Source organism: Mustela lutreola, chromosome 15 (assembly GCF_030435805.1).
Source record: "Mustela lutreola isolate mMusLut2 chromosome 15, mMusLut2.pri, whole genome shotgun sequence".
In the NCBI taxonomy this organism is placed as follows: domain Eukaryota; kingdom Metazoa; phylum Chordata; class Mammalia; order Carnivora; family Mustelidae; genus Mustela; species Mustela lutreola.
In genome coordinates this window covers 5,160,521-5,274,073 of record NC_081304.1, presented here as the reverse complement: position 1 = coordinate 5,274,073, position 113,553 = coordinate 5,160,521, and the positions used below count along the sequence as shown (strand labels likewise).

Below are 113,553 nucleotides of genomic sequence, written 5' to 3'. Positions count from 1 at the left end.
TCCAGATATATCTCAAAGAAATGAACAGAGTTTGCTACTTCAATCTTAAAAAAAAAAATTCCCAGTCAGCTCTCTTGGTGGAAGGATTAAGGCTTAGTGGCCAACGAGTATTCTGACCGTGAGAGTCTCATATAACTGGTTCCACTGTGATAGATTTTATGCTGGGTCCCAAGGTAGGAATGACATTTCCCCTAAATTATACCACATTCTCCAGACCGATTCTCACTGGTTTTGTGAGACAGATGTCACAAATACAGTTAATAGGTTAAAAAAACAGAACAAAACAAACCAAGTGATGCTGTTTTACTTCGATTTTAAGAAAAAACTTCATTAGGAATTACGTGTTTAACCTTTAAATGCAGAATGATTGTGTTAATTAGATTTCAGCTCAAAGAACAAGATCACAATTCAGATCAAACGCCCAGGAAGAGACTGAAAACAAAGCCCATGTATAGTAAGAAAGACATTCTGTGAAATTTGCATTTATCCCTTAGCCATAGTTTTGATGATTATATTGATTCAATGATTTAAATCCCCAAACCAGACGACATGGTTTGTCACAGTTTTCTGTGGTGCTCCTGGGCAGAGGAGGTGGCCTGAGCGTCTACCTTTGCACTGCCGAACACTGTATCCTCCAAGCATTCAAATGGTTTAGGATAATGGCAGAATATAGAAAATCTGGATTGTTCCAAAATAGCCAGTGGTAGGGACAACACAACACAGTCCCAGTAGCCGCGACTAAGAGAGCTCTCCTTCTACCACAAAGGAGCTGTGACTCCTTTTCCTTTCTTAGCATCTCGTTCAGGACAGGGAGGGGGACAGAGATGAATCACCACTGCTGGAGATGCCATCAGTGGCCAAGGGTCAAAACTGCGCAGATAATTTTGCTTCCTGCCCCTTCCCGAGAAGTCTAGGACAAAGCGAGCTGTTGTGCCACCGCACCGATGACTTAGGGATCTCTCAAATGGAAGACTGATTTCTAATGACATGGGACAGTGACCCTAGGCGAGGCCTGTGCCGAAGAGCTCCACGTGCCAGGAAGATGCTACCGTGAACAGAGGTGGAAGCAACAGGTCGGCAAAGAGGGGCGAACAGCTGGAGTCGTGTCAGTGCGCCGCGCACACACTTCACTCGCACTCAAGTTTCCTGATTCGCGTCTTTCCCCGAATCCCTTCTCTTCAGTCCTGCTGCTGAGCGAAGCCCCGTAGCAGGAGTGGTAGGACGTTTAGCAGAAAAGGTGGGAAGGGCTTTACCCCCCATATAAAATACCTTTGCTTAAAAACACTTATATACCCAGTGATTAGCGCTTAAGAGGTGAAAATAATTAACTACTCAGTAGTTAAATTCTACGAATTATCCAAGGTCATGGCCTACTGGGGTCAGCAGCACTACAGATGGAAGTCACGCTGTATCTCTTAAAGCTCTTTCTGGGGCTTGACAGGCCTCTTGCCGTGTTAAGTGCACTTCAAACACATCTGGGTTTTTTTTTCATTTAATCTCTGAAATCTGTTCATTTTTCTTCATGTATCAAAAGAGGAAAGGGCTCAATTTATCATTTGCTCCACAGCTCTCTGAGTTTGGTAAAGATTCCAAGCAGATCTGCATGACAAGTGTTAAGGGGTGTTGAGTCCTGCTGCTTCCTGGAGCGAGTGGAACTTGTCCCCACGACCCTTCAGAGCTTGGACTGCAGTGGCTTCAGGTACTTGTAGTAAGACTCATGGACCTGCAGGGAAGGGTGAGAACAGGAGCAGTGAGGAGGGGCTGCAGCGTAAACCAGTGCGCTTTCACCCGAGAAGGTGGAGAGACACGTACTGAGATATCCACGGATAAAGTCATCTGCTGTCTTGCCTTTGTCTCACCACAGTTACCAGGGGAGATGCAGGGGAGGGGAGTGTTCACGTGAAACACAATGGCCAGGAGACTAGTCACTGAGGTGTGACAAAGGGTACACGGGGGTTGTATGACAGTATTCCATTTTTGTATATGTTTGAATGTGTCCAATACTTTTTTTTTTTAAGATTTTATTTATTTGGTAGAGAGAGACAGCAAGAGAGGGAACACAAGCAGGAGGAATGGGAGAGGGAGAAGCAGGCTTCCCACCGAGCATAAAGCCCGATGCGGGATTTGATCCCAGGACCCTGGGACCATGACCTGAGCCGAAAGCAGACGCCCAACGACTGAGCCACCCAGGCGCCCCTGTCCAACAGTTATTAAACAGTCAAGGAGATGAAAGACCTGTGATCTATAGGAACGACCCAGTTCCCTTCTGAATCTGTTCCTCAAAAAAAGGGACTGTCCAAAGAGGCCACAGGAGCTTCCAGAACTTTCACAGAGGACTCACCTCTGAGGTCTTTCCTGCCATAATATTTAAATGGAGAAGTTCAAAAGGTGGAAAGACACTGTTTTTTGTACCTCTGATTTGTTCAGTGGGGATTTCTTGGCCCACTCAAACAAATTTTCATACACATTCCCATCGTAACGGCCAAGCACAGAGCCAAGCGTCACATCCTGAAAATCAAACGCGTCCACCAGAGCAACAGCGTCTGGGCGAATTGCAGTCAGCAACTCCTTTATGCGTTGATTTACTTGGGTAATTTGAGACTCTGTCATGATGCTTCCCTAGAAAAGATAAAATAAGCAAACAAACAAAGATACACATATAAAGACAGACATTCACAGACATATGCACACACACAACTACAGAGTAGACCACAGTGACTTTTCTACAAAAAAAAAAAAAAAAAAAAAAGACTTAAATTCAGATAATACTCACCTGAAGAAAATCCCCTGCCTTCTGACTGATTCCATAGAGACAATACAAGAGACATAAATTCCTTAAGACGGAGTGGACAGATTTATCTTGAATTTTGAGGAGTTTTTCTGAGAAGAGCTTAACCGCCACATAGTGGCAATGTGCCTAGATAAAAAGAAAACGCCAGAGAGCCTTTGGAAAAGATTCAGCGCACAGCAACAAGGGTTTCTGCACTAAGAACACGGGCTGGGGGAAGGGGGGGGGTGTTGTCAAGGCTGGGGAGGGAGAGAGGGAAGATGAGAGACAGGGGAGCTACCACTGACCTCGCTGGCTCGAACAAGGTCCACGGAGGTTAGGTTCCATGCTACCTCCTTGCTTTCTCTCTGAATCACTTCATTTTGAAGGTTTTTTGCAGCAATTTCTACCAATCTGTTAAGAAATGAGAGAAAACTGGAGCTTGCAGGAAATGCTGGGCAGGACTCGGGCTTCCCGCTCTTCCATCAGGCCCCAGCCCCTAGAGGCTCCCCCGGCGGCCGACCCCAGGGCAGGTGGGGGGGCTAACCTGGCTGCACGAAGCTTGTACGCTTCTGTCAGGCTGTCAGGGCTGTCGATGTCCACCACGGTTGGCCACATCGCCACCTGCCGTGGCTGGATGCGCTGAGTGGGCAGGTCATTCAGGTAGGACACCATGCCGCCCACCAGCTTCCCTGAGTGCACCTGGTCGTAACTTTTCATCAGGAACCTAGAAACCACCAGGACACATGCTTTCAGCACCTACGCTTCTCGGCAGAGAGACACTCTTGCAACAACTTTAAGTAATGCAACAGGTGTCTTGACTTGCTCGGCCGCCCACGGGATAACACGGGCGGGTGAGATGGAGGCAAAACCACCTTTCTCAGGAACAAATGTAACGTGAAGCACAAACGTGGGAACAGGAACCGACGAAGAGGACTCAAGCAGTCTTAGTTATGTGAGAGACAGAGACACAGAGAGAGAGCGAGAGAGACAGAGAGAGAGAGAGAGAGCGCACACGCGCGCAGGCAGGGGCAACAGGCAGAGGGAGAGGGAGAGACAATCCCAAGCAGACTCCACACTGGGTGCGGAGCCTGGCACCAGGCTCAATCCCGGGACCCTGAGACCACGACCTGCGCTGAAACCAAGAGTCGGACACTTAACAGAGCCGCGAGGGCGCCCAACGCCATAAGGACAGCTAAAGCACAGAGCGGGTTCTCACCTCGCTGTCTGCAGCATCATGACGGTGTTCTCGCCCTCAAAGGTGCAGGTGGGGGTAAAAGTGACGTAGATATTCGGAAGGCCGCTGCAGTGAGAGTAGCCGTGCCCGCCGCACGCCATCCGACAGGCTTCGATAGCGGCATTCGTTGTCCAGGAGGTGAAAGCCTTCAGGCCGGCGACGAGGGCGTGGAGCTGAGGGGAAGCGAGGCTGTCAGGGAGCAGGGGGCGCCCCCAGTCCCAGCCACCCCAGGAAGCCCTCCCTTCCTCACCGGACAGTGCCAGCCACGCGCCCCATCCCCTGGCATGTGTACAAACTAGAGCACGGCCGTCTCAGTGGACTGAATTTGTACTGTTCCCCACACTCCCTTCCACAATGTTCCACTTGGCAAAAAAGTCACCACTATGTTCCTTTGATTAATAAACGACCACCGTGGTATCGTGCTTCTGAAACTTAAAAACAAAACCCAAGGGGCGCCTGGGTGGCTCAGTGGGTTAAGCCGCTGCCTTCGGCTCAGGTCATGATCTCAGGGTCCTGGGATCGAGTCCCACATCGGGCTCTCTGCTCAGCAGGGAGCCTGCTTCCTCCTCTCTATCTCTCTGCCTGCCTCTCTGCCTACTTGTAATCTCTGTCTGTCAAATAAAATAAATAAAATCTTAAAACAAACAAACAAAACAAAACAAAACCCACATATCTTCTGATCTGGTTCACTTTCAATGAAAAAAATGGCTGAATCTTTTGAGAACATGTGGATTCTTCTCAAGAAAGCCCTCCATGTACTTTTCCCTGGATGTTATCCAACCAGCGAATGTCAAACAGAAGGGAGCCCGCAAGTGAATGAGAAAACACATACCTCGGGCAGTTCACTCAGATCCCCTTGGCCAATACCCTCGTTAATCCGATGGTAGGTCTCCTTCACGTATGCGCCCACAAACTGGAAGGCATAGGCAGTGGCCAGGAGTGGGAAGAGTTTATACTGCTGGGTCTGAAAATCCAAAATCTGTGGTTCTGGTTCACTAAAGGACAGAGAAGAAACAAAAGTAAACATTGACACAGAACTTAATACGCACCAGATTCGGGTCTACACACTTCGACATACTGCGTACATTCTCCCCATTCCACCGAGGGGAAAACAGGTTAAGAACCTGTCTGAGGTCACACAGCCAGTAGGTGGCGGATCCTCTCTCAATTGAAATCTAGGTTATCTGGCTCCAGAAAACCATGTTCTCAACTACCTTGCTGAACTGCCTAGGCAGATCAATTTTCCGGCTGTGAAGTTCACATCCATCCTCGTCTCTGCAGTATGACGAAGGAAACTGTCGCAGAGCAACATTCAAAAATCAAAGTTAAGTTCCCAGAAGGAAAGCAATGATAAAGAAGTCTAACACACTACATGGCTGAATAAACTATTTTAACCACAATTCTGGAAAAGACCCAATGCACGGAGTTAAATATTTGACAACTAAGAGGGTCAGCTCTTACCGATTTCGTTACTCCTTCAATAGGAGTTAGAAAGGTCATGAGGGAGTCAGGCTCAAGTGAAAGGCAGCAAGACTGCACTGCGGCTATGAACACAGTCGGAGCCCCACTCATGCCATTCCCACCGTTCAGGACTTTCAAACTGCCTTTAGTGTTCTAAACATTTCATTTTTTGTTTAAAGATTTTAGTATTTATTTGAGAGCGAGCGAGCGAGCGTGAGCGTGTGTGCACACAAGCAGGGGAAAAGGGAGAAGCAGGTTCCACGCTGAGCAGAGAGCCCAACATGCGGCTTGATCCCACAGTCTGGGATCTTGACTCGAGCTAAAGGCTGACAACTTAGCCTCTAACCCAGGCACCTCTAATCATTTCATTTATAGAGTTCTAGTAATATTACTGATTTTCTTAGGTTAAAAATAGTAAGGTGGCTACCCTCATCTTTCTACTTAAGAAAAGGCAGTCTGGTTTCTAAGGAGCAGACCCAGCACACTGCCCCCTTGGCTGATTTTGCATGGCCAACTCACAGTCTCGAGATCACATTTGGGGATTTTGATATTGGAATGGGGTCGAAGGTGGGGGTCTTCAGCACTGAGCCCATCTCAGATGCCTCCCTTACCCTGGCTTGATTTCAGACTGGTGCCTCACAGCGCTATAGCGGATAGCAATGGTGCAGGCCTTGGACAGGGACCGGGCGGCTTCTCCCACGAGGAACGACCTCACAAAGACCATGGTCCCATAGGTCAGCTTGTTACTCACAGGTTTCACGTACGTGCCATCAGGCTTCACCTGGACAAAGAACACAGGACTGATGCTTCCCTCCATTAAAACTTGAGTGGCAGTCTGTGCTCATGATTCTCAAAGGGTGGTCCCCAGAATGGCAGCATCTCCTGGGAACTTGCTAGAAACACAAAATCTCATCCCCACCCTGACCTACTGGACACAGCCCTCCAGAGGGTTCTAACACATGCTGAAGTATGAGACCCACTGGTTTAGCAAACTAGAATATGTTCTTCATACCTGCCAACTGCTTTTGATTTCATGGTCATTAAGAAAAGCAGCATCAGAAGTAAAAACATGTTACTACTTTCTCAAAGAACAGACCCTCGCAACCCCGTGGTGACAGACAGCTACCGACCGAAACCCCACGTTGGACACCTCTGCTGCGCCAACATACCTGGGCGTACTTCATCAGCATGTTTTCTCTGGGAATACGGTAATTGTCCATCTTCAGGTAGCCGTTGTCCATCTCATCATAGCCAAATTTGGGCCCGATGTCTCCCACGGTAATACCTAACACAGATGAAAGGCAATCACAAGGTGTTCATGCTCCGCAATTCCAGGCTTGCCTGGCTCTCTCGTTGTGTTACACTTTTTGCAGAAGAATGTCATCAGTTTAGTTTCGCAACTCAACAGCAGATGAACGATTCTAACCTGGCAAAGGCTTATGCGTCCCAATTTCACGAATGGGTACGATGAAGGCGTGTAGCCCGTAGCACTTCCCCTTAGTGATAAGCTGGGCAAGAACTATTGCATGATTCGAAGTCTTTCCAACTGTAACATCAGAAAGGAGACAGAAGTGAGCAAACTCTTACACCTTTCAAAGGACAGAAATAGAAAAGATGGGGGGAAACCGGACGTAAAAACCAGCCTCCATCGATACAGTGGACCCAAGAAGCTTCTGATAGTCCCACACCCAGTTTTCTGAAAGAAATTCACTTAAGCTGATTGCCATTAAAATATATCGAATTCTGGCAAAGAAATCCTTCATTTTATATATATAAAAGCTTTTATACTCACTTTACTGAGACATTATGGACCTACAGTGTTTGTAAGTTTAAGGCATACAGCTTGTTTATTCGCTAGTAATCCTTCATTAAAAAAAAAACTTCACTAAAAAATTTACTTTCTTTTCTACTTATCTCTCATTCATTTACATGAAATTTTTTTTAGGATAACCATAAGAACATTAATTTATTTCCTTTTCCTCCCTTAATGAAGTGCTTTCCAAAACAATGGCCACTAGCCACAAGTGGCTATTTACATTTAAATTACTTATAACCACACAAGGAATACGAAGCTGGTTTAAATGGTGACTAAGGAAACTGCTAATGATGGGAATGCTCAGAGGAAAACTTAAAAGAGAGTAAGACAGCCGTCTCTCTGCGCCTTTAAGTGGAGGAAGGTCTACAACAGGCACCACAAGAGGCTGTTGACGGCTGTGAAGAGTCTGAGACTTCAGCGTTTCCCGTATTCCAAAACGATATTCTCATATATGCTAAACACTTGCATTTATAATTAATTATTAATTATAATAATTACAATTATTGTATAAGTCTTGTAGTAACTCTTCAAAACCCCCAATAAATGCTAAGAAATTCACATACGTCCACCAGGCCACCACTTGATGGAGGTCACAGTAGGGCTGTTGAGAATGAACTCCTGAGTTTCAGGGTCGTACGTGGCTGTGGTTTCCAAGCCTCGGAGATGAGTTCCTACGGAAGTAAGGTACATTCACCTTGGCTAAAGTATGGGAACAAACAAGCACAGGGTAAGATCTCCCGCCCCGTCCTTTCAGCTCTATTACCTCAGAGAACAACAAAATCTAACAACAAGAAGACATCTGTAGATAAGCTACAAATGGTTAATAACCAAGATACATACTTCCCTGTACTATTTTTTTTTTTTTTTTTTTTTTAAGTAAACCCAGTTGGGGCTTGAACTCATGACCCTGTGATCAAGAGTCACATGCTCTACCCACTGAGCCAGTGCCCCAGAATCTCTATACTCAAACCCGGCAGCTTCTATCAAGGGAAAACAAATGTCAAGCATGTTCTATCTGTGTACTTCAGTTAATGCACCTCTATTTAGATCAAAAGAAAATGTAAAGGCAGCTTAGAATCTTATTTTCACAAGGTCATAGGATAGGAACATAACAGGGAAGTTAACTGCCTTTCTAAAAATAACATCTCTAAGTTTAAGCGTGCCAATTTCAACCCATGTACGCTGTCTACACACCAGTTCAACACTCTGGGCTTCTCTGTTTACAAAGACTAAGATAACCGGTGACAGAAAGAGACTCCAGCCAAAGTTCTCATAAATTAAAGACTTATTTTAGAATGATTGCTAGAACGGAAAATAAGAACTTTAAAAAGATATAACCGCCATGGGGAAAAGAGACCTGGAACAATGACTTTTTTTTTTCTTTTTTGATTTCTAAAAGTCTGATAATAAGGTCTGAATGCGCTCTATGATATCCAATGTCAGGCCTTAACTTTGACCTGGCTGGTTCATTACTGTGAGTAGTCTCATGTTCCCAGTCTCATGTTGACTGGAGATGGACAAAGATTTGTGCTTTAAATCCTAATACAAATGCGCCAAAATCCTATGAAAACAGTTACAGATAAATGTTCTAAGTGATACTTCCTCTAATTATACTATCCCGAAGCAAATGCTGAGAACCTTTTCCCAAACTGCTTAGGTAACTCTAGATCTCATTAAAAACTTAAACTTTGGAACACTTAGGAACTTCCAAGTTGAGGAACAGAAATGATCACTTCATGTGTGATCCACAACCTTCTCCAGTACATGTGAGAACCAAGGAACCAGACACTTTCAGCAAAGAAGCTTTTTATAGGAAAAGAAGTAACAGAATAATAGAAAAGATAATGACAAAATGTTTGCAAATACACAATGGACTGGGTCTTGTGAGAACCCTGTAAATTACAACTTTGCAGCAGGAGCCAAATTAGCTATACAATTAAGATAAAGTTGCAGAGAAATGAACACGTAGCAAATATACATTAGATCGGTTGTGAAACCTCAAAGTCGGAAGAGAAGATGGAAGGAAACGAACAGCAAACAGACACACCAATTCAGACCAGATTCACAGGGACAGCCCCTCCCTCCAAAACCAACTGCCTGGAAGTACGGCTTATCTTTATCCCCCCCCCCCCAATAATCTTTGGCCAAGCTGCCTTCAGAACATGATTGAATTTACTGAATCAAGGCACAAAAAAGATCAAGGTATAAAATGTTCACATTATGGTAATATAAGCCACTCATTTCCCTCAAGCAAGTCAGAGAGCACCTGCACTACTGATCTGTGCTGCTTCTGGAATCTGGGCATGCTCATTAAGGTATCCCTAGGAAAGGTAATCAGACAGTGATGGAGAAAGATGGATCGGATGCTACATGCACCTAATTCTACACAACTCCAAGGAACTTGGAAAACCACTCAGTAAATAAATCCTGACTCGGTATTCTTGACCCCCAGAGGGGAACCACGAAAAAGAATAATCAGCATAGTTCTGTGATAACATAACCTTTCCTTTCCACTGACCAAAGCCATGTCTATGCCAAGACTCGCGTGTGCAGAAACCCTGGCCTCTGCAGGGGGATCAGGGCACACGGGTGCGCCCTTGCTACACGCGAGGGGCTGTCCACATACATACCTAAGCCTGCAGAGCCCCGCCCAGCCCCGAAGGTAGACTGAACGCATCGTACCATGGCCCATCTCTGTCTGGGCATAAGTGCCAATGATCTCCAAGTTCCAGGCGGGAATGAAGAAGCGCTCCTGCTGCTCCGCGGTCGCCTGGTGGAGTAAAGTGGGCAAGAACATGCCCAAGTGGAGATCCAGAGGCTCAGGCCGCCCTCGGTGCACAAAACTTCGAAGCAACACCAAGGACGGGCATTTGAGAGAAGAGTCATCAGGTGTGAGAGAAACGGCAATGTACAGAGTGAGAGGAAGGAGAGAAAAAACCTTCTGTAAGTATGAATTAGTTGGGTAGACATCATCATGGGTGGGAGTGCTGCCCCTTTCTGTATGACTTTCACCAACTCTCGGCAAATTTCATTTTTCTTAAGTGGGCGAGAAGTTTGTTCTTCTGCTGCTCGGCTCTGACACAATCGGTCTTGGCGAGCACTGGCTGCCGATTCTGAAGCCTGTGCCGCAAAAACGTGCGAGGCAGGGAGAGGAGTCCAGCCTTGCAATAAAGCAAAGACAATTAAAAAATCTGAAGCGGTTGTATGGGATGGAGAAGTTAAGCTGTGCAATGATTTACTCTGATGAGGTGAGACGGGGGAACTGTTCTCTCAAATGGACAAATGCTCCCCCAGACGAAAGGCTTTTCTAGAAGCAATTTTAATTGCTTCTAGGCTGGAATCCTTCGTGTGTGTCCATAAAACAACCAGCAAAAGCCACATTCCTTACATAAATCTGTTTTTTTAAAAAATCTGGTTGTTTCATTTAGGTTCATCACAAATATCCAGCCATGCCCTGTTGAAACAATTTAATGCAAAAACTGGCAGCACTCCTCACCCAGTGATTAATATCAGAAATAAAAAAAAGACATGCAATTTCTCGGAAAAGACCACAATAATAATTACAAATAACTGATTCATGCATAACAAGCCAATTATATGGGGATTATCACTGCTGATAATAAACACCTTAGTTTTAGTAATTCTGAATCCATTTATTTATTTATTTACGACTGAGCCAGACAGGCGCCCCTGAATCCACTTTCTTTCTTCTTCTTCTTCTTTTATTATTATTATTATTATTTAAAGATTTTATTTATTTATTTGACAGAGATCACAAGCAGGTAGAGAGGCAGGCAGAGAGAGAGAGGGAGAAGCAGGCTCCTTGCTGAGCAGAAAGTCCGACGCGGGGCTCGATCCCAGGACCCTGGGATCATGACCTGAGCCAAAGGCGGAGGCTTTAACCCACTGAGCCACCCAGGCGCCCCCTGAATCCACTTTCTAAAGTCATTCTTTTCCACTTAAAATTTGCAGATGCCTTAGACTTCTGTGTGAATTACTTTCTAGTGGGAAATAGATTGAAATGTCTTCGTTATCTTGTCACATTACTGGAATCCCACTGAACTTCCAAATCTAGCTTAACCGACTCTATACTGCTCCTTATTATTCTCTTTAATTATCTTAGAAATTAGCCTATGTGACCTTTCAGTTTTAAAACCTCTCAGTTTGGGGCACCTGGGTGGCTCAGTGGGTTAAAGCCTCTGCCTTCGGCTCAGGTCATGATCCCAGGGTCCTGGGATTGAGCCCCACATGGGGCTCTCTGCTCAGCGGGAAGCCTGATTCCTCCTGTCTGCCTGCTTGTGATCTCTGTCAAATAAATAAATAAATAAATAAATAATAAATAAAATCTTTTTTAAAAACCCCAAACCAAAACACCTTCTCAGTTTGTCCAGAAAGGAAGAAGGAAAATACCAGTGGAGCACTGGCTGCTCGCAGAGGGCTGATCAGCTCGGTCTTCTGATTGCAATGGTTACTTCGTTACCCAATCACAGAAAAGTCAAAGGTTGTTTGACCCACTTTTTAAAAAAATTAGGCTGAGGTGAGGGAAGTGCTCTCAGATCAGGAATATAATGGCAGAAGGAGGACAAGAATCCCACCACCTGATCACATCTTTTGATTGTGGAAATTCTCATACAGGTGCCGCCAGGACCCTGCTCTAGGAGGAGGACACCAGAGACACCCAGGAGAGCGGGCCGCAGCGCTGCGCTCTCTGCCAGTGGCAACTTTAGCCCTGGTGGAAACTGCGGGGGAGGCCCACGGAACCTCTCTGTACTACCTCTGCAGCTTCCTATGGATTTATAAGCATTTCAAAATAAAGAGTTAAAAACAGTGGAAACCCTCCAGAAAAACACAATCGCGTGAGGAGTACTCTCCCTCACAAGAAGGAATGCCTTCGCCTCTGGGTTTTAATTTAAAAGAACGGTGCCTAGGAAGAAAAATCAGCATACACCTGGGACCTGATAGGAGGAAACCGGTGGAACCAGGACTGACCCCTGTGGCCTGGGACCTGCCACTTTCAGTGCTGAAAGCCTACTTGGCATTGCTAGAACCCAGAGCGATTCCTGGGAAGGGACGGGCCACTCTGATGCAGTCCACCAGACCCACAGGAGGGGGTCTACATCAGTATGCTGGAAAAAAACAATGCCAGCGTTACCACAAAACACACAGAATAGGGCAGGGCAAAATACTGTAATCAGAAACCGCTCTGAGACTGAAGAACGTTTTTAGGAGAAAAAGATCTCTTGTGACTAGGGTAAGGATTATGCACAAGTGGATGAAATTTAGACATGTTACAAGGGGAAAGTGACCTGGATAGTTTCTTTGACTTGAAATTAAGTATTTGTTGTAAAAAGTTGGTTATGCATGATAAAGATTATATATTATTTTTAAATCCTTTATTTTAAAATCACAAAGCTCCAACATTTTACTTTGATGAAGTGCTACTGTTAATCTTTTTAAAACCATGACACTGAAAGGCCTTTCCAGTCTCTCCCTCTACACGACCTAGGGCTGGCAGCCAATGCTGAGGACAAAATGATTAGATTAATAATACATTAAAAAAGGAAGGACTTAAAATAGCATCTCTGTGGGCAGCATGATTATAATCCTAGGAATCAACAACAAAATACCACCGATAATAAATATATTTTAAAAAGCTGTACGCTCTAAGGAAAAGAAAAAAATCACTGCATTCTTATCCATCAGGACGCTTTAAGCAGAAACCTCAGTAAAGAGAAAAGCAATTTACAAACACAACAAAATATTTAAAATCTGTTACATAACTTTGCTCAGGATATTAACGATTTAACTAGGGAAAAAGAAATCAATACCTAATAGGATGAATAAAAGAAGTTATACCTAACAGGAAAGAAATTGCTAATTCCTAGGTCAAAAAGTCAGTCCTTTATTATAATAAAGATAATACTTCCCAAGAAATACAAGGATTTAATGTAACATGGATTTGAAATTCCTGCAGAATATAATTTAGAATTTAACAAATTAAGACTGGATTTCGCCTAGAAGAATAAATATACAAGAACACCAAATATGAGGGTCTTAAAATATAACAGGAGGCTTATCCTATCAGATTTTTAAATATCTTGCAAAGCAACAATGAACCAATCTTTATGATGTTAGGAGAAAAACAAAGGGACTAATAAATATATGTTAAGGTTCCAAAATAAACTGAAACTATTAATAAAACTCTACGAAGAACTGGAAAGAACAACCGGGAAAAAAAACTACTAGCTAATAAATAAAAACAGCACGGGATTCATTCATCATTCTACACCATATACAAGTCAAAACATTAAACATAAATTGAACAAAAATACTGGAAGAAAATAAGAGAATAATTATCCAAGATATGAAGAAAAAAAATGTGTACCCATTCAGAGAAGGATGCATTCTATACGTAAAGCCAAAATGTTTAACAAAACAGAAGGCAAGAGAAAAAAATACTTGAAGCATCCAACATAATCATGTAAGATCAATGTACAGATTTTATCCAATCAACACGCAAAGGAGAAAAACCCAGTTTATACACAGGAAATACAGACAGTAAGCCAACACGTCCAAGCTTGCTGGCATTGGAAAATGAAAACTTTAACTCTTAGATATGTATTAAAGTAGCAAAAAACATTAAAGCAACCACATTGATGGGGCTTCTGGAGACAGAGCACACAAATAATTTGCTAAATACACTATAAACCAGTTCTGTGTTTCCAGAAGTCTTAAACTATGCAACAAAAGCTATTGAATGGTCCCTCCTTTCAATGCAGTAGTTTACTTCTGAGAAAGTTATTCTGAAGGCATAACCTCAAAGGCCCTGGTTTTTGCAGTTTATATTGTTACAAACCATCATGTGGGGAATTAGAAGAGCCTCCAGACATAGGGAGCGAGCCACATGGGCTCCAACGGGGAAGAGACTCAGTGGGAAGGAAGACAGGAGACAGAGAAGTGAAAATACGGGGGAGAAAGACTAGTGATGGGCACAACCACGTTCACGATTTCTCAAGTCCCAAAGGAAGAGAGTGCGTTAGTTCCTATCTGAGTTCTGCACCAATCTGCAAGGAAGATAACTGGGTATTGCAGAAGCTCTATTTTCTTGGAGGACAACAGCAGAAAACAAAGGAAGGAGAATTGCCATAAGGTGGCCAAGAACTTGAAGTGACCACGTACCTGTGAAGACCAAGCATACTACCTGCTTTGGGACCTGGAGAAATGCAGGGTCAGGAGGGTTCCTGCTGGGCCACACTCCATGGACAGTCCCTTCGGCACCAGAACCCCCGGCAGAGGGCGCGCCCTTGAGCCTGGACCTCTGCCCTGGAGTAAAGAAGGCTCACGGACCCCTAGACCAAGCGGGCGTCGCAGTTTGTGGGCCTCTACAGACAGGCGAGTTATTTAGAGGAGGGACAAGAGAAAGCAGGTGATGGAGATGTCGTGCAGGGGACTGAATTTTAAGACTCTTCAGGATCCTGGAAGGTGCTGGAGCAGGGCTGTCTCCTCAATCCCAGCTGCATCCTAGAGCCCAGAGAATCCCACCTTGAAGGCAGAGCCAATTCCGAGACACCTGAGGTAATCACTGTTGGCCGGTCAACATTCTGGTCTTCAGATCGAACCTTCCACCCTCCATCTGCACGATGTCTCCATGCATGTTTCCAGTCTCTCTGATGTCAAAGGACTGATTGTTCTACACAAGGCTGCACTGTCACAGGACACAAATTCACCGACAGACTGACTGGTGCCCCCGGGGAAAAGGACAGCAGTGGGCGAAGCCCAACAAACCCCAATGTGAACGGACAAGGCCCCAGCGGGGAACAAGACCTGATGTCACAATTCTGTTCACGAAAATGCAAGAGATTAACACAAAGTTGGTTCAAGTACAAGAAATTACCTGAAAGAGAGAAGCAATAAGGGAAAGAAAACTCACAAAAAATGCCAACTCACCCAGAACAACACAGGACCTCAGATCAATTTCTGGGCTCCTCAGACCAGAAACTTCAAGTCCTCGTTTTTTCCTCTCCTTCAAAATTTAGGGCAAATATGCATTTACAACGTACTTTATAGAAGCGGAAGGGTTAGACCAGAGACACACATATCAAACTCATTTAGCCTCAGAAAAATTTAGATCTTTATGCCCCCTATGAATAGCATGGACTAGAAGTCAAAGAAATTCCACAAGGATGCATACTTAAACAAAAGAAGGGTTGTGTACCACAAAGCTATTTCAAGATTACAACACACACACACACACACACTCCCCCCCTTTCCCCCCTAGCCTCCAGCCCCTATCCCCCAGACAGGAAGACCTGGATGATGTTCCATTCCTTCCCTTAGGAACCTTTCTTGAGGCTGCTGATTTCAGTATCGGCTATCCTAAAGCCGAAGGGCTGGGTGTTCGGGCTGGGTGTTCGGAAGACAACGTCACAACCAGAATCTGCAGCTCTCAAGGGGATTATGATAAAGAACATTTCCTTAAACTATTCCACCAAACCCAAAAGCACCAAATCAAACACAAAAATGAAGTTTTCATGCTATTTGCATCTCCTTCTCTCCTTACTTACATAATGGTGGCCTTATGATAAATTAGGGAACGACAAGGCAGCTCAAATCTGAAACCCCCAAACCTCCCAATGGCCTTTGTCTGTGAAAACGAACGTTCTTTTCATTCAGACCAAACACAAACTTTCTGAAAGGAGCTGGCCTAAGTTTATAAACATTTTTTTTAAGTGGACAGCACGCCCAGCATGGAGTCCAATGTGGGGCTCAAACTCACGACTCTGAGATCAAGACCTCAGTTGGATGCTTAACCGACTGAGCCACCCAGGCACCCCATTATTATGAACAATTTAACCAAGAATGACTGGCAATCCAAAGTCCAGAAATATGTAAAGAAAACAAGTATAAAAAAAGACTGCTGTAACCAAATGAAAAGAATCATGCACTTTTTCCCAACCTGCCTTCTAAGCCTGCTAGTGGGCAATGAAAGAAAGAGTAATTAAATGCTCTAATCCTCTGTCCCCCTTAAAGTCCACATTTTTGGCTTCATGAAAGCAGAGAGGCAACCTTCAGATATTGCTAAGGCATTAACACTCCCAAGAATTTCCAACAAAGTCTCTCTTTATAATTAGACGCCAACGCAATTTTGCCACATTTTCAATCTCATCTTTCCAAACTGCTCAACAGCCATTAAAATGGGGTATACGTAGTAAGGGTAAAAAGACTTTTAGAAATAACAATGAAGGATGTTTCAGGCTAGAGTCTTGGACCAGTTTGTGGGGAAATGACTATGAGAAATGAGAAGCTGAATTTTAAGGCTTAACAACTGAAAGACAAAATCCCAAAAGTGTAGCAGCAGGAAAAACCAAACATCAGGAGTCATTTATCAGTTTAAGTCCTGAGGTGGGTTACCCCCTGACCCTCAAATGTGGACTAACCGTGGCCCATTTCCGTCTGGGCGTAGGTGCCAATTATCTGGAGTCCTTGGGATGAAAGCAGCCATTTCTCCTGCTGAGCAGTGGTGCCCTGATTCAGCAAGGTAGGAATAAACATGGAGAAATTGAGGCCCACAGGTTCCACAAAATTGACCATATGTATTCTACAGGAGAGAAAAGAAAAGGATCTCAGCCTTACTCCAGAAACTGCATTCTACCACACATTCTTGCCAGACAACTATGGCCTTCAGCATTGAGGCTGGGAAAATTCCAACCATTCTCTTAAGAAATTAAATGTAAAATTTACCCTTTTCCCACCTAAAAGGCCAAATCCAGTGCTATCCACCCCTTCCCCACCCAAGTCGTTTCACAACCAGAATTCTTTAATTCTACACTTCAGCCAGGAAGCAAATACTACCTCAGGTTTTAGCCTAAGAATCCCTTTTGGTTTATTTGGTTTTGTTGGTGTCATCTGTTGGTTTTATCGCATTCTCTGGAGTGGGTGTGTTTGCTTTATTTTCAAGTTTTACTTGTCTTGAAAATCAAAAAACTCCATGGAATATTTATTTGTAGAGCTAGGAACAACATCTGCTGAAGAATAGGTTAATCTTTCCCTAGGTAACACCAAAGCCAACATCCAGGATAGTAAATACACATTCCAGGGCCAAACCACAGATCTCTAAAGGTCTTCAGAGTCTGAAGGTGGGTCAACAGAAATGGGAGAATGTCACACATTTATCTCTGACGGTGTCTGATGTTTACTCCAGACTAAGGGAACTCCAATCACACTGAAATTCTGTCTCCAACTATTTTCTCATAAAACACAATCTTGAGGGGCGCCTGGGTGGCTCAGAGGGTTAAGGCCTCTGCCTTCGGCTCAGGTCATGATTCCAGGGTCCTGGGATCGAGCCCCGAGTCGGGCTCTCTGCTCAGCGGGAAGCCTGCTTCCTCCTCTCTCTCTCTCTGCCTGCCTCTCTGCCTGCTTGTGATCTCTCTCTCTGTCAAATAAATAAATAAAATCTTAAAAAACAAAAACAAAAACAAAAAACACCACAATCTTGAAACAGTCAAAATACAAACCATCTATACCAGTCAGCCTTGGCTATATTGTGAAAGGTCTTACTGGTGTCTACTTTGTTCTATCTCAATAAAGAGCTCAAAGTACAAAGTAAGGAGCACCTAACTGATCCTCATGACTGCTAGAGGAATGAATACGAAGCAGTGTCACCAGTTTATTGTGGTCTGTCCAGTGAGCAAGGCCTGAATTTAAAAAAAGGAGGCAGAAGGCTGCCAATTCACTTTGAGGCTCGAAGATCACCTTTTAGGGGTGCTGGGGACAGACTGAAACACCTAAGGAACGCTTGCATCCAAGGAATATAAAAAACGCCTTTTTAACCTGGAGGTTCCATAATGTTTACACCAATATTGAATGTCAATTTAAAGTGACTGGAGGGCGGAGCGCCTGGGTGGCTCAGTGGATTAAGCCTCTGCCTTCGGCTTGGGTCAAGATCCCAGGGTCCTGGGATCGAGCCCTGCATTGGGCTCTCTGCTCAGCGGGGAGCCTGCTTCCCCCTCTCTCTCTGCCTGCCTCTCTGCCTACTTATGATCTCTGCCTGTCAAATAAATAAAATCTTTATTAAAAAAAAAAAATAAAGTGACTGGAGGGAGAGGAAAAAGGGGAGGTGTGAACAGAAGTGAGTCAGCTTCCAAGTGACTTGGGTCAACAGGAGCTGGCGGCTGCTGGACAGTGGAGAAGCAGTGCCCGCCACACCGAAGTGGGAGTTCAAAGCCTGATGGGGTAGATAAATGCGGATGTCATTCTCTCAAAGGAAAGAGCCCCACAGCATTCCCCAACAATTACATTTCACTAAAAGAGGAAACGAACTTATGAGAGTTTCTGAGGAAGAGAAGCAGTTGTTTAGGTGCCCAAAATAGGGGCAACATAAGACACTCCTATTCCCTGGAAGGGAAGGGAGGCTGTGGGGTTGGTTATGTGAAATCATGATACCGACACAATATAATTCTAAGAAATTCAGAGGGAAAAACACAAAACAAAAACTGTGGACGGTTTATGTTAATAAACATACTGAGATTCTTTTTTGAGGATACTTGAAAATCAACTCATGAACAAAACATTAGTGCTCATTTTTCAATTATGTTTAATCACTCCTGAAGATGCTTTTCAAGCAATCGGCTTTAAAAACCTGGGGCGCCTGGGTGGCTCAGTGGGTTAAGGCCTCTGCCTTCGGCTCAGGTCATGATCCTAGGGTCCTGGGATCGAGCCCCGCGTCGGGCTCTCTGCTCTGCAGGGAGCCTGCTTCCTCCCCTCTCTCTCTCTGCCTGCCTCTCTGCCTACTTGTGATTTCTCTCTGTCAAATAAATAAAATCTTTAAAAAAAGAAAATAAATAAATAAATAAATAAAAATAAAAACCTAAGGAGGGGGATGCCTGTTAAGTGTCTGCCTTTAGCTCAGGTCATGGTCCTGCAGGCCTGCAGTCCTGGGATCAAGCCCTTGGGGTCTCTGCTCGGCGGGAAGCCTGCTTCTGCTCTCCTACTATCCCTGCTGTGTTCCCTCTCTAGCTGTCTCTCTATCAAACAAATAAATCAATCTTAAAAAGAGAAAAATTAAGAAATGAAAAACCTAAGGAGGGTAACAGAAACCATAGCTGATCTTCATTAGAATTTTAAATTACTTTAGTTTTCTCTTCATAGGAAACAGGATATTTAAAAGACAAAATTGTGGGAGAGGAGATTAGGAAAACAATTTTTACATTCCCCGAACAGCAAGGTTTTTTCACCAAGGCCTGAAGAGAACAATTCTGCTGCTCAAGTTGAGAAATCTCAAAGTATCTTACTAATTTTCCACCAACTTCAAGATATTCCCATATATGGGGGCACATGGGTGGCTCAGAGGGTTAAAGCCTCTGCCTTCAGCTCAGGTCATGATCCCAGGGTCCTGGGATCATGACCTGAGCTCTCTGCTCAGCAGGCAGCCTGCTTCCTCCTTTCTCTGCCTGCCTCTCTGCCTACTTGTGATCTCTCTGTCAAATAAATAAATAAAATCTTAAAAAAAAAAATTCCCATATATGAATTTTGAGATATGAGAAATAATTATAAAGAAACCAGTAAATGCTTAGGGTGCCTGGGTGGCTCAGTCATTAAGCATCTGCCTTTGGCTCAGGTATGATCCCAGGGTCCTGGGATTGAGCCCCACGTCAGGATCCTGGCTCAGCAAGGGAGTTGGCTTCTCCCTTTCCCATGCCTCCTGCTTGTGTTCCCTCTCTCACTGTCTCTCTCTCCGTCAAATAAATAAATAAAATCTTAAAGAAAACAGTAAATGTTCAAAATCCCTTTAAAGAGAAATACTACTATATTTCATCAGTTCTGGCAATACGGCACCAACGGAGCATTTACAAAATCAGACGCATCTTACAAGTAACAGGAGGTCATAGCTAATTGGCAGCACTTTTTCTTTCTTAGTGGTACATGAAACTTGGGTGTGAGCTACAGTCAATGGTGGGCTTGGATTCAACAGCATTTAGTACTGCCAAGACTCATTTTCAATCCCCTTCTTTCACATAAGCTGATCTCCCTAGAAATACAGGAAGGATGTCAAAAGGTGTGTTAAACTTTGTACTCTAGAGCCACCTGGCTCTCTCGGGCTCCGGTCATGCAAGATCCCGGCATCCTGGAATCAAGCCAGGCCCGGAGCCTGCTTCTCCCTCTCCCTCTGTCTGCTGCTTCCCCTACTTCTGCTCTCTCTGTGTCAAATAAGTAAGTAAAATCTTTAAAGAAACAAAACAAAAAAATCCTTTGTACCCTATAATCCCCAAACAGCAAGTTCTGTATCATAAAAAGTGACAGGCAAAATAACCGGGTCATGTCATCTGCTGTTTTAAGCCACATAAAGGCATGGGCTCTGTTTCATTGTGACTTCACTCCACTCTGCTTACACACTACAAACCAACACTGACTACGGTATCTCATCAATTCTGAAATGCACTGCATCGACCACTTAGAAGTAAAACAGAACAAATCTCTTTTTTGGGGATTGCTTAAAAAAGGGTAAAATCTTACATTTTTGAAGTTTACCTAAAACCCAACTCAGGTGATTGAGAAACATAATCTTCCAGGAGGCACTCTACCTCAATATCCCCACAGCCGTGAGTTACAAATGTCAAAAGCAAAAAAGGACATTTGGAATTTGATAAACAACTTTGATTCTGACTACTGAAAATAAGTAAATCATAATTTTATGACTAAAAGGAAGAGGAATTCTCAGTCCTAAGGCATACAGTAAATGATTCCATTCCCCCAAACACTAAACGGGTTAGACTGAAAAAATTAGATATTAAATGTCTGAGAGGCAGTAGAATAAAGAAGAAATTTCCATCACTGTATAAAGGCAAAACTTGTAACATGTTCCCTTTTTCTTGGCTCTTGAATACATACCATTCGTATCATTTAATCTTTATTGATGAAAATAATGGACTTCTAAAATGCTAAAAGCTCCCCAAAAAAGTAAGTGTCCAGGAATGAATAAGAAGTCTAAGACAGCATAGAGGTAAAAGAAATCTTGTACTCGGGTCCGGTAATTAGTGCTCATTGGGATAAAGGGAAAAAAAAAAGTGCTTTACTTCTAATTAAGAAACATAACACAACAAAAAACAGATGGCCTGGAAAAAGAAAAAGAACTACTCTTTCCAGCATTAGTACCAAGGCATGGTTTTAGGAGGTCTCCTATGCCCTTTAAGTAACACGAGCCATTTAGATAACACGGCCACCAAATTGAAGAATGCTAGGTTCTTTACATATTCGCTCTGAAGTTTGACTCGTGTTCTTCATCTACCCCACACGGCCCTTCAGTCTAAACTCAAGCTTTATACGCTCATACTGAAAAGCAATCTGTTATTGCTCCAAAACAGGGTTTGGTCTTGCAACCAAAAATCGAACTCCGCTTCTAAATTTAGCCAACCTTCTCGCTACACAGAGCAAAGGCATTTTGCAATTTGCAATTTAAATCACTCCGCACGGAGATGTCTAGGCCAAACGCAGTGGTACTGATTGCTGGGAACAGAGACGGCAGCCTCTCCATTCCCGATCAGCATTCTACCAACGTCATCCCTTTAAAAGGCCTCCACACAGAAGCCAACCCCGGTTTTCGCTCACATCACTTGCAGGTGGGGTGCAAATACGCAGGCTGAGCCGTCCGACGTCCAGCACGATGAAGGAGGCCACCGCGGGCTGCGCGTTTAAGAGAAGGTTTGCGCTCGGGCACTTAATCGGGGCGCAGGCATACCTACTTTTTAAACCACATGATCTCCTCGGGGTCCGCGATGCCGAACTCCCGCATCTTCCTCACCATGTTGGCACTCTTCCTAACGGCCACCTCGTAGCGCTGGCTGCGGGTGAGGAAATTCAAGTCCTCGTGCTGGAAGTCCGGGTCATTCAGAATCAGGTTCTCTGGAAGAAGGCGAGAGGGCATCAAGAGGAAGACCGAGACGCAGGGCTCCGCGACGCCTCCTGGAATCCCGGCGGGTTTTCCGAGCGCGGGCAGGTGGGCCGACACCCCTCACCCCGCCACAGGCCGGCCCCGGGGGTGGGGGTCCCGGCTCCCGCAAAAGCTGAGCCCGGCGCAGCGGCCCACGCTCCACAGCGCCCCCCGACTCGTCCTCGAGCGAGTGTGGGGCCGCGCCCGGGGAAGGAGGGAGGCCTGGCCCGCCGCCCTCACCGATCTCTCGGCGGCGCCGGGTGTTCTCGGGGCTGCCGTCCAGGACGTGCGTGAGCAGCTCCGGGTTGAAGCTGGCGGCTTCCCGCTCCCTGCGAAGATCTTGGTTCATGGTGGCGACACGCAACGGCGGTGGCGGCAGAGGTCGAAGCGGTGGCGGCGGCGGCGGCGGCGACGACGGGTCTGCGGCGGCGGCGCGGAGCCGGCCCTAAGAGCCGCCCCAGGACCGGCGAGGCCCCGCCCTCGCCCGCCCCGGCCCGCCCCTTCTCCTTCGCCGCGGGCCAGGCGGAGGCGGAGGCGGAGGTGGAGGCGGAGGCGGCGCCGGCGTGGGCGCGGCGACCGTACCCTGCGGTGGGACGGGCGAGTCCTCCGCTCTCGTTCCCGGGATCCCTAACAGCGGCCCCCCGCGGGGAGGCAACCCCGGAAGACCGCCAGGAGACTGCCCCGGGGGCGGGGAGGGAGGCCAGCCGGGCGCTCCTGGTAACCCGCCCCTCCCTCGTCACGCGACCGCGCGGGGCGGAAACGGGGCGCCCACGGGCCGCAGCGACGCCCCAACAGGTTGGCGAGGAGGTAGGGAAGGGGCGGGACAAGGCGGCTGAGGAGGAGTGCGCCTGCGCCGTGGGCCGCGTGGGTCGCGTGGCTTCCGGGTCCAGGTGCTGAGGCCTGAGGGCGGGCGGGGGTGATTTCAACTTCTGGGCCGCGCGGCGCGGCGTTGCCGGGGAGGGTTGGCGTAGGGCTTCGCCGGACCCTCCCGGACTGGAGGAAAGAGAGGAGGAGGACAAGAGTCGCCCTGGCAAGAGGCCTCCAGTGGTCTCGTGTTAAGATAATCGCCTCCTTGCTGCCAGAAACGCTGGCTTCGGGGAGCTGGGTGTGGGGTGCGGGCCCTCCTCCCCGGGTATGGGGTGGGTGCGGGCCGGAACGGGACCGAGCGGGCCGCTCACCCGGCTTGGAATGCAGACTTCGTTGCCTTCGCGGTTACCACCGTCGTCATCAAAGCAGTAGATGTCCAGGTGGAGGAAACCTGGTTTCGGAGCATTTGTAATGAAAAGCAAAAGCTCCCCATCCCCGGAGGCAGCGGCTTTTAACCAGTTGTGGTTTTAATTCCGATTACGTAAAATACGTGCTAGCTCTGGATTTTAGTTAGGTTTTGAGTTCCTACCACTGTAGTGAGGATGAGCTCGCAACGCCATCTCCTTTATCTCCCTAGCGCACCCTTAGAACCCGAAACGGGATAGTCATCCACTGCTTTTTATTTTTTATTTATTTTTATCATTTGCTTGACAGAGATCACAAGTAAGCGGGGAGGTGGGGGGGGGAGCAGGCTCTCCGTGGAGCAGAGAGCCCAACGCGGGGCTCGATCCCAGGACCCTGAGACCACGGCCCCAGCCGAAGGCCGAGGCGTAACCTGCTGTGCCACCGAGGCGCCCCATCCACTGTTTTTTTAAAACTATGCGCTTCGGCCTTATTTACTGCATCAGTTTTTAGGAGCAGTCCTGGGAATAGGGTAAGAGAAATGAGGCACTCACCTCCGGTGTAATTTAAGGGAGCACTAAGCAAGATCGAAGATAAGTTCGTTATTACTGATTTTTCTTTTTGCCCCGGACTCCCCAAGATTTCAGGGCTAGGCAGTGCTACTGATTGTTTCTAATGCCTCGCCCCCTGCTCCCCACCCCACCCTATTAAAATACTGAGTTGGCTGCTGTGTGTGGATTGTAGGCCTCTTGGGAAAAACTTGCTCTCCAGGTACCACCAATACAACATTGTAAGACGAAATGAGGTGGTTGCTATTCACGTAAGGAAAAACCCTGCAGAGCTTTGGCAGTGTCTAGAGCGAGGTAAAGCCAGAATTCATTGAGGGTTGTAAGTTTGGTCTAAGGTATGTCTTTCAGTGCAGGACTGGGTAAGATTACAAGGTTACAAGATTGGTGGAAACATCAAGGCCGGGGAACTCATAACCTCAGAAGGCAGACTGGCTGTTAGTGGTCAAACCATTTGCCTGGGCTGGACAGTCAAGAGGAGTAAAACAGACAAAATGCTAATGAAGGTCTGGGACCGCAAAGCCCCGGTGGGAGGCAGCAAGATGTGGTTTGGGTTCTCTGTGTCTGGGCGAGTGTGGGGGTAGATGGTTTTCTTCATGAATACACTCATCTATTCAATAAATATTTAATAGGGGCGCCTCGGTGGCTCAGTGGGTTAGGGCCTCTGCCTTCGGCTCAGGTCATGGTCCCAGAGTCCTGGGATCGAGCCCGGCATCAGGCTCTCTTCTCAGCGGGGAACCTGCTTTCCTTCCTCTCTGCCTGCCTCTCTGCCTGCTTGTGATCTCTGTCAAATAAATGGGTAAAATCTTTAAAAATAAATAAATAAATATTTAATAATGCCCAGGCACGGTTTTAGGCACAGGGGATACCTGAGGAATAATGCCTTTACGGAGCCGATAATCTGGTGGGAGACAGGCATTAAACAAGTAAACTAATCTCGCTCTGAAATTCTATTACTTAGTCAACGACAGTGGAGAAAAGAAATCGAGCTAAGGGGACAGAGAGACTGGGAGCGGTGGGCCGTGCTTCTTTGGATACGGAGAACAGCCAAGGCCTTGCTGAGGAGGAGGAGGAGGAGGAGGAGGAACTGGGCCCTAAATAGGGAAAGAGAACTGGTTCCGTGAAGGTCTGGGGAAGACTGCTCCAGTCTGAGGAGAAGCACGTATGGAGGTCTCGAGGGTGAGGGCGAGCCAGAGGAAGTGTGATGGCCAACGTGAGAGCCAAGACGTAGCCCATGTGGCATTGTGGGCTAACACAGAGACTTTCAGTGTTAATAGGAATTTACCATGGGAAGCCTTTAATCGATTTTCAGTGGGGTTTTGTGAGCTGATTTACATTTTTAAATATTAATTATGGAAATATTCAGCCATGTATAAAGGTAGAAGGGATAATACAATAAGCCCCATCTATGGTTCACCCAGGTCCAATAATTACCCCCTGTACCTCCCCTCAATTCCTCTCCATGTTAACTTAAAGGAAATCTGATATCATACCCATAAAGACTTTTAGGATATATCTTTAAACTATTTTTAACACACTCCCAATACCATTATCACAATTGGAAATTTTAAACATTTCTTGCAGTCATTACAATCAATACTCAAATGTTTCGTAAAAAACTCTCCACAGTTAGTTTGTTCAAATCAAGGTCCAGACAAAGTCTACCCGTCGCAGTCGGTTGATAAAGAATCCTTAGCCTCTTTTAATGCATAAGTTTCCACTCTACAATTTTTTTCTTTCACTTATTTGTTGAAAAAGCTAGGTTCAAGCAGCACCTGGGTGGCTCGGGTCATGATCTCGGGGTGGAGGGATCGAGTCCCGCATCGGGCTCCCTGCTCCGTGGGAAGCCTGCTTCTCCTCTCCCACTGCCCCTGCTTGTGTTCCCTCTCTCGCTGTGTGTCTCTCTCTCAAATAAATCAATAAAATCTTCAAAAATAAATAAAGTTTGTAATACTTCTCATGTGATAGAATTTTTTTTTAAAGATTTTATTATTTATCTGTTAGAGAGAGTGAGCACAGGCAGAGGCAGAGGGAGAGGGAGAAGCAGGCTCCCTGCTGAGCAAGGAGCCCAATGTGGGACTCGATCCCAGGACCCCGGGATCATGACCCAAGCCGAAGGCAGCCGCCCAACCTACTGAGCCACCCAGGTGTCCTGAAATTTTTTTTTTTTTTAAGATTATTTATTTATTTACTTATTTGACAGAGAAACAGTGGGAGAGGGAACACAAGCAGGGGGAGTGGGAGAGGGAGAAGCAGGCTTCGTGACCTGACCCGGAGGCAGGCTCTTCCTGACGGAGCCACCAGCCCTGCCCCAACCATGTGATAGACTCTTTTGAGGCCATAGTTCAAATCCTGTGGTGTAATGTGAGTTATAGTGGGTTTTTTTTTTTTTTTTTTTTTTTTTTAGTTGTAGTGTTGAAGACTCATTGTGCAATATGAACTAACAAAGAATCATGGCTTTATTTTTTTTTTTTTTTTTTTAAGATTTTATTTATTTATTTGTCAGAGAGAGAGCGAGCGAGAGCGAGCACAGGCAGACAGAGTGGAAGGCAGAGTCAGAGGGAGAAGCAGGCTCCCTGCGGAGCAAGGATCCCGATGTGGGACTCGATCCCAGGACGCTGGGATCATGACCTGAGCCGAAGGCAGCTGCTTAACCAACTGAGCCACCCAGGCGTCCCAGAATCATGGCTTTAAAAACACTTATGAGAGGTGCCTGGGGGGCTCAGCCAGTTAAGCATCTGCGTTTGCCTCAGGTCATGATCCCAGGGACCTGGGATGGAGCCCTTTGTGGGGCTCCCTGCTCAGCGAGGAGCCTGCTTCTCCCTCTGCCTTTCCCCCTCCGATCATGCTCTTCCTCTCAAAGAAATAAAATCTTTTAAAAAATAAAATAAAATCATTTATCAGTTGCCTCAGTGTTAGTGGGCAGAGTAAGGTGCCGAGTCTGTGGTGTGATCCGAGAGAGAGGGTGCAGGGCCCTTCCCACAGGCCTTGCTCAATGCATCTCTTCTATCTGGCTCTTCCTGACTTTCTGTCCTTGTTTTAATAAACTGGTTATCTACTCTAATTGTAGAGTAACAAACATGCACAATCGAGATTCTTATCTCCAAGAAGGAAACCCAAAGCTAATAAAAGCTATGACAACTTAGGTACAGCTATTACTTTTCTGACCTTTAGTCCTACTTAGCAATCGCTTCAGAAAAAAAGGAAAGAAGCAGTCACTGGCGGGTCACTCTCCTTCCTTTCCTTCCTGTACAGTATTTCTCAAATTTCCCAGTTGTTAAAAAGAGAAGACTATGTCACTTGTTCGTGCTGTGGGTTTTTCTCCCAGCAGTGGATGTTTTGTCTTGGGGAGTGAAGAGTGCAAAGCTCTACTGTACAGGTTATACCATTCCTCAGACTTGCAAAGACAGTACTTAAAACCTAGCTAAGCTGTAAGAAAAGCCAGTCTTTTTTTTTTTTTTTTTTTAAGATTTTTAAAATTTATTTATTTGAGGGGCACCTGGGTGGCTCAGTGGGTTAAAGCCTCTGCCTTCGGCTCAGGTCATGATCCCAGGGTCCTGGGATCGAGCCCTGCATCGGGCTCTCTGCTCAGCGGGGAGCCTGCTTCTCTTCCTCTGTCTCTGCCTGCCTCTCTGCCTACTTGTGATCTCTGTCTGTCAAATACATAAATAAACAAAATCTTAAAAAAAAAAAAAAGATTTATTTTAGAGGGGGCAGGGGTTGGGGGGGGACACAGAAAGAAAATCCTCAAGTATTCTCACCACTGGGCACAGAGCCCAATGCAGGGTTTGAGCCCAGGACCCTGAGATCACACATGACTTGAGCTGAAACCAAGAGTCAGATGCTTAACCGACTAAGCCATGCAGGTACCCCTAGGAAAATTACTCTTAGAAAAGAATCTAAGTTTTCACCTTTTTTTTTAAAAAAGATATTTATTTATATTTATTTATCAGAGAGAGAGAGAGAGAGCACACACAAGCAGGCAGAGTGACAGGCAGAGGCAGAGAGAGAAGCAGGCTCCCCGCTGAGCAAGGAGCCTGATGCAAGACTCGATCCCATGACTTGAGCCGAAAGCAACGGCTCAACCAACTGAGCCACCCGGGCATCCCAAGTTTTCACCTTTTTACTAGATTGGACAGAATTGTCACCATTATCCCCAAACAGGAACCAATACATTTTTTTCTTCTCTTGACTGATATTTGGTTTTTTGGTTTTGCTTTGTTTTTTGGTTTTTTTTTGTTTGTCTTTTTTTTTTGTTTTTTTTTGCTTCTCTCTCATTCCAAAGATGAATAGGGGGTGCTGTCATTACTGGGGACAGGAATGGTTCTGCTCCCTGGTCACAGGAATATGGAGCTTCTGCTCCTAGGACAGTAGGACTGGGCCTTGGCCAGTTGCCCGGGGGCTATTCTGTACCCAGCTGTCTTGAAATGATCTTTGAACATTGACCAAAGCCAATTGTGCAAGGTTCTAGCTAACATTAAGTTTCTTTGCTTGTCCCTTTTTTCTCTTTTTAAAGTGGGCTCCATACCCAGAGCAGAGCCCAGTGTGGGACTTGAACTCATGACCCTGAGATCAAGACCTGAGCTGAGATCAAGAGTTAGACGCTTAACTGACTGAGCCACCCAGGCACCCCCAACATTGAGCTTCTGTGCAAAAGCTGTATCATCTGGCTTCTGCAAGGGTCTGACTTGGGATGATTTAATTGCCATTTCCTGTGTTTCTGTCTCCTTTGGCTTATCCTATCGAACAGTTGAAGCCCATCACCTTCAGGGTCCCTTTGTCACTGAATAATTATTCCTGAATCCCCACTTCTCTAACATCTTCTACATGTGGATCCTGATGTTCTAGAGTGTTCTTTCACACATAAACAGTTGTACATATTATATGCACTTGTGTGCTCCTTACCTTTTTTCCTGATAGTCTGTCTTGGAGATCTTTTTTTTTTTTTTTTTTAAGATTTTATTTATTTATTTGTCAGAGAGAGAGAAAGAGAGAGAGTAGACAGAATGTGGCAGGCAGAGGCAGAGGGAGAAGCAGGCTCCCTGCTGAGCAAGGAGCCCAATGTGGGACTCGATCCTAGGATGCTGGGATCATGACCTGAGCGGAAGGCAGATGTTTAACCAACTGAGCCACCAGGTATCCCTATCTTGGAGATCTTGCCATATGAGAGTATACAATGTCTCATCTTCAGAAGCCTGCCAGGTGTCCTTTCTGTCATTATCACATGACTCATTTAAAAAAATAAATAAATAAAGACTTTATTTATTTATTTATTTGACAGACAGAGATCACAAGCAGGCAGAGAGGCAGAAGCAGGCTCCCTGCTCAGCAGAGAGCCTGATGCGGGGCTCAATCCCAGGACCCTGAGATCATGACCTGAGCTGAAGGAAGAGGCTTCACCCACTGAGCCACCCAGGCACCCTTCACATGAGTCATTTAACTGGTGTTATCTCTCTTTTTAAAATCACTAACAAAAACTCATAACCCTAGTCTAACCATGAGAAAAATACCAGACAAACCCAGATGGAAGATCATTCTACAAAATAACGTGAGTAGTGTACCTCAAAACTCTCAAGACCAAAAAAACAAGGAAAGTCTGAGAAACTGTTACAGCCCAGAAGCATCCAAAGAGACAACTGAATGTAATGCAGCATTCTGGATGGGACTAAGGAACTGAAAAGCGACATTAGGGGGAAAAAAACAGGATCCAAATAAAGTACGGTGTTGAGTTAATAACCTGTCGATACAGATTCATTAATTATGACCAATGCGTCATACCAAGGTACGATATTAATTATGGGGGGAACTGGGTATGACGTACCCTCTTTACAGGTTTGGGTTTTTTTTTTAAGAGGTAGGGAAAGGAAAAGGGAGAAAAAGAATATAAGCCGGCTCCTTGCCCACAACTGCCCACTCAAGTTGGACTCTGTTTCTCGAATAAATAAATAAAGATTTTGAAAATAAAGAAGTAAAAGAATAAATCATATTCTTCATCAGTGATGGGGCACCTGGCTGGTTCAGTCAGAAGATCTCCACGATCAAGACCAGAGCTGAGATCAAGTTGGACACCCGACCAGCTGAGCCACCCAGGCGCTCCTTCATTGTTTTTTAAATAAAGTTTTTATTTTAGAATAGTTTTAACTTTAGATTTCAGAAAACAAACCTGTAGGGGCATCTGAGCGGTTCAGCCAGTTTAGCATCCAACTCTTGATCTTAGCTTGGTTTAGGCCCCACACTGGGCTCTACACTGGGTGTGGAGCCTACTAAAAAAAAAAAAAGAAAGAAAAGAGCGCCTGGGTGGCTCAGTGGGTTAAGCGTCTGCCTTTGGTTCAGGTCATGATCCCAGGGTCCTGCATCAGGCTCCTCTGCCGTGCAGGGAGCCTGCCTCTCCCTCTCCTTCTGCCTGCCACTTCCCCAGCTTGTGCTCTCTCTCTCTCCATCAAATAGATAAATAAAATCTTAATAAAAAAAGGAAGGTGCACTTTATATACAATTTTGAAAGAATCTCAGAATATATTGGGACCCCCCGTAGCTCAGTTGGTTAAGCATCTGCCTTTGGCTAAGGTCATGATCCCAAAGTCCTGGGATTGAGTCCTACATCCTGCCTGCTTCTCCCTCTGCCTGCTATTACCCCTGCTTGTGCTCTCATTCTCTCTCTCTCTAATACATAAACAAAATCTTTTAAGGGAATCCCTCTTTTTTTTTTTTAAGATTTTATTTATTTATTTATTTGACAGAGAGAGAGATCACAAGTAGGCAGAGAGGCAGGCAGAGAGAGAGAGAGAGGAGGAAGCAGACTCCCCACCGAGCAGAGAGCCCGACACGGGACTCGATCCCAGGACCCCGAGATCATGACCTGAGCCGAAGGCAGAGGCTTAACCCACTGAGCCACCCAGGCGCCCAAAATCTTTAAAAAAAATATTAAGTGGAGGGGTGCCTGGGTGGCTCAGTGGGTGAAAGCCTCTGCCTTTGGCTCGGTTTATGGTCCCAGGATCCTAGGATCGAGCCCCACATTGGGCTCTCTGCTCAGTAGGGAGTCTGCTTCTCCCTCTCCCTCCATGTGCTCTCTCAAATAAATAAATAAATCTTAAAAAAATAAAAATAAAGGTTTACTTATTTATTTGAGAGAGAAAGTACACATATGCATGGTGGTGGGGCTCATGGGGGCAGAGGAGAGAGAAAGTCTCAAGCAGACTCCACGCAGAATGAGGAACCTGACCTAGGGCTCCATCTTATCACCTGAGATCACGACCCAAGCCGAAACCCAAGAGTCCCACACCCAAAGGACTGTGCCTTCCAGACACCCCAGATCTTTTTTATACTGTTTTGCTTTTTTAAATTAGTGAATGCATAACTGATCAAAAAAAATTGTTTAGGGGCTCCTGCATGGCTCAGTGGATTAAACCTCTGCCTTTGGCTCAGGTCATGGTCTCAGGGTCCTGGGATCGAGCCCTGAGTCAGGCTCTCTGCTCAGCAGGAAGCCTGCTTCCCCATCTTTCTCTGCCTACTTGTGCTTTCTCTGTCTCTGTCAAATAAATAAAATCAAAAAAATTGTTTAATATTAAACTACCACTCTTAAATATCTTTAAATATAAATATATATATATATATATATACATATATTTTTTTAAGATTTTATTTATTTGACAGGCAGAGAGGCAGGCAGAGAGAGAGGGGAAGCAGGTTCCCTGCCGAGCAGAGAGCCTGACTCGGGGCTCGATCCCAGGACTCTGGGATCATGACCTGAGCTGAAGGCAGATGCTTAACGACTGAGCCACCCAGATGCGCCCTTAAATATCTTTAAATATTAAAGTACCACGGGAACTAGCCTTTCAGGTGTCTCTGGTCTCAAGTACCTGCTAATCTCAGCCTGTGGTCTGGTTGGTTTTTCAGGAGTCTTCAGAAATCCATTCCAGTTCTTGGCGATGCTGCCCAAACCTGGGATCTATTACTTCCCCTGGGAAGTCAGTGCTGGCCAAGTTCCCGACGGGGGCACACTGAGAACATTTGGCAGGTGAGAACGTGGTTTTTTTTCCTCGTGTGTGGGGATATTTCAGTTCCTCCCCAACACATACCCCAGGCCTGCCAGAAAAAAACCAAACAATTAAAATGTTATTTTAAGTTTGTCTAGTTTTTTTTTTTTTTTAAGTTTTACTTTTTCAAGTAATCTCTACCCAACGTGGGGCTTGAACTCATGACCCAAGATCAAGAGTTGCACGCACCTCTTACTGAGCCAACAGAGCATCCCCATCAACGTATTTCTTAAATGCCAAAACATGAATTTGTTTTCATTGGAAAAAAGATAGATAGTCCGTAGAAGTGTGAAGAAAGCAAGCAAAAGTACCAGTAATCCCACTCTCTGGACCGCCACTGCTAACCTTTTGGTGATTAATTTAGACACACTCATGTGTATGGATGTACGTGAGCGTGTGAATGGGTGTGTGTTCACACCATGTATGTATGTATCGCATCATCAGGGAAGTGCAAATTCACACCACAGCAGGATACTCCTACGGGCCCAGTGGACTGGCTGGATTTGCAAAGACTGTTGAAACCAGAAGCCGATGAGGGTGTGGAACAGCTGTAATTCCTCGACTCTCCCCATGGAAATGTCAAATGGCACAACTACTTTGGAAAACAGCCTGCAGTTTCTTTGAAAAGCTAAACACATGTTTAAACACGGGGTGCTCAGTCAGTAGAACATGCAACTCTCCATCTCAGGGTTGTGAGTTCGAGCTGCACGTTGGGTGTAGAGATCACTTTAAAAAAATAAAATCTTTGGGCTCAGTGGGTTAATCTCTGCCTTCAGCTCAGGTCATGATCTCAGGGTCCTGGGATCGAGTCCCACATCGGGCTCTCTGCTCAGCAGGGATCCTGCTTCCCCCTCTCTCTCTGCCTACTTGTGATCTCTCTCTGTCAAGTAAATAAATAAAATCTTTAAAAAAATTTTTTTAATTAAAAAAAATCTTTAATAATAATAATAAAATATAAATAAATAAATAGAGTCTTAGAAAGAAAGAAAGGAACCAGGCCAAAAAAAAGAAAAAAATTACATGTTGTATGGCTCTATTTATATAAAAGTTTAGGAAATGCCAAAAAAAAAAAAAAATTCCAAAGTGGGGAAAAAAAAAAAGCAGGCCTGTTGCCCGCAAGGATTGCCTGGGTATACCGTATTGGAGGATTGTGAAAATGCACTAGGGAACAATGTGTTCATTATCGATTGTGTGGACAGTTGCTCAAGTGTATGTGGCGTCAAAGTGTGTCCTTTAAATATGTGTGGTCAACTTTAATTCAGTTATCCCAAGTAAAATCAGAGGGGGAAAGCACATGTTACAGAATCTTAAACAGGAGGAGGGCAAAAGACTTGAACAGACATTTCACAAAAGAGAGTGTACATAACACCTAGCAGTCATCCAAAAAGTAAATAGTTTTGCATATGACAGTTAAAAAATGCACATATAGGGGGACACCTGGGTGGCTCAGTTGTTAAGCCTCTGCCTTTGGCTCAGGTCTTGATCTCAGGGTCCTGGGACCGAGCCCTGCGTCGGGCTCTCTGCTCAGCGGGAAGCCTGCTTCTCCCTCTCCCACTACCCCTGCTTGTGTTCTTCTCTCACTGTTAAATAAATAAATAAAAATCTTTAAAAATACATATATACACATATATACACACACACACATGGATAATAAGCATATGAAAAGATGGTAAACATCGTTAGTCACAGTGCAAATTAAAACCACAACAGGGGCACCTGGCTGGCTCAGTGGGTTAAGTGTCTGCCTTCTGCTCAGGTCAGGATCCCAGAGTCCTGGGATCGAGCCCCCGCCCCCCTCCCGCTGCTTTAACCATCCCCCCCCCCAGTCTCTCTTTCACTTCTCTCTCAAATAAATTAATAAAATCTTTTAAAAACCAACCAACCAACCAACCAACAGCCACAACGATACAGTATTTTCCTGCCCACTAGGACACTAGGACGGCTAAAATTTAAAAGACTGACCATACCAAAGTCCTGGCCAGATGTGGAGCCACTAGAACCCTCAGTTGCTGCTGGGAGTGTAAAGTAGCACACCCGTTTTTGAAAAACAATTCGCTCATTTCTCTTAGAGTTGAACAGACAGGTTGGTCGAATGACTTCGTGATCCCACCTGGGTATTTACCTAAGAGAAATGAAAATATATGTCAGCAAAGAGATTGGTCTGCAGAAGTTCCTGCCCGTTTATTCATCATAGCCCGACACTGGCAGGAAACCAAACAAGCTGATGAACGGATACACAGACTGTTTTCAGTCATTTCAACAGAATTGCTGCTGAGGGATAGAAGGAGAAAAGCACTGATTTACCCAGCAGTACAGTGACTCTCGAAACCACCGTGCTGAGTGAAGGAAGCTTGGCACGAGAGAGGACGTGCTGTTGTGCCCCCATGTACATGAGGTGCCAGAGTGAGAAAACGAACCCGTAGATCAGCGGTTGCCTGGCGTGGGAGATGGGGAGCTTGAGTAGTGGCACAAGGGAACTTTTGGGGGCAATGGAAATGGGCCACATCTTAATTGGGATGCTGGTTACACCTGTGTATACTTTTGTCAACACCCCTTAAACAGGTGCCTTATGGGGCGCCTGGGTGGCTCAGTGGGTTAAAGCCTCTGCCTTCAGCTCGGGTCATGATCTCAGGGTCCTGGGATCGAGCCCCGCCTCGGGCTCTCTGCTCACCAGGGAGCCTACTTCCTCCTCTCTCTCTGCCTGCCTCTCTGCCTACTGTCAAATAAATAAATAAAATCTTTTTAAAAAAATAAACAGTTGCCTTGTAATGCATGTATTTCCATCTTCACAGTTTAGACTGAAAACAGTTTCTCTGACTTGTGGCCGCCGTTTTTATTTCTCTGATCAGAGACGCATGGGTTTGCCAGAGCCCTTTGAGCTTTCCGCGTTTGTGCTGTTTGTGGACAGAACTGATTGATTGCACTTTCCCTGACCTGCAGGTTGTTGCTCTACGACATGACCCAATCTCGAGTGACCCTGAGAGCTCAGCACGGATCTGACGAGCACCAGATCCTGGTCTGCACCAAGTTGGTGGAGCCGTTCCAAGCCCAGATGAACTACCTATACCTCGTCCTTGGAGAGCTGGAGCACCAGGGTAAGCCCCTGGCTTCATGTTCCCTTTCCACGCTGGGTCCTGGGCGGGGCAGTCTTCGGTTAGGACTGGGTCTGGCTTCTGCCCGAGCAGGAGTCCCTCCCTGGGGTTAGCTTCCCTCCAGATCAGCCCACAAGTTCAAGGACTCCTGGAAACAGATGTGATCAGGCTCAGTGGACCTGCTCCTGGGGCGTGCAAGGGGAGAGAAATCATTAATTTCTAAAGGCCAACCACGTGCCAGGCCTCGTCCTACACCATTGCCTTCAGTCTTTTTTTTTTTTTTTTTAATACTTTATTTATTTGACAGAGCGATCATAAGCAGGCAGAGAGAGAGGGAAGCAGGCTCCCTGCAGAGCAGATGTGGGGCTTGATCCCAGGGCCCTGGGATCATGACCTGAGCCGAAGGCAGAGGCTTTACCCACTGAGCCACCCAGGCGCCCTGCCTTCAGTCTTTTTGAATTTGCCGAGCTGGTCTTAAACTGAGTCTTACTGTTGCTGTTCCACAGATGAGAAAAGTCAGGCAAGGAGAAGACGGGGCTCGGGAGTCAGAGTAAGAGAAACAGAAGGGAAGGAATCCCAGCAACCAGGGGAATCTCGCTGGCATCCAAAGTTGAAGGCTCGGGGCATCTGGGTGGCTCAGTCGGTTAAGCATCTGCCTTTGGCTCAGGTCATGATCCCAGCATCCTGGGATCGAGTCCCAAGTCAGGCTCCCAAATCAGTGGGGAACCTCTTCTCCCACTGTGTGCTCCCTCATCTCTCTCTCTCGCTCTGTCTCTCAATTAAATAAATCACATCTTTAGAGTTGAAGGTTGCAGGGGCGCCTACGTGGCGCAGTCGTTAAGTGTCTGCGTTCGGCTCAGGTCATGATCCCGGGGTCCTGGGATCCAGCCCCACATCAAGCTCCCTGCTCTTCGAGAAGCCTGCTTCTCCCTCTCCCACTCCCCATACTTGTGTTCCTTTCTTGCTGTCTCTCTCTGTGTCAAATAAATAAATAAAATCATTTTTTTTAAATACTGTAGTTAAGGGGCGCCTGGGTGGCTCAGTGGGTTAAAGCCTCTGCCTTCAGCTCAGGTCATGATCCCAGGGTCCTGGGATCGAGCCCCACGTCAGGCTCTCTGCTCAGTGGGGAGCCTGCTTCCTCCTCTCTCTCTCTGCCTGCCTCTCTGCCTACTTGTGATCTCTGCCTGTCAAATAAATAAATAAAATCTTGAAAAACTAACTAACTAACTAAATAAATAAAATAAAATACTGTAGTTAATATCCTCATGCACAGTCTTTGTCCATTTTCTGATTATTTCTTCATGATCGTTTCCTAAAAGTAGAATTGCTCTATTGAAGAATGCAAACATGCCAACTTCCTTTCTAAAAGTCACCGTGGGTGTTTTTTTTTTTTTTTAAGATTTTATTTATTTATTTGACAGGCAGAGATCACAAGTAGACAGACACACAGGCAGAGAGGAGGCAGAGAGGAGGAAGCAGGCCCCCTGCTGAGCAGAGAGCCAGATGTGGGGCTCGATCCCAGGACCCTGAGATCATGACCTGAGCTGAAGGCAGAGGATTAACCCACTGAGCCACCCAGGCGCCCCACGGTGGGGTTTTTTTTTTTTAAGATTTTATTTATTTACTTGACAGAGAGAGACACAGTAAGAGAGGGAATATAAGCAGGGGGAGTGGGAGAGGGAGATGCAGGCTTCCTACCAAGCAGGGAGCCCGACGAGGTACTCGATCCCAGGTACCTGAGATCGTGACCTGAGTCAAAGACGGACGCTTAACAACTGAGCCACCCAGGGGCCCTAGTCATGATGGTTTTTATTTATATATATTTTTAAAGATTTTATTTATTTATTTGACAGAGAGAGGGAGAGACACAGCAAGAGAGGGAATCCAAGTAAGGGGAGTGGAAAGGGAGAAGCAGGCTTCCCACCGGGATCATGACCTGAGCTGACGGCAGATGTTTAAAAACTGAGCCACCCAGGCACCCCAGGGGTGATGGTTTTTAACTCTAGATGAAATGTGCTAGAAAAAATGTTATTAGATGGTGCTTACTTTAACTACCTTTGATTTAATAGAAGTGAATCTTTATTTAGGGCTAAGCTCACGGAGTTCCGGCCTTCGTATTGATTTGAGAGAGACATCAGGGATGGGGGTGGGAACATGTACAGAGGGGGTTTTGCACAAGTGATTTCCACGTTAACCGCAGCCCAGGTCCCTGAGGCTTTCTCCTGTACCCCCAGCCCTCCAGTGCATCCTGGGAGCTCCCAGGAGCCCACCGCCCAGTGTCAGGGATGCTAAGGCGCAGACACAGAGAGGGGTGAAAGTCGGGTGATGCAGCAGGCCCGGACAAGAAGAGGACCGGGAGCGGACAGTTAGAATCTCTTGTGGCGGGGGGAGAAAAATGGGAAGAGACCTTTGTATGTTCAACACATGTAACTTTTTCTATCGACTGTTCCAGTGAGATGCGCACAGAAATAGAGTGGTAGAGCCCACAGTCAGCCGTTGCTGAGTCTCCGCTGCCTGCATTTACCTATTTATTTTGCTGGGGTCTTTTGGAGCAAAGCTGATGTCACTTCATTTCCCCATAAACACGTCCCTGCCTCTGCCACTACCCATCATACCCAACAAAGCAGCTGTCCCTCGACAGAATCGCACACCTTGTCCGCGCTTACCCCCTTCCGCTCCATGGCTTCTCAAACTTGGCTAGTTCAGATCCCCTCCAAAGTCCATTTGTTGCATTTGGCTAACAAACCCCAAGTCTCTGTACGAGTTCTGCCCTCCCGCCCTTTTTTTTTTTTAATGCCATTTATTAGAGAACTTGGGTCTGGAATCGACTGATTGCTTCCTCCTGGCTACCCTAAACCTTCTTTCCCTTGCCTTTTTCTGAATGGACTGTGGTTCAGGGACAGCTCTCATTTGATGAGGAAAAGTTCTTTAGAGAAGATCTAAAGTCACCTCTTTAAAAGTCCTGATGAAATAATGAATCCAGGCAACGATGTTATCACTGGCCTGCTCCTATCGCTCCCTCCCTGCAGAAAGGGCAGGGCGGCAGGAACGCTGCACAGCAGGGATCGGCCAAGCAGCACCCGGCCCTGCCCCATGGCCACGCTGGAGAAGCCTGTGGATCAGCCGGCCACACAGCTGGAGGTCATAGGCAGCAACACCTCCAGGTGACCTTGCCCCCGCCCCCGCCCCCAACCTGAACCCGAATGATCAAGCCTCAGGTCAGGCAGCATTCGCCCTGGGCTCTGGCTCCTTGCCTGCTTCTCATTCTTTTCATCACCAACTGAGTTTTTTTCTTAAAAAAAAAGCTTTCCCCCTGGGGCGCCTGGGTGGCTCAGCGGGTTAAAGCCTCTGCCTTCAGCTCAGGTCATGATCCCAGGGGCCTGGGATCGAGCCCCGCATCGGGCTCTCTACTTGGCGGGGAGTCTGCTTCCCTTCCTCTCTCTCTGCCTGCCTCTCTGCCTACTTGTGATCTCTATCAAATAAATAAATAAAATCTTAAAAAAAAAAAAAAAGCTTTCCCCCTAAATTTCTAATTTCTCAGTAAGACGTGTTCATCGTTTGCAGCTGACACACAGTTGTAAGAGCATGTGGCTCTTGATCTCGGGGGTTGTGCATTCGAGCCCCACATGGGGTGTAGAGATTACGTAAATAAATAAAAATTAAAAGGAAAAATAAAGGGGCACCTGGGTGGCTCAGTGTTTAAAGCCTTCTCCTTCGGCTCAGGTCATGATCTCTGGGTCCTGGGATCGAGCCCCACATTGGGCTCCCTGCTCAGCAGAGAGTCTGCTTCTCTCTCTCCCTCTGCCTGCCACTCTGCTTACTTATGCTCTCTGTCAATTAAATAAATAAAATCTTTTTAAAAAAGAGAGTGAGAAATAAATAGTGCCACCTTCTTGAAATTTGTGCACACAGTGAGCTGAGGAGGCCAAAAAGGTGAAGAAATGCCTACCACGTGAGAAACCCACTGGTTCTTTAAACTTTTTTTTTGACAGATCACAAGCAGAGAGGCAGCCATAAATCCCATAAACTCTACCTGCCTGGTTTTCTTTTCTTTTCTTTTTTTTTTTTTTTCTAAGATTTTATTTATTTATCTGACAGACAGAGAGATCAAAAGTAGGCAGAGAGGCAGGCAGAGAGAGAGAGAGAGAGAGAGGAGGAAGCAGGCTCCCTATTGAGCAGAGAGCCTGATGCGGGGCTCGATCCTAGGACCCTGAGATCATGACCCAAGCCATAGGCAGAGGCTTCAACCCACTGAGCCACCCAGGCGCCCCCTGCCTGGTTTTCTCGGAGCTGACCGCTGCTCCCTGCCCTCTCAAGCCTTCCTGTTGTGTCTTTTGGAACCTTCGCTCCGCCCCGAAAGGCTCCCTTTTACCTGCCTTCACTGGGATGTGCCTGAAACCTGGCTCTTTCGCAGGACCGCAGTTCCCTCCCGTCCCCGCGTGGAGCTGGGTCAGCCTCCCCGATCTCACACACCACAGGGCCCAGAGGTGCGGCCAGCAGCCTGCTGGCTGCTCAGGTTTGCCATTCACAGCTTTGCCTTTCTCGTCGGCCAACCAGTTCTGCCCACTTCGGCCTCCCACAGCCACCCCTTTGCCACCTGAGACTGCAGCCGTGACTCCTGGTACCTCCCTGCTCTGCAGCCCATGGGACCTGTGCACCTCGGGCTCTTCCTTTTTCTCCCTCCTTCTCTCCTGTTCACTTTCCTCCGCTCCGACCGGGCCTCTTGCCACAGCAACCCCTTTTCTGAGGGAAGTTTCCGGCCCTCGCCTTCCATCACCGCAGCCTGACAAAGCCCCAACCTCCGCCCTCTTCTGCTGCTCGAGAAGGTTCATGCGTTTGGGGTTATTCCTAGCACAATTTCAAGGCCTCTTACTGCGTGTCCTGGCCCACCCCCTCCCACTGTGGGCAGTAGCTGTTTCTGGCACTCCCTGGTCCCCGGAGACCCCTACTTCATCACCTCCCGCCCCCGTCAGGGTGGGTGACTGCCTCACCTCCTACGTCCCAGGTAGGATGTAGCCCCTCCTAAAGTGACCTGTGTCCACACCTGCCCGTGGCTCCTTTCTTCCCCTCTGGGAGGAAGAGGGGCTTGTCTTCCGTGCGGGCCTGTGCTGTGACTCCCGGCCTGCCCTCCCACAGGGACTTTGCCCTCTCAACTGAGTCCTCAGCCTGTTCCCACTGCGTCTTCCCTCTGAGGATATAAATCACCCAAGCTTATTCTTTTTTTTTTTTTTTAAAGATTTTATTTATTTATTTGGCAGACGGAGATCACAAGTAGGCAGAGAAGTAGGCAGAGAGAGGGGGAAGCAGACTCCCCGCTGAGCAAAGAGCCTGATGTGGGGCTTGATCCCAGGACCCCGGGACCATGACCTGAGCCGAACGCAGAGGCTTTAACCCACTGAGCCACCCAGGCGCCCGTCAAGCTTATTCTATACTAAAATAATAACACTCTCATCAGCTTCTGCTCCTCTCTCTGACCCGCCACCTGCTCGGGCAGACGTCCTAAAGGAAGCTCTGTTCTTCCTCTCACCCCTTCCCTCTCTCCTGCCCACGCCTCCACCCACTGCATTCCTGCTCACTTGTCATTCAGTGCCTCCATTGCTCTGCGTTCGTCCAACTTGCAAGATATTCCCCTAAAGGACTCTGTAGCCGTCTTGTCTGTAGACTCTCTCCTCCCCTCCCTGCAGTAGTTCTTCAAATGCTGTTCCTTGATCACAGTTATAAGGACCTGTAGATGGACTGCTGGATCTGCCCCGTTCGTCCCTTATGACAATCCTGTATCTTAAGGTCACTCCACGTTTAATAATGTTTTTCACTGGGGCGCCTGGGTGGCTCTGGTCAGGCTCTAAGTAGTCTAAGAAGTCTTCTTCGGGGTCTTTTCTGGTTCCACACAAATGTTAGGATTATTTGTTTCATTTTGGTTCCTCAGTGTAAATCTAGGAGGGAGGGTTCTCCCACACTGACAGGAGGAAAGAGCTGATAGGCATCATGTAAGGAAAGCTCTGTGCAGAGCGCCTGGGTGGCTCTGGCAGTTAAGCGTCTGCCTTCAGCTTGGGTCATGATCCCAGAGTCCTGGGACCGAGTCCTGCATCGGGCTCCCTGCTCAACAGGGATTCCGCTTCTCCCTCTCCCTCTGCTCGCACTCTCTCTCTCTCAAAATAAATAAAATATTAAATAAATAAATGAATGAAAAGAAAGGAAAGGGAGAGAAGAAGGAAGGAAAAGAGGTCTAGACTAGGAGGAAGGCCAGGCATGACCTATCTAACCAAAGAGCCTGTATCTCAAAACCACATCAAAAGGAAACAGGTTATCTAGCACATTGAATGTGTTTATTGACCTGACCAGAGCATATAAAGAACATGGATGAAAAAAAATTAAAAAAAATTAAATAAACCTGGGCACCTGGGCGGCTCAGTCAGTTGAGCATCTGACTCGATCTCAGTTCAGGTCTTGATCTCAGGGTTGTGAGTTGTGGAGCCTGCTTTTAAAAAAACGAAAACACAAATAAGCAAACGTGTCAGGGCAGGCGCAGTTGTCTTTTCTGCTTGCCATCACCCGCACGCTGACAGGTCTTTCCATCGGGTCAACACAGCATGTGCCAGAAGCACCTCCCAGCCCGTCGTCTGGGGTGGGGTGACTTGGCCCTACAAGGCCAAACTCTCATCTTGGATTTACTAATTATGCGGTTCTCTTTGCCTCAATTTCCAATGTCAGTGGAGCCCAGTATGCCCCAAGGGGACCCTTCCCTTAGTACAAATGGAGAAGTGGGATGGTGCACACGAGGTAGGGAAGGAGTCAGGAATTAAGATGACAAAGGACAGAGGTTGAGGGGGCAGCTGTCCGGCCATTCCTCCGTGGAGAAGTGGGATTTGCGGGCTATCCCCTAAGTTCGAGACACATGCGATAGTGTGCAACAGGCCCACTATTCTGAGGCCCAAGTAGAGAAGAATTCCCAGTATCCAGGATGCCATCCTTTTAGCTCATCCTGAGAGCAAGTCCGGGGGAAGCAGCTGCAATGCATCCGGGGCGTTGCTGACACGGGGGTCAGTCCCTGCTAGTGCCTTGTGCTTGTGTCTTTCAGATGGAGGGTCCGTGGTGAAGGCCCGGGTGCTGACTTGTGTGGAAGGAATGAATCTACCCTTGTTAGAGCAAGCTATCCAGGAGCAGAGGCGATACCAGCAAGAGAGGGACAGCAGCCAGTAGCAAATTGCACTTCCTGGCAACTGTCTCCCCCCCCCCCTCCCAGCGTGCTCCTGAGGCCAAGCCCACCAGAGATGCCTGAGCAGAGAAGATGCAGACCTTCCCCAGAGTGACAGCCCTTTCCTGGAGCCTGAGAGAAGAGGAGGGGTTGCTTATTTGGATTGTTACACACACACACACACGCCGGGCCAGGAGCCTGTGGGAGGCTGAGCTGTGGGGTGCTGGGGGCTGAACCTCAAGGGGGCATATGGAGGGTTCTGGAAGGTACTCATGAATAAAGGCCCCAGTGGGGGAGACCTTGCGTTGTGTGCATGTGGTGCAGCGCCGGCGGGGGCCAGGAGGGGGAGCCGTGGAGCCGGCAGCCTGCCAGCAGTGAGGCCCCTGGAGCACAGGGTTTCTGGTGAATTCTGGGCTGGGGTTTGTGGGAAGGGTGTTAGGTTCCCCCATGGGCCCTGGGGGTGGGCTCCAGATGCAGGGGGGCTGTCCCCACTGAACTTCTGCCCTCAGAGAAGGCCGGGCTATCCCAGAAGGTCGGGGCATGGCCCCTCAGCCTGGCCGTGCGGCCTAGGGCAGGGCTGTGGCTCTAGAAACCCTTCCTGACCCCTGACCTCTGTCCCGGGGCTGACTCCAGCCCCCCAGGCCACCCTTCTGGGAAGCCTTGGCCCCCAGAGCCTGGGCCTGGCAGGGCCCAAGGCAGGGGCCCTGCTGAGAAGTTTGGGCCCTCCTGCGCCCCGTAGCCGGGTGCCTTCCTGCTTGGGCTGGAGGAGGCCTGGGCTGGGCTGGTTCCTGGGGATTGGGGGTGGGGCAGTGGGAGGCTGGGCCCGGGTGGGGGCTGGGCAGGGTGTTCTGTGGGGGCCGGAGGGGCAGCAGGGGTGCTGGGTGTGGCGGTGAATGCCCCAGGCGCCCTCTGTTTCCTGGGCAGCTCTGCGGCTATGGATGTGTTCCAGAAGGTAGAGAAGATCGGAGAGGGCACCTACGGGGTGGTGTATAAGGCCAAGAACAAGGAGACCGGGCAGCTTGTGGCCCTCAAGAAGATCAGGCTGGATCTGTGAGTGCCGCCACGGCCCCGGAGACACCAGACCCCTCCTCCCGCTGGGGGGCGACCCCTGTCCCTCACCTCAGGGCCTTACGCGCAGCTCCGCGTCTGCCCGTGCGGGTGGGGGCGGTGGAGGGGACATGGGAGACGGCGGTGGGGGACACGGGGGCAGCCCTCGCCGTCCTCCCGGCCACACCTCGCCCAGGGCCCTCTTGCTGGGGGCCAGGCCCTTCTTTCGGAACACGGAACACACAGGGACTCCCTCGGGGCAGAAGCCTCCATTGCCCTCCCCTCCTTTCCCGCAGGGAAACGGAGGGAGTCCCCAGCACGGCCATCAGGGAGATCTCTCTGCTCAAAGAGCTTAAGCACCCCAACATCGTCAGGTGAGGTGGGCAAGGAGGTGGGGAGGCCGGGTCCGCCCGGGGGGCCGCGTAGTGACCGGTGTCCCCTGGCCAGGCTGCTGGATGTGGTGCACAGTGAGAAGAAGCTTTACCTGGTGTTTGAGTTCCTCAGCCAGGACCTGAAGAAGTACATGGACTCGGCCCCAGCCTCCGAGCTGCCGCTGCGCTCGGTCAAGGTAGCGAGGGAAGGCCGGTGGGAGGCCTGGAACGCCGCGCCCAGCCAGCCCGGCTTCCGCTCACCGCCAACCCCACTCCGCTCACTCTCGCTCGGGCAGAGCTACCTCTTCCAGCTGCTGCAGGGCGTGAATTTCTGCCACTCGCATCGGGTCATCCACCGAGACCTGAAGCCCCAGAATCTGCTCATCAATGAGTTGGGTGCCATCAAGCTGGCGGACTTTGGACTGGCTCGAGCCTTCGGGGTGCCCCTGCGCACCTACACCCACGAGGTACTGCCGCACAGGCGGGAGGAGGAGGCCAGCCGAAGGGGGCATCACCGGGGCACTCGGCCGCCCCACTGGCGCTGCTTTCTCGCCCCCACAGGTGGTGACGCTCTGGTATCGCGCCCCCGAGATCCTCTTGGGCAGCAAGTTCTACTCCACGGCCGTGGATGTCTGGAGCATCGGCTGCATCTTTGCCGAGATGGTAGAGGGAGGGACAGATGTGGCCACGGGAAGCCGCAGGCAGGGTCCTGCTGGGGTAGGGCTGGGACTCCCATTCTCCTGAGAGAGGTGGCCTCGGGTGTTTGGGACTGGCTGCGTGACTAAGGAAGCAAACCGTATTCCAGGAAAAAGCCGGGATTCTTAGCAGAGCCCTGGGAAACTTACCTTATCTGGGGTTGGATTCTGTAGGATTAGAGGAGGGACCGGACCCCACACCTCCTCTTTCTCATTTCAGGTGACCCGCAGAGCCCTGTTTCCTGGTGACTCTGAGATTGACCAGCTCTTCCGAATCTTTCGGACCCTGGGGACACCCAGTGAAGCCGTGTGGCCAGGGGTCACCCAGCTGCCCGACTATAAGGGCAGCTTCCCCAAGTGGACCAGGAAGGGGCTGGAGGAGATCGTGCCCAGTCTGGAACCAGAGGGCAAGGACCTGCTCATGGTAGGTCCAGGAGGGGGGCAGGGGAGGGCAAGAGCGGCCACTGCGCCACCAGAAGTGTCTCTGTCAGCCGACCCTGTGTCGCCCCAGAGCCCCCTGAGTCCAGCGGGGACTCTTTTCTGACCCTGAACACAGCCAGCTTGTCCCTGTCTCTCTTGATCGTTCAACCCGGAGGCTCCTTCCTGGACAAGTCCAGCATTCACATGTCCTTTTAAAACATCTTTCTTCTGATTAGCTTTTGTTTTTATGCTCTGATACTTGTCCCCCACCCTTTTTATTTATTTATTTATTTATTTTTATTTTTATTTTTTTAAAGATTGTATTTATTTAGTTGACAGAGAAAGATCACAAGTAGGCAGAGAGGCAGGCAGAGAGAGAGAGGAGGAAGCAGGCTCCCTGCCGAGCAGAGAGCCCGATGCGGGACTCGATCCCAGGACCCTGAGATCATGACCTGAGCCGAAGGCAGCGGCTTAACCCACTGAGCCACCCAGGCACCCTTATTTTTTTTTTTTTTAAGATTTTATTTTATTTTATTTTATTTTAGATTTTATTTATTTATTTGACAGACACATCACAAGTAGGCAGAGAGGCAGGCAGAGAGAGGAGGAAGCAGGCTCCCTGCCGAGCAGAGAGCTTGATGCAGGACTCGATCCCAGGACCCTGGGACCATGACCTGAGCCGAAGGCAGAGGCTTTAACCCACCACGCCACCCAGGCACCCCCACCTTTTTTTTTTTTTTTTTTTTTTTTAGATTTTTATTTATTTATTTGAGAGAGAGAGAAAGAGAGCAGGGGGGAGAGGGAGAAGCAGGCTCCCAGATGAGCAGAGAACCCGACACGAGGCTCCATCCCAGTACCCTGGGATTGAGACCCAGAGCCAAAGGCAGACGCTCAACTGTGTCACCCAGGTGCCCAATTCTTACCCTTTTTCTGTGAGCTTCTGCCGGTGGGGAGCACGCCTCCTTGCATAGTCACTGCTCTTCCCGTGAGGCTGTTTCCTGCTCTCTGGGCCCCTGCCACAGTCCAAGCTACCCTATGCTATAGCACCATCCTGACCTACTGGGCTGGCCCAGGCCAGACTACCCAGAAGGCCTCCGGCAGAACTGTCCATTGCCCGCAAAGACTCGGGACCACATCTGTCTCTTTAATCTAGTGTTGGGCCAGAAGAAGGCAGGGCAGTATTTTCATCTTTCCAGGGGCCTGTGTGTGTCTACCAGCCCAGCGCCAGCAGGAAGGCGTATGCCTCCAGCCCAGGCTCTTAGGGCTCCATCCGGCTACCGCCAGGCAAGGGGTCCTTCCACAGCCTAGCTGAGTCTTAGAGTTCCTAATATGTTCCCGAGACAGGTTTGACCCTCTCCTTCCTGGAACCTAGAGAGAGAAGTCTGTCTGCACCAGAAGCAGGCACAGAGGCCAGGGAACCCCAGGTGGGAAGAAGGTGGACGGACTCAGCCTCTAGTCTTAACGGAGCCGGGGATGACTTTCCGGGCCGGCCTAGAACTAGTTCCTTGTCCCCGGATCCCGGGAGTGGCCAGAACTGGCTGGTGAGCCCGGAGGCAGTGGTTACACGCAGTTCTAGTTTGAAGGCAGCTGTTCTGGGGCTCGGGGCCCGCCACCTGGGGCCTGGAGGGCATCTCCTTTCCCGGCGTGGCCACCCCCACGGCTCAGTGTTTGCTCCTCCTCCTTCCTCCCCAGCAACTCCTGCAGTACGACCCCAGCCGGCGGATCTCAGCCAAGGCCGCCCTTGTGCATCCATACTTCTCGTCCACGGGGACCCCCCCGGCACCCCACCAGTGCGTGCTGGAGCGGTTCTGCCGCTGAGAAGGCCCGAGCCTCCCAGCCTCTCTCCAGCCGCTGCCCCTGCTGCCTCCCCAACCCACTGCCCCAGGAAGAGAACAGCAAAGCTCTGAGTTTGGCCTTGGCCACCAGAGGGCTGAGTTTGAGTTAGTTCTGCCCACAGGTTAGCAAGTTCCCGTGTTGTTGGTTGGTTTGACGTTGCCATTTCCAGATGGGGGCACGGGGGATCGGTAGAGAATGTGTCCCTGGGCTCTGGAACAAGAGTCGCCCAGGTGAGCGCGAAGCCTGCTCCAGCTGGCAGCAGGATAGAGCCAGACCCGCCCGCCCCGCCCCGCCCCGCTCCGCCCCTGCCCCAGCAAAAGGGTGCCCCCTGCTGGTCATTATGGCTTTAAAATGTTTTGGGGGGAAGAGTTGCATTCCAGGGAAGAAAGCAAGTTAAACAGGAAGCGGGGCAAGGGAGAGAGGACATTTTCCCCGATCGCGGCGTGGGTGAGAGTGTGCGTACCTGTTCTGAGTCGTCGTCTTGTACTTAGCATATACTTAACGTTTGTTTGCCTCTGGTTTTAAGAACAGGAAATAAAAGTGATGTATTCCTGAATTTTCCAGTGTTTTTCTCCTCAAGGGGTAACCAGGGACTTGCAGACGAGGGGGAGGTAGACAGAGAGCCGGAAAGCATTCCCGGCCCGACCCGAGAGACCCAGAACAGAGGTGATGGGGAGAGGCTGTTCATGATCTTCCCATGACCTGGCAACATGCCCTCCCGGGTCCAGGGAGCTGAAGCCCCTGCAGGCACCTGTTGTTCCCTTGGCAGGACTGGTTGGCGTGTCCACATCCCACCTGGGAAGGACCCCAAGCCATCTGTCCCTTGTGCTCGTGGCTCAGACAAATCAATTCTGCATTCCCAAATGTGCACTAGACGCTGGGAGAATTCGTTTATTGGAAGCACTGGGTCGGGGGGGGGGGTAGGTAAAACAGCTGTGCTGATCTCGGGATCTGGGGATGGACTGGGCATCAGAGTTAGGGGAGGGGGCCCAACACCACAAACTTTTGAGTAATAGCACCGTGATCAGACAGAGGGAAGGCCCGCCCCCTCGGGTTGGGCTGCTCTGGGGTAAGGGGTGCCTGCGTCCCCCTCCCCACCACACGCGCTCCCCACGACTGCTTGGGCCCCTCAGCGCCGGCAGCGCAGCAGCCGGGGCGAGGCGGGGCGGTAGCAGTGGTACCCCTCCAGCGTGGCGGGGAGCAGCAGCAGGCCGCTCAGGGGGTCTCTCCGGCAGCGCCCCATGGCCTCCTTGTAGCTTATGCGCTCCTTGGAGATGGGGTCTGTCAAATCCTTCTCGTAGCTGGCCTCCTCCCGCAGGAGCTGGGCCAGCTCTTCGCTGATCATTCCGGAGAGCACGGCCTGGGGAACAGGGATGCGGCCGGTCCTCTTGGGATCGATGAGCCCCCCAGTCAGGTGCTGCGCCTGCAGGTGCGGGAGCACGCTCTCCTGCGGCATCCAGCCCTTCTGAATGGCCTCGCCCACCGACAGCCTCTTCTTGGTGACGGGATCCTCGATGCCGGTGAAGGCCTTCTGGGCGTTGAGCAGCCTCTGCGTCGAGGAGTTCTCGATCAGCCCCCTCTCCATAGCCTTGTGCACGGAGTAGCGCTCCCGGCTGAGGAGGTCCACGATGCCCCCGGTGGCCGCCTGGGCCTCCAGCAGCTTCTGCCCGGTGATGGGATCCAGCATGTTCTTGGCCACGGCCGTCTTGATGGTGCATTTGTTGTCTGTGGTTGTGTCATAGATGCCGGCGATGGGGAAGCTGTCATCGGCGAGCCCGAGATTGACGCTGGGAGAGAAGAAGCCGGGGCTCTGGGGGGTGGGGGAGGCGAGCGGGGACTTGGAGATGATGGAGCCAATGGAGAGTGAGGAGCTGGGCTTAGTCTCCCCGGCCACGAGCAGCGCGAACTCGGAGATGGGGAGGTGGCCGTCCTTGTAGAGATGGTACTCCTCCTTGGAGATGCGCCGGCAGCGCAGGGCGGCCTCGATGGAGTACTGCTTCCCGCTCTTGCGGTCCAGGAGCACGGACTCCTCGCCACAGGGGCCCGAGGTGGTGACCTCCTCCCAGTCGCACTCCAGCTCCTGGAGCTGGAGGTACTGGCCTCGGTCGATGACGCCCCTCTTGTAGGCCTCATACGGGGACATGTCCTTGCCGGTGTCAGGTTCGAGGATGGAGATCTTGGTGGAAAGGTTGGTCTCTCGCGTCTGGGTCTCCTGGTGGAGCTCCTCCCTGCTCACCTTGGCGTGGAGGTCCCGGAGGGTCCTCTCCTTCTCATAGATCTGGTCCTTCTCGCAGAGGATGGCCGCCTCGAGCTGCGAGAGCTCCTGGCCCCGCTGGGCCGCCTTCTGGCGCTCGCTCTCCGTCTTCTGGTTCAGCAGCTCTGCCTCCTCCTGCAGCTGCAGCACTTTCTGCTGCTTCTGTCTCTCCAGCTCCCGCAGCTCCTGCCGCAGCTGCCGGCGCTCCTGGTCCGCCTGGTCCCGGGCCTTGTGGAGCTCAGCCTCCTCCCGGGCCCAGGTCCGACCCAGCGCCTCCGCCCGGTCCAGCCGCTCCCGGAGGTGCCGCACGTCCTCCTCCCGGCTCTGGCGGGCCGCGCGCTCCCTGTTGAGCGCCTCCCACGCCCGGGACCGCTCGCCCTCCAGCACCCGGTCCTTCTCCACCCTGATCACCTCCTTATAGATGGTCTTCTCTTGCGACTTGGTGGTCTGGAGGACGTCGATCTGGACCTGCAGGTTCTTGCACTCCCGGTGCAGCTCTGTTACCTGCGTCTTCTCCTGGTCCAGGTCCTGCCGCAGGGCCTCCGTGGACTTCTCCAGAGCCGGGTCCTTCTCCAGCTTGACCACCTCCTCCATGATGATCTTCTCTTGCACCACGGGAGGCCGCTTCTCGAGCTCCTGGATCCTGAGGGTCAGCTGCCGCAGCTCCCTCTCGGCGGCCAGCTTCTTGCTCCGGTCCTCGCGGAAGCTGAGCAGGCTCTCCTGCTCCTGCACGGCCGCCCGCAGCTGCTGCACCTCGCGCTCCAGCTGCCGCCGCCGGCCCGCCTCCTCGTCCAGGCTGCGGCTCAGCCGGCTGTGGTCCTCGCGGAGCTTGGGGTCCTTCTGGGTGACCACCACCTCCTGCACCACCACCTTCTCCTCGGGCCGCCTCCTTTCCAGCAGCAGGTACCTGTTCTGCAGCTCGTGGACGGCGTCCTCGGCGGCCCGCCGCTTCTGGGCGGCTTCTCGCACCTCCTGGCGCAGCCGCTCGGCCTCCTTCTCCAGGACCGGGTCCTTCTCGTGGCGCACCACCTCCTTGTTCACCGTCTTGGTCTCCACCTTGGACCGCTCCCGCCGCCACTCATCGCGCTCCCCCTGCAGCCGGATGAGCTGCTCCCGGGCCCGCCCGCTGCCGTTGACGAGCTCGTTGAGCTGGGCCTTCAGGCGGTCGATCTCCCGCAGCACCTCGGGGCTCCGCTCGTGCTTCACCACCTCCCGGGTCACCTCCTTGTACTCCACCGTGGGCTTCCGGGCCCGGAGCGCGGCCAGGTCGGGCAGCAGCCCCTCCACCTCCTGCTCGGCGCGGCTCCTCCTGCCCGCCGTCTCCTGCAGCTGCGCCCGGAGCCGCGCCATCTCCTGCTGCGTCTCGGGGGCCACCTGGAAGGTCTCGTGCACGCGCTCCTGGAGCTGCACCTTGGGCTTCTGCTTCTCCAACGCGCTGCACTTGGCGCGCAGGTCCTCCAGCTCCCGCGCCAGCGCCGCGTCCCTGCTCCTGGCCTCCTCCAGGAGGCCCCTCAGCCTGGACGCCTCTTCCAGGAGGCCCGGGTCCTGCTCCACCGTCTTCACCTCCTTCACGATCACCTTGGGCTCCACGGCGCCGATGGCGCGCTCTTGCTCCCTAATGCGAGCCTGCAGCTGGGCGGCCGCGTCGGCCGCCGCCTTCCTCCGCCCCACGTCCTCCTCCACCTGCCGCCTCAGGGCCTGGGCTGCCTTGAGCATCTCCAGGTCCTTCTCCACCTTGACCACTTCCTTCACCACGACCTTCTCCTTCACGCTCGGCGCCTTCTGCTCCAGGGCCAGCAGCTCCTTCTTCAGCGCCTCTAGCCGGGCCGAGACGGCGGCGTTCTCCCCGCGCAGGTGCTGGATCTCGCCGCTGAGCTGGGCCGCCTGGCTCTCCAGACCGGGGTCCCTCTCGATCTGGGTGACCTCCTTGGTCAGCAGGTGAGGCTGCATGGCCCTCCTCTTGCTCTCCAGCTGGACGACCTTCTGGGCCGCGGCCTCCAGGTCTGCCTGCAGGCTGGCCCGCTTCTTGCCTTCGTCCTCCAGCTGGGACCGCGCCCTGGACAGGCTGCTCTCCAGCTGGGGGTCCCGGTAGAACTCCACCACCTCCTTCTCTTCCAGCCTCTCCACGGGCCGCTGTGTCCTCAGCTGCAGCAGCTGGTCCCTCTGTTCCTGCAGCTGCTGCTGCACCTGGGCCACCCGCTTCCTCTCCTCCTCCAGCTGCGACTTCAGGGCCTCTGACTCCCTCCCTGCTCGGGCTGGGCCCGCAGACCCCTGCTGTGCGCCATGGGTCACCTGGATATCCTCACTGAGCTCCTTCTGCAGAGTGAGAGGAAGAAGGGAAGATGAGGGGGGGATGAGCCCCGTTTCCACCAGCCCCACCCCACCCTGAGATCAGAGACCCCTCCCTGCTTCCGGGGACTTCTGGTAGGTCCCAGGGACTGGAGCTGCAGACCAGAGGTGTTTGGATGCAGGACTGAGAGGACCCTTTGGGCCCATGACGTTAGGATGCAAGGCGGTGTCTGGGCAGAGTTTGCACTAGAACGTGCGAACAGGACAGGTCTCCTTTCCAAACATTCTCCCCTCTCCTTCCATCTAGGCTCCCGGACATGGGCCCACACTCCTCTGGGTAGGAAAAAGCTGGCAAGTCCTTCAGCCAGACTTGGAGAGTCACAGAGGGCTTCTGTCTCCTGGTCCCCCAGGCATGGAGACCTAGGTGGCCGTTGTGGCCAGTTCTACCTAAGGCTGAAGATGGGGGGATTTTCTCCTGTCCCCACCAGTGGACTGCCCAGTGGTGAAGCTGTGACCGCCCTGAATGACCTCTCCAGGGCCTGACTCTGCGCTGGATACCAGCTGCTGGGACAATGGGAGGAGGTGGGGAGCTGCTCCCCCTGTCCGCGCCCCCCCAGCCGCTCAGACCCTGGGGCTGCGGGCTGCGGGACTAGGAGGAAAGGAAGAGAGGGCTGGGTCAGCGAGCAGCCCGGGCTGCCTGGTAAGGGGACGCAGGGGCTGCTGCCGCCATACCTTCTCCAGCATCTTTCTGGCAAACTCCAGCTGGCGCAGCTGCTGCTGGTGGGCAGCCGCGAGCTCCGTGTAGGCCTTTGTCAGGCTCTTCTCCTAGAGAGGCCGAAGGAAGGTCAGAGGAGGGCAGGGTCCGCTCCAGCCCTAGCAGCTGCAGAGCTTGTGCCAGAGGGGACACCAAGCCCCACTGGCCTGCCCCGTCTCACCTGCGCCCGGATGCTCTCCTGCAGCGGAACCACTCGGGCTCTCTTGGGAGCTGACCCTGCCTCCGTAGTCTCCAGGGAGCAGCGGTAGGTGTCTGCCTGCAACTCATAGTCCTGAGCAGGGAGGGAAGGATGACAGGCTCACGTCGGTGGCTGGGGGTGGTAGAGCAGGGGACTGGCAGGAGGGGGGAGAGGAGAGGAAGGAACGTGCTCACCTGCAGAGCTGCCTGCAGGTCCTGGGAGAGGCGGGACACCATGGCCCTATCCTGCTCTCGGCCCTGGATCTCCTGTTGCAGCCTCTGCCAGGGAGGAAGTGACAGTCAGGGAGGTCAGCAAACAGCGCTCACCCAGTCTCCCCTGCAGGGGCCTTGGGTGCCACCAGCGCCCCACAGGGGCAGGAGGTCGCCCGGAAAACTGCCTTTCCAGGCATGATCCTCTCCAGGAATTCTTCCTTCCGCTTTGGCAGAGTCCCTTCCTTCCGCCTAGTGCCCCTCCGACTCAGGTTCTAGAAGGCGGAGGTTCTCACCCAGCGCTGTGCCTCACAGCCGCCTAGAGAGTCTGTTAAAACAGAGACGCAAGGCCCCGTCCCAACCCCAGAGTCTCTGGGCAGATCTGGCTGGGCCCCAAGAATGTGCATGTCTAAGTGTCTCGGTGATGCTGGTGCTGTGGGTCCAGGGACCACCCTCTGAGAACCCCTGCTCTGTCCCACTTGTTCTTCAGCCTCCTAATCAGCAGGCAGCTCTAAGAATGTCCCAAGCCGCCCTCCTGACATCACCCCTCACTGTCATCCTCCTGCAGCCCCAGGCCCTCGCCCTCCAGACCTCTCATCCTGCCCCCACGTGTCCTGCCGCGGGCTCTCTCTCCACCAGAGCACTCAGCAGCCTCATGGCCTGTGGTGCACTGGCCTCCCCCGGCAGACTGGGCTGCTCGCCATCCGGCCGGACCCGCAGCCTCTGGTTCATGGCCAGTACATAGCCGGGGACTGGCAAGGATGGGGAAAGGGACACGGTAGGAGTTGGAACCCCCAGGAGCATAGAGCTCGCTGCCCACCTCAGACCAGATGGACACGGCCTTGCCAGGCGGAGCATTTAGAGTGGGGGTGGGGGGTTGGTGGTCATCCCGAAGGTCTGTGGTCTGAGCTCTGAGGCCTCTTAGAACACTGGCCACTAGGGGGCCACGTGCCCCCCAGGTCGCCCCCCAGGCAGCCCCAGCTCCTCACCTTCTGTGCCTGCAGCTTGTAGGCGATCTGGCTGGGCCCCTCGCCGGGCCGCACCTGGGCGCGGGGCAGGTGCTCCAGCCAGAAGCTCAGGTTGTCCCTGCAGTTCTTGAACTGCTGGTAGGTAAGGCCGACATCCTGCAGCATCTTCTCCCTGCGGGAGGAGGAGGCCCGGAGCGGAGGTGAGCGCTGCCCTGTGTGGACAGGTGAGGGGCTCACGGAGGGGGCTGGGGGGCGCCTCCCTGCCCGGGATAAGTCAGAAGGGCCGAGTGACCCACCGGACTGATCCCCTCACTCTGGGCCTGCATTGGAGCTGGGCGTTCAGGGACGGACCAGACCGTCCCAGGCAGGGAGGTGGGTGGGCTTACCCTGGGAGACTGTTACTACCCCGTTTCAGAGTCGAGGGAACCAGCCTCAGAGAGGCGAAGTCACCAGTCCAAGGTCACACAGCTCAGGGGCAGCAGCCGCTGTGCGCTGTGGGGCATGCCCCGAGCCCCGATGGCCCAGCCACTCACCGCAGGTCCAGCTGGTCCCCCACAGCGTGGTAGCGGTCGGTGAGGGCCCTCGCCTGGCGCTGCTGGCGAGGCAGGTCTTGGCAGAACTCATGGAAGTTGTTCCGCAGGGCGCCGCACGCGTGCTCAGTGGCCTTCAGCTCCCGGTGCAGCCCCAGCACGCAGGCCTGCCGTTCCAGCAGCTCCCTCCGCAGGCGCTGGGAGAGGAGGGGACACGACGCCATGCACCCTCAGGGTTCCACGAGTCGCCATGTGACCCCGCCCGCCCATGAATGCTTGGTGAGGCGGTGGCCTGTTGCCCCCGGGAGGCCACCCGGCCCCTCACCTGCAGCTCGCTGACCCTGTCCTGCAGGGCGCCCGGGCCGGCGGGGATGGGGGCCTCCTGCGCCACGGTGGTCTCGAAGCCTCGGATGACCCTGTCCGCATCCTGGATCTGGCGCTCCAGCCCCAGGGCTGCTCTGGCTCTGTCTCCAGGGGGCCCAAGGTCAGGTGCTTCCTCAGCCGCACCCCCCAGGGCCACCCAGCTGTCCCCTTCCCCAGTCCCCAGAGCACTCACTTCTCCCCGTAGAGGTTGCAGAGAACCTGCACATCGTTGTACTTGTTCTTGACACTGTTGAGGGTCACGGGCAGGTTCAGGGCAGAGGGGCCCACGGGCTGGGCAGACAGAAACGCCTCACACTCCCGCTGGGCTGCCTCCTTCTCCGCTCCCAGGCCCTGCAGCCGCTGGGCTGTGTCCTGGGGCAGAGAGGGACAGGGTTGGTCTCCTTCCTGCTGGGTCAACCCGACCCTGCCCACCGGGCCTCAGAGTGTGGTGGGGGAGAGCCTGGGCGCAGGCCCCAGACCCGGGGACAGTCCTGGCCCCAAGAGTCCTCATGTGGATGACTACGGGCCAGTCAGCCTGGCTGAGCCCGTCTCCTCATCTGAAGAATGATGGGAGGAAGCAGCGTGACCCCGTGTCGCTGTGCGCTGCACAGAACGTCACTGTCCTGCGCCATCGCCCCAGGTCAGACAGCAAAGCCTAAGCTCTGTCCACATAGGGTTATTCTGTCCCTCGTCGTCCGCTCATCCGCTCTGAAAGCCATCGGTGCCGGCTCTGCTGAGCCATGACTGGGAAATTTAGGAACCAAACCCAAACCAAACCACCGGTTAGGAAGGACGGAACCCAAACTGCACCCCCCGCCCCAGGCGTGCGGAGGGACAGAGAAGGAGTTCCTGCTAACGGCGTCCACATGCGGCTTCCTGGCCAGGGAGGCGCCCCCAGCTGCCTCCAGGAGAAATCCCCCTGAAGACACTCGGGCTTCCTTGCCGCTCTCAGACGGTCACCAGAACGCCTCTCTAGTGCGGGCTACAGGGCCTTTACTCTGGGCCCTGCCACTCTGGAACCTTCCGGGGTCTTAGCGCACCTCGTTCGGATGAGCTGGGTATTATTGTGTGTCTTTGGTGACAAGGAGACCGAGGCCCAGAGAGGTTAAGTGACTTGCCAACATCACAGAGCTGGTCCGTGAAGGAGCCAGGACTGAAGCCCTGGACTGTCCACTCCCTTCCTTGCCCCGGGTCCCTGCGGCTGCTCTCACACTTGCTTCATCCTTAGTTCGCACACCCCCAGCACAGGACTGCTTCTCCTCCCCGCCGTCCTCGCACCCACCCACCTTGTGGCTTTGGATGCGGCCCTCCAGGTCCTGCAGGGGTGTCTCGCGGCTCAGCGGGGCTCGGGCCCAGGCCAGCACCTGCTTCTCTATCTGCTTCAGGTCTCCGTCTAGCCGGGTCATCTGCGTCAGGAGCTTCTGGGCCTGTGGGTCTGCTGGGGCTGAGCCAGTGGGAGCTGGGGGCATAGGGAGCCGTGAGGGTCCGAGGCCCATCTGCCTGAGGAGCAGCTCTCCCCTGGGTGCCCCCAGAGCGTCCTGTGGGGGGTAGGAAGGGAGAGGGACAGAAGGCAGGGCCTAACCAGGGGAGGGACAATGCTAGGGGCTTGCCGACCCAAGAGTTGAACTCCCCTAGCAGGAGTCCCTAATCCAGGATGATCACCTGCCCATCGCAACCCCCCCACAGTGGCCAACAAACCCCCCACCAAGTCCCCGGCCGGCCCTCAGTACCCTGCTGGCCAGTCTGTAGGGGCTGCGTAGCGCTGGCCACCAGGTGGCTCTGGACTGTGTCCAGTCTCTGCTTCAGGGCCTGCAGCTCCGAGGCCAACCTAGAACAAGGAGGAGATCAGAGAAGGATGTCTCTCCTCTCTCTCCAAGCCCTCCACCCCACCCCAGGAGTCACAGGTCCAGGAGGAGGCCAGGCAATGGCCTCAAACAGCACAGGACCTGGTCTGGGCCCACAGCCTGCCTCCTGCCCGAGGAGCCCCAGGGAGACCCACTTGGAGGCTCTGGTCACGGCTTCAGGGTCCGGAGCCGGGATGCAGAAGCAGGCGGCTGGGGCACGTTTGGTCTCCCCACCTGGGCCCTGAACGACCCAGGTGTGCTGGTCAGTGTTGTCCATCAGCAAATACCGCTCACCCCGCAGCAGCTGCACCTGCGGGACAGGTGGGGAGGGGCTCGTGGAGGTTCAGTGCCGGGAATAGGGAAGGAATAAGGCCAAGATGGGGGAGGGGTGGGGACAGGCCAGAGGCCGGGCAGGGCTGGGGAACGGTGGGGCTGGGGGCCCAGGGGAGGGGGTGGGACTGGAGGGGGCAGGGCGGGGGCGGGGTGGGCCGAGCACGTACTTCTCCTGAGTCCCAGTCACAGATGCTGTCCACATGCAGGGGCTGCTGGGGCGGGTTCCTGCGCTGCGGCAGAGGTGCCACCTGCTGGCTCCGCCGCTGCAGGTCTTTAATGGTCTTCTCTGCGACAGCCAGCTGCTTCTTCTCTGCCTGTGGGGACCCAGGCTGCCCTTGAGGCCCGTCCCGTGCCACCCCTCCCAGAGCCAGGAGTCTGGTCTTCACAGAGACAGGGTCTCTAAGTCAGGCAAGTCAAAGAAGCCCCTCCAGGGGGCCCAGGATTCCAGACTCTGCTGGTTGGGGTGGAGGGGCTGCCTAACAACACTCAGGCCTCTAGAGTGGGGGCGGGGAGTGGCTCAGAGCTCTCCCGGGGGGTCCCTGTCACATTACAGGTGAGGAAGCAGGTAGGCACGTGGAAGCAGGTAAGCCTACCGCACGTGGAAGCCTACCTACAGCATGTGGAAGCAGGTCCAGAGCGGGGACGGGCTTGCTGGTAACAGAGCAACCCCCTATTGCTGGAGCAGACATCCTTTTCCTGCCCTCCAGGATGGGCTCAGGGCAGAACTAAGCGCCTGGGAAGGATGAGGCCCAGACCCAGGGGCCAGCCCCAATCCCTGGAGTGGAATGCAGGTGGCCTGGGCGGGGGGGAGGGGCCCCTCTCACCTCCAACTGCTGCAGCAGCTCTGTGGAGGCACCAGGGGGCGCTCCAGGGGCTGGGCTGTACTGGGTGTCCAGGCTGGAGTTCACCTTTTCCAGGGTTTGGCTGACCGAGTCGGCCTCTTCCTGGAACTGAGGTCCTGGACAGTCAGGGGCAGCCCACTGCCCACCCACCCTGCAAGCCAGCTAAACGCAAATTGTCCCTGGCCCTGGAGCTGTCAGCTTTCCAGGCCGTGGGGTCTTTTCCACTGGATTTGGGGCTCCCTGAACTTGATTTTGTGTTATAAAACACCTTGGCTTCTGTCTTTCCTGCCCAGGGGGAGGCGGCCCTCTCCTGCTCACTCCAGCACCTGCAGTGGTCCTGGCTGGGGCCGGGGGTGGGTGCCGGGGTGTTGGGGCTGGAGTGGGAGCCGGGAGCACGCTCTGAAGCTGGGATCACCCATCCCGCAGCTGGGTGATGCGGCAGAACTCCTGTCCGTGGGCATGATAATGGTACGGTGGTTATGTAGGAAAATATTTTTTTAAAAAGGAAGAAAAAGGGGTGCCTGGGTGGCTCGGTCGTTAAGCGTCTGCCTTTGGCTCGGGTCATGATCCCAGGGTCCTGCGGTCGAGCCCTTGCATCAGGCTCCTTGCCCAGCAGGGAGCCTGCTTCTCCCACTCCTACTTCCCCCTGTTGTGTTCCCTCTTTCACTGTGTCTCTCTCTGTCAAATAATAAATAAAATCTTAAAAAAAAGGGGGGTTGCCTGGGTGTCTCAGTGGGTTAAAGCCTCTGCCTTCAGCTCAGGTTGTGATCTCAGGGTCCTGGAATCGAGCCCCGCATCGGGCTCTCTGCTCAGTGGGGAGCCTGCTTCCTCCTCTCTCTCTGCCTGCCTCTCTGCCTACTTGTGATCTCTGTCTGTCAAATAAAAAATCCTCAAAAAAAAAAAAAAAAAAAGGAAGGAAAAAACTCTGGCTTTTGTCCCTCTCAAAGCATATGTAACATTTTAGGTGGAAATTATCCCCCCAAAAATAAATAAAATAAGTCACTGTTGTGCATTCTGTCAATGTTTCTCAATCCCCTTTTCACAATCATCCCTTCTAAGAAGAATTGTGGGACATCTATCTTTTCCTTATCAATCTCGCTATAAAATTGTAACCCTACTAGATATGCCGTGTGCATTGGTGATGTATGTTTAAAAAGAGGAAGTTGTTTTCTCCCCTCTTAAGAACCAACCCTCCCTGGGAGCCAGATGACCGTGTGGCGTTCTCCAGGCCCCTCTGTGCCCGGCCCGGGGCCCTGCGGCCGCCTGCCACAGCCTCCCCTGCCAGGCCTCGTGTCCCCGCCCGCAGGCTCACCCGGCGGTAGGCTTCCACGTGCTGCAGCTGGCTCTCCTGACAGATGCACAGATTCAGAAAGTTCTGCCACTCCATCTTCAGGGCCTCCTGGTGGGTCTGCGGACAGCGGCACCGAGCCCTCGGACCAAGCCCGCCCTGATCCGAGCCCCTCTCTGCTGCCCAGACCCTGGCCACGTCTCCCTCTCTCCTCAGCCTCCCTGGGAAGCCCCAACCCCAGCCCCACCGAAGGAGGGGGCCGCTGTCCCTGGGACAGTGGGCGGGATCTGTCCCTCGCACCTGGATGGGTCCCACAGCCGGGTGGCCCAGCTCCACCATGCGCTCTCCGTCGTCCTCCAGCTGGTTCACGCTCTGCTCCTGGCTCAGCAGCTCGTGCTGCTTGAAGTGCTGGGTGGGCGGGGACAGTCGGGAGCATGGGTGAGGAGGGGACAGGTGGAGGAAGCCCCCCCCCCCCGGCCCCCCAGCCCCACTCTCCCCCCGCCCACCTCGTACTCCTGCCGCAGGCCTTCGGGGTCCGCCAGGAGGTCGCTCCAGTCCTGCTGCAGGATGCTCTGCTGCTGCTGGGCCAGGGCGCTCAGCTGGCGCGTGCAGGCCTGCAGGTGCGTGTACAGGCTGCCCAGGCTCTGCCCGCGCCACGAGGCCGCCTTCTGTGCTCGGGAGGGCAGGGAGGGGACGGGGTAGCGAGGGACGCCGTCAGCCTGAGCCCAGAGATGCTGTGCGCCCCAAGGGTGCAGGCAGGCGGGTCTGCCCCACTCCCAGCCCTTCCCCTGCTCACCAGGAGGTCCCGGTATTGGCTCCTGATGGTAGCTGCGTCCTGCCTCGGCCAGTGGGGGGGGGGGGGGCACAAAGCAGGCTCGGTGAGAAGCGGGGGGGGCGGGGGAGAGGGCAGCCCACACACCCTGCGCTCACCTCGCCCCAGCCCGCATCCCTTGCCCCAGAGGGCCCGCTGGGCCACACCGGCTCTGATGGGGGACGTGGGGGGAGGGCTGCAGGGCCAGGTGGGGCTGGGCGTCACGCACCGGCCCAATGAGGTTCCGGAGCTGCTGCCCGTAGGCCTCGATCTCCTTCTGCAGGATGTTGTGCTCGGCGATCTGCTGCTCCAGCTCCGCCATGCCCGGCCCGTACCGGCCCTCGCAGACTTGCTTCTGCAGGAGAGCCGACCGCTCAGCTCAGCCAGCGGGCTAGGCCTGTGCTTGTCCTCCCTGTGTCCCCATGTGGAGGACTGGAATCGGTCGTATGGGCAGAGGGTGGACAGGCCAGCTGAGCGGCCTCGGGGAACGGCAGCCCGCTCGCCCGGGCTGAGGCCTGAGCATCTTTGTGACTATGGCCCCTGACTCCCGCGGGTCCCCAGGACGCAGCACTCAGCCTCTGTAACACTTTCCTACCCTTCCCTGCCTCCTGCCCCCCTGGCCTCGGCACCTCCTGCCTAGAAAGCTCTCACTAGCTCTGGGACCCTGTGACACCCTCCTCTGCCCATGCCCTCCCCACTGTCCCTACATTGTCATCATGGCACCCCTTCTGTTTTGACATCAAAGCACAGTTCCTCACCCGATGTCCAGGGTGCCCATGACCTGGCTTCGCCCGCCTGCCCAGAAAACCCCGTTTCCCGCCACACCCCAGGCTGGAGCCTCTGTTTCTTCCTCTGGAATGTCCTCTCCTCACCACTTCACCCAAAGCCCAATTCGGCCCTCCCACCTCTCTGAGGCCTCTTCATATGCCCCCTCCTGCAGGAAGCCTCCCCGGCCTGCACTGTCTCCTCTGCTCTCTCCCTTCCCAGACCCTCCCACAGGTGCAAGTGCCCCCACAGGCCCCTTGACGACACACAGCCCGGTTCTGTTGTCTGATGGTGCCAGGTGTGACTTTGAGCTCCTGGAGGTGTCTCCAACACGGGGGACAGCGCTGACCTGTTTCTGCTCCAGCACGCGCGCCCAGTCCACCCTGGGCCCCATGTCGGGCGGCAGCACTATCTTCTCATACAGGGCACGGTACTCGGCACACTCCTGGGTCACCCGCTCGTGTAGCTGCTTGATGCTGGCAAGGAGGGGGCCAGCAGGTCAGGGCCGGGCCTGGGGCTGCCCTGGAACCCAGTGCCTCGTGCTAGAGCCCCGGCCCTGGCTGCGCCCACTCACTCCTTCTCGATCTCCTCGGCCTGCGGGTGCTTGAGGCGCCGGGCCTTGTCCACATCCAGGAAGAGGTCCTTCAGCAGCACCTCGGCCTCCTTCAGGCTGCGGCCCACCTCCTGCCGGTGCTGCAGGGCCTGGCTCTGCTCACTGTGCAGCCGGTCCTGTAGGCGGGGGATCACAGTCCGCCTGAGCCCCGCCCTGAGCTCCCCAGGCTGCACCGCCGACCTTGGCGCCCGCGCTGGCAGAGGGCCAGGCCCAGGGCACCTGTGGGGCGGTGCAGGGACATGGGGGAGATCCAAGCCCCACCCCCAAACCCCTCTAAGCCTCCGAGTTAGGAGTCCAACAGAAAAGGAGAGCTGAGGCCTCTCTCCCACCAGGAGCAGGGAAGGATGAGCATTATCTGTCCCCCTTTAGCTGCCCCCAGTGGGCTTTCAGGGGCTTTAGTGGGCCTCCCACGCCCCCACGCCCTACCGCTTGCCCCTGAGGCCTTACCTGCTGCAGTCTCTTCTGGGTCTCCAGGATGTCCCTCTCCACCTGGTCGGCATTGGCCTGCATGCGGGAGATGAGCAAGGCCAGCTCCTGGGTGGCAGCCCTGGGGTGCCGGTAGGGGAGGACAGAGCCGGCGTGGTTGGAAAAGAGCCCTCTGTCCCTCTGCCCTGTCCTGCCCCCCAGCTGCTGTCACGGCCTGGGCGGGAGGCGTCTAGGACCTGGGGCGCTCTGGTCTCTCTCTGTAGGGGCCGAGACACCCGGCCCTGAAGGTGGGGGAGCACTGTCCTCACGTGAGGGTTCAGAAAGTGGGGGTCTCTGGTGTATCTGGCACCATGCAGCGGGCCAACATCACAGTCCTGGCAGCGAGTTCCCAACCCCGCCCAGCTCCCTGCCACTTCCTTGGGAGTGAATCATGGCTGAGCCACTAATACCCGAGCCGGCACGGCTGGGCTTCTGGGAGCGGCGGTCGGACTGGCTGTCCCCCCCCCATCCTCCTCCTGCCCCAGGCCTGTCTCCCCGTCACCACCCTGGGCTTTGCTTACGGCCGGGCTAACAACCGTTTGGAGGGGCTGCACAGCACCGGGGCAGGGGGGAGACTGAGAGATGGGGTAAACTGACCATGCCCAGGTTTGAGGATTAAGTCCCAGATTAGGACCTGACTTGCTCGAAGTCACACAGCAAGGAGCAGAGTATGAGCCTGATCTGACTCTCTAGGGTCCTTTCTAGGCAGCACCTGCTGTGTGCCTGAGCTCCCTCTCTGGGGCCTAGGGACCCACAGACCTAATAAAAGTAGAGTGATCCAAGGCACATAAGCATAGCACCCTATGAGGTTACAGTCCTGGGGAAGGGGAAGGCTTCCCTGAGCTGGACCTTGAACTTGGGGTCAAAGGATGAGCCCACCCCAACCCTCCAGACTCACCGCCCACCCCGGCCCAGGCTGAGGGGCAGTGCCAGTAAAGACCCAGTCTGAAAGAACTCTGTGGCCAAACAGCCTGGGTTTGCTCATTCTCTAGCACTACTGCTGTGTGGCCTTGGGCAAGTTACGTAAACTCTCTGTGCTCAAGGTTCCTCACTTGTAAAGTGGGGCTTTGACTGCATCGCAGCGCTACTGCGAGTGTTTGGAGAATGAACCCATCGGAGGCATCCAGGGCACAGCCTGCCTGGAGTGGGCGTCCACACGCGCTGGGTTTATCCCCATGGAATGCAGGCACCATGAAGGCAAGGAGCTGTCGGTTCTCTGAAAGGCGGAATCCTCAGTGCCTAGAACAGTCCTGGCACACAATAAATACGTGTTCAACCAGAGGGTTGCACACCAGGGAAGCAGTGAGCTGTTTGAGGGGCCGCAGCCAGAGCCGGCCGGGCTGTCGACAAACTTGCCAGCTGTCCCCAGCTAGGAGCCTACCTGGGGACAGGGAGCTGCAGGTCCTGACCCCTGGGCGACCTGTCCTCAGGCCAGGCCTCCTGGGAAGGCTGCCCCCACCGGGAGGAGCACACTCCGCCCTGGGCAGGGCTGAGGAGCGCCAGGGAGGACTGGTCACTCCAGTGAGAGTCTTAACTGCTGTCTTTCCTGTCTGCCCACAAGCCCAGCCTCCGTGTCATCGCCCCGATCCGATTCCTATCAAGGTAATGAGCCTTTCATCTCCGCTCCCATCTGCCTCCTCCGCCCTGCGGAGGCCAGCGAGAGGCAAGAACGGGAGGGAAGCAGCCAAGTTGTCTGCGGACCATGGGGCTGCTGAGGGCCAGGCTGGGTCCAGCGGGGAGCTGGGGGAGCCCGGGGAGGCTCTGAGGATGTCCTGGCCTGCGGGCCCTCCCCTTTCCCAGTATCACCCTCTCCTCCTACCACGCGGTACAAGAGTCACCCCAACACTGTACCAAAACTCACGGCCGGAGGGGAGGGCCTCCCCCCCCCGCCCCGTCTCCCTGCACCAGCCACCCCCTGCCCCCGTCTCCACCTCTTGGCCTCAGTCCTTCTGCCCACCCAGGGCCCAGGTTCCAAGGGTCAGCCCAGCCCAAGCGGAGCCTCGAGGTCAAGTCACAGACAGGGAACCAAGCACCCCGGTCTCCCAGGCCCCTGGCCCCACTCCATCCAGTGTGTCTCCTGCAGAGCACCCGTACCCACAGCCCTCAGGCTCCCTGGACAGTGTGCGAGCCCCCCGCCAGCCCGGCCTCCTGCCATGGCCGGAACTCCGTCCGGGCTTGGGAGACATTCCACCCCACCACCACCCCCAGACTTTTGGCCTCGGGACACTAAATACCAGCACTGGGCTGGTCCTGAATTCCGGGCTGCCATCTCCAGGAGGCTAGAGCACCTGGGCCTGGCACCACTCCCGCCCCAGTCCGCTGCCCCAGCCCCGCTCACCGGCTGTGCTTGCTGGGGGAGCCCTTGGGAGAGCCCTTGGCTGGGGAGCCCTTAGGGGACCCCTTCCCCTGGGAGCCTTTGCTCAGACCCTTGAACATGGTCGTAAAGGCAGGTGCCGGCTCAGGCGGGGCTCGGCTGGTGCAGGCAGGTGGCGGTGGCAGGCGTGTGTCCTCCCTGGCTGCTTAGCTGGGCTCTGGTGAGGTGGGGCGGTCAGGCCCAGGGAAGGCAGTTTCTGGGAGGCCCCTCCCCGAGGTGAGGCTGCGAGTGAGCGCGGGCCAGGCCGCCACGCATGCACCCCACACAGCCCACCCTCGGCTGCTCCTGCACGACCAGTTTGGGAGGAAAGGGCACAGCCCAGAGGGCGGGCCGCCCGAGCCTGCCCGACTCCCAGAGAAGGTTTGGACTTGTTATACCCACACACCCAGAGGGAACCCGCGATCACACCCAGACGGGGAAACAGCCGGCCCGGGAGGGACAGGGCTGCAGACAGGCAGGTGCTCACACATGCTCGGGGACGGAGGCCCGGCCTCAGAGCTCGGGCTGGGGGTGAGTAAGCACCTGCAGGCACACAGGGCACCCGGCTCTCAGGCTATCGGGCACGTCCCCACCCCCAGCTCTCACCCACCCCAGCCCGGGCCGTCTGGCCTCGGCTCTGCGCCCTCCATCACTGCTGTGGGGCATTTGGGGGCATTTAGCCCGGACAACCGGCACAAGGTCCATTTTTTTTTTTTTTTTTAATTTATTTGACAGAGATCACAAGTAGGCAGAGAGGCAGGCAGAGATAGAAGAAGGGAAGCAGGCTCCCCGCTAAGCAGAGATTCCCGATGTGGGACTCGATCCCAGGACCCCGAAACCACGACCCAAGCCGAAGGCAGCGGCTTAACCCACTGAGCCACCCAGGCGCCCACAGGGTCCATATTTAACAGTGGGCACCACGCAGTCGACTCGCAGACAACCCTGCAGTTCCACTGCCTGAGCTTCCTGGCTGGCTCAGGGTCACCCTGTCTGTGGCTCTGGGATCCCCCGAAGAGTCTCAGACCAGCTCCCGAGGGGCTGGGATGCCCCCCGTGCCCCTCACCCTAGGGCCCCCAGCATCAGCTTCCAGATGCTGCTCAGCCTGGGGTCTGGTTGAGCCCCCTGCAGCCCACCGTACTTGGGCCTTCTCCCTGCCTCTCCTCACTCGGTCCCCCAGAAGTGGCTCCAGGTGGCTCTTCTGGAGTCAGATGGGGCGGTGGACAGAGGTGCCGGTTTACTGGCCTCTTCCCGCATTGAGTGCCAGGGAGGCGTCCTGACAGCTCCTTCCCGGCGGCGCCCCCCCCACCACTTCCAGGCCCTCCTCTCACTGGCCCAACTGGAAGAATCCTACAGCTCCAGAGCCACTCCCCAGAACCATTACAGCGCTGGTGGAGGGCAGGCCGGACAAGTAGCAAAGGGGAGGGAAGCCGTTGTGCTGGCTTTGGAGCCCGGGGATAAGCTGGCAGGCCCAGCTGAGGGCAGAAAACAGAGACGAAGTAGGGCTGGATCCCTCCGGTTAACAGGGCAGGGGGAGAACCGAGACTGGCCCGACGTCCCAGCGGGACGAAGAGGCTGGAGTCCTTTTTGGCTGAGTCTCATGGACACGCCACTGAACCTGGTCCTGGAGAGAGGACCCAGGAGTCACCCAGGCTGGGGGTGCAGCGGGGGAGGGGAGGGCACCAGGGGGCCTTGACAGTAGCAACAGGGAAGCTGAGTGTCTCTGAAGCTCTGTTCCCGGTTCAGTGTTGTGCGCTGGAGACAGAGATGGAAGACCAGGCCCAGAGGCCGCGCAGCCCCTGCCCAGCCCCTCCTCCATGTTACTGCTGGGTGACAATTTTCTTTGAACCACTACTTGCAGGTGTGCAATCAACTGTCCTCAGAAAGAGGCCACTGCTTAAACTACTGAGGGCGCCAGGAATCAGCACTGAACAGGCCGACGACCTCTCATCTCTGACCACAGAGCTCACATCCTTATTTTTGAGATTAGATGAGTGGTGGCAACGCCCAGGAGAGCCAAGACAGGAGGCAGGAGACTGCAGCTCTGAGCCCACGGTCCTGCCTCCCCGAGAACTCTGGGCCCCTTCCCAGGAGGTGCTGGTCACTGGCGGAAGGGGGCCCAGAGGGAAAAGATGTTAAGACTCCAGCACCGGGAGCAAAAGCAGCGGGGGGAGCCTCCCCCAGGTCCCAAAGCTGAGCAGGGGAGAGGGATGGAGACCAGGGGCTGCCACGGCAGGAGGCAAAAGGCAGCCAGGCTGAGATCTGAAACGGTTGAGCTTTTGTCTCCAATCTCTCCGGTCTGCAGAAGCTCTCCTGGAAATAAATGAGCACCACGGGAGGCTCTCACACACTCGAGATTAAGGCTAACTGATTCACTGCAAGAAAAACAAGAGTTGAATTCCTGGCGTGACTGTCTAACGCCGAATCAAATCAGCCTCCAGCTCCCCAGACAAGCCCCCGGCAGGAACGGGCTGACATGCCCCCGGCAGGAACGGGCTGACATGCCCCCGGCAGGAACGGCCTGGCCTTGGAGACACTCCTCGTCAGATGGCAGGACACTGGCCCCCCCAAGACCAAAGCTCGGGAGGGACAAAGAAAGAACAGATGTCAGGCTTTAAATACATGAGAAAGACAATGGTCATTTAGAAGGCTGGCATGGGACAGGGCCTCCGTGGAGACCTGAACAGCCTCAAGCGGCAGCCCCAAGGCCTCGGCCACCGGATTTCAAAGACTCGGTGTGAAAGAAGATGTAAAATATCTCATCAATAATTTTTTATCTTGATTAAAGTCACAATATTTTGGATACACTGTGTTAAATGAAATGTACTTCTAAAAATCAGTTTAATCTGTTGCTTTTTACTTTTTTTAAACGTGGCTACCAGGAAACTTAAAATTACACACGTGGCTTGCATTTGTGGCTCACATTAAGTGAACATGCAGTTCAAAATCTCTGGGTAACTTCTGACTCCCCCCAGATTTAACTCTAACAGTCTGGTGTTGACCAGAAGCCTCACCAGCAACAGAAATGGTCAATCAAATACATCTTCTGTGTAATATGTATCATACGCTGTATTCTCACAGTGAAGCAAGCTAAAGATGTCACTAAAATGTCATTAAAACGTCACTAAAATTGTAAGGAAGAGAAAATATATTTAGAGCACTGAACTGTATTTATATTAAAAAAAAAAAAGAAAGAAAGAAAGAAAAAGAAAAAAAGCCCCAGATGAGCAGACCTGCACAGCACATGCTTTTCAAGGGCTAACTAGACAACTGTACCAAACAGCCCTGGCCGAGAAGCTGGACAGGGTCCAACAACTCCCAGCCTTCCCAGGCCTCGCCCTGCCACATCTCCTCCTTTTGAACCAGGCAGGAAGCCCAGGGCTGGCTCCCTGTCCTGTCTCCAGGGCCTCCCCTCGCCTGGCGCTTGCTTTCTCCTCTATGGAGCGAGAGGCTGAGGCCCACTGGTCCGGGGTCTCCCCCCAAGCACTGTGCCAGCTCAGACTTCTCATCCCGGAGCCCAGGGAGCCGGCAGGTGGGCTGACACAGGCCACTCACAGCTCACGGGGTGGGAGGCCAGAGCAGGTGAGCTGGCGGCTCCCAATTCCAAGGCCGCCGTGCAGGCAGGCAGCCGGGAACAGGGTGGCAGCTTGGACAGTGTGCTAGGGCTTAAGCTACCCACTCTTTCCTCCAGCTCTAGGGGCTCCCGCAGGGGACATTTTTCTCGCTGCTGAAGCAGATGGTGGCAGTTCCTGACTTTGCCCTGGGAGCCACAACCTGCCATGCTCCCGTATGCTCCCGGATCAGGACAAGCTTTGCCATCTCAGGAAATTACCCTCTGTTTAAAAAGCTCTGCTACCAGACCGTTGGAGCCAAGCTGGCTGATAACCTCTCCGGTCTCACCCTTCCTTAGCCTGCCGGGGAGCGAAGGTGCCTCCGCCAGCTGGGCCCGGAGAGGACAAGGGCTGGTGCAGAGGGGAGCTGGGGCCGACTCGCCCTCTGTCTGCAGGTGCCAAGGGTGGCAGAGCTGTGGCCCCAGGAACCTACAGGGTGGTCTGGAGGAGGCTCTCTTGGCTGTGAGTGTGCCCAGCAAGCCTGCTAAAAACAGACGCTGAAGGTCAGCCTGGAGAGAAGCAGAAGGTGACCACGGCTTGCCTAACTAGAGCAGAACCCGCAGGAAAAGGAGATGGTTATTTCTGTGGGGCCTTTTACAGGAGTGTCTAGAGGAAGCACTTCACACCAACCAAGCAACCAACCCTACCTGCTGGGATATCAGGGTCCCCCCTGCTAGACAGCCAGACGGAGGATACAGGATGACCTCAGCAGTCCCCAGGTCCCAAGCCTGCCCGAGAGGACAAGATCAAGGCTGTTCCCCTCTAGGAGTGATTCCCTTTCCTTAGCCTTGGGCCACAGCAGCCAGCCCAGTCCAGGTGCGGGACCAGTGCCGGGGTGGCCCATCTCTGGGCCACAGTGCAGCCTGTCGTCGCATGGGTGACCCCTGCGTTCTGGAAGTCTGCAGCAGCCCACTCACTGGCGAGCTGCTAGGCCTCCATCTCTCCCAGTTGCCCAAGGGCTCTGGGCTCTCCCGTGAAGTTCAGGTCTGCTGGCCACCACCAGGCAATCACAGCACTCGTGAGTCCAGCAGTGGGAGGGAGTCACCCCGGCCCTACAGAAGCGGCAGGGGCCGACTTGCCCTGGGCTCCCATCACTATCTGAGGAAGGAAAAGGTTTATAAAACAAAATAAAAAGAACTAATAACAGTCTTCGTAGTGGAGGAGCAACCGTTCCTAATTAGTCTTTATGGCTAGGAAATTGGAAACACACAGGGCAGCTCTGCGGACTTGGCATGTTGTCCTGGTGACGCTGTTTAGACCTGGCGGGGCCTGGCTTGGGGAGGGCGGCAGAGAAAGGCCGCGGGGGCGCTGAGGAACGGGAGAAGGCGGGGTGGCAGCAGAACGGGCCCCTGTGCTCTCAGCTGCCTTGGCCCCAACTCCCCGCACGGCAGCCCCGCCTCCTGGACACTGGGCTCCCACCGTCCCGCTGTCCCTGGGGAGAGCTGCTCACCGTGGGGCACTCAGGAGACATTCCTAGTTCAGTCCTAGCCAGGCAGGAGCTCTTCCTGCGAGGCCCTAGCTCCCAGACATGACAGCGCGGCAGGCCACAGGCGGTACTGGAGGGAGAAGCAGGTGCTCTAGCGCCGCTGGGTGGGGCGCGGGGGGGGCAGTTGGGGTGAAAGGTGGGAAATGCCTATTTGTCAAGTGCCTCTTAGGTACTAAGTAAGCCCTTTGCACATTTTCCTTCCCACAGTCGGAGAAGGAGATGACCCTCTTTTCCAGGCGAGGACCCCCAAGCCCTCTCCATTCCACAGATGAGCCAGAGCTGAGGAACATCACAGCGTTCGGGGACCGGTCACCTGCCTGTCGTAACCACCCTGCCTCTTGCCAGAAGACCCCTGGGAAAAGTTCAGCCAAACAGAAGGGATGTGGATCGTTCCCGAGCGTGAGGAGTCACTGAACCAAGCCCGAGCATGAGGACACATACTGCAGATAGCGGGGGTGAAGAAACCACCTGCCGAAAATGGGGACTCCAGAGAAGCCGGGCTCCCCCTCCAGCGCCGCGGCCCAGGGGAACGCAGGTCTCGACACCAGCACAGAGCAGCTCGTCAGACAGACTGAAGGGCTGCCACAATCCTGCCCCCGAGCAAAAAAACCCCAAACCTTAGATCCCGAGATCACAGTCCCTTAATAGCCGGAAAAGGTCAGACAAAAGGTTCTCACGAGTACTCTGTACCCCGTCAGCGTTCGTCATCTGAGATCTCATCCGACTTACACCAGCTAATGACACCGCAGGGCTGCCCTGCACCCGGGGTGTGGGGAGGGGGGCGCGTGCCCCTCGCGCAGTCCCGCCCGCCCCCCCGCCTCTGACAGCCAGCAGACCAGCAGGCTGGATTCTTCCAGCAGCTGCTGTCAGGATGCAGCCAGCGTCCTCTCCATCTCTGTGCTTTGGAACATCGATAAATTTTACAGCTCAACCTGGTTTCCGTCTCTTCTGTAGCAACAACTGTCTTAAAAATAAAATTAGAACCAACACATATTTTTGCTATCTTTGGGCGTTTTCCTAGACCTCTGAAGGGCCCAAGCTTGTGAAGGCTGGACAGCAACGTGTTTCGAATTCAGTCATCAGCGAGCTTTGGGTATTAATGACTACAGGGGTGCCAAATCGGCCCTCCCACAGCAAGGACAGTGACCAGGCAGAGTGCAGCCCCTACCCCGGCCATCCCCAGAGTCAAGTGTCCCCCCTAGACGGGGGGTGAGGCCATCACCCCAGTGGGAGGAGAGAGGGAGATCAGGATGGTGTCCAGCCATGGTGGGAAGAGGGACACACTGCCACCGCAGGCTGTCCCCGCCCGGCCGTGAAAGGCTCGGGTTGCCACCAAAGAAAGGAGATGGAACCAAGCCTGGCAGTGTTTCATTTCCAACAGGGGGCTCCAAGTTCTCAGCTTAAAGTAAAGAGAGAGAGGCAGTACCTCGAAACAGCACCCACAGAAAGAAGAAAACACCCGGGAAACTGAGCGGTCAGGGCCCCTCCGGCCCCGGCTGCCTCAATACTCTGTTCTTCCAAACAGAACCAACCAGGGTAGAGGCCACAAACTTGGCCAAATGACGTCTTTCAATCTGGTGTGCAGCATGATCTCCTGGTAACGAAGGGTAGTTTTTCACCACTCATGTTTCTGCAACTCAAGACCACCACTCAACAGACAAGAAAAATAAAAACCATGAGCATGGTGGTTGTGAGGCAGAGCCCAAAGCGAGCATCCTTCCTTTCTAGATCTGAGACAGAAGCTTCTGGCAGGGTCCAGACCTGCTGAGCGAACACAGCTCATCCCGGAGAGGCATGGGGGCCCCTGCTGTAGTGACAAGCACAAGCAGCAGCCCAGGTACCCACATCTACCCCTTACACCCCAAGACCTCACTCTTGGGGTGGTTCAGTGGGTTAAGCCTCTGCCTTTGGCTTGGGTCATGATCTCAGGGTCCTGGGATTGAGCCTCACATCGGCTCTCTGCTCAGCAGGGAGCTTGCTTCCCCCGCCCCTCCTGCCTCTCTGCCTGCTTGTGATCTATCAAATAAAAAAATAAAAAAGACCTCACTCTCATTCCCTGAGGACCGTGTGGTTGCTGGCATCTCGTTCTGTGCATCTACCCAGCAAAATGCGCTGGCCCAAGGCTCAATTCTGAACCCATGGCTGGAGAGCTGCTTCCTGTCCCGAGGACACGGTGGGAGCCTGCTTTTGGCGCAGTCTCCCCTGACAGCCTGGTTAATGTCCATGGGTCCTAGGCGAAGGGCTGTGCAAGCCAACCGGAGACCTCGGCCTTGCCAGGGCTGTCTCCTCGTGTAAACATGTGCTCTTAACACTAACCATGTCTCGATCCGGCCTCACTGGCTCACCACAGCCACTACTACTCAGAGCGGCTGCCAGGGTCACCGGGCGGAAGGGAACTTCCAGCAAGGCCACAAGAAAAGAGCAGCTTAGAAAAGGTCAATCAGAATGACCGACTCTGGATTCCGCCTCCTCACAGCTGCCGGCACTCTGAAGAGTGAAGGGGCGGGAAGCGCCAGGAGCAGGACAAAGGGCCGTCTTCCCAGATGCGGGCAGGAGACAGCAGCTCCGACAGGCTGGAGGGCTGCCTGCGTGGGGGCCTAGAGTTGGGCGCCTGGCCCAGCTGTGGCTGCAGCTGGTGGGCACAGGGAATGGGGCGAGGCCAGCACAGAACCTAGTGCAGAGCCTGCTGCTGCCAAGCTGAGGGTGGAGAAGAGGGCGAGGAAAAGGATAAAGACCAACCAGCGCCCCCTTAGCCCAGCAGGGACACGGCCCTAAGCCTTCAGAACCAAAATGCAAGACCTCGTGCTCAGGTCACCTGCGCTGTATCTCCAGGGGCTTGCATGGTGCAGATGGTAACACTTTCTATTTAAAACAAAATCAGGGGGCGCCGGGGTGGCTCAGTCCATGGACTGTCTGCCTCCGGCTCAGGTCATGATCCCAGGGTCCTGGGATAGAGCCCTGAGTTGGGTCCCCGCTTGGTGGAAAGTCTGCTTCTCCCCCTCTCTCAAATAAATAAAATCTTAAAAAAATAAATAAAATAAAAACAAAATCAGCTTCCTAAGGCTCTCTGACCCAAAGCAAATCCTGGGGGTGAGATCATAGTCTGGGCAACTAGCGTCCTTGACAACAGTCAATCCTAACAAAGAAGTCTGACTCGTCTTCCTGTCTTCTAGCTTCTGGCACACCCCGCTCTGCAGTTCCCCAACAAAACAAGAGGCATGGCCGTGCCCACAGTGGGTCCAGCTTGAAATAACGTTCTCAGGTCTTTAACCACCCAGCCTTCCCCTTGAGCTGCTCTAGTCTGCTCCAGGTTTGTGCCACACTGAAGCCAACATTTCCCGCGGCGGCTTCGCTTTCCTCTGGGGCAGGTGAGTTTCCATCTCCAAAGGGATTCAGAGCTTTCAGATACATCTCATGTCTAAATCACATTTATTGCTCATTTTTTTCACTGTTTTTGAGACTTCTATTACTGATACTATGATAGGAATATGAGACAGTCACTAAGAAAAAACTTAAAAAGGAAATTGGGGGAGGGATGCCTGGCTGGCTCGGACAGTTGAGCGTCTGCCTTCAGCTCAGGTCATGATCGCCAGGTCCTGGGATTGAGCCCATCAGGCTCCCAGCTCAACAAGAAGTTTGCTTCTCCCTCTTCCCTGGCTTATGCTCTAATGAATAAAATCTTAAAAAAAAAAAAAAAAAAGGAAATTGGGGGCACCGGGCTGGCTCAGTCTGTAGAGTACATGACTCTTAATCTCAGGATCATGAGTCTGAGCCCCACATTCGGCACAAAGCTTACTTCAAAATAAAAGGAAATTGATTTAAATATAACCTATAGCATCTAAAAATGTCAGATTTAGAAAGTGTTTCTAACACTCCCTTAACTGGCCTCAAACACACCCGAGCTGCCAGAAGTCAGGGGACACCCGACAGGACAGGATCGAGCGACAAGGCCCCTAGCAGGGCACTGGGACCAGATGTGAGTGACAGCGTGTAAAAAAATGGGCACAGTCTCCAGCATCTTTGCCTTTTAATATAAGATTTGTTTTCATCATTTCTGAGTGTAACACATTTCTTCTAAAAATAGAGCTCTTTGCTTGTTCTGAAACTTAACTTCCACTTGGAGGTGACAGGGCATAAGGCTGACTGTAGTCGTGGGGGGACGCGGGTTCCTGGTCACAGACTCTTCACGGGACTCTGGATGCGCACGGCGAGGAGTCGTCCACTTCAAATCCATGGTACTGAAGAAACACGACAGAAAGTTCCAAGCTCCCATCCACGCCTGGCGTGGACCCACCTGAGCACGGCTCCCCTGGGCCACGGGACCAGATGGCAGCAGCCCCTCCCCCAGGAGGGGTGGACAGAAGGATCCTGCACACGTCCACCAGAAGAGGGCAGGGTCCCCTCCGAGCACACCGGTTAAGAATGGCAAGTGCACAAACACACAAGACATAGGGACACAGGGCTGAGGATGTGACACTCCTGCCCTGGGCCAATGCAGACCTGGATTTAATATCATGGAACTTGCTGGGGTTTTCTCACAATACAGATGAAGAGTGAGAATCTCCCCTTGCCCCCAAGAAGAGCCTGGTTAGCTCCTGAATCCAAAGATGCCCTTGATGTATCCAGTGAGGCCACTCTTGGTCTTCTGCTCCAACTTGTCCTCAAGAGGTGGGAATGCCACATGGTTGAGGGCCAGGTCAAAGAACAAAGGCTTGCAAGGAATGGGCTGGAATCCCGGTGGGAAGTGCACGAGGTTGGCTTGCTTGGTGACGAGGGAAGGGTCCAGGCAGAATGTCTCAAACCGTTCGACCAGAGGCTGGGAGTCAAACCAAAGGGAGGAACCCAGGTGTTAATCACAGACCACAGCGGAACATTCTCTACGTGCTGAGCACACAGTTCAGAGCCTACGTGGGCTACCTCGCTTCATCCCCACGAATCTGCTACAAGGGTTCTGTCACGTCCCCATCTCCTAGCTGAGAGTCACTGAAACCTAGAGGTTGGGAGAGGCACGGGCCGGGACTGGAGCACGGGCATAGTGGATCTGCCTGCCAAGTTCCTAGCCAGCTGCGCTGCACAGCACACGTTCCTAACCTTATCTGGGGTCATCTGGCTGGCATGAACAGACCTTATACAGGCAGCTGCGAGGTCTCTGAGCAAAAGAAGGGTGTCTGCTTAGAAATGAAGGGTTCTTGGGCACCTGGGTGGCTCAGTGGGTTAAAGCCTCTGCCTTCAGCTCAGGTCATGATCTCAGGGTCCTGGGATCAAGCCCCGCATTGGGCTCTCTGCCCAGCAGAAAGCCTGTTTCCCCTTCTTTCTCTGCCTGCCTCTCTGCCTACTTGTGATCTTTCTGTCAAATAAATAAAATCTTAAATAAAAAAAAAAAAAAAAAAAAAAAAAGGAAAAGAAATGAAGGGCTCTCTGTTCAACTGAGCACACATTTCTAGTGAGTTAACGAATTCTATTCTTCATTCCTCAAAAAGCCACAGCCCAAACATACCTTGTTGTCCTTGACTTGGGAGGAAATCTCTGTTTGGTGGGAGTCACTTGCATCTGAAAGTTGCACAGGGATTCAGTAAGAACAGGGAAAAAACATGCTACAGTCACAAATGACACATGTCACACGGGTGGGTTCTAAATCCCAAGAGCAAAAGCAGCAACATGTGGGCAAGTCAGCCCTTTCCTTCCTGGGCCAACGTCTGCTAAGCAGTACAGTAAAATAGACGATAAACCCTAGAAGCAAGGTTGTCACGCCAGCGGAGCCCCAATGGTTCTAAGAAAAATATGTTAGGGAAAGGGACAACGAACTGGTTCTCTAAATGCTTCCACACAGGGGTGCCCGGGTGGCTCTGCTGGTCAAGCATCTGCCTTCGGCTCGGGTCATGATGTCCCAGGATCGAGCCCCGCATCGGGCTCCCCGCTCAGTGGGGAGTCTGCTTCTCCCTCTAACCCTCTCCTGCTCACATACTCGCTCTCCATTCTTGGTCTCTCTCTCAAATAAATAAAATCTTAAAAAATAAATAAATAAATTCTCCCACACAGCTTGGTGCCTTCATGTGGCAGAAATAATGGCAGAAAGAAATAAAAATCGTACACATTATGGGACTGGGGTAGGGGTGGGACAGAGGAGGGAGGGCCGAAAGGAAATCTGGGAGCACAGTCAGCACGGAACGCGCAAGTGGCTCACCCAGGATCGCCGCTGCCTGCAGCGAACACTTCTCTGACCTCACTTGCGTGATGAGCTCTTGCACGTCGGGCAGGTCCTGTAACGGTTCAGAAAACACGGACTCACCAGCCAGAGCCGGGCCAGACAAGTGCGCCACACTGACCCAAGCTGAGTGATCCCACCCTTATTTTCACAAGATTTTAGACTTTATAAATGGTTTATCGTATTAAAAACAAACAAAAACAAAAACGCTAGCTTGGGGCATCTGGCTAGCTCAGTCAATAAAGCACGTGACTCTTACTCTCAGGGTCCCAAGGTCAAGCCCCAAGGCGGGCAAGGGGCGTACTTAAAAAAACAAAACAAAACAAAACAAGCACTTAAAGCTGTCTTCAGACAGGAAAAGGATGCCTTAGCCCAAGGGATAATGCCGGGAGACAGCAGGGAGGACAGCGAGGACAGCGACGCGAGCCAGCAGCGTGTCACGGCTGCTACAACAGGCCCCGCGCTTTCCGAGCAGCTCACGCAGCCGCTAATTCCACTGTCATCATCACCCTGAATGCAGCCGTACTCTGCTTTGCAGAGGAGGAGACTGAAGCATGAAGGGCCCCCAAGGCAGGCTGCAGTCTCTCCCCTGGCAAAATCCAGAAAGATCTGAACCCTCCTGCCCTAAGCTCAGACTTCGGTCAGACAGGGATCTGTACACGCTTCTTTCCTGACTCCTGGGATATCCATGCACACAGTCTCCCTCCACATGCCGGCGCCGAGGACACCCCGGCATTACGCTGCCACCGGGCTGGTCCCGCACACTCTCGCCTACTCCTTCCCATCTGCACCTTCACTTGAGAACTCCTCCATCCGGCATGCAAGCCTGTGGCTCGACAAAACCTTACGCTGTCTGAGGGCAGAAGCCTGGTGTGTTCATTGCCCTGGAACCCAGCACTGCTCTGAGGGAACAAGCGAACGCCCAGAGTGCCGCGGCTCCCTCACTGGCCTGACCAGGGCAATCCCAGCTCGCCTTTTTTAAACAGTCTCCACTAATAAATGCACATGCCCAGATTCTGTGGGCCGGCTGGGGCTCTGATCACAACACCACTGCAGCAGTCCGCAGCTGCAGGGGTCATTCAACAAGCAGGAACACTAAACCACCAGGTACTTCCGATCAGCAGGTAAGCTCTGAGGTACACCCAAACTGCCCTGGGGAAGGGGTGCTAAAATGCAGATTTTGACTCAGCAGGCCTGGAGTAGGGCCTCAGAGTCTGCATTTCTAGCAAGTTCCCAAATGCTGGTGATGGTACAGGTACACTTTGTGGAGAAAAGCTTCATCAGTGGTTCTCAACTCAGCTGCACAGCACAATCACTGAGATTTACAAAATCCCAGTGTGCACCCCAGACCCCGCAGGGATTAGAACCAGAATCTCGAGGGGTGAGCCTCAGACAGTCCTGTTTTAAAAATCCCAGGTGAGGGGCACCTGGGTGGCTCCGTTAGTTAACTGCCTTTGGCTCAGGTCATGGTCCCAGGGTCCTGGGATGGAGCCCTGCATCAACGGAGGGCCTGCTACCCCCTCTCTCTGCTGCTCTACCTATGTTCTTAATTTCTCTGTCAAATAAATAAATGAATACCTAAAAAAAAAAAAATCTTCCCAGGTGACTGTAACATGCAGCTGAATCTGAAAACAATACTTCACATTTATTTTAACCCAAGGAATGGCTTTCCTTCTTAGTACCCGCGTCCAATCGCAGGCCTGGAGTGTGGCAGGGAGTAAGAGCACACAGCTCTCAGGCTCTCAGGGCCACCCCACACCCGCAGCTGGCCAGGGAGGACGGCCTCACCACACAGCCTCCCTGGGCTTGGAGGCAAGGAGCAGCGGCGCACCTTTAAGCTGTTCCTGAAGGCCCCGGCGTCAGAATGTACTTCGTTTGCATACTTCAGGACTCGGTCGTACAGGACAAGGGCTTCGCTCCACTTCTTCACCAGCACGTAGGACTGAGCAATGAAAAAACACCTGGCAGGGAAGGGAAAGAGCCAGAGTATTCTAGAATAACAATTACCCAAGATTGAGACTTTCCTTGAAGTGCAGGCTCAATTTTAGATCTGGAAACAGGCTTCTTAAACCTTCTTAAACCTCAGGATCGCTGCAGGGAAGACCCTGACATTCCCCATGCCCCAGGTTACCAGGCGACCCGCCACTCTTCCCTGCACTGTGCATGTCCCACATGGTAACAGACCCTCTGTCTTCTCCTTCCTTTCTGACTCTGCGGTTCCGCAGAGGAACGCTGCGTGGCCCGAGTACGAATCCCACCCACTGCCCACGCGTCCGGCCAGCTCGCCCCATCCCTGCCCACTTCTTTTTCAAAAACCCAACCCAAGAACCCACTTCCTAATGGAAACTATTCCACTGGCGTCAACAGAGCCTCAGGGCTGCTGGTCCTTGGCAGGCCACGGGCCAGGAGGAGAGCTAACAAGTGTGATGATGGGGCATGCTGGAGAGTCAGAGTGCCGGGGTGTGAGGGCCGAGGGGCGGGGGTTACACTCCCGGCTCTATTCTGCCCACACCCTTCTCTTGCTCCACACAGCCTACCTCCAACTTACAAATAACACGACTCATTTAAGAACAAAAACAAAAAATGGAGGGTTAGCTTTCTCCTAATTCAGTTCAGGCTGTACTCTGGTTCTGTCAAGGAACACCTTTTCCTATACTTGTTCCTTCTCCGCTGGAGGAAGGAGGGAAGAGGAGGGAACTGACCTTTAACTTGTGTTCCCCAACCTCCCCCGCCCTATCCAAGGAGCAAATGACGTACACTGGAAACTCCCAGCCAGTACCTTCAGCAAAGACGCCCCCCCCCGAACATGCTGGGCCGACTGTTCTGACCACAGGCAAGGTAATCAGACAGCCAAGCCAACAACCCAGTCTTCTGGAGTCTGGCCCATGCCCCAAGGCTTACAGAGCCAGCGGGCAGCCCAGGAGAGCCCCATCTGCATCATGGGACCTTACCTATAAGCCTTAAACACCAGCGTCTTGAGGCCTATCTCTTTCTGGAAGGCTCGGTCCTCCTCTAAGCCAGGAAGCTGGAGCAATTCCACCAGATTCTGCACGAGAGATGCAACAAGGAAACTCATGAAGAGCAGGGTGCAGACTGGGTTTCTGAAAGGAGACCTTGTAAAAACACACATGGGCAAAAAGGCCAAGCCAGAAGTAACGGGAAAGTCTGTGAGGAGCGGCTTGGCAGCAGCCACACCTGGTGTCACCGCCACCCCCTCTCAGCTCCTAAAAGCCTGTCTGTCCTTTCCGTCTCGGCTCACACCTCACCTCCTTCCGAGATTTCTCAGACCAAGTCAGCTAGTGGGCATCTCCTGGTCTGATCTGTCAAGACTGGCGCTCCGGCTGGCATCTCCCCTAGAGGCCTGGATGGTGCATGGACATGTCCCTCAATCTTACTCACTGACCAACTCCCAGCGGGCCAAGACTGTGGCCTCAGGAAGTCCCCCAGGAGAGAGGACCTTGCACAGCTGAAGCGCTCAGTGGACCCCGAGGTCACTGGTCTCTACGCATCAACACGCCGAGGCTGAACGAGAACCAGGCCTCTCCTCCTGAGCCACCAAAAGCTGCTGCTGGTCCCAGCCCTTCGCTACGCAGAGCTAGGTCATTCTGTGGCCAACACATGCAAAGGACAGGATCCGGCAGCCCAGTCCTCGAGGGTCACCTGTAGAATGATGTCATAGAGCCGGATGAGGTCCTGGGGCCGTGGGGAGCGCTTGCTGTCATCTTCCGGCTGCGACTGCAGTGCCTTCTGCAGCCCCTTGGCCATGTTCTCGTTCCGCCTGACGGCTGTTGACAACTTGATGTAAGTCAGGTAGCTGGAATGTATCACACGTCAGCTCAGGTTATGCTCAGGGAAGCTGGCATTCTGAGAAGAGCACTGGGCCACAAGCTGGGACTAACCTAGGGGAAGGGCGTGGGGGCGAGGGCGTGTCACTCAGCGGGCCATGTGACCGGGGCCGCAAGCTCAAGGGGGCCCTCAATTTTGGCAATTTGCCAGCAGGTCTGCAGGGGCCAGGATGACACCTTATGACGAAATCTGATTTCAGTTTGAATTATATCCTCTGTTTGTCTTAAAGAGCCAGGAAGCTACTGACTTCAGAGGTCACAGTCCTTGAGATGATCCATGGATGGCAAGCCATTCCGGGAACAAGGATCAGTTAACAGCCTGGCCCACATTACAAGACGCAGCGCTCACACAACAGCTGCTCCTACTCATCTGAGGACCTTCTCTTCTCAGAAGACACTAAGGAATGGGTTTCGTTGGAGGGTTCTGCGTACCGAGCACCTGCACATACCGGAGACTATGCCTGCTTATTTTATTTTATTTTTTAAAGATTTTATTTATTTACTTGATAGACAGAAATCACAAGTAAGCAGAGAGGCAGGCACAGAGAGAGGAGGAAGAGAGCCGGATGTGGGGCTCGATCCCAGGATTCCGGGATCATGACCGGAGCCGAAGGGAGAGGCTTTAATCCACTGAGCCACCCAGGCACCCCTATGCCTGCTTATTTTAACTGTACTACCTGCAAAATCTCTTTTAATATCTGGGGACAAGAATACAGTAACTGAAAAGTCTGTTTAAAAAGGATTTGTGGGTAGAGGGCTAGTATTTAGGGCTCGAGATCTCCATTCTTCTCTGGTAGAAGAGTAGAGGCACCCTTGGGAGAGACACAGCCTGGGGACAGCTATGTATGCATAGTTGACGTCAGGGCTCCATAGTGAACACTGGGGATTAAGAGACTGTCAAGTCCTAGGTTCTGGCCCCCTAGCCTTCTCCTACTCGGCTTCTAGAACAAGAGCTGCTGGTACATTCTGGGGATCTGACTTGCCCACAAAAGGGCCCTCCAAGATTCTGGAGTCAGGCTCCTGGGTAGAAGGGCAGAAGAAGAACACCCCCAGTGAAGCCCCCAGCCGATAAGCCCTGCCCACAAGGGCAGAGTTCCCGCCACACAAGCCATATGCTTTAACAGGAGATGTCGAAGAATCACCAGTTAAAAAAATATCTAACAAGACAGAAGAGACCAAAATCGAGGGTAGGCTGGGGGGGAAAGCAACTTGGGAGAATCAGACTTTGCAAGAAGAAGAAGATTTCAGAAAACTATTATTAACTTCAGAGAGGGACTTTCTGGTCATAAGCTGAGAATGAGAAACTTTTACAAAATCAATATTTAGGCGTGACTGGGTTGTTCAGTCGGTTAAGTGTCTGCCTTTGGGTCAGGTCATGATCCCAGGGTGCTGGGATCCAGCCCTGAGTCAAGCTCCCTGTTCAGTGGAGGCTCTGCTCCTCCCTCTGCCCCTCTAACCCATCCCTGTCTACACTCTCTCTCTCTAATAAATAAAATCTTAAAAAGAAAATCAATATTCAAAGGACACGCACAAGCCCTCAGAAATTAAAATAGTGCATGAAATGAAAAGGCCTATAAGGAAGTCAGCTGGGAGGTCGGGAAGAGTCAGGGCGGGGAGTGGGTGCAGAGCAGGAGCGAGGGCTGTCCCGGGAAGGGGTACAAAATACCTAAATCCAAAAATCAGTAAGGAGGAACACACACACGTCATGAGGACACAAAGGTAAATACCAGGAAAATTTGTTTAAAGAAATAAAAGTGGCTGCTTTGGAGAAATGGGAGAGAAAGGTCAGGAGATGGGTTTTCCTGAAGCTCTTCAGAAAAAGGAGATTCTCCAAATATTATTTAGAGCAGTAGAGGAATGTAGATGCCTCTTTGGAAAGTTTTATTAAAATCCAAGAGCGACCTGATTCCTGCTGTCAAACTGTCAAAGCTGGGCTCCAGTTCCTTTTTTTTTTTTTTTTTTTTTTTTAAAGATTTTTAAAATTTACTTATTTGACAGAGAGAGAGCTGAGTACAGGCGCAAAAGCAGGCAGAGTAGCAGGCAGAGGGAAAGGGAGAAGCAGGCTCCCCGTTGAGTAGACATTGATGCGGGGATCAATGCTAGGACGCCGGGACCATGACCTGAGCCGAAGACAGGTAATTGAACTGACTGACCCCTCAGGCACCCCTGGGCTCCAGGTCCTGGTCGAAACCCACGATGCTGATTCCAGCTAGATGTGAAGATAGGAGTATGAAGCCAAGGGTATGGGGGCAGCACAGTGTGAAGGTTTTCTGAGCCCTGTTAAAACTCTCAGGGTCTTTTCAAGGTTAGGAAGTTGGATCAACTCCTGATTCAGACTCTGTGGCTGTTGACAATAAACATGTCCCTTACCCTCCTGGGCTCCGCTTTCTCACAGGACTGCTGAAGACTAGAGAGCAAACGGCTGTTGTTGCTCCATACCCCTCGATAACGCTGGCACTCCATTTGACGTTCGCTAATACTGAATTCCCTAATCTAGATCAAGGAGATCAAGATACAGGGAGGTGTTTTTACCAAAAAGGGAGGGGTTAGGGGAATGGCTGAAAATAGTGCCAGGTTCATGAAAAAAGTTACGACCAGTAAGTAAGCAATGAAGACTTCAAGGTCACATGGGGTAGAGCATCTAATGAGAAGTGTAGTTTTCCCAAGTCAGTTGATCCTTCTCTCCACAAAGTCCCCAAACTGTCACTTTTCCTTCCCTCCCCTCTTCAGGGTGAACAGAATGACCCACACTCTAAAACAAAAGTAAACTTGACAAGGTGATTTAAAAATGTGTATGAAAGAGCAAAGGGACAGAAAGAGTTCAGCTGTGCCTGAGGAAAAACCTGCTGGGGGATGAGCTCCACCAGCCACCAGGACTCGAGGCACAGGCACTTGCTGTGCTGGTGCCAGTACGGAAGGTGGATCCGCAGAGCAGAAGAGCGTCCAGAGAAGAGCACGCGAGGAGAAAGCGGGCCGCGCGCCGGATGGAGCCGGCGGACAGGCCGATGTGTCCGTCAACTGCCCCAGAGCCATCCACAGCCTCGTGGAGAAAACGTGAAGCAGATCCTTATACCACGCTCAAAAACAAACTCCAGATAGAATCAAACTGGAGTCGAAACAGAACTTAAATGCAGAAGGGACGCAAGCAAACATCTGGAACACAGAGGAGAGAGACTTTCGGAGCCCGGCACGGGGGGCCGTTACCTCTAGGAAGAGAAAGAGGAACCACCAGTGTGGGGCCACAGGCAGCGTCAAAGTCACCAGCCGCATTCTCACTCTTAATGTACAAAATTTAAAATTACGCGTAAAATCTTATGTGTATAATAACATGTAAACGCAATAAACGCAGTAACATACAAATAACATACAAACACGTACTCCTGTACGATAAAACATACATATATACATTAGCATTTGCTATACAATAAATCAGAAATTAAAACTATGCTAATGTTATACACATTCTTTCATCTGAAGGATCTATTTTACTACTGTGTTAAAAATTTAAAAATTAAAAGCCTTACCTGTGCAGGTACTGAAGATTAGATACCTTCCCCGACTCCCCTTCAAGGGTGTAATCTCTCTGTTTCTGTGGAAAGCAATCAAGGCAGAGATAAAACAGATGATCCTATCCTTGGCTCTGACCACCTCATGCCATGGTGTGGTCCCCAAAGTGCCTGGGAACACAGGCACAGGCTCTAGTAAATTACGGGTCCTAAAATATCAAAGATCTCCTGGGCATATTCTAGAACAAGGCCACTCACTTGTCACCGGCATCTAAAAACTGGACTTAAGCAGGAGAGTTCAGAGTAATGGCCAGTCAGGCTCCCTGTCCACTGCTCCCATGTCCAGACCCAAAGCAGGAAGGCCAGACAGTCCAGGCCTGTGGCACCATTTTGGGGTTTGTGCCTTAGACCTACATTCCGAGATCCAACCCCTCAGGCTGTCAGCTCAGCCTTCTGTGGCTGGCCGAACAATGGCTCTCAAAGATGCACAGGTCCTAATTCCAGGCGCCGTGAAGGTGTTACCTCACACGTAGGAGACGGGATTATCCTGGATTATCAAGGTGGGATCAGCATAATCACAGGTTTCTTCTAAGAAGGAGAGAGCAGGGCCAGTGACAGAAAGAAGGCATGGGGACTGAAGCAGAGGTCGGAGAGGAGTGACAGGCTAAGCTGCTGGCTGTGATCACGGAGAAGGGGGCCACAGGGCAAGAAGTACAGGTGGCCTCCAGAAGTTGGAAAACGCATTCTCTGGAATGCTAGAAATGGACTCTTCCCATAGGACTTCCAAAGGAAGGGCACCGGGGTAGTTATGCTGACTAAGCATCTGACTCTTCGTTTTGACTCAGGTCCTGATTGCAGGGCGGTGGGGTCCAGCCGCGGGTCAGGCTCCACGCTTAGCACGGAGTCGGCCAGAGTCCTTCCCCTCCCTGCACCCCCCAACTCTGCCTAAAATAAGTGAAATCGTAAAAAAGACAAAAAACAAAAAACCCTTCCAAAGGAATGCAACCCTATGAACCTTTTTAGATTAACAACCACCCAAAGCTGTGAGAGAAGAGATCTGTGTTATTTTAAGCCACTACGTTTGTGGTCATGTTCTAGCAGCCACCGGGGAAACCTCGACACCTTGATATCACCATCTTCATTACACTCTGTGAGGGGTCCCTGCAACTGCTGTTGAGTTCAAGGTGAGTGATGGAGGGCAGGGCTCGTACGTACCTGTTATGTGGGTGAAGGGAGGTGAGATATACAAAGGCAGCTTGACGGGAAAAGGGAATGGGATGACAGCTTAACAAATACTTAGTGAACGTTTTATACTCAAAGCACCAGGGACAGATGCTAAAGTAAATAGCTGCTTTTAATACGCTTATATTTGTGGGGAAAAAACCCCAGAAAAATAAATATAAAACAATATACAAAATGTTAAAAAGCAATTCTTGATTAACTACCGAACAAAAATTACAGCCACAAGTACCAGATATTTAGAACACGGGGAGCTGCTGGGCTAGGATGGTGCTGGCAGGCTTCTGAGAGATGAACTATGAGCTGGACACTGAACACCAGACGGCGTCTGGACAGGTGACGAGGGAGACGAAGGACAGTCAGGTGCGAGGGGAAAGGAGAACAGTGCAGGAGAGCACCGCGTGGGGAAGGCACACTCACAGGAGGGTGAGTACCGCAGCCGGAGCCGGAGGACCCAGCGGGGAGCAGGAAAGTATGATCTGGAAACAGACACCAGTTCACAGAGTTGGAACTGCACTTGCTAAATCAATGGGCTCTTGAGCAGGGTGTACACAACCCAAAGAGTGTGGTGTAAGAGGAAAATTAGAGCTGCTGCTTCTTTTTTTTTTTTTGAAGATTTTATTTATTTATTTGACAGAGAGAGAGATCACAAGTAGGCAGAGAGAGAGAGTGGGGGGAAGCAGGCTCCCTGCCGAGCAGAGAGCACAATTCAGGGCTCAATTCCAGGACCCTGAGACCGTGACCTGAGCTGAAGGCAGAGGCTTAACCTGCTGAGCCACCCAGGTGCCCTGAAAATGAGAACTTCTATTTTTCTCATTTCTTACAAATAAACACGTCAGGAATACAGGCTCAATTTTACTTATGGGCTACAATATCAGGAAAGTTTGGAGCCCCCTGCTCTAGACCTGGGAGATGGGATCTAGAAAGGTCCCCTGTTTGCTGCTGGCAGGAAAGACCTGGAGAACTGAACCCAGACCAAGATGGGAAAAGCTGTCAGACCTCTGTGGCAGTCCAGGAATAGGACAAAAGGCTAATCAGAAACAGGGCAGGGGTGAGGGATGGAAAAATGGAGAGAAGTCAAAGGAGAGCTAGTAAGGTTCTGGTGACAGGGAAGAAAGAGACAAAGACAGTCCTGAGGTTTTCAGCCTAGATGCCTAATGGATCACAGTGACATCAGAGAAAGGGAGCACTCGAAAAATCCACCTGGAGCCATGAATTTGTGACTAAAGGCTTAACGGGGAATAAATGAACCCATTAGGAAGAACAGGATGGAGAGAAAATTCCTCAACCTGATGGAGTTCAGAGGCTTCTGTCGTTTGTCAGCCCATCACCAAATCTAAAAATACTGTGGCTACGAGTCTGTGCACTCAAGACCACTGCCCGCCCATCCCCCCATCCCCACCCGAACAAGGCACACAGACTGAGAGGACCTCAGCCCGGAGCAGGAGCCAGTGGCCCAGCTGATAGTCCCACCTGATCCGGCTTGAGCTCTTCCCGAACGGCCTGGATGGCATCCCGACACTCACTGAGCATGGATTCAAACAGACGCTCCTTGGTTTCTTCACTTTCAGCCTAAACAAAGGCAGTAAAAAAAAGTTTTCCTCTGAATAAGGCAGAGTGGTCCAACGGGAGGGGGCACAACCCTGCCGTGACTCCCCCCCATTATACACACACACATCCGGCCAGGACACCCCAAAGCAGAGATCGTTTCAATTGTCACGAGTCTCCACCACATTAAGACTTTTCTTATAGTCTTATTCATTATTCATATAGAAATGGAATGGTACGTGTACACACACACACACACACACACACACACACACGAAGTGAATGCACTGAAAAGATCTGCGTAACTGATCTGAAACAACCAAACAACAGATGCTTTACATTCTTTCCCATCACAGAACTTTCTACTTCTTTCCTCCACCAATTCCACCTCTGCTCAGGACCTGCCCCTGACATCCCTGAAACGCCACATTGGAGAACAAATGGTCCCAAGCTCTGCTGTGTGCCAGCAGGGATACCCGCATGAACGTAACCCCAAAGACTTGCAGATCTTGGATTTCTTTTAGGTCCAAGCAAGTGAGGAATGTCCCTAACCAATACCAAGCCAAACATTTACTTCTCCTAAGGATCACAGGAAGATCCCTTCTCCACAGAAATCGTGCACTTGGGATAGTCCCTGTGGCTATGCTGTGGTTGACAGTCTTTGCACAAGGTCAAGGGCGTTTGCCCCTCTGCTGGCCTGCTGGGATAAGGGAAAAGTGATTCATTGACAGAGCACCTGCCAAACCACATTACCATTCTAAAGAATCCGACTGAGCTGGTAGGAGTAGTCAGAGGCAAAAAAGAGATGAACTTGTGCTGCCGGCAGACCCACTGTAGCAGGAAAACATCAGCACTCCATTATTATATTTGACTTTCCACTTCCACGGAAACATCCAAACTAATCTCTTGACATTCAACTGACCTCTAAGCCCAAAAGAAAACCCATTATGGCCCACTCCTTTAGGAGGCTGGTAGAGGCTTAAAAAAAAGCTTTTCTTCTCTTAAGAACGCTAACATTTTTCCTAGTTTACAGTGTAGGGGGAAAAAAACTTCCTTGTAAGTTATGCAATCTAAATCAAACATACTTTTCTACTTATATTGCCTTTCCTGTTGCTCACTAACTTAGGAAAAAGTCAGGGGCGCAGTCATTCTATAAATCTCTCAAGGCAAACACAGCCACTATTAATTTACTGAAACCTAAAAAGCATTGTCCAACAGAACTTTCTGTGATGGGGTGCCTGCCTGCCTCAATCCAGGGACACATGTGAATCTCCATCTCCAGGTTGTGAGTTCGAGCCCTGTGCTAGATGTAATTACTTAAAAATAAAATCTTTATTCGGAAAAAAAAAAAAAAAAAAGAACCTTCTGTGCTAATGGAAACACTCTTTTTTGCTGTCCTGTCCTGCACAGCAGTCTTCAGCCACATGTGGCTACTGAGCATTTGAAGTTTTCATTAATTTAAGCGTAAATAGCCAGAGATGTTCAAGTGTCTCATGTACTCAACAGCGCAGAGAAACACTTCACACAAAACACTGCTAAGGAGCACGTCAAGGTAGCAAGACTCTTTGTAATAACGGAATCAAACCTGCGGGCCAAACGTCTGAAGGACAAATCCTGTGGACCAACCAGGGCAGCCATGGAAGAGCTAACAGCCGGAATCGGATCTGTGAGCAGACTCGGCAGCAGGTGTGCGCGTGGGGGCACGGGCACATATACACGCGCGCATGCTCAAGCGTGCCCCCCCCATGCATGGGGGCACAGGCGCACACACACGCATGTGCAAGCACGCACACACGGGCACACACAGAGCCACACTGTCAGCAGGCAGTTCTGGTATCTGGCAAATATGCCACCAACACCATTTCAAGAGGGGAGCGGTTCGATGTTTGGGGTTAATGGGTATATAAAGTAACAGAAAAGTGAACTTCATTTCGCCAGCTACCCATGATTTGTGTGCTTTCCTGTAGAGAAAATGCAGCTCAAATAAAAAAACAAAACTGAAACGATGCAAAACGCTAACTCTCTTTACTGCCATGTATTATGCTCGCTCCCTCGGAATAAGGACACCTCTGCATCAAGGGGCAAGAGGCTTTCCTGGGGCTCCCACAGAAGTCTGAGTTCCACCGGGAACCTCACAGAAGACTGAGCCACACGGCAGGTAAAAGCCCATCAGAAGGGGAGAGCTTCAGTCACTTGGGTTTTCTGCCGCCCACACTGCCAGTGACTCAGAGGTCACTAGGACCTGCAGCAGGTCCTAGCTCTACAGCAGAGCTTCTCAGGGTTCTCCCTGGGCTGGGCACAGTGTCTCCAAACAGGAAGCCTGAAATGTACTTTGCTACTTTCACTCGTATTTACATACCTATCTTGGAGGCTAAAATCATCCTGAAAAGGCAGCAAACCAGGAACGCCGCTCTACGTGCAGAGGCAGGACTCCGCAGCATCTACACACAGACCTCCCAAGTCAGCCCCAGAGCCAACAAGAACGAGCTCCCAAACCCACGCGGCAAACTCCCTGCACAGGAATTTGTGGTCTGCCTGCACCTTTTTCCAGGTGCGTCTGTGAAACAGAGAAATCTTCAGTCCAGAACTAATGTGTTACTTGGACAGGCCTAATAATTAAAAACAAATCCTAGATCCGTTTTTATGAAACTTGGAACACCCCAGGATGTGCTTTTCCACAGCCTTAAGATGAGTCTCAAGGACCGGTACAGAGGAAAACCAGCTGCCGTGGGTCCTGAGGTAAAGACCCCTGCCTTTCAGAAGTTTCTGGTCTCCTGATCAGAGACCAGAAATTTTGCAACTGGATTTGAAGACTGTTTTCACTTGTCTACAAAGCCTGCTGGAAGGTGGCAGTGTGACTAAGAGACAGACGAGGCGAGTCTGACCACATTCTCCACCACACCCATAGGAGAACCAAGGGAGTGGGAACCAAGCCTTCCCCAGGCCCCTAAGTTCCAGGAAACAACACATGGATATCTGGTAAAGGAGAATACAAACCTCACTTAAGAACAGTTTTTTTTTTTTTTTTTTTTTTTTGCTTGTGTTCGTTTTTGTTTTATAGAGAAGGACAGATGGTCTCCCTTTCACTCACACACTGAAGTATTAGCCATGACCCAAGGATAAGACTCATCAAACCTGCCGTTCCTCTGAAAGCTCTGCCTGACAACATCCCGCAGAGCTGCCGCCAGTGACAAGGTAGGTAGAATCAAGCATTAATAGAGCAAAACAGAAACAAATTATCAAGTAAAGCAATTATTTAGCTCACAAAGACATAAAACCTGGCTCAGGAGACCAGAAATTTTGCAACTGGATTTTGGCAGCTGATTAAATCCCTGCTGCAGTCTTCAGTCTAACACTTTATCTCCCTGAATTATTTCTTCCTTCTATGCTTTTCAGTAAACTGCTGTTCTAGTATTTAAATGTCATGAAACCTCTACAAGCAAGCATAAACTGGGTCTACCAAATTCTTGCATTCCAGTCCCTAGAGGGGGGCATCACCAGCCAGTTGAAGGAACATGAAGGGGCGCCTGGCCAGGTCAGTCGGCGGACCATGCGACTCTTGATCTCTTCTTAGCTGTGGGTTTGAACCCCATGTTGGGTGTAGAGACAACTTAAAAATAAAATCTTTGGGGTGCCTGGGTGGCTCAGTGGTTTGGGCTGCTGCCTTCGGCTCAGGTCATGATCTCAGGGTCCTGGGATCGAGCCCCACATCAGGCTCTCTGCTCCGCAGGAAGCCTGCTTCCCCCCCCCCCTCTCTCTCTGCCTGCCTCTCTGCCTACTTGTGATCTCTGTCTGTCAAATAAATAAATAAAATTTAAAAAAAAATTAAAAAAAATAAAATCTTTAAGGAAAAAAAAAGAAACACTGAAACCCAGAGCCCTGCATCTCCAAGGCATAGCTCCTGGTTCCCAGGGTAGGGAACAGCTCCAGACAACGAGAATGGGCAAGGTGGAGAAGACCTGTGTGACATCCAGCCAAATAATCCGGTGGCGGCACCAAGGGGGCACATGGTTCTCCTGGGATTACCCTCCAATGGCCAAAGTGCATTTTCCCTAGTTACTAACCCATGGCTGTTTCAACTCAACAGACAACCAGCTACGGTGCTGGACCTCACATCTAAGGATTTAACTGAACTTTATTTCATCTGTACTTGAATTATTTTATTTACCGGTTAAATTTGCTGTATGTGTGTATAGACAGTGGACACTGAACTATGTCAATGTTAAAACCTTGCTGGGATTCCCTGGCACGAACAATGACACACATTTTGTTTGATCTACATCTTTTACATCTACCACATTATTTAAAGACCTCTGATACTCAGAAGTGACCCTGATGCACCGAAAGATTCTGAACAACCAGAGACCACGGAGGAGTTAACACATCCCACAAACACTGAAATGATTAAGAAAATATTATAAACTTTATGTCAATAAATTCAACAAGGTACATGAAATTAATAAATGCCTTTTAAAAAAAGACACGGGGGGCGCCTGGGTGGCTCAGTGGGTTAAGCATCTGCCTTTAGCTCAGGTCATGATCTCAGGGTCCTGGGATCAAGCCCCGAGTTAGGCTCTCTGCTCAGCAGGGAGCCTGCTTCCCTCTCTCTCTCCGCCTGTCTGTCTGCCTACTTGTGATCTCTCTCGCTGTGTCAAATAAATAAATAAAATCTTAAAAAAAAAAAAAAAAAAAAAAAGATGACCTGGGGCACCTGGGTGGCTCAGTTGTTAAGTGTCTGCCTTTGGCTCAGGTCATGGTCCCAGGGTCCTCAGATAGAGCCCCAGATCAGCTCCCTACTTGGCAGAAAACCTGCTTCTCCCTCTCCCTCTGCCTGTTGCTCCCCCTGCTTGTGCTGTCAAGTGAATAAATAAATAAAATAATAAATCTTTTTTAAAAAAATATTTTATTTGTTTGAAAGACAAATAAAATATTTTTTTAAAAATGAGAGGGGAGGAAGCAGGCTCCCTGCTGAGCAGAGAGCACGATGCAGGGCTCAATCCCAGGACCCTGGGATCATGACCTGAGCCAAAGGCAGAGGCTTAACCCACTGAGCCACCCAGGTGCCCCAATAAAAATAATCTTTAAAAAATAAAATGAAATAAATTTTAAAATTTAAAAAAAAAAAAAGACTCATCCAAATGACACAAAATCAAACAGAAAATCTGAGTAGCTCTTTATCTCATAAAGGAATATTTGTTTAGAACAAGCAAAAACAAATTTTAAAAACCTTCCCGTAAATACCAAATCATTGTTATACACCTCAAACTAATGTTTTAAGTCAATTATATCCCCCCCACCCCCAAAACCACAAAAAACCCTTCCTACAAAGAAAACTCTAGGCTCAATAGTTTCACTGGTAATTACAACGAATAGTTGAGAAAGAAAAAAATACTGGGATTACATAAACTCCTTCAGAAACAAGAGAAGGAAGGAAAATATCTAAACTTGTTTTATGAGGTATATATAGCCCTGATACCAAACCCTGAAAAAAGACATTATAAAACAATGATAAGCCACTTCCTCATGCATATGGATGCAAAATTCTTAAATCTCAGCAAACAAAATCTAGCAATGTATAGAAAGTACAATATACCATAACTAAGTGAGGTTGCCTCAAGTACATAAGACTGATTTAACACTGAAAAGTAATCAATGTAATTCACTACTAACAGCCGTCAAATATTCCTCCCTCTTCAGCCTTTACTCTCAAGTTGAAAGAAGGGAAACTGTCCTTATGGCTCCTTCTAAGCCTCTGCTTTCTTACAACCTTCACACACTCCACCGTATCCTGTGCAACAGCAATTAAACACCCGCCACTATTCCTGCTTGCCAAAGCCTTCTAATTTTCTTTCATCTCTTCACAAATATCTGAAAAATACTTAAGATTTGTAGAGCTATTCAAAGCATGGTCCTGGGACCAGCAGAATTAGCATCATTTGGGAGCTTATAAGAGAAGCAAATTCTTGGGCCCCAAAGCACACATACTAAATCAAAATCTCTGGAGAGGTGGGGCCTTGAATATTTTTTTAAAATTATTTTATAATTGGGGCACCTGGGTGGCTCAGTGGGTTAAGCCTCTGCCTTCTGCTCAGGTCATGATCTTGGGGTCCTGGTATCAAGCACCGCATCAAGCTCTCTGCTCAGAGGGGAGCCTGCTTCCCCCCCTCTCTCTGCCCTACTTGTGATCTCTGTCAAATGAATAAATAAAATCTTTTTTAAAAAATTACTTTAATATTCTTTTTTTTAAAAAAGATTTTATTTATTTATTTGACAGAGAGAGATCACAAGTAGGCAGAGAGGCAGGCAGAGGGAGAGAGAGGAGGAAGCAGGCTCCCTGCTGAGCAGAGAGCTCGATGCGGTGCTTGATCCCAGGATCCCAAGATCATGACCTGAGCAGAAGGCAGAGGCTTAACCCACTGAGCCACCCAGGCGCCCCTAAAAAAATTATAATTTTTTCATCAGTGTACTCTTTCCCCATCCCACCCACCCACTTCCCCTGTGGTATATCCTAGATTCTATAAATCATAATCTGTCATATAGTATATTCTTGTAATAACCCTAGGGAAAAGAAAACATTAAGGAAATCATACAGAAAATACATTCACAGCACTATATTATTATTTATCTAAAGAAAATCAACCTGTAAGTGGACCGGCAGAGTTCAAACCTATGTTGTTCAAGGATCAACTCTATTTTTTTTTTTTTTAATCTATTCAATGTTGGAGTAACACTGATGTTTTGTTTAAGCAGGCTCCATGCCCAACGTGGGGTTTGAGTTCATGACCCTGAGACCAAGAGCTGCACACGCCACCGACTAGGACAGCCAGGTACCACAACACTGCTGTTCTGGTCTTTGCCATTACTACCAAAATCTTGGCCAAACTCAAACTGCTTTAGAAGGAGCAGCTACAGGGTGCCTGGGTGGCTCGGCTGGTTGGGCGTCCAACGCTTGATTTCATCTCAGGTCATGATCTCAGGGTCCAGGATCCTAACATTAAGCCCCAGTGTCGGGCTCCTCACTAAGTGGGGATTTGGCCTGAGAGTCTCTCTCCCTCGCCCTCTGCCCCTCTCCCCGCAAAGAGCATGCTCACTCTCTTTATTAAATAAATAAATCTTTATTAAAAAAAAAAAAAAGAGAGCGAGCACAAAAATGACCTAAAGACCCAAAAGTCAACCCTTCAAGTATGCTAACACTCGAATTTGAGGCTAACACTCGACTTTGAGAGTAACCCTTTTTAAAAACATACACAAAGCTCAACTAGTCATCACATTACTGAAATGATCTTCAATTTTAAAAGCAATGGCTGCACATGCAGTTGTAAAATGCTTTTACTTCATCTAAGTTAGCTCAAGCTGATTTTATGAATAAGGCAAAAAGATCTCCTTCATGTGCGTTTTTATTTTCTAATAATGCATACAAAACAGAAGAAAGATAAATTCAAATAAAATGCCACATGGGAAACTCTCCTACCCCCACTAATCTACTGAATTGGAGAGGATTCCCTGCCAAGGACTATTTGTTTCAATTAACGTTCTGTTCATTCAGTCTCTCCCAGGGGCCCGGGACTCCACTTGTGTATGGTGTACTGTATTAAATAAGATTGCATTAGCTATTCACCAAAGCCAAGTAAAATGGTCCTGCTACCAGCCTTCCTGATATGTGGCGAAGTTCAAGAACATGATCATGGGTGTCAAAAGGGCCTGGATTCCAGGCAAGCACTCCCTTCTATCAGACGTGTATGGCTGTGGACAAGTTACATGGTCTCTTTCAGACCTGTTTTCCCACCTGTACGATGAGAGTTACCGCCCATACCGTAGAATTAAAAAGGTACAAAACTGAAAGAACAGCGTATCCGGGACATTGAGGAGGACCATTACCCTTCATTGCTCATCTCTGTGGTGTAGGTGACCACTGGTTTTTAAATTTTGTGAACTAATACGTAAGACCACGGAAAATCCTTACAACACGCAAATAAAAACAGAATTCAAAAGCAGATCGCAATGATTTCAACAAATAAAAAAAAAAATAACATCGCTTATGAACATGAGAAAGACTAAAAGGAAATCCAGTGTTGTCCTTATCAGCACAAGGTAACAACCATGAAGGTATATGAGAAGTGGGACTTCAAAACATTTACCTTTTCTCTAAACTTTAAACTAAATAACTTCTTAAAATTATTAATTTTAATTTTTTAAAAAATGTTTATTAATTTGCAATGCTAGCTTTCCTTGTTCTTTATCTAATATACATTCGCGTGCCTGTTCCTAAGGAGCCTCCCCCCATTTATATCTGCCCCCCTGGGCCTCCCCTAACCCCAACCACAGCCAGAACTCCTGTCCCACTGTCCCTGACCGCAGCTCTTCTCTTCCAGAACATACCACCATGAAACGAAAGAATTAACCCAACCATGTAAGCTCAAGGGCTGCTACGAGAATCGCAGTCCAGAAGAGACACTGCCATATACCGGTGCCAGTGAGATGCTCTCCAGGAAAGCTTCTCGGTCTTCTAAAGAACAAATCAACTTACTAGTCTTACTAGTCTTACCCTCGTCTTCTGCTCTTAAAGCAAACTGAAGAGAAATGAGAGCAGCAGTACACAACCTAGACAGAGGCACAAAGGTCTCCCACTGTTGAAAGCTGTCCTTGGGGCACCTGGGTGGCTAAGTGGGTTGACCTGCTGCCTTCAGCTCAGGTCATGATCTCAGGGTTCTGGGATCGAGCCCCACATCGGGCTCTCTGCTCAGCGGGGAGCTGCTTCTTCCTCTCTCTCTGCCTGCCTCTCTGCCTACTTGTGATTTCTGTATAATAAATAAATAAACTCTTAGAAAGAAAGAGAGAAAGAAAGGAAGAAAGCTGTCCTCAACCCAGGGTAGCTACTTCGGAACAAGTCACTGTAAAGTTTGGACACTCAGAACAATTCAGGAGCACAGCTAACAAAGCGCTCCCACGCACAAATTACTCAGGCTGCAATGGCTTACGGCGAGGTGGCAGCAAACACCCCGGGGCCGGCTGCAGACACACTCAGCAGTTGGGTGTTTAGATGTTCTTCACCTCGTGGAGGAAACAAGCCAAGAAGGGCCTTCATCACTGTCTACTGTGTACAAACCAAGATCACCGGGATCTCTGATCGTATGGAACTTACTCAGTTACTCAGACCCACGAACAGGTAACAATTATGTCCGCAAGCAACACCCGCTTTGCATGAACTACACCACATGTAAAACGAGATATTCTGGCTTAGCCAGGCTCTCCTGAAAAGGCTCAGGAACGAGAGGGGCCCCTTCAGGGACAGAAGGCTAGGACAAGAGGTCAGACGGACACCACAGTGAGGTCGCTACACCACCTGCTGGGCCGGACATGTCCCCTCACGTTGAGCCAGCCTCTCACCACTCCCATGTCCACAACCACGTCCATGTTCATGTCCAAGACTGCCACTGCCAATTTCCTTGCCCTCTCAATGCAAGAACTCTTCTACGAGCTCAGCTTTTACAATAATTTGGTGACCAAATCCCAAATAGCAGTAAGACATATTTTTGTTTTGTGAGAAATGCACACCCATCTATGTCGTAAACACACGAGGACAACTTCAGACACACGTGGACAGAGAACGGGCAGCTGCCCCTCACCTGTGCTATGGCTGCTTCGTTATCGGCCAATCCAAGTAAAAAGATCCTCACTTTGTCTATCTTCACCGGAACGGTTCTCCCTCTCCATTCCACCTCACTCATGGTGGCTGCCTGTTTGGCCCGAGTCTGAGTGATCAATGCCTGGAAAGTAATTTTCAAAAGTCAAAACTTTAATTGCTGGTGGTAAAAGGTACAAAGAACTATTAGTTCTCTTTTTCTGAAACTAATATATCACGCCTTATAAGGTAATATATAAATTGTATTTAAGTTCCTCTTTAATATCACCTATCTTAACTTACAGAAACCCAAAGATTAAAATGACTAAACGAAAGGTTAAAAAGAGCCAACGTGGGGCACCTGGGTGGCTCAGTGATCTTTCTGTCAAGTAAATACATAATATATATATATATATATATATTTTTTTTTTTTTTTAATTTTACGTATTTATTGGACAGAGATCATAAGTAGGCAGAAAGGCAGGCAGAGAGAGAGGTGGAGGCAGGCTTCCTGCTGAGCAGACAGCCCGACGCGGGGCTCGATCCCAGGACCCTGGGATCATGACCTAAGCTGAAGGCAGAGGCTTAACCCACTGAGCCACCCAGGCGCCCCAATACATAAAATCTTTAAAAAAATTAAAATAAAATAAAAAACAAAAAGAGCCAACCCTAGGGTGCCTGGCTGGCTCAGGTGGCAGACCATGTGACTCTTGGCCTCAGGGCAGTGAGTTCAAGCCCCAAGTTGGATGTGGAGCCACTTAAAAGAATAATAATAATAATAAATATTTTAAAAACGTAAAAAAAATTAAAAAGACCAACACCAGGGGCACTTGGGTGGCTAAGTTGGTTAAGCGATGGCCTTTGGCTCAGGTCAAGATCCTGGAGTTCTATGATCGAGTCCCATGTCCGGCTCCCCGCTCAGCAGGAGGTCTGCTTTTCCCTCTGACCTTCCCCCTTTCATGTTCTCTCTCTCTCTCACATTCTCGCTCAAATAAATAAATAAGATCTTTATTAAAAAAAAAAAAAAAAAAAGAGCAATGCTAAGTCTTAGTAAGGGTGTAGGAGAAAAACCTATCTGTATGTGCTATAAGCAAAAACGCAAATTATCAGAAACTTACTTAAAGATATCTGTCAATATGAATCAAAAGCTTCCAAAATATTCAATCCCATGATTAGGAATGTACTCTAAGGAAATAACTAAGAATGTGTACAAAAACATAGGTCTTCACAGTAATATGATTTATCTCTTCAACAACAATAGTTAAGTGCTCACGTGACTTGACCGGTACAATGTAGTACCACGTGGCTACCAAAACAGTGTAGAAATACCTACTAAAGTGGAAAAAAACACTCAAGACACTGTATTTAAAAAGCACATTACTAAGCAGTGTATATGGAGATCCCGTTTAAAAAACACAAGCCTTTTTTGGGCGACCGAGTGGCTCAGTCAGCTGGGCATCTGACTCTTGGTTTCAGCTTGGACTGTGGTCTCAGGGTCTGGGATGGAGCCCTTCGGCAGGCTCCGCACTCAGCAGGGAGTCTGCTTATTCTCTCTCTCCCTCTCTGCCCCTCCCCCAACCCTTGCTCTTTCTTGCTCTAAATAAATAAAACCTTAAAAAATACACACACACACACACACACGCATTTTCTTCCTACATACACAAAAATCCGTACGCTATTCATCATGTTATTGGTAGTGATCACCTCTGATTCTAGCACGTGATTTTAGTCTTCCCCCATCTTTTTTTTTTTTAAGATTGTATTTATTTATTTAGACAGACAGAGGTCACAAGCAGGCAGAGAGAGAGAGAGAGAGAGAGAGAGAAGCAGGCTCCCTGCTGAGCAGAGAGCCTGATGTGGGGCTTGATCCCAGGACCCTGAGATCATGACCTGAGCAGAAGGCAGAGGCTTTAACCCACTGAGCCACCCAGGCACCCCATTTCCCCCCCATTTTTTACTCCTACTTTGTCTACTTGCTTACATTACTTGCCTTGAAAATAAGATAAAAAATTGAATACTTCAGGGGCGCCTGGGTGGCTCAGTGGGTTAAGCCTCTGTCTTTGGCTCAGGTCATGATCTCAGGGTCCTGGGATCAAGCCCCACATCAGGCTCTCTGCTCAGCAGCGAGCCTGCTTCCCCCCTCCTTCTGCCTGCCTTTCTGCTTACTTGTGATCTGTCAAATAAATAAATAAATCTTTAAAAAAGAATGAAAAAGACATGGATATAGGGGTGCCTGGGTGGCTCAGTGGGTTAAGCCTCTGTCTTTGGCTCAGGTCATGATCTCAGGGTCCTGAGACCAAGCCCCACGTCAGGCTCTCTGCTCAGCAGTGAGCCTGCTTCCCCCCTGTGCCTACTTGTGATTTCTCTGTCAAATAAAGAAGTAAAATCTTTAAAAAAAATGGATATAAATATGCATATATTAATAACCATTACAATGACTACCGAGATTATGGATTACCTCTTTTTCTGGATTTTTACAAACCAAAGACCTCACAAAAATGTATAGACTACATTACCTCTAATTTCTCAGCCAGAAGACCCTCAGTGCCACCAGACCTCAATCTCATCTGCATGAGTTCATTGATAGCTGACTGGTCCCCTGAGAAAAGAGAGAGCTGTTGAGTAGAAATCCTCAAGGGTCTGGTCTGGTCTCCCAAGAATCGCTAGAATCAATACTGAGCTCTTCCCCTTGTACAAGCACATTTCAGTGAACTGCAGGTCCTTTCACAAAGCTCACTCACAAAGGAGTACAGAATTGGCAGGATGGCAACAAAGCGAAGGAACTGCCTTCCATGACATTAAGCTGGGCTGACGCTGACACTTCTACTTTTCTCATCAGCTAAAACCCGTGCCAAGGACAGATGCAGGGACAAGGAAAACAGGAAAGTTAAATCCTCTAGGCTCTCCGAGATGAACCACCGCCAACCCACTAGTCTGTGCCCGACTCAGCCCCTGCTCACCGATGTTATATGCACAGTAGCGGATATTGGGTGAGATCTCTTCCACACGCTGGTTATACAGCACTGCCTGCTCTTCTGTGAAAGCACTGGCCAGTCTCTCGTAGATAGTTCTGAGAGGAAAGAAACACCAGCTTTCTTAGCAGCCTTATTTTAAGAAAATAAAAAGGAATACAATGGCTAAAAATGAAACATGGCACTATGCTAAGATCCTTCTATCAAGTAAGAGAACTGCATGGCTCTAAAATGAATGAGGATCATCAATATTCCTAAAGGGAAGGAAAACAAATGAGTAACCAGGACTGGCTCAGTCGACTGGGTGTCCGACTCTAGATTTCGGCTCAGGTCATACTGAGGTCATGATCTTGAGGTCATGAGATTGAGCCCCATGTAGGACTGAGTAAGAGTCTGCTTGAGATTCTCCCTCTGTCCCTCCCCACCGCACGCTCTCTCCAGCACGCATGCTATAAAATAAATAAATCTTAACTCAATAATAACTGCACTTCTGTAGAAACAATCATCAGGTGATCTGCGGCTTTAAAGCAACTATGTACGAGCGAACCCAGCCGCGGCCTTCGGACCAGAACACTTACTTGCATTTGTTAAAAGCCTCAATTGCAGCTTTCCATTCCTGATGTTCAAAACGCAGCATTCCTGAGAGGTAAGCTGTGTACGCCTGAAAAGGGGAAGAATGGAACTGTTTCAACACCAAGAGCCAATGTCACTGCTCAATCTCCCCCACCTGCTTTCAGTTTTGACATCAGGAATATAGAGATATACATCAGGGTGATTTTACTTATTTATTTTTAAGAAGGTTTCAAGCTCAACCTGGAGCTCAGTACGGGGCTTGAACTCAACCCCAAGATCAAGACCCGAACTGAGATCAAGAGGCAGACAATCAAGTGCACCACCCAGACACCCTTATTCAGGGTGACTGTAAAAGAGAAAACTTATTGGGGGACCTGGATGGCACTGTAAGTTGAGCGACTGGCTCTTGGTTTTGGTTCAGGTTATGATCTCAGGGTCATGGGATTGAGTCCCACATCGGGGTCCGGGCTCAGAAAGCAGAGTCTGCTGGAGACACTCTCTGCCCCACTCTGTAGGAGGTGTGCGCTTGCTCTTTAAAATAAATAAATAAATATTTTTGAGAGAAAACACTATTTAATAAAATGTGATACACAGATAACTCACCATGATTCATTTACTGCCTAGGAAAGAATTTTTTTTTTTAATTCATTTACAGAGAGAGAGATCACAAGTAGGCAGAGAGGCAGGCAGAGAGAGAGGGGGAAGCAGGCTCGCTGCTGAGCAGAGAGCCCAATGTGGGGCTCGATCCCAGGACCCCGGGATCATGACCCGAGTCAAAGGCAGAGGCTTAAGCCACTGAGCCACCCAGGCACCCCTTAGGAGAGAATCTGAAGGAGAAAAACCCAAAAAACCTGTTTTCTCATGTGACTTAATGATTAGTTTCCAGGATATAACACTCAGTATCAGAAGCTGAATGTAAATCTGTGGCACCTTTTTTTTTTTTTTTTTAGTATTTTATTTATTTTTTTGACAGAGAGAGAGAGAGACAGTGAGAGAGGGAACACAAGCAGGGGGAGTGGGAGAGGGAGAAGCAGGCTTCCCATTGAGCAGCAAGCCCGATGAGGGGCTCGATCCCAGGACCCCAGGATGATGACCTGAGCCAAAAGCAGACGATTAACACCTGAGCCACCCAGGCACCCGTTTCTATTGTTTGTTTCTTTTTTTAATTAGTTTCAGAGGTGCCTGGGTGGCTCAGTTGGTTAAGCATCTGCCTTCAGTTCAGGTCATGATCTCAGGACCCTGAGACTAAGCCCCATGTCGGGCTCCCTGCTCAGTGGCAAGTCTGCTTCTCCCTCTTCTGCCCCATTCGTGTGTGTGCGTGTGCTCCCACGGTCTCTGTCAAATAAATAAATAAAATTCTTTTTTTTTTTTTTTTTTAAGATTTTATTTATTCATTTGACAGAGATCACAAGTAGGCAGAGAAGCAGGCAGAGAGAGAGGAGGAAGCAGGCCCCCTGCTGAGCAGAGAGCCTGATGCGGAGCTCGATCCTATGACCCTGGGATCATGACCTGAGCCAAAAGCAGAGACTTTAGCCCCCTGAGCCACCCAAGCACCCCTAAATAAATAAAATTTAAAAAAAAATTCATTTCAAGAAATTTTTACTTCTCTGAAACTAATAATATACATGTTAACAGAATTTTTTTTCTGAATTTAAATAAAACTTAAAAGTCCAAAGAGCCCTGAAATAAAAAATTTTAATTTTGTGAACTTCCCAGATCTTAGAGTCAAGGTTTCTATCTTCATTTCAAGAGATGCATGAACTTTTAAAAAAAGAGTTAAAGCTAATTATGGGACACCTGGATGGCTCAGTCGGTTAAGCGTCTGCCTCGGTTCAGGTCATGGGATTGAGCCCACATCAGGCTCCTCGCTCAGCGGGGAGCCTGCTTCTCCCCCTGCTGTGCTTACTCATTCCCTCTCTTCTCTCTGACAAATAAATAAAATCCTAAAAATAAATAAGGGGGCGCCTGGGTGGCTCAGGGGGTTAAAGCCTCTGCCTTTGGCTCAGGTCATGATCCCAGGGTCCTGGGATTGAGCCCCACATCGGGCTCTCTGCTTGGCGGGAAGCCTGCTTCCCTTCCTCTTTCTGCCTGCCTCTCTGCCTACTTGTGACCTGTCAAATAAATAAAATCTTTAAATAAATAAATAAATAAATAAATAAACTTTAAAAATAAAAATAAGGGGCACCTGGGTGGCTCAGTGGGTTAAGCCTCTGCCTTCAGCTCAGGTTATGATCCCAGGGTCCTGGGATCGAGCCCCATATCGGGCTCTCTGCTCAGCGGGAAGCCTGCTTCCTTCCTCTCTCTCTGCCTGCCTCTCTGCCTACTTGTGATATCTCTCTCCCTCTCTGTCAAATAAATAAATAAATAAATAAATCTTTTAAAAAATATAAATAAATAAAAATTAAAATTAAGATTAAATGAATGAATAAATGTTAGAACTTATTACTAAAAAAACAAGAGCTCAGGGTACCCGGCTGGCTCAGTTGGTGGAATATATGACTCTTGACCTTCAGGTCATGAGTTCAAGCCCCACATTTAGTGCTGAGATTACATACATAAGTCAAGGGAGAAGAAAACAAAACAAACCAAGAGCTTGAAAACAAAAACAATACCAACTTTGCCTTGAAAAAGCAAGACCATGTTATTTCCTCTCCGGTCCATTTATAATATTAAGAAACTATTCTCTTCAACTAAGAAGTCACATCTCTAATCTCCGCAGTAAAGCAAAGCTGATACAAAGCTACTACTCCGCAGTAGTAGCAAAGCTACTAACCTGAGCCTCTAATTTGGTCTTGGCGTCCACACGATTGCTCTCACACAAGCGTTCCAACTCCTCCGCATGCTTCACGGCTTTGCGCAGGCGAGACAACAAATGGAACCGTTTTCGGGGTTCGGTATTGGCTTCCTGTTTCAGCTGCATGGCATAGCTCCAGGCTCGTTCAGCATCCATCAGAACCAGAAGCAAATACCTAAATGAGAGAGAACAGGCAACCGAACGATGAACACCAGGAGCATCAGACTTGGATATTCCCCAAGGCACAATCCTCAACTTCTGAACTTCTCCCTACACCCTCCTTGGCTTTCCTCCTGAGAACTACTCTTCTCAGAGCACCTGGGTGGTGTAGCTGTTTAAGTGTCTGACTGTTGGTTTCCGCTCAGGTCATGATCTCAGAGTCATGAGATCAAGCCCCACATCAGGCTCTCTGCTCAGCATTGAGTCTACTTGAGATTCTTTCTCCCTCTTTCTCTTACCCTCCCACTCAAGCACTAAAATTTAAAAAAAAATATTTTTTAAAGATTTTTATTATTATTTATTTATTTGACAGAGATCACAAGTAGGCAGAGAGAGAGAGAGAGAGATGAGAAGCAGGCTCCCCGCTGAGCAGAGAGCCCGATGTGGGACTCGATCCCAGGACCCTGGGATCATCACCTGAGCTGAAGGCAGAGGCTTTAACCCACTGAGCCACCCAGGCGCCCAATAAAATTTAAAAAAATATTAAGGGGAATAAAAAAAAAAGGAACTACTCCTCACAGCATCAATCATGGCACCCAATCAGTATCTCTGATCAGGCTCCACCTCAAATTTCTAGCCATCTACCACACAGATCTCACTACTAAAAACACCTGCTACCACCTCAAACTGGGCAAACACAGACCACAGACCTGCTCTTCCCCAGTTTTAGCAAAAAGGCAGTCCAAGCACACAATCTGGCCTCATCTTTGAATCAACACCTCCTCCATCCCAACTGAGCTGAAAACCAAGTCCTGAAGACACACTGTACTGAAATGGTCAAGAACATGCTCTCGAGTCAGGCAGGGCTGGAATCTCAGTGCCATCCGTCACTAACTATGTGACACTGGACAACGTTACTAACTTGCTGTGCCTCAGAATCCCATTAGTGATACATGTAACACACTTAAACCAGAGTCTGGCACTTACTAAGGACTGAATAAACTAGCCACTTTATTTTTATACTGGAGAAATTCTGTTAACCTACTGCCTTGATAAATAAATCTTTCTTAAATATCAGCTTAATCTTATCTCTTCAAAATGAAGATCTCATGATCACAGAGACCCTTCCTAACCTGTTCTCATCAGATTTAACCAATACCCGCTGCTGAATCCCATCCTGAGCTCTATGCGCTAGTTTTCTATGTCTCCATACACAAAGCTCCCAGGCTCTCTGCTGCCTGAGCAGCAGCTAACTGTCCAGAGCATTATAATTCCTAAAGTACATTCAGACACCAAGGCATCCCTCACACAGAATGTTTTTGCCTCTCAGAAACCCCTCAAGGTCCAGCCTCCTCAACGCAAGCTTCCTGGCTTCACTAGCAAAACCCCCTGGGACACCTAGCTGGCTCAGTGAGTACAGCATGCAACTCTTGATCTCTGAATTGTGAGTTCAAGCCCCACAATGGGGGGAGAAATTACTTAAAAAAACTAAACAAGGGGCGCCTGGGTGGCTCAGTCAGTTAAGCATCTGCTTTCAGCTCAGGTCATGATCCCAGGGACCTGGGATGGAGCTTGGCATCCACTGGTCTTCCTCAACGGATGCTCAGTGGGGAGTCTGCTGCTCCCTCTCCCTCTGCTCCTCCCCCTTCTCGTGCATGTGCGCATTTAGCACGTGCACTCTCTCTCTCTCTCTCTCAAAAAAAGAGTAAAACAAAACAAACACAAAAAAACACACTTTACAAAAACAGGTGGCAAAAGGAGCAACTTGGCCCACGGCTGAAATTTGAGGAACTGGCCTAAAGACCTTTAATACATGTCGACAGACCGACCTTCTGTGAATGTTAAGCCTGGCTGCATTCAGCACTGAAACATGAAACTCTTCTGGAACAATTCACACACAGATTTCTTTTACGATACACGTATTTAAGTAAGCACTTACACACTGAAACTCGCACCCCAGGGCCCTTACCCAACATCCCATCAGGTTCTAACTGCGGACTAGTATTCAGCATTCAGCCCAACTCCTGCTACCGTTACTGAGCCTCCGTGTCCTCATCCTGTAACTTAAGAGCTGGCACAGCGGCTAACACATATCTGTCCCATAAACGTATTAGCGAGGAGGATTTCACCACTAGCACAGAGCAGTCCGTACCTGTTATCAGTCAGAAGATCTTCAGTTACTTTTTTCCCTGTAAATTTGTGCCTGTTCCCCATCTTGAAGTTGAGTGTTTTCCGAAGACGTCTTTGTCTACGGGAACAGTAGCCCCTGAAGGAAAAAACACCAATAATTCAGGCAAGCTGATGGTACTTTCCATAGTAGATTCTGTAATAAAGCCTGAAGGTTTGCGGTGTTCTACTTAATGGTTACCCCAGACACCACACGTCATCTTGCAAACACTCCGTGAACTACAACCTGCAGGGCAGTATGACTGGTGCCACCAGAAACGTATTTCAAACCTAACCTAAGGTGTCAGACGTCATGACTGTGGTGACCTTTGGGGAGGAAGGGTTTGTGATCAGGAGCAAAAGGGAGACCTCTGGGATGCTGGTCACATTGTCCAGTAATGTCTGCTGGTTACAGGTTGTGAAAAATTCATCTTTTTCTATATACTTTTCTGTATATAAACTATATTGCAATAGAATGGTAAGAAAAAAAAGGGGGGTGTGTGCCTGGGTGACTCAGTCGTTCAGTGTCTGCCTTCGGCTCAGGTTATGATCCTGGGGTCTTGTGATCGAGTCCCGCCCATGTCGGGATCCCTGCTCCACAGGAAGCCTGCTTCTCCCTCTCCCTCTCCCCCTGCTTGCGTTCCCTCTCTTGCTGTCTTTCTCTGTCAAATAAAAGATAAAATCTTAAAAAAAAATTAGAATGGTAAAAGAAAAAATCCTTCAATAAAAAAGTAGTTTTTTAAAAAGGAGAGGGGGGATGCCTGGGTGGCTCAGTTCATCAAGTGACTGCCTTAGGCTCAGGTCATGATCCCAGGGTTATGCAATCGAGTCCTGCATCTGGCTCCCTGCTCAGCAGAGAGCCTGCTTCTCCCTCTCTCTCGGCCTGCTGCTCTCCCTGCTTGTACTCTCTCTCTGTCAAATGAAAAAATTAAATCTTTTAAAAAATTACAAAAATAAATAAAAATAAAAAGGAGAAGGAACAGGGGCTCCTAGGTGGCTCAGTCAGCTAAGTGTCCAACTCTTGATCTTGGCTCAGGTCTTGTGAGTTTGAACCCCACACTGGCCCCATGCCCAGCATGGAGCCTAACCTAAAAAAAAAAAAAAATGGAGATGGAACACATAAAATAAATGAGCAGAAAGCCGACTGCTGTAATAACTGATAGATTCATCATGGTATCATCTCTACACTGGCTTTTGAAAATGTCCTTAAAAATTAAAAAAAAAAAAAAAAACCCTCAAGTCCTAACAGTCTCTAACTAAAACTTCTTCCATTAACTTCCCATCACGCCTACATTAACACCTAAAGGAGTTACCCGGGCTTATAAGAAGGGCCCTACCTATTCTGGCCCCTTAGCTTTCCCACTTCATCTTTACCACTCCCCACCTTGCTCAATTCATCCCAGTGCTGGGGACCATTTATGTGACATGCGTCACTCCTTAGAATCTGTGGAATGTTTTGTAAAGTAGCACTTTTAAAAGTCCAGCAGCCAGGAGCACCAGCAGGGCTGTCAGCTGAGCTTCTGCCTTTGGCTGAGGTCATGATCCTGGGCTCCAGCCTCACGCTGGGCTCTCTGCTCAGCTGGGAATCTGTTTCTCCCTCTCCCTCTGCCCCTCCCCGCTAAAGCCTGTATCTTCAATATTAAATGGTTGGCTATTTCTGCTTCCAAAGCACTGAATTATATTATAGATTAGGCATCTATTCTATTTTTAAGAGTCACATTAAATTCATTTTCCAACTTGAAGGCTGTTACAGAGTTTACTAACAACTTATAATGATATCATAGAAATTATATGGGGTGCCTGGCTGGCTCAGTTGGTGGAGCATATGGCTCTTGATCTTGGGATTGTGAGTTCAAGCCCCATGCTGGAGATAGAGCTTACTTTAAAATAAATTAAGAAATAACTGAAAAACTCTGCATTCAATCAAGACTCTGACAATATAATTAAGTTTAAAAATATATGTATTCCCATACTGCTTGCTACTTTCAGCAGAAGCCTCCAATATATCTGCAATATTGTGAGGCAAAATGGATAAAGAGGTTGGCTGCTTTTATTCATTGTGAAATTTTAAATTTGAAAAGTTACATTTCGAGGACTCAGTATAAGTTCAGAGTCAGACTTTCTATACTTTCTGACACAGCAAAATAGGTGAGATATTAACAAAGGCAAACCAAGTTTGAAAATTCCACAATAATTTCCATACATCTTACACATGATACTAACCTATACCTCTGAAAATCTCCATGCCGTAAACCATGCTGCTGCTGGGATTCCTTAATAATCTGAAGAACTAGAGCCAAGATTAAGGAAAAGCTTACAATGGTAAGAATCTAAATAAATTGAAACATATTCCCATTAGTCTGTATTTGTACCAAACCAGAGCACGTTAAGCATTAGTACATTAACTACTGACTTCTTTCGTAATCATTTTCAATAGCTATCTTGTCATAAGACAGGGCAAAGCGGGCGCCTGGGTGGCTCAGTGGGTTAAGCCGCTGCCTTCGGCTCAGGTCATGATCTCAGGGTCCTGGGATCGAGTCCCGCATCGGGCTCTCTGCTCGGCGGGGAGCCTGTTTCCTCCTCCTCTCTCTCTCTGCCTGCCTCTCTACCTACTTGTGATCTCTCTCCGTCAAATAAATAAATAAAATCTTAAAAAAAAAAAAAAAAGACAGGGCAAAGCAAATTAGTAAAAAGCTGACTGCCTGAACTATTACTTTCAAACTAAAAAAGGAAGGCATTATTAGCCACTGAGGATTACTGAAATTCAACAGCTTAAATAAAGTTGCTGGATTCTAACTACTGATTATAACTGGGGTGGTTCCCATTGATTTACACCTGGACCCAGTATTTTACTTATTCAAGCGGGGACTCAGATTATAAATGACGTGTACTACTCCTCTATTTGCATAACTTCCTACATCTGCCAAATCTAACTTTTCCTTAACAGCTGTGACGCTGCATAAGCCTGTGGTTAGCACATGCCAACCAAACTATGCCACAGCTTGTATAAAAATATTAGTTTTTCTGGGGGCCTGGGTGGCTCAGTGGTTTAAGTTTCTGCCTTCCACTCAGGTCCTGGGATGGAGCCCCATGTCGTGCCCTCTGCTCCACAGGGAACCTGCTTCCCCTTCTCTCTCTGCCTGCCTCTCTGCCTACTTGTGACCTCTCTCTCTCTGTCAAATAAATAAAATGTTAAAAAAAAAAAAATCCTCTACAGACATGTCAACAAAATACTGAACATTAAAAGGACTATTTCAACTAAAAGGAATAAGAAGCTATAAGATTTGTAAAAAATCAAGGCAATTCAAATATCCATTTGGAACCAGATCACCAGTTCAAAGTAAAGCTCCAATCTCCTGAAAACCACATAAAGATGTCAAGCTAAACGTGTTATTTCAGAAATTCACCTACATTTTCTCCGTTTGTGGTTCACTTCAAAAGTCACAAACCAGTGTCTCAGGCATTCGGTTGTAATATTGAATGAGATGCGTCAGAAGACGGAAACTACAAACCCATTCCACCAGATCACCTAAACAATTCTCAACAAGATTTGATGCCTACAGGCCTACTTAAGAAAGCGACACAAGGGGTGCCTGGGTGGCTCAGTTGCTTAAGCAACTGCCTTCGGCTCTGGTCATGATCCCAGAGTCCCCAGATCGAGTCCCGCATTGGACTCCCAGCTCCATGGAGAGTCTGCTTCTCCCTCTGACCTTCTCCCTTCTCATGCTCGCTCTCTCTCGAGTCTCAAGTAAATAAATAAAATGTTTAAAAAATACATATGTGTGTGTGTATATATATATATAATAAAGCCATACAAGTGATGTTAAGCTACGTTTATATTCAAAATGGGCAACAAGCTCTTCCTCAAAGAAATCATCTTTGCCTCCACTGCCAGAGAAACTGTATTTTTTTCTGTCCATTCTCCGACGGCTGAAAACCACATAAAGTATTAAGCGAAAAGTATTAAGCGAAAACGTCCATAGAGCAGTTTCCTATCTTTGGTTCAGTGGCTCTAGATACTAAGACAGCAGCTCACTGGGTGGCCACCGTGTCATCCCCGTCACCAGCCCTCCAAACGGGCGACTACGGGGGAACTGCAGAAATCCGCCCGAAATCTCGGTGCCGCCTGAGAGAAGAGAACGTTCCCCACCCTGGAAAGCGAATGAGAAGCGAGAAAAGACCGGTCGAAACACAGACGCTGCAACTCTGAGTGCCAGAAAGTACGGGCGAGAGAAACCGCAACCCTCGGCCTCTCCGGCCCGGAACGCGCCGGGACCCGCCGCCTCTCCCGCCCCCGGCCCTGCATATCGACACGTAGTCATTGCGAGTTAGGCCCGATTACTCTAGGATACTCTCCAAACTCAGGCTATCCCCGAATTCTTTGTTTGCCTTCGATCCAGCTGAAGGCCGCTCGTTTTCCTTATTTTCCTCTCCTCCGGCACCGCGTCCACCGCCGCTACCGCCGCTGCCGCCCCCGCTGCCGCCGCCGCCGCCGCCGCCACCGGGAACCTGTTTCTCAGCCGCCATCTTGCCCCAGCGCCGCAGAGCCAGACGGGATAGAGGAGGCGGGACGACGGAGGCGGAAGAGAGCGATGCCCGCCCCGACGGCCTGACGGGATCGTGGCGGACTCCGCCATCGACGGCCCGGCCCGCGGGCGTGAGCCACTTGTTGGAGCGCGCCTGCGCGTGGGCTCGGGTTTCTGAGTCGCGGCGGGCGGGGCTGAGGGCTCGTTCACGCGGGGAGACCAGAGCTATTGCGGTCTTTCCGGGGCAACCCCACTTCTGGTCCCCCGAGGGCGGAGGACTCGGAAATGCTCCCCCCCACACACACACCACCTCCTGCATCCCTGCACCGGGGGTCCAGCTCACGTCCCAAGCGGGCGTGAGGGTTAAGGGCAGGGACGGTTGGTTCTGGACTTTGGGTTTCGGGGTGTCTACCTGCCTGGGTACTCGGGAGATGCGGTTCCCACGTAGCCACAGGAAGCGCTCCACCTGTGAGGGACACCCCTCTGCGCTCTCCTCTGGTGTCCACCCTGAGAAAGCCATGGCCAGAGGAAGCGCTGGCCGGGTCGGGGATCAGCAAGTGAAGACCCAGAAGTTTCTACGCCGGGTCTCCATTTGCTGGTCCCCGACCCGGCGCAGAAACTTCTGGAACTGCCGGGGACCTATGCCTCTGGACTTTGGAGCGAGGACTCCAGCAGTTCGAGGGGAGAAGTTGAGGCGAGGGAGGCTGAGTCCTGCTTCTCCAGCCCTGGCTCCTCTCTTACTGGTTGGGAAATGTTGGGCAAGGAACAGTGTCGCTCTAAACCTTTCCCCTTCTCTGTGAAATGGGGATAACCAATTAAGACGGTTTTTATGAAGATGAAATGAGGCAATTTAGGGGAGCCTGGATGGCTCATTCGATTAAGTGTCTGCCTTCCGCTCAGGTCATGATCTCAGGGTCCTGGGATCTGCCAGGGTCAGAGATGGGTTCCCTGTCTGCTTCTCCCTCTGCCCTTCCCCCTGCTCGTGCGTGCACACTCTATCTCAAATAAATAAAATCTTTTAAAAAAAGATTTTGTTTATTTATTCACAGCGAGAGAGCGCGTGAGTGCAAGGGAGGGAACACAAGCAGTGGGAGTGGGAGAGGGAGAGGCAGGCTTCCTGCTGAGCAGGGAGCCAGATGTGGGACTCCACCCCAGGACCCTGAGATCACGACCTAAAGGAAGGCAACTGCTTAATGACTGAGCCACACAATCCTCCTTCAAATAAATAAAATCTTTTTAAAAAAAGAAAAGAAATGAGGCAATTTAGAGTCTCTATTCCGTGTCACAATCACTAGGGAAATGCAAATCAAGGCCACAATGAACTATCACACCCATTAGGATGATTCCTATTTTTCTTTATTTTTGGATGGTTACTATTTTTTGTAAAGATTTCATTTATTTGAGAGAGAGTCCACAAGTAGGGGAGGGGCAGGGGAAGAGGGAGAAGAAAAAGAATAAACATAGAATAGAATAGAAAAAAAAAAAAAAAAAGAATTGGGAGTGCCTGGGTGGCTCAGTCTGTTAAGTGGCCGCTTTCAACTCAGGTCATGATTCCAGGGTGCTGGGATTGAGCTCCGCATCGTGCTTCCTGCTCAGCGGAGAGCCTGCTTCTCCTGCTCTCTCTGCCTGCCACTCTGCCTATTTGTGCTCTCTCTTTGTCAAATAAATAAAAACCTTTTTTAAAAAAAGAATTTTAGGGGCACCTGTGTGGCTCAGTGGGTTAAAGCCTCTGCCTTTGGCTCAGGTTATGGTCTCAAGGTCTTGGGATCGAGCCCCACATCGGGATCTCTGCTCAGCGGAGAGCCTGCTTCCCCTTCTCTCTCTACCTGCCTCTCTGCCTCCTTGTGATCTCTCTCTCTCTGTGTCAAATAAATAAATAAAATCTTTAAAAAATAAAAATTTAAGGGACACCTGGGTGGCTCAGTTGGTTGGACGACTGCCTTCGGCTCAGGTCATGATCCTGTAGTCCCGGGAGCGAGTCCCGCATCGGGCTCCCAGCTCCATGGGGAGTCTGCTTCTCTCTCTGACCTTCTCCTCATTCATGCTCTCTCTCACTGTCTCTCTCTCAAGTAAATAAATAAAATCTTTAAAAAAAATAAAAATTTAAAAAATTTAAAAAGGATTTTAAAAAAAGGAAAAAGAAATTTTTTATTATTAAAAAAGTAATAATAGCATGTATTTGTGAGGATATGGAGAAATTGGAACCTTGGTGTGCTTTTGGTGCACATGTAAAGTGGTGCAGCCCCTGTGAAAAACAGTATGACCGTTCTTTGGAAAATTGAGGAATTATGATTTGATCTGGCAATTTTGTTTCTGCGTGTATATCCACAGAATTGAAAGCAGGTCTCCAAGGGGGTATTCCTACATTTACATTCATATAAGCATTATTCACAATAACCAACAGATGGAAGCAACCCAGTGGCCCTCAAGGGATAAACAGAAAGTGGTATATCCATAAGCAGAATAATATTAAGCCTTAAAAAGGAAGGAAATTCTGACACAACCTCCAACATGGCTGAAGCTTGAAAATATTGTGCTAAATCAAGTAAGCCTGTCTCAAAAAGACTAACATGATAGGATTCCGTTTGTATGAGGTATCTACTTTGGTCAAATTCATAGAAAGTACAGTGGTGGTTGCCAGTAGCTGGAGGCAGGAGAAATGGGGAAATTCATTATTATTTAGTGAATACAGAGTTTCAATTTTGCAGGATTAAAGAGTCCTGGAGATTGGTTGCACAACAATGTGAATATGCTTTTTTTAAAATTTTATTTATTTTGAGAGAGAGAGCGAGAGAGAGCATGCGCGCAAGTAGGGGGGAGGGGCAGAGGGAGAGGGAGAGAGAGAGAAAATCTCCAGCAGACTCCCTTCTGAGTGCAGAGCCAATCAAGACATGAGGCTTGATTCCACGACCGTGAGATCATGACCTGATCCAAGAGTTGGACACTCAACCGACTGAGCCACCCATGTGTCTTTGCACATACTTAATATTAGTGAATCCTACACTTTAAAATAGCCAAGATGGTGGGGCGCCTGGGTGGCTTTGTGGGTTAAGCCTCTGCCTTCAGCTCAGGTTGTGATCTCAGGGTCCTGGGACTGAGCCCTGCATCGGGCTCTCTGCTCTGCGGGGCGCCTGCTTCCCCCTCTCTCTCTGCCTGCCTCTCTGCCTACTTGTGATCTCTCTCTCTCTGTGTCAAATAAATAAATAAAATATTTTAAAAAATAAAATATCCAAGATGGTAAACTGTACATTTTGTGTATCTTACTACAATGAAAAAAAAAATCCTAAATAAGTTTCAGGGCACCTGGGTGGCTCAGTCAGTGGAGTGTGAGACTCTGGATCATGTTGGGTGTAGAGATAATTAAAAAAGATAAAATAGCTCTTTGCTGAGCTGGGAGCTTGCTTCTCCCTCTGCCTGCCTCTCCCCCAGCTGTGCTCTCTTTCTCTCTTTCTGACAAATAAATAAAATATTGAAAAGTAAATAAATAGAGGTATCTAGGTGGCTCAGTCCTTCAGTGTCTGCCTTCAGCTCAGGCCATGATCTCAGGGTCCTGGGATTGAGACCTATATTGGGCTTTCCACTCAGTCTCCCTCTCCTGCTCCCCCTGCTTATATTCTCTCTCTCTCTGTGTGTGTGTGTCAAGTAAATAAAGTCTTTAAAAATAATTTAATTAATTTAAAAATATAAATAAATAAATAAAATCTTGGAAAAAAAAAAAAGTCTCCCGAATGTTCTTCTACAAATGAATGCATAAATAGAATTGGTATAACCATACAATGAAATGTTATCTGGCCATAAAAAGCAATGAAGTACTAATACATGCTACAAAGCATGTGAATCTTGAAAATATTACGCCAAGTGAATAAAGGTGCTCAGAAGACCACATATTGTGTGATTCCATCTATACGAAATGTCCAGGGGCATCTGGGTGGCTCAGTTAGTAGAGCATCTGACTTTTGGTCTCAGGGTCATGGGTTTGAGCCCCATGTTGGCTGTAGAGATTATTTAAATAAGTAAGTAAACTCTTAGAAATGAAAAAAAATCTTAAGAAAATAAAATTTTAAAAAATATATGAAATGTCCAGAATAGGCAAATCCATAGAGACAGAAAGTGGTTGCCTGGGGCTCGGGGTGAGGGTTGAGATTGGAGATCTATGGCTAAATGGCCCAAGTTTCTTTGGGGAAGAACATTCTGAAGTTGATTGTTGTGATGGCTGCATAACTTTATGAGTATATTTAAAACTAAATGCACCCCTTAATTGGGTAAAATGTGCAGTATGGGGATTGTATTTCACTAAAGATTTTTAATTCAGGTGGTGTTAGTCCTCTAGTCAAAACTCTGGCAGTGGCTTCTTTTTTTGCTCACACTAGAAGTCATGAAGCAATGAAAAAAGCCCTGCATGTCTTGTCTGTCACCTCCTCATCTGCCAATCTCTTTCTTATTCATCAACTCAAGCCATAGGAACTTCCTTATCTAGGGACATAGGCACACTCCGGCTTTGGGATCTTAGCACTGACCACTCTGTCTGGAATGTTCTTCCTGTAGAATTCTGCTACTCTGGGTCCCTCACCTCCTTCAAGTCTTTGTTCAAATATCACCTTCCTAATGTGGTCTGCCTGGCCACCTTATTTTTATTTTATTTTATTTATTTTTAGTAGGCTCGTTGCCCAGCGTGGAGTCCAGTGTGGGGCTTGAACTCACCATCCTGATATCAAGACCTGAGCTGAAATCAAGGGTCAGATGCTCAACCGACTGAGCTACCCTGGCTACCAAATTTTAAATTGCACCATCTCCACCACCATGGTACTCCCAGTTCCCTTACCCTAATCTATTTTTCCTGCAAGTACTTATCAATTTGTAATAGGTTAATAACTACCTTGAGTTATGTTTATTGTCTGTCTCCTCTGCTAAAAGGAAGTTCACGGAGGGCCTTGATCTTCCTAGAGCTAACTGGTATATGCTAAGGACCCAGAACAACGTCTGGAAAGGGGTAGGTGCTTAATGAATGCTTACTGAATGAATGAATGGCAAGCGTCTCATCATTATGAACTGCTTTTGTCTTTCTATTTGGTGAAGTCTGGCAGGGCAGGGGTGTGGATAAGTGTTCCCTGCCCAAAGGAGTAAGAATAGGGCTTCAGAGCTGAAATCCTGGGGTGGGGGGTGAGGGGTGGAGAGGAACAAGAACTTTCCACGCTGGGACCCAATGAACAGGGCAGGGAAAGGTACAGTGGCAGCAGGTGGTGATTTTCAGAGTTGATCGCTGAGGGGGGCATGTGGGTCATTCTATAGAAACACCAACCATGCCGAGTGGCAAGGGCTGGATGCTTAATATGTCAAAATTAGAAACAATTATTTGTTTTATTGCGATCTAAACACCCTCATGGCCATGCCGGAAAATGCTCCTGGAGATGGAACTCTGCTCTCTTGTATTTCCTTCATGTTTTCCCTTTTTGGATCTCTGACTCGGGCAAGGAGACAGGAATTTGATTCACTGAGCGAAATTCGGCTCACTGGCTTCAGGCCACACATCTCGTTCCAGGCTCACCAAAGTCCCCGGAGGTGCTGCGATCCCACAGTGCTGAGTGAGGCCCAGCGCCCAGTGCCGTCCCCTTCGCCAGCTGTGGAAAGCCGCGGCCCCTCGGTCCACCTGCGTCCCTTGTCACTTGCCCGCCACCCCTTAGGGGTCCCCCGGCCCCGCCTAAGCCAGCCCGGGGAGGCCCCGCGCTCCGGCCAGGCTGCGGGAGAGGTCTGCG

The 113,553-nt window shown here is 50.5% G+C and overlaps 5 protein-coding genes and 1 long non-coding RNA gene across 13 annotated transcripts; 3 read left to right on the top strand and 3 right to left on the bottom strand.

Annotated features, from left to right (window-relative positions):
* Window positions 1-289: 289 nt before the first annotated feature.
* ACOX1 (acyl-CoA oxidase 1) lies at window positions 290-22,705 on the bottom strand. Of its 3 annotated transcripts, none has more exons than XM_059150295.1 (14): window positions 22,448-22,705; window positions 22,020-22,179; window positions 16,719-16,879; window positions 7,845-7,952; window positions 6,892-7,011; window positions 6,635-6,750; window positions 6,077-6,246; window positions 4,837-4,999; window positions 3,987-4,177; window positions 3,315-3,494; window positions 3,076-3,181; window positions 2,774-2,917; window positions 2,413-2,619; window positions 290-1,723 (listed from the first exon to the last, which is right to left on the bottom strand). In XM_059150295.1, the coding sequence occupies exons 1-14, from the start codon at window positions 22,554-22,556 to the stop codon at window positions 1,673-1,675; spliced, it is 1,986 nt and encodes a 661-aa protein (XP_059006278.1). In that variant the 5' UTR covers window positions 22,557-22,705; the 3' UTR covers window positions 290-1,672. The 3 variants fall into 3 exon arrangements, with proteins under 3 accessions (XP_059006278.1, XP_059006277.1, XP_059006279.1); XM_059150294.1 differs by lacking the exon at window positions 16,719-16,879 and adding an exon at window positions 9,964-10,124 and having other exon boundaries at window positions 22,448-22,703; XM_059150296.1 differs by lacking the exon at window positions 22,448-22,705 and adding an exon at window positions 9,964-10,124 and having other exon boundaries at window positions 22,020-22,159.
* A 21-nt stretch (window positions 22,706-22,726) lies between these two features.
* TEN1 (TEN1 subunit of CST complex) lies at window positions 22,727-42,605 on the top strand. Of its 2 annotated transcripts, none has more exons than XM_059150350.1 (4): window positions 22,727-23,014; window positions 31,876-31,996; window positions 34,956-35,110; window positions 42,186-42,605. In XM_059150350.1, the coding sequence occupies exons 2-4, from the start codon at window positions 31,908-31,910 to the stop codon at window positions 42,305-42,307; spliced, it is 366 nt and encodes a 121-aa protein (XP_059006333.1). In that variant the 5' UTR covers window positions 22,727-23,014; window positions 31,876-31,907; the 3' UTR covers window positions 42,308-42,605. The 2 variants fall into 2 exon arrangements, with proteins under 2 accessions (XP_059006333.1, XP_059006332.1); XM_059150349.1 differs by having other exon boundaries at window positions 22,870-23,002.
* Window positions 42,606-42,615: 10 nt separating this feature from the next.
* CDK3 (cyclin dependent kinase 3) lies at window positions 42,616-47,221 on the top strand. The gene is made up of 8 exons (XM_059150333.1): window positions 42,616-42,704; window positions 43,227-43,352; window positions 43,646-43,723; window positions 43,797-43,917; window positions 44,017-44,187; window positions 44,282-44,383; window positions 44,636-44,839; window positions 46,528-47,221. Exons 1-8 carry the CDS (start codon window positions 42,616-42,618, stop codon window positions 46,651-46,653), a joined length of 1,017 nt encoding a protein of 338 aa, XP_059006316.1. The 3' UTR covers window positions 46,654-47,221.
* A 316-nt stretch (window positions 47,222-47,537) lies between these two features.
* EVPL (envoplakin) lies at window positions 47,538-63,778 on the bottom strand. Of its 5 annotated transcripts, XM_059150236.1 has the most exons (23): window positions 63,537-63,655; window positions 62,251-62,448; window positions 61,181-61,280; window positions 60,695-60,849; window positions 60,470-60,596; window positions 59,585-59,710; window positions 59,341-59,379; window positions 59,051-59,212; window positions 58,845-58,952; window positions 58,569-58,664; window positions 57,239-57,364; window positions 56,582-56,728; window positions 56,237-56,391; window positions 55,968-56,065; window positions 55,524-55,696; window positions 54,431-54,609; window positions 54,200-54,338; window positions 53,878-54,071; window positions 53,366-53,516; window positions 52,362-52,445; window positions 52,150-52,260; window positions 51,947-52,039; window positions 47,538-51,241 (listed from the first exon to the last, which is right to left on the bottom strand). In XM_059150236.1, exons 3-23 carry the CDS (start codon window positions 61,241-61,243, stop codon window positions 47,801-47,803), a joined length of 5,967 nt encoding a protein of 1,988 aa, XP_059006219.1. In that variant the 5' UTR covers window positions 61,244-61,280; window positions 62,251-62,448; window positions 63,537-63,655; the 3' UTR covers window positions 47,538-47,800. The 5 variants fall into 5 exon arrangements, with proteins under 5 accessions (XP_059006219.1, XP_059006216.1, XP_059006218.1 ...); XM_059150233.1 differs by lacking the exon at window positions 62,251-62,448 and having other exon boundaries at window positions 63,537-63,778; XM_059150235.1 differs by lacking the exon at window positions 62,251-62,448 and having other exon boundaries at window positions 56,237-56,385; window positions 63,537-63,778.
* A 32-nt stretch (window positions 63,779-63,810) lies between these two features.
* LOC131817023 (uncharacterized) lies at window positions 63,811-69,787 on the top strand. The gene is made up of 3 exons (XR_009348283.1): window positions 63,811-64,082; window positions 65,410-67,080; window positions 68,853-69,787. It is a non-coding gene; the product is annotated as an uncharacterized LOC131817023 (long non-coding RNA).
* A 2,868-nt stretch (window positions 69,788-72,655) lies between these two features.
* SRP68 (signal recognition particle 68) lies at window positions 72,656-107,835 on the bottom strand. The gene is made up of 16 exons (XM_059150299.1): window positions 107,627-107,835; window positions 105,498-105,564; window positions 103,261-103,374; window positions 100,929-101,124; window positions 98,161-98,243; window positions 97,571-97,680; window positions 97,127-97,209; window positions 94,615-94,755; window positions 84,914-85,012; window positions 82,220-82,284; window positions 78,511-78,664; window positions 77,802-77,896; window positions 76,682-76,811; window positions 74,830-74,905; window positions 74,143-74,195; window positions 72,656-73,461 (listed from the first exon to the last, which is right to left on the bottom strand). The coding sequence occupies exons 1-16, from the start codon at window positions 107,799-107,801 to the stop codon at window positions 73,234-73,236; spliced, it is 1,869 nt and encodes a 622-aa protein (XP_059006282.1). The 5' UTR covers window positions 107,802-107,835; the 3' UTR covers window positions 72,656-73,233.
* Between the last annotated feature and the right edge of the window lie 5,718 nt (window positions 107,836-113,553).

Excerpts from the sequence above, each read along its gene's own strand:
- ACOX1 (XM_059150295.1), bottom strand. The coding sequence starts at position 22,556 with ATGAACCAAGATCTTCGCAGGGAGCGGGAAGCCGCCAGCTTCAACCCG. Across the intron at positions 7,012-7,844 it reads CAAGTGGTGGCCTGGTGGAC|TTGGAAAGACTTCGAATCAT; the intron begins GTATGTGAATTT and ends CTGATGTTACAG. Across the intron at positions 3,182-3,314 it reads TACAAGCTTCGTGCAGCCAG|ATTGGTAGAAATTGCTGCAA; the intron begins GTTAGCCCCCCC and ends ATTTCTTAACAG.
- TEN1 (XM_059150350.1), top strand. The coding sequence starts at position 31,908 with ATGCTGCCCAAACCTGGGATCTATTACTTCCCCTGGGAAGTCAGTGCT. Across the intron at positions 31,997-34,955 it reads ACACTGAGAACATTTGGCAG|GTTGTTGCTCTACGACATGA; the intron begins GTGAGAACGTGG and ends CCTGACCTGCAG. Across the intron at positions 35,111-42,185 it reads TGGAGAGCTGGAGCACCAGG|ATGGAGGGTCCGTGGTGAAG; the intron begins GTAAGCCCCTGG and ends TGTGTCTTTCAG.
- EVPL (XM_059150233.1), bottom strand. The coding sequence starts at position 63,634 with ATGTTCAAGGGTCTGAGCAAAGGCTCCCAGGGGAAGGGGTCCCCTAAG. Across the intron at positions 57,365-58,568 it reads ACGTGGAAGCCTACCGCCGG|TTCCAGGAAGAGGCCGACTC; the intron begins GTGAGCCTGCGG and ends CCAGGACCTCAG. Across the intron at positions 53,517-53,877 it reads GGGGACCAGCTGGACCTGCG|GGAGAAGATGCTGCAGGATG; the intron begins GTGAGTGGCTGG and ends CTCCTCCCGCAG.
- CDK3 (XM_059150333.1), top strand. The coding sequence starts at position 42,616 with ATGTGGTGCAGCGCCGGCGGGGGCCAGGAGGGGGAGCCGTGGAGCCGG. Across the intron at positions 43,353-43,645 it reads AAGAAGATCAGGCTGGATCT|GGAAACGGAGGGAGTCCCCA; the intron begins GTGAGTGCCGCC and ends CCTTTCCCGCAG. Across the intron at positions 43,724-43,796 it reads AAGCACCCCAACATCGTCAG|GCTGCTGGATGTGGTGCACA; the intron begins GTGAGGTGGGCA and ends TCCCCTGGCCAG.
- SRP68 (XM_059150299.1), bottom strand. The coding sequence starts at position 107,801 with ATGGCGGCTGAGAAACAGGTTCCCGGTGGCGGCGGCGGCGGCGGCGGC. Across the intron at positions 97,681-98,160 it reads GAGGCTTTTAACAAATGCAA|AACTATCTACGAGAGACTGG; the intron begins GTAAGTGTTCTG and ends CTTTCCTCTCAG. Across the intron at positions 74,906-76,681 it reads CCTTCAGGAACAGCTTAAAG|GACCTGCCCGACGTGCAAGA; the intron begins GTGCGCCGCTGC and ends GAACCGTTACAG.